At 45.1% G+C, this 144,179-nt stretch overlaps 1 protein-coding gene and 2 long non-coding RNA genes across 4 annotated transcripts; 2 read left to right on the forward strand and 1 right to left on the reverse strand.

Moving 5' to 3' along the window:
• Window positions 1-380: 380 nt before the first annotated feature.
• On the reverse strand, window positions 381-99,933 carry LOC112230661 (neuronal migration protein doublecortin). Of its 2 annotated transcripts, none has more exons than XM_042311279.1 (8): window positions 99,728-99,933; window positions 90,787-91,210; window positions 76,022-76,362; window positions 29,147-29,249; window positions 26,949-27,005; window positions 19,939-20,016; window positions 12,554-12,696; window positions 381-3,409 (listed from the first exon to the last, which is right to left on the reverse strand). In XM_042311279.1, the coding sequence occupies exons 2-8, from the start codon at window positions 91,145-91,147 to the stop codon at window positions 3,353-3,355; spliced, it is 1,140 nt and encodes a 379-aa protein (XP_042167213.1). In that variant the 5' UTR covers window positions 91,148-91,210; window positions 99,728-99,933; the 3' UTR covers window positions 381-3,352. The 2 variants fall into 2 exon arrangements, with proteins under 2 accessions (XP_042167213.1, XP_042167214.1); XM_042311280.1 differs by having other exon boundaries at window positions 381-2,777; window positions 99,728-99,932.
• On the forward strand, window positions 15,690-16,173 carry LOC121841647. Its single transcript, XR_006080676.1, has 2 exons — window positions 15,690-15,720; window positions 15,963-16,173. It is a non-coding gene; the product is annotated as an uncharacterized LOC121841647 (long non-coding RNA).
• On the forward strand, window positions 16,478-16,919 carry LOC121841646. Its single transcript, XR_006080675.1, has 3 exons — window positions 16,478-16,493; window positions 16,566-16,619; window positions 16,863-16,919. It is a non-coding gene; the product is annotated as an uncharacterized LOC121841646 (long non-coding RNA).
• Window positions 99,934-144,179: the final 44,246 nt, after the last annotated feature.

Raw genomic sequence — 144,179 nt, forward strand, 5'->3', positions numbered from 1 at the left:
CCAAGGGACATATGACTAGGATACGGACTGTATTGTTACCATGGTAGCTTAAACATTTCTTTTTTTACTTGCCGTTTTAAATGGGTCGATATGATCATCACTTAAAATTCCTTCCGAATGAACCCAAGCTTGCATGTTTCTGCTAATATTACACAGAAGAATCCACTGCAGCACAGGCTGCTTTGTTCACTAGCCTAATAAATGGGCAAAAACAGCGAGGAGAAGGACTGTCATGTGATTTCAACAGGATTTATGGATATGACTGTGTGTGGATATTGATGTATGGTAGTGGTGTGAATAAAACAATGAGACAGAAGTGTAGAACTGTGTTGCTCAGCTAAGACTGAGCAAACAGCCATCATTGGATTACAGCCAAAGGGGGAGGTGGAACACAACTCTTTTAATTGCAAAAGGGAATTGATTAATACACAGAACGAAGCACTGAAACAAGCCACTGTAACATTGCAAAAAACACCATCAAAAGACATTGTACATTTCCCAGTAACCCAAGTCATAAAGAGAACAATACATTTGCACCATGATAAAGTTATTATCCTGGCAGTCTACAAACAATGAGAGTTCACACTGCGCTGACCGCAGCGCTACAAAGACATTTAAAAAAGCTTTACAGTTGGTTAACAAAGAACAAGTCTTAGTTTACCTCTTTATTATTATTCTTTTTTTTTATCCCCCCAAAAAAAGGCAACACTGGAGCTGAGAGGTGGTTCCCACCTTCTGTCTGACATGGTGACCGCAGCTTCACACAAAACTACTGACACTTAATGTTAAGCTGAAGAGAATCTGGGGCAAAGATAAAAGATATCAAACAGCCGGTGAGAAAGTCAAACTGAAATGTCCACATAAGAAAAACAAACTCTTAAGGTTTTATTTTACACAGTGTTGATTCCCAGACGGGGTAAAAGTGGACCTGCAGTTGGACTAGCTGTAGTGCTGACATCACAATGACATCACCCTGCAGAAGGAGGGTGGGAGAAGTCTAGTTGCTGCGCTGCTCACTTGGGTCCAATTTAGCAGATTTTTTTGCAGAGTCAGGTAGATCCAGAGAGAGGTGCACACCTGACATATGTAATACATAGTCTGTCTACCTAATAGGCTAGTATGTCACTATTCCTTGTGATGACTGCCACAGAAAAATGTCCCTGTATGCCTGCACTAATTCCCTTTGCATTACACATTGTGTCCATCAGATTTCATTGGACATTCTCTCCAGGAACATGACATTATTATAACCATTCATGTGTTATTGTTTTAGACATATATGTATATTACTTTTAACATCATTTTATCAACAATAAAATGCAACTTTTTTTTGAACAAATCCAAAAATGCAATTTCCTCCTATCTAAAAACGATGTATTCAATCATTAAGCACTAAGAAAAAAATAAACAAGATCTAGCCATGCAAAATGTGAGAAGCTCTACTTATTGTTTTTCTATGCTGGTGAAAAACTATTTCCCCTATATGGACATGGTCTGGTCAAATTGGACTAATGGGAGGTCCCAGTAACATACAGACAGTACATGTAGCCTACACGTATGACTCTACTGGGGCATTACAGATTATCTACATTTCAGATTTCCACATTGCTCGTTTATTCAAAACTTGCCTCAATATAGTACACCTGGCTTCATCACATGAACATTAAAGTCTCCTTAGAATCAGTTTGAAAAAGGAGGAAAGATAATCATGCTAAAATAGACTTAAAAATCCTAAACCCTTTTTTAATAAAAAAAGATGTGCTTGTTTGTTTTTAAAAAAAGGGCCACATTTTCTGGCTTTGGTTGGTTGGTTGGCTTCTACACACTAAGAGGACTTCTCCCCAGTACTCCTACTCTAACGGTTTCAGAGCTTCTTGGCTCCTGTGCCTTGCAGTGTTTTTCCCTCATAGATAGATGAAAAACATGTTATGTTGATTCAACGTTTGGCAGACATTGTATTGACGCTCGATGGAAGCATGAATGTTAGGCATTAGCTGGGATGTAGCGATGGCTACACACAGTATTTACAGCGGATGAAAAGGACATTCAACTCTCATGGCTAAAGAGCCTTCCCCTAAAACTAAAAATGTTCATTACTTTAACACCTTGAACCATAGCACAGAAAGAGAGATGGACAGAGAGACATTATTCAAACTTTGACTCAAGTCTGACTACTACACCCCTGGATAAATAGTCCATTTGCTGCTTGGAATTGTTCACTTGAATTTGGAAAATGTGTTGTTTGCACTATATCAGGATGCATGGTTTTCAAGTTAAAAAGACACCGTAGATATATTGTGGGAACTGCCTTTTTGAAATTGCTTGTAAATAAATGATGTGCTCTCCTTTGAAAGTATAACAACAAACATGTAATAGTGAACCTTCACACAATATAATGATTTGGTGAATTTGTTAGAGGCGGTAATTCGTACATCATTGTCGTATACGCCCAGCATATACATTCTTAACAACATAGGATATAAAAACATGATCTAGTGGTGAATTCTCAAGCAGCAAAAGGTGGAACAGCCGTGGTGGCCAAGCCAGGTAGACTTAACGCGTGGCACCAGGGAGAGATCAAATGGAGAAGTCCTCCAGGAACACTAGAGGGCGCTGGCCGTTAGTGAAGGTGGAGAGCATCAGAGATACATCTGAGTGGTAGGTAGGCCTGGGTGAGACAAGCAGGCAGCAGCAGCTGACTGACAGACAGACAGGAAGCTCTACATAGACTCGCCAAGAGAATCATCATCATCCAGAGATAGGGGCAGGTAGAGATCCTACAGGGAAAAACATGGAGAATCATCATCATCCAGAGATAGGGGCAGGTAGAGATCCTACAGGGAAAAACATGGAGAATCATCATCATCATCCAGAGATAGGGGCAGGTAGAGATCCTACAGGGAAAACATGGAGAATCATCATCATCATCCAGAGATAGGGGCAGGTAGAGATCCTACAGGGAAAAACATGGAGAATCATCATCATCCAGAGATAGGGGCAGGTAGAGATCCTACAGGGAAAAACATGGAGAATCATCATCATCCAGAGATAGGGGCAGGTAGAGATCCTACAGGGAAAAACATGGAGAATCATCATCATCCAGAGATAGGGGCAGGTAGAGATCCTACAGGGAAAAACATGGAGAATCATCATCATCCAGAGATGGGGGCAGGTAGAGATCCTACAGGGAAAAACATGGAGAATCATCATCATCCAGAGATAGGGGCAGGTAGAGATCCTACAGGGAAAAACATGGAGAATCATCATCATCCAGAGATAGGGGCAGGTAGAGATCCTACAGGGAAAAACATGGAGAATCATCATCATCCAGAGATAGGGGCAGGTAGAGATCCTACAGGGAAAAACATGGAGAATCATCATCATCCAGAGATAGGGGCAGGTAGAGATCCTACAGGGAAAAACATGGAGAATCATTATCTGAATGAGCTGGGCCAGGGGTTTTCAAACTTTTCTTGCCCAGAGACCCCCATCCAGGCAAACCGGCAGAACAGGTATTTAATAGCAAAACAAAAAAAACACACATCTTGACATATCAGATGAATGATAATGGTAGGTAGAGGTAATCAACATTTTATGAATATACACTGCTCAAAAAAATTAAGGGAACACTAAAATAAACACATCCTAGATCGGAATGAATGAAATATTCTTATTAAATACTTTTTTCTTTACATAGTTGAATGTGCTGACAACAAAATCACGCAAAAATTATTGATGGAGATCAAATTTATCAACCCATGGAGGTCTGGATTTGGAGTCACACTCAAAATTAAAGTGGAAAACCACACTACAGGCTGATCCAACTTTGATGTAATGTCCTTAAAACAAGTAAAAATGAGGCTCAGTAGTGTGTGTGGCCTCCACGTGCCTGTATGACCTCCCTACAACGCCTGGGCATGCTCCTGATGAGGTGGCAGATGGTCTCCTGAGGGTTCTCCTCCCAAACCTGGACTAAAGCATCCGCCAACTCCTGGACAGTCTGTGGTGCAACGTGGTGTTGGTGGATGGAGCGAGACATGATGTCCCAGATGTGCTCAATTGGATTCAGGTCTGGGGAACGGGCGGGCCAGTCCATAGCATCAATGCCTTCCTCTTGCAGGAACTGCTGACACACTCCAGTCACATGAGGTCTAGCATTGTCTTGCATTAGGAGGAACCCAGGGCCAACCGCACCAGCATATGGTCTCACAAGGGGTCTGAGGATCTCATCTCGGTACCTAATGGCAGTCAGGCTACCTCTGGCGAGCACATGGAGGGCTGTGCGGCCCCCCAAAGAAATGCCACCCCACACCATGACTGACCCACCACCAAACCGGTCATGCTGGAGGATGTTGCAGGCAGCAGAACGTTCTCCACGGCGTCTCCAGACTCTGTCACGTCTGCCACATGTGCTCAGTGTGAACCTGCTTTCATCTGTGAAGAGCACAGGGCGCCAGTGGCGAATTTGCCAATTTTGGTGTTCTCTGGCAAATGCCAAACGTCCTGCACGGTGTTGGACTGTAAGCACAACCCCCACCTGTGGACGTCGGGCCCTCATACCACCCTCATGGAGTCTGTTTCTGACCGTTTGAGCAGACACATGCACATTTGTGGCCTGCTGGAGGTCATTTTGCAGGGCTATGGCAGTGCTCCTCCTTGCACAAAGGCGGAGGTAGCGGTCCTGCTGCTGGGTTGTTGCCCTCCTATGGCCTCCTCCACGTCTCCTGATGTACTGGCCTGTCTTCTGGTAGCGCCTCCATGCTCTGGACACTACGCTGAAAGACACAGCAAACCTTCTTGCCACAGCTCGCATTGATGTGCCATCCTGGATGAGCTGCACTACCTGAGCCACTTGTGTGGGTTGTAGACTCCGTCTCATGCTACCACTAGAGTGAAAGCACCGCCAGCATTCAAAAGTGACCAAAACATCAGCCAGGAAGCATAGGAACTGAGAAGTGGTCACCACCTGCAGAACCACTCCTTTATTGGGGGTGTCTTGCTAATTGCCTATAATTTCCACCTGTTGTCTATTCCATTTGCACAACAGCATGTGAAATTTATTGTCAATCAGTGTTGCTTCCTAAGTGGACAGTTTGATTTCACAGAAGTGTGATTGACTTGGAGTTACATTGTGTTGTTTAAGTGTTCCCTTTATTTTTTTTGAGCAGTTTATTTGGTAGACAGTTTCATTATTATGACCTCCCCATAGTTCACTAGAAGATGAAGTGGAGAATAAAAGTCTATTTGCTAGAAAGGTAAAGGTATTTTGGCGCCATAGAGAAAATTTGCTATAGTAAAGCACATTCTGCAATTCTACCCATTTTTCCATGGCGCTGAGAGACAATTTTTATGTTTTTAAAGCTAATTTCCTGCAATTCTATGCATTTTGCCATGACTACTGCGGTGTTCCTCTGCGGAAACATTATAAAATAATATGGGCTTGTGCCCTGAAAGCCTGGTTTTGGAATTTTTGATTTTCCCTGACAAACATTGTTTCCATCTACAGTTTTTATGCGAGTCAAGTCATACCGTAAGGAAAAAAATTGAGAGTTGTGATGGAAACAGGAACGGTAGGTACAATTTTGTGACTAATTATTATTATACGTTTAGCTTTAATATTGCAGATACAGTGCATTCAGAAAGTATTCAGACCCCTTGACTTTTTCCACATTTTGTTTCATTACAACCTTATTCTAAAATGGATGAAATAATCCCCCCCTCACCAATCTACACACAATACCCCCAAAACAGTTTTTTTTGTGCAAGAAAAAAAAATGAAATATTACATTTACATAAGTATTCAGACCCTTTATTAAGTACTTTGTTGAAGCACCTTTGGCAGCGATTACAGCCTCGAGTCTTCTTGGGTATTAACCTACAAGCTTGGCACACCTGTATTTGAGGAGTTTCTCCCATTCTTCTCTGCAGATCTTCTCAAGCCCTGTCAGGTTGGATGGGGAGCGTCGCTGCACAGCTATTTTCAGGTCTCTCCAGAGGGTTCAAGTCTGGGCCACTCAAGGACCTGTCCCAAAGCCACTCATGCGTTGTCTTGGCTGTGTGCTTAAGGTCGTTGTCCTGTTGGAAGGTGAACCTTTGCCCTAGTCTGAGGTCATGAGCACTCTGGAGCAGGTTTTCATCAAGGATCTCTCTGTACTTTTCTCCATTCATCTTTCCCTCAATCCTGACTTGTCTCCCAGTCACTGCCACTGAAAAACATCCCCACAGCTTGATGCTGCCACCACCATGCTTCACCGTAGGGATTGTGCCAGGTTTCCTCCAGGCGTGACGCTAGGGCATTCAGGCCAATGAGTTCAATATTAGTTTCATCAGACCAGAGAATCTTGTTTCTCATGGTCAGAGTCTTTAGGTGCCTTTTGGCAAACTTCAAGCAGGCTGTCATGTGCCTTTTACGGAGAAGTGGCATCAGTCTGGCCATGGCGGATGAGATAGCAAAAGCTCAGGTTGCCCAGCCTGGCGGTGATATAATCTTTGGCAAAATCATTCGCAAGGAGATTCCTGCAAAAATATTATTTGAAGATGACGTTCTGGTGGAGTTCTGCAGAGATTGTTGTCCTTCTGGAAGGTTCTCTCGTCTCCACAGAAGAACTCAAACAGAGTGACCATCGGATTCTTGGTCACCTCCCTGACCAATGCCCTTCTCCCCCAAATGCTTAGTTTGGCTGGGCAGCCAGTCCTTCCATTTAAGAATGATGGAGGCCACAGTGTTCTTGGGGACCTTCAATACTGCAGACATTTTTTTGGAACCCTTCCCAAGATCTGTGCTTCGAAAGAATCCTGTCCAGGAGCGCTACGGACAATTCCTTCAACCTCATGGCTTGGTTTCTGCTCTGACATGCACTGTCAACTGTGGGACGTTATATAGACAGGTGTGTTGTAACGTCCGTCGTTAAATGGAGACCAAGGTGCAACGTGGTAAGCGTGCATTTTCTTTCATTTTGAATGTTCCACCAAAAAACAATAAACAACTCAACGAATGTAAAGCTAGGAGTGCAACACTTGCAACACACAAAGACAAGATCCCACAACTGAAGGTGTGAAAAAGGGCTGCCTAAATATGATCCCCAATCAGAGACAACGATAGACAGCTGCCTCTGATTGGGAACCATACTCGGCCAACAAAGAAATATAAACATAGATTTCCCACCCTAGTCACATCCTGACCTACCACATAAAACATTTAAAGGGTCTCTAAGGTCAGGGTGTGACATGTGTGCCTTTCCAAATCATGTCTAATCAATTGAATTTACCACAGGTGGACTTCAAGTTGTAGTAACATCTCAAGGATGATCAATGGAAACAAGATGCACCTGAGCTCAATTTACAGTCTCATAGCAAAGGGTCTGAACACTTAAGTAAATGAGATATTTCTGTTTTATATTTTATATTCTTCAAAGTAGCCACCCTTTGCCTCAATGACAGCTTTGCACACTCTTAGCATTCTCTCAACCAGCTTCATGAGGAATGCTTTTCCAACAGTCTTGAAGGAGTTCCCACATATGCGGGGCACTAGTTGGCTGTTTTTCCTTCCTTCTGCGGTCCAACTCATCCCAAACCACCTCAATTGGGTTGAGGTCAGGTGATTGTGGAGGCAAGGTAATCTGATGTAGCACTCCATCACTCTCCTTCTTGGTCAAATAGCCCTTACACAGCCTGGAGGTGTGTTGGGTCATTGTCCTGTTGAAAAACAAATGATAGTCCCACTAAGCGCAAACCAGATGGGATGGCGTATGGCTACAGAATGCTGTGGTAGCCATACTGGTTAGTGTGTCTTGAATTCTAAATAAATCACAGACAGTGTCACCATCACACCTCCATGCTTCATGGTGGGAACCACACATGCGGAGATCATCCGTTCACCACTGTGTCTCACAAAGACACTGCAGTTGGAACCAAGGATCTCAAATTTGGACTCATCAGACCAAAGGACAGATTTGCACCAGTCTAATATTAATTGATCATGTTTCTTGGTTGAGAGAATGCCAAGAGTGTGCAAAGCTGTCATCAAGGCAAAGGGTGGCTACTTTGAAAAATCTCAAATATAAAATATATTTTGATTTGTTTAACACTTTTTGGTTAATACATGATTCCATTTGTTTTATTTCATAGTTTTAATGTCTTCAGTATTATTCTACAATGTAGAAAATAGTGAAGGTAAAGAAAAACTTTGCAAGGAGTAGGTGTGTCCAAAACGATTGACTGGTACTGCATGTATGAAATTTGTTTTGATTTGGAATGGACCATTATCATGCACCTGTATCGAAACAGGGGCAGCAGGAAAAAATACATGTCATCTATGCACTTAAATAGCAAATGGAGGATGCTTTTCCCAATGGTTTATTGTCATGCCAGCCAGGTAGGCTATACTCCTTGTCACGTCTACTCCCGCTCCTTCCCTCCGGCGTTCGACGTCGCCGGTTTACTAACCACCGGTTCTGGCATTCATCATTACGCCCACCAGACATTCATCATTACGCCCACCAGACATTCATCATTACGCCCACCAGGCATTCATCATTACGCCCACCAGACATTCATCATTACGCCCACCAGACATTCATCATTACGCCCACCAGACATTCATCATTACGCCCACCAGACATTCATCATTAAACCCACCAGACATTCATCATTAAACCCACCAGACATTCATCATTAAACCCACCAGACATTCATCATTAGGCCCACCAGACATTCATCATTAGGCCCACCAGACATTCATCATTAGGCCCACCAGACATTCATCATTAGGCCCACCAGACATTCATCATTAAACCCACCAGACATTCATCATTACACCCACCAGACATTCATCATTAAACCCACCAGACATTCATCATTAGGCCCACCAGACATTCATCATTAGGCCCACCAGACATTCATCATTACGCCCACCAGACATTCATCATTAGGCCCACCAGACATTCATCATTACGCCCTACCAGACATTCATCATTAAACCCACCAGACATTCATCATTAGGCCCACCAGACATTCATCATTAAACCCACCAGACATTCATCATTACACCCACCAGACATTCATCATTAAACCCACCAGACATTCATCATTACACCCACCAGACATTCATCATTAAACCCACCAGACATTCATCATTAAACCCACCAGACATTCATCATTAGGCCCACCAGACATTCATCATTACGCCCACCAGACATTCATCATTACGCCCACCAGACATTCATCATTACGCCCACCAGACATTCATCATTAGGCCCACCAGACATTCATCATTACACCCACCAGACATTCATCATTACGCCCACCAGACATTCATCATTACGCCCACCAGACATTCATCATTACACCCACCAGACATTCATCATTACGCCCACCAGACATTCATCATTACGCCCACCAGACATTCATCATTAGGCCCACCAGACATTCATCATTACGCCCACCAGACATTCATCATTAGGCCCACCAGACATTCATCATTAGGCCCACCAGACATTCATCATTAGGCCCACCAGACATTCATCATTCAGACATTCATCATTACGCCCACCAGACATTCATCATTACGCCCACCAGACATTCATCATTAGGCCCACCAGACATTCATCATTACGCCCACCAGACATTCATCATTAGGCCCACCAGACATTCATCATTAGGCCCACCAGACATTCATCATTAGGCCCACCAGACATTCATCATTAAACCCACCAGACATTCATCATTAGGCCCACCAGACATTCATCATTAGGCCCACCAGACATTCATCATTAAACCCACCAGACATTCATCATTAGGCCCACCAGACATTCATCATTAAACCCACCAGACATTCATCATTAGGCCCACCAGACATTCATCATTAGGCCCACCAGACATTCATCATTAGGCCCACCAGACATTCATCATTAGGCCCACCAGACATTCATCATTAGGCACACCTGGACTCCATCACTTCACTGATTACCTCCCCTAAATCTGTCACTCCCTTAGTAAATACTGTCTGAGGAATGGAACTGTGTCTTTCATGTTTGAAACTCGTGTTTGTTATATTGTTCTCTGTTCCGTTTATTATTAAATGTTGCTCATGGGCTCTCATGAAGTGTTTGATTACATTTTTGATTACATTTGCATCGATGTCAGAGTGATTAGAGGGGCAATAGAGTTCTGAGTACCAGGCAGTTAGCAAGTTTGGTAGGTTACTAATGACCAGCAGCAGCATCAAAGCTTGGAGAAGCCTAATTACCGTGACTAAATGGTCATGTGGAATTTGACTGCATTCATGACTCGTGACCGCGGTAATATGGTCACCGCAACAGCCCTAGTCCTCCCACTATGACTCTGGAAACAATGCAGTTTATTAGGCTACAGATTAAATAACTTATGATAAACTTCACAGGGTGGGGAAAGTGCACAGTAATCTTAATGATCTTTTCCAATAAATATCGAGGGTCTGATTCTGGTGACATGATGATCGATACTTGACTGCCGTTTGACAAATAAAAATATTTGCCATAATAATCTCATCATGTAGACAAGCATGGCACACCCTACCCACACTGTATCTGCAAGCCATTTCCTAAAGCCCCAAGAACAGTGTAGACACATTTGCTATTTAAAGCAACAGTTTGTGACATGTATTTTGTACATGAAAACTTAAGCGAATAAGTACTGTGTGCGCACTACGTCATCACGCTCTGATTTCTATCTGCAACAAGTCTGTTTGGTGGAAACTCACCACTGCTGGGAAAGGTGTATATTTTCTTTATGTGGATCTTAGAACATTCACATGAAGATCTGTCGCCAATTGAGTGGAAACATAGCTAGTGTCTGGCTTTAATTTGATTGTTAGTTCTCAAAGATGGTATTATTTATTCTTCGATCTGGTTTAGGTCGTTTAAGTTGACACGCTTCGATCCTGAAAATTGCCCACTTAGACTAAGACAAAGAATTTTCTATACAGAAAAAAACCTGTAATTGGCTCCAATGACTGTAATTTCCTCCATATTAAATGGGTAGTTCAATATAGCCATTTATCTACTGCCCTAGAGTCGGATGAACAGAAACAGCTAGCATGCTAACTGTTCCTGTAGACTTCCTGTCATTGCACTAATGCTAGATAGCTATGGGGTTCTATCGGGGTACTACAGGGTTCAATTCTCGGGCCGACTCTCTTCTCTGTATATATCAATGATGTCACTCTTGCTGCGGGCGATTCCCTGATCCACCTCTACGCAGACGACACCATTCTGTTTACTTCTGGCCCTTCCTTGGACACTGTGCTAACTAACCTCCAAACAAGCTTCAATGGCATACAACTCTCCTTCCATGGCCTCCAACTGCTCTTAAACGCTAGTAAAACCAAATGCATGCTTTTCAACCGTTCACTGCCCGCGACCGCCCGCCCGACTAACATCACCACCCTGGACGGTTCGAACCTAGAATATGTGGACAACTATAAATACCTAGTTGTCTGGCTAGACTGTAAACTCTCCTTCCAGACTCATATTAAACATCTCCAATCAAAAATCACATCTAGAATCAGCTTTCTATTTCGCAACTAAGCCTCCTTCACTCACGCCACCAAACTTACCCTAGTAAAACTGACTATCCAACCGATCCTCGACTTCGGGGATGTCATCTACAAAATAGCTTCCAACACTCTACTCAGCAAACTGGATGCAGTCTATCACAGTGCCATCTGTTTTGTTACCAAATCACCTTATACCACCCACCACTGCGACCTGTATGCTCTAGTCGGCTGGCCCTTGCTACACATTCGTCACCAGACCCACTGGCTCCAGGTCATCTATAAGTCTATGCTAGGTAAAGCTCCACCTTATCTCAGTTCACTGGTCATGATAACAACACCCACCCATAGCACACGTTCCAGCAGGTGTATCTCACTGATCATCCCTAAAGCCAACACCTCTTTGGCCGCCTTTCCTTCCAGTTCTCTGCTGTCAGTGACTGGAACAAATTGCAAAAATCGTTGGAGACTTATTTCCCTCACCAACTATCTGAGCAGCTAACCGATCGCTGCAGCTGTACATAGTCCATCTGTAAATAGCCCACCCAATCCATCTACCTTACTTTTCTGCTCTTTTTCACACCAGTATCTCTACTTGCACATCATCATCTGCTCATTTCACTCCAGTGTTAATCTTCTAAATTGTAACTGTTCGCTCCTATGGCCTATTTATTGCCTACATCCTCATGCATTTTGCACACACTGTATATAGACTTTATTTTTTCTACTGTGTCATTGATTTGTTTATTGTGTTATTGGCTTGTTTATTGTTTACTCCATGTGTAACTCTGTGTTGTTGTCTGTGTCACACTGCTTTGCGGACACCCTGAGTACTTCAGCGGACACCGTGGATCCTCGTTTGAAAATGCCTGAGCTAGGGGACAAATCCTGTTCAATGAGTTCTGAGCTGAGCTATGGGCTTGTAGGTGAAGTATGAGAGAGATGAAAAGAGAAGGCAGTATGAGGGAGAACACGGAAAGAGAGAGAGGGGAAGAGAGGGAGGTAGTGGAGAGAATGGGGTACCTTCTGCTTGCGGTGGATGCCTGGGCTGTTGGGGGTGGAGGTGGGGGACTGCTTGCGGTGGATGCCTGGGCTGTTGGGGGTGGAGGTGGGGGACAGCTTGGAAATTGGGGTAGAGAGCTGGCTGCTGGAGCCCGTCCCGTTGGCTGTGAGAACCCAGACGGAGTGAGAAAGAAAAGGTGTAAAGAGAGAGAATAAGAGAAAGAGAGAGAAAAAGAGAGAGACCAGTGAATTAGATTGTGTAAGACCTGTATGCCAGGAGTAATGTCTGTCACAGCCAGGAGAGGTCTGGCCACTCCTCAGAGCCCGGTTCCTCTCTGGGTTTTTTCCTAGATTCCTCCCTTTCTAGGGTGTTTTTCCAAGCCACTATGCTTCTACATCTGCATTGCTTGCCCTGTGGAGTTTTAAGCTGAGTATCTGTATAGCACTTTATGACAACTGCTGATGTAAAAAGGACTTTCTACAATACATTTGATTGATTCATTGAGTGCTTGACCCTCACTTGGCTGTGGACAGAGTCTCTCTGGGCGGCTGACTGACTGGGTCCCTGTTTGTTCCTCTCTGCCGGGGGACATTTGGCCATTACTCTACAGCCCTTTCAGGTTGCTAAGATACCCCTGGCCTAGACAGTGTTTACATCAGAGTGGTGTGATGTCGTAGTTTGTGGAGTAAGACATTTTAAAAGAGCAAAACTGAATCCTGAAGGAAAGACTAAAACAGATGGCCACTCTCTCTTCCAGGCTGAATTGGTAACAGGTACAGTAGCACAAGAGCAGAGCTTTGCAGATGAAGCCAACTTCAATTCCATAAAGTTCATATCTTCATCCAGATCAAAAATGTCTATTTAACTAAAACCAGAACTAAAAAGCTAAGAATGAATGATATGAAAGCAGTATGGACAGAACTAGGTTGGGAAGGCAATGAAGATATGGAGTATTCTAGTCCATGCCTATTTCAGAAGATTTGTTCTATGGGTGTATATGATGTAAAGCAGTATAATGGCCAGGAGACGAACTTTTAGTCTGATTCCAGGCTTTAAATATAAATTGAATAAAACAACAAGGGCAGGGTGTTATAGAGAGAAGCAGGGGTACATCACAGAAAACCTGGATTTTATTTCAAATGAAGAAAAATAACAAAAATCTGCAACAAAACTAAAATAACAAACAAAACAAAAGCGTGAACAAAAGAGTAAAACCCAAACCACCATTGGAGGAGGGAGTAAGTAGGGTTAATATTGGGAAGGAACATAAAAGGGAGCAAGCATGCTGGCAGTCAGGATTAAGTGTACTACCACCATGATAAACATATAATCAATATACAATAAATATTTTGAGACCAAGCCAAAACAATGTAATACCAAATATAAAACAGTGTGATGATGTCCTTTAAAACCAAAATATTTTGATCATTTCTGACTGCAGTGTAAAATTGGGGCCTCTGTGGAGGCTGTAAAAATCGTTTTCATTAAGACATTTGTCTTATGTTCTCCTGCTCATGACGCGGCTGCATCAGATCAAATTAAATAGGCCAACACTGGTACCCTCTACCCCTGTCTCTACCCTATGTGTCCCCCCACCCATTCTGATTCCACCCACCCGGGGGCCACTCTACCCTCATCACAATAAAGAGGCTGTTTAACCTTGGACAAATTAGAAGGACTAGCCACTTGGCTGTCCATCTGCTGCCTTTACAAGCCTGGGCCCCACCGGTACACACTGAAATATTAAACGAAACACAACATACTTAATGGAGGTGCACAAATTTGGATAAAATAGCCAACGTTTGATCATTGAGTTCAGTCTGAGCAAGCACCTCACTGTGGAGTGACAAGACCAGGGGGCATGCGACACTAGACCAATCAGTCGGCGTGACACGTCAGCTAGGATAGCACCTTAATGGTGTGTTAATATCTTAGCCTATGTGTGCACTTCACTGGATGAATTGGTGTGAGAAAAAAGTAAATAATGGTGCCATCTTGTGTCATCAACCTTTCACCTGTCTAGTGAACCCTCTGACCATATGATGAGTAGGTATAACAGGTCTAGTAGGTATAACAGGTCTAGTAGGTATAACAGGTCAAGTAGGTATAACAGGTCAAGTAGGTATAACAGGTCAAGTAGGTATAACAGGTCAAGTAGGTATAACAGGTCTGGTAGGTATAACAAGTCAAGTACTAGTAGGTATAACAGGTCTAGTAGGTATAACAGGTCTAGTAGTTATAACAGGTCTAGTAGGTATAACAGGTCTAGTAGTTATAACAGGTCTAGTAGTTATAACAGGTCTAGTAGGTATAACAGGTCAAGTAGGTATAACAGGTCTGGTAGATATAACAGGTCTGGTAGATATAACAGGTCTAGTAGTCATAACAGGTCTAGTAGGTATAACAGGTCTAGTAGGTATAACAGGTCTAGTAGTCATAAATATCTAGCAGGTATAACAGATCTAGTAGGTATAACTGGCCTCGTAGTCATAACAGGTCCGGTAGTTATAACAGGTCTGGTAGGTATAACAGGTCTCGTAGGTATAACAGGTCTAGCAGGTATAACAGGTCTAGTAGGTATAACAGGTCTCGTAGGTATAACAGGTCTCGTAGGTATAACAGGTCTAGTAGGTATAACAGGTCTAGCAGGTATAACAGGTCTAGCAGGTATAACAGGTCTAGTAGGTATAACAGGTCTCGTAGGTATAACAGGTCTAGTAGGTTTAACAGGTCTCGTAGGTTTAACAGGTCTCGTAGGTTTAACAGGTCTAGCAGGTATAACAGGTCTCGTAAGTATAACAGGTCTAGTAGTTATAACTGGTCTAGTAGTTATAACTGGTCCAGTAGGTATAACAGGTCTAGTAGGTATAACAGGTCTAGTAGTTATAACAGGTCAAGTAGGTATAACAGGTCTGGTAGATATAACAGGTCTAGTAGGTATAACAGGTCTAGTAGTCATAACAGGTCTAGTAGGTATAACAGGTCTAGTAGGTATAACAGGTCTAGTAGTCATAAATATCTAGCAGGTATAACAGATCTAGTAGGTATAACAGGTCTAGTAGTCATAAATATCTAGCAGGTATAACAGATCTAGTAGGTATAACTGGCCTCGTAGTCATAACAGGTCCGGTAGTTATAACAGGTCTGGTAGGTATAACAGGTCTCGTAGGTATAACAGGTCTAGCAGGTATAACAGGTCTAGCAGGTATAACAGGTCTGGTAGGTATAACAGGTCTCGTAGGTATAACAGGTCTAGCAGGTATAACAGGTCTCGTAGGTATAACAGGTCTAGTAGGTATAACAGGTCTCGTAGGTATAACAGGTCTAGCAGGTATAACAGGTCTCGTAGGTATAACAGGTCTAGTAGGTATAACAGGTCTAGGTAGGTATAACAGGTCTCGTAGGTATAACAGGTCTCAGGTCTAGTAGGTATAACAGGTCTCGTAGGTATAACAGGTCTAGTAGGTATAACAGGTCTCGTAGGTATAACAGGTCTCGTAGGTTTAACAGGTCTCGTAGGTATAACAGGTCTCGTAGGTATAACAGGTCTCGTAGGTATAACAGGTCTAGTAGGTATAACAGGTCTAGCAGGTATAACAGGTCTAGCAGGTATAACAGGTCTAGTAGGTATAACAGGTCTCGTAGGTTTAACAGGTCTCGTAGGTATAACAGGTCTCGTAGGTATAACAGGTCTCGTAGGTATAACAGGTCTCGTAGGTATAACAGGTCTAGTAGGTTTAACAGGTCTCGTAGGTATAACAGGTCTCGTAGGTATAACAGGTCTCGTAGGTTTAACAGGTCTCGTAGGTATAACAGGTCTCGTAGGTATAACAGGTCTCGTAGGTTTAACAGGTCTCGTAGGTTTAACAGGTCTCGTAGGTTTAACAGGTCTCGTAGGTTTAACAGGTCTCGTAGGTTTAACAGGTCTAGCAGGTATAACAGGTCTCGTAAGTATAACAGGTCTAGTAGTTATATCTGGTCTAGTAGTTATAACTGGTCCAGTAGGTATAACAGGTCTAGTAGTTATAACAGGTCTAGTAGTTATATCTGGTCTAGTAGTTATAACTGGTCCAGTAGGTATAACAGGTCTAGTAGGTATAACAGGTCTAACAGGTCTAGTATGTATAACTGGTCTAACTGGTCTAGTAGGTATAACAGGTCTAGTAGGTCTAACTGGTCTAACTGGTCTCGTAGGTTTAACAGGTCTCGTAGGTTTAACAGGTCTCGTAGGTTTAACAGGTCTAGCAGGTATAACAGGTCTCGTAAGTATAACAGGTCTAGTAGTTATATCTGGTCTAGTAGTTATAACTGGTCCAGTAGGTATAACAGGTCTAGTAGTTATAACAGGTCTAGTAGTTATAACAGGTCTAGTAGGTATAACAGGTCTAACAGGTCTAGTATGTATAACTGGTCTAACTGGTCTAGTAGGTATAACAGGTCTAGTAGGTCTAACTGGTCTAACTGGTCTAGTAGGTATAACAGGTCTAGTAGGTATAACAGGTCTGGTAGGTATAACAGGTCTAGTATGTATAACAGGTCTAGTATGTATAGCAGATCTAGTATGTATAGCAGATCTAGTAGGTATAGCAGGTCCAGTATGCATAGCAGGTCTCGTAGGTATAAAAGGTCTAACAGGCCTAGTAGTCGTAACAGGCCTGGTAATCATAACAGTGCTGGTAGTCGTAACAGGCCTGGTAGTCGTAACAGGCCTAGTAGTAGTAACAGGCCTAGTAGCAGTAACAGGCCTAGTAGTCGTAACAGGCCTGGTAGTCGTAACAGGCCTGGTAGTCGTAACGGGCCTGGTAGTCGTAACAGGCCTGGTAGTCGTAACAGGCCTAGTAGTAGTAACAGGCCTAGTAGTAGTAACAGGCCTAGTAGTAGTAACAGGCCTAGTAGTAGTAACAGGCCTAGTAGTAGTAACAGGCCTAGAAGCAGTAACAGGCCTAGAAGCAGTAACAGGCCTAGAAGCAGTAACAGGCCTAGTGGTCGTAACAGGTCCGGTATTCGTAACAGGTCCGGTAGTTATAACACGTCTAACAGGTCTAGAAGGTATAACAGGTCTAGTATGTATAACTGGTCTAGTAGGTATAACAGGTCTAGTATGTATAACTGGTCTAGTAGTTATAACAGGTCTAGTAGGTATAACAGGTCTAGTAGGTATAACAGGTCTAGTATGTATAACAGGTCTAGTATGTATAGCAGATCTAGTAGGTATAGCAGGTCCAGTATGCATAGCAGGTCTCATAGGTATAAAAGGTCTAACAGGCCTAGTAGTAGTAACAGGCCTAGTAGTAGTAACAGGCCTAGTAGTAGTAACAGGCCTAGTAGTAGCAACAGGCCTGGTGGTCGTAACAGGTCTGGTATTCGTAACAGGTCCGGTAGGTATAACAGGTCCAATAGTTACTACTGGCCTCATAGTCATAACTGGCCTAGTAGTTATAACAGGTCCAGTAGGTATAACAGGTCTAGTAGGTATAACTGGTCTCTAGTAGTCATAACAGGTATAACAAGTCTAGTAGTTATAACAGGTCCAGTGGGTATAACAAATCCAGTAGGTATAACAAGTCTAGTAGTTATAACAGGTCCAGTAGGTATAACAGGTCCAGTAGGTATAACAGGTCCAGTATCTATGACAGGTCCAGTAGGTATAACAGGTCCAGTAGGTATAACAGGTCCAGTAGCTATGACAGGTCCAGTAGGTATAACAGGTCCAGTAGGTATAACAGGTCCAGTAGGTATAACAGGTCCAGTAGGTATAACAGGTCCAGTAGGTATAACAGGTCCAGTAGGTATAACAGGTCCAGTAGGTATAACAGGTCCAGTAGGTATAACAGGTCCAGTAGTTATAACAGGTCCAGTAGGTATAACAGGTCCAGTAGGTATAACAGGTCCAGTAGGTATAACAGGTCCAGTATCTATGACAGGTCCAGTAGGTATAACAGGTCCAGTAGGTATAACAGGTCCAGTATCTATGACAGGTCCAGTAGGTATAACAGGTCCAGTAGGTATAACAGGTCCAGTAGGTATGACAGGTCCAGTAGGTATGACAGGTCTAGTAGGTATGACAGGTCTAGTAGGTATAACTGGACTAACAGGTCTAGTATGTATAACTGGTGTAGTAGGTATAACAGGTCCAGTATGCATAGCAGGTCTATAATGTATAACAGGTCCGGTAGGTATAACAGGTCTAGTAGGTATAACAGGTCTGGTAGGTATAACAGGTCTAGTATCTATAACAGGTCTAGTAGGTATAACAGGTCTAGTAGGTATAACAGGTCCAGTAGGTATAACAGGTCCGGTAGGTATAACAGGTCTGGTAGGTATAACAGGTCTGGTAGGTATAACAGGTCTGGTAGGTATAACAGGTCTAGTAGGTATAACAGGTCTAGTAGGTATAACAGGTCTAGTAGGTATAACAGGTCTAGTAGGTATAACAGGTCTAGTATCTATAACAGGTCTAGTAGGTATAACAGGTCTATAATGTATAACAGGTCTAGTAGGTATAACAGGTATAGTAGGTATAACAGGTCTAGTAGTTATAACAGGTCTATAATGTATAACTGGTCTGGTAGGTATAACAGGTCCGGTAGTTATAACAGGTCCGGTAGGTATAACAGGTCTAGTAGGTATAACAGTTTCAGTAGTTATAACAGGTCTAGTAGTTGAGGGAGATTGCTGCTTACTCCTGATTGTTCTCTTCAAATCTCTGTCTATCTATCTTGTTGGCCCCCTCCTTGACACAGACAGAGTATGTCACGGATAATAATAGCTCCAAGCTCTAGAGACAGATGTGAGGTATTTACAATCCTCCACTACCTTTGTTTCCTTTTCATATTTCATATTTTCACCAATGCTTAAGGAAAGCAGATCTGGATTAGTATCATTTTGTAATTCATAATCTGCTCACATTATCCTGATCAAACAAAGGCTGGATTTATTTGTGTCCCCATTTTGATTTATTAGTGGGGTTATTGGGCAACCCAGCATGCAGAAAGTGTTGTGTTGAGGTTAGAGGGCAGTGCCCACCAGTAAACATAGTCTGCCTCACTGTCTCACTCACAGTATAGACAGACATTGCAGACAGAACAGACAACAGGCACCAGGGTTTAAACACCCTGACTGTGCAATCAAATCCTGGACAACAACATGCAAATTACAGACATATAATTCAACATTAAAAAAATGAATGAAACAAAATCAATAGAACAGAAATTCACATTATGATAATGACACGTAAAAACAATAATAACCACATGCATCCATGTCAGTTGGTTTAAATCTAGCTGCGTTTAGAATCAGGGTGGGTGGATGGATACTCATAGTAAAGGTGAGTAGCAGTATCTGTTTTAAAGTCTATGTGGGCCAACATGGAGTCACATAGGAGATGAGACAACAATGAGCTCACTCGATTCAGCAGGAGACTTGCTGCGCCGGATCGGACCTGGACTCTTAGAACCTTTCTTCTTCATCATCCTGCACCCTTCTGTGAAGAGAAACGCAGACGCACACACCAGACAGACAGACAGACAGACAGACCAGACAGACAGACAGACAGACACACCAGACAGACAGACAGACAGACACACCAGACAGACAGAAACACCAGACAGAAACACAGACAGACACACCAGATGGACAGACACAGACACACCAGACAGACACACCAGACAGACAGACAGACACACACACACACACCAGACAGACAGACACACCAGACAGACAGACAGACAGACAGACAGACAGTGTGTGAGCATCAGACAAACCGTAATCACAGTAGCATCTTTCATGTGAAAGGCAGCATTGACAAAGAAATAGACGTTCATACGAACAGATTGACATGGACACTGTAAAATGTTAATTGATTACCAAATGGCATACAGATGTGTCTTTAATGAAGTCCATTGTTGCTGAAATGTTTTCAGCAAGGTGGGTAGTTTGGTGGTCTCTGTTGTACAAAGACTAGCTTCATAGTGAGCTTCAGTCTATGTGGTCTCTGTGTGTACAGCAATTATATATTGTGTATGCAGAGCGGTGAGGTTTACTGTCTGTAGACAGTATTCAGAGCGGTGAGGTTTACTGTCTGTACAGTAGTTGTGTGTGTCATGCAGTTTATTTTGGGTCATTGCATTAATAAGTGTGAAGAGTGCAGCATGAAGCCGACAGCCACAAAGACTGCTAGACATCCTCCTTTCCTCCCTCTGCTCACCTCTCCACTCCTCCTCTGCCTTCCTCTCAGTACTAGAGTGCCTTTCTATTCCTCCACCCTACTCTCCTCTCTAAAAATCTTCACTCCTCTAGCGCCCATCCCTCCTACCTCCTCTAGCACCCATCCCTCCTCCCTCCACTAGCGCCCATCCCTCCTCTCTCCACTAGCGCCCATCCCTCCTCCCTCCTCTAACGCCCATCCCTCCTCTAGCACCCATCCCTCCTACCTCCTCTAGCACCCATCCCTCCTCTCTCCACTAGCGCCCATCCCTCCTCTCTCCACTAGCGCCCATCCCTCCTCTCTCCACTAGCGCCCATCCCTCCTCTCTCCACTAGCGCCCATCCCTCCTCTCTCCACTAGCGCCCATCCCTCCTCCTCCTCTAGCGCCCATCCCTCCTCTCTCCTCTAGCGCCCATCCCTCCTCTCTCCACTAGCGCCCATCCCTCCTCTCTCCACTAGCGCCCATCCCTCCTCTCTCCTCTAGCGCCCATCCCTCCTCTCTCCACTAGCGCCCATCCCTCCTCTCTCCACTAGCGCCCATCCCTCCTCTCTCCTCTAGCACCCATCCCTCCTACCTCCTCTAGCTCCCATCCCTCCTCCCTCCACTAGCGCCCATCCCTCCTCCCTCCACTAGCGCCCATCCCTCCTCCCTCCTCTAGCACCCATCCCTCCTACCTCCTCTAGCGCCCATCCCTCCTACCTCCTCTAGCGCCCATCCCTCCTACCTCCACTAGCGCCCATCCCTCCTCCCTCCTCTAGCACCCATCCCTCCTCCCTCCTCTAGCACCCATCCCTCCTACCTCCTCTAGCACCCATCCCTCCTACCTCCTCTAGCACCCATCCCTCCTACCTCCTCTAGCACCCATCCCTCCTACCTCCTCTAGCACCCATCCCTCCTACCTCCTCTAGCACCCATCCCTCCTACCTCCACTAGCTCCCATCCCTCCTACCTCCTCTAGCACCCATCCCTCCTACCTCCTCTAGCACCCATCCCTCCTACCTCCTCTAGCACCCATCCCTCCTTTAGCACCCATCCCTCCTCCCTCCAATAGCACCCATCCCTCCTACCTCCTCTAGCGCCCATCCCTCCCTCCCTCCACTAGCGCCCATCCCTCCTCCCTCCACTAGCGCCCATCCCTCCTCCCTCCACTAGCGCCCATCCCTCCTCCCTCCACTAGCACCCATCCCTCCTCCCTCCACTAGCGCCCATCCCTCCTCCCTCCACTAGCGCCCATCCCTCCTCCCTCCACTAGCGCCCATCCCTCCTCCCTCCACTAGCGCCCATCCCTCCTCCCTCCACTAGCGCCCATCTCTCCTCCTCCCTCCACTAGCGCCCATCCCTCCTCTCTCCACTAGCGCCCATCCCTCCTACCTCCTCTAGCGCCCATCCCTCCTCCCTCCACTAGCGCCCATCCCTCCTCTCTCCACTAGCGCCCATCCCTCCTACAGCGCCCATCTCTCCTCTCTCCACTAGCGCCCATCCCTCCTCTCTCCTCTAGCGCCCATCCCTCCACTAGCGCCCATCCCTCCTACCTCCCTCTAGCGCCCATCCCTCCTCCCTCCACTAGCGCCCATCCCTCCTCTCTCCTCTAGCGCCCATCCTCCTCTCTCCACTAGCGCCCATCCCTCCTCTCTCCTCTAGCGCCCATCCCTCCTCTCTCCACTAGCGCCCATCCCTCCTCCCTCCTCTAGCGCCCATCCCTCCTCCCTCCACTAGCGCCCATCCCTCCTACCTCCTCTAGCACCCATCCCTCCTCTCTCCACTAGCGCCCATCCCTCCTACCTCCTCTAGCGCCCATCCCTCATACCTCCTCTAGCTCCCATCCCTCCTCCCTCCTCTAGCTCCCATCCCTCCTCCCTCCTCTAGCTCCCATCCCTCCTCCCTCCTCTAGCTCCCATCCCTCATCTAGCCTCCTCTAGCTCCCATCCCTCATACCTCCTCTAGCTCCCATCCCTCCTCCCTCCTCTAGCACCCATCCCTCATACCTCCTCTAGCTCCCATCCCTCCTCCCCTCCTCTAGCTCCCATCCCTCATACCTCCTCTAGCTCCCATCCCTCCTCCCTCCTCTAGCTCCCATCCCTCATACCTCCTCTAGCTCCCATCCCTCCTCCCTCCTCTAGCGCCCATCCCTCCTACCTCCACTAGCTCCCATCCCTCCTCCCTCCTCTAGCTCCCATCCCTCATACCTCCTCTAGCTCCCATCCCTCCTCCCTCCTCTAGCACCCATCATCCTCTCATACCTCCTCTAGCTCCCATCCCTCCTCCCTCCTCTAGCTCCCATCCCTCCTCCCTCCTCTAGCTCCCATCCCTCCTCCCTCCTCTAGCTCCCATCCCTCATACCTCCTCTAGCTCCCATCCCTCCTCCCTCCACTAGCGCCCATCCCTCCTCCCTCCTCTAGCACCCATCCCTCATACCTCCTCTAGCTCCCATCCCTCCTCCCTCCTCTAGCTCCCATCACTCATACCTCCTCTAGCTCCCATCCCTCCTCCCTCCTCTAGCTCCCATCCCTCATACCTCCTCTAGCTCCCATCCCTCCTCCCTCCTCTAGCTCCCATCCCTCATACCTCCTCTAGCTCCCATCCCTCCTCCCTCCACTAGCGCCCATCCCTCCTCCCTCCTCTAGCACCCATCCCTCATACCTCCTCTAGCTCCCATCCCTCCTCCCTCCTCTAGCTCCCATCCCTCATACCTCCTCTAGCTCCCATCCCTCCTCCCTCCTCTAGCTCCCATCCCTCTCCTCCCTCCTCTAGCATCCCATCCCTCCTCCCTCCTCTAGCTCCCATCCCATCCTCCCTCCTCTAGCTCCCATCCCTCCTCCCTCCTCTAGCTCCCATCCCTCCTCCCTCCTCTAGCTCCCATCCCTCCTCCCTCCTCTAGCGCCCACCCCTCCTCTAGCGCCCATCCCTCCTCCAGCGCCCATCCCCTCCTCCAGCGCCCACCCCTCCTCCAGCGCCCACCTCCTCCTCCAGCTCCCCCACCCCTCCTCCAGCGCCCACCCCTCCTCCAGCGCCCATCCCTCCTCCAGCGCCCATCCCCCTCCTCCAGCGCCCATCCCTCCTCCAGCGCCCATCCCTCCTCCAGCGCCCATCCCTCCTCCAGCGCCCATCCCCTCCTCCCAGCGCCCATCCCTCCTCCCAGCTCCCATCCCCATCCCTCCTCTAGCGCCCATCCCTCCTCCAGCGCCCATCCCTCCTCTAGCGCCCATCCCTCCTCCCTCCTCTAGCGCCCATCCCTCCTCTTGCTCCCACCCCTCCTCCCTCCTCCTAGCTCCCATCCCCCCTCCTCCAGCGCCCATCCCCCTCCTCCAGCGCCCATCCCCCTCCTCCAGCGCCCATCCCCCTCCTCCAGCGCCCACCCCTCCTCCAGCGCCCACCCCTCCTCCAGCGCCCCCATCCCTCCTCTAGCGCCCATCCCCCTCCTCTTGCTCCCACCCCTCCTCTTGCTCCCATCCCTCCTCTAGCGCCCATCCCTCCTACCTCTTGCTCCCATCCCTCCTCTAGCGCCCATCCCTCCTCTTGCTCCCATCCCTCCTCTAGCGCCCATCCCTCCTCTTGCGCCCATCCCTCCTCTAGCGCCCATCCCTCCTCTAGCGCCCATCCCTCCTCTTGCGCCCACCCCTCCTCTAGCGCCCATCCCTCCTCCCTCCTCTAGCGCCCATCCCTCCTCCTCTTGCGCCCACCCCTCCTCCAGCACCCACCCCTCCTCCAGCGCCCACCCCTCCTCCAGCGCCCACCCCTCCTCTTGCTCCCATCCCTCCTCTAGCGCCCATCCCTCCTCTAGCGCCCATCCCTCCTCTAGCTCCCATCCCTCCTCTTGCTCCCATCCCTCCTCTAGCGCCCATCCCTCCTCTTGCTCCCATCCCTCCTCTTGCTCCCACCCCTCCTCTAGCGCCCATCCCTCCTCTAGCGCCCATCCCTCCTCAGCCCATCCTCTAGCGCCCATCCCTCCTCTAGCGCCCACCCCTCCTCCAGCACCCATCCCTCCGATAGTGTCCATCCCTCCACCCTCCTCTCGTGTCCATCCCTCCACCCTCCTCCTCTGTCCATCCCTCCACCCTCCTCTCGTGCCCATCCCTCCACCCTCCTCTCGTGTCCATCCCTCCCCACCCCTCCTCTCGTGTCCATCCCTCCACCCTCCTCCTCGTGTCTCATCCCTCCACCCTCCTCTAGTGTCCATCCCTCCACCCTCCTCTCGTGTCCATCCCTCCACCCTCCTCTAGCGTGTCCATCCTCTCCACCCTCCTCTCGTGTCCATCCCTCCACCCTCCTCTCGTGTCCATCCCTCCACCCTCCTCTCGTGTCCATCCCTCCACCCTCCTCTCGTGTCCATCCCTCCACCCTCCTCTCGTGTCCATCCCTCCACCCTCCTCTCGTGTCCATCCCTCCACCCTCCTCTCGTGTCCATCCCTCCACCCTCCTCTCGTGTCCATCCCTCCACCCTCCTCTCGTGTCCATCCCTCCACCCTCCTCTCGTGTCCATCCCTCCACCCTCCTCCCTCGTGTCCATCCCTCCACCCTCCTCTCGTGTCCATCCCTCCACCCTCCTCTCGTGTCCATCCCTCCACCCTCCTCTCGTGTCCATCCCTCCACCCTCCTCTCGTGTCCATCCCTCCACCCTCCTCTCGTGTCCATCCCTCCACCCTCCTCTCGTGTCCATCCCTGCACCCTCCTCTCGTGTCCATCCCTCCACCCTCCTCTCGTGTCCATCCCTCCACCCTCCTCTCGTGTCCATCCCTCCACCCTCCTCTCTCGTGTCCATCCCTCCACCCTCCTCTCGTGTCCATCCCTCCACCCTCCACCCTCCTCTCGTGTCCATCCCTCCACCCTCCTCTCGTGTCCATCCCTCCACCCTCCTCTCGTGTCCATCCCTCCACCCTCCTCTCGTGTCCATCCCTCCACCCTCCTCTCGTGTCCATCCCTCCACCCTCCTCTCGTGTCCATCCCTCCACCCTCCTCTCGTGTCCATCCCTCCACCCTCCTCTCGTGTCCATCCCTCCACCCTCCATCTCGTGTCCATCCCTCCACCCGTGTCCTCCCTCGTGTCCATCCCTCCACCCTCCTCTCGTGTCCATCCCTCCACCCTCCTCTCGTGTCCATCCCTCCACCCTCCTCTCGTGTCCATCCCTCCACCCTCCTCTCGTGTCCATCCCTCCACCCTCCTCTCGTGTCCATCCCTCCACCCTCCTCTCGTGTCCATCCCTCCACCCTCCTCTCGTGTCCATCCCTCCACCCTCCTCTCGTGTCCATCCCTCCACCCTCCTCTCGTGTCCATCCCTCCACCCTCCTCTCGTGTCCATCCCTCCACCCTCCTCTCGTGTCCATCCCTCCACCCTCCTCTCGTGTCCATCCCTCCACCCTCCTCTCGTGTCCATCCCTCCACCCTCCTCTCGTGTCCATCCCTCCACCCTCCTCTCGTGTCCATCCCTCCACCCTCCTCTCGTGTCCATCCCTCCACCCTCCTCTCGTGTCCATCCCTCCACCCTCCTCCCTGTCTGTCTTTCCTGCCGGCAGAGAGCTGATCACACAGTGTCTGTTTGTCTTCTCTCTCCTAACCTTCATGCACCAGGAGTCACACAGCCAGATGTCAGTGTGCCAGTGCTCGTGTGAAATGCCACCGGGTATTCAAAAATCCTTCACACCTAAAGAACATATTAGACACTCACTTCCCCTCTACACCACGCTCACCCCGCCCCTGTCTGGAAGAGTGGTTTAGTCTATGAAATGCTCTGCTACACCCCCAGGGAGAGGAAATTGTATGACCCAAAGATGACAGAAGTGTTCTTAAAATGACAGAGTTGACTTATCTGAAATAGCCTTATGTATTTAGACTTTTAAAGGGTTAATTAAAGGGCTTTGAGTTCAGTCCACATTTGCAGGGCCAATTGAAGGTGATCCAATTCTGCTTGTAGTGATGCTTATTAAATACTGAGCTACATACACTCCTCTGTCTCCTGCAATGGCCATCGAAACTGGATACATTTTTATGTGTAAATCCGATTAAGCAACAGGATCCAAATCTATACCAAATATGTCTGTGTATGGTGATAGGATTGGATTATCTCTGACTGTGCTGTATCAGTTTGGACCAGTGCAGTGTGTGAAAGACAGGGCCACTCCGTTCCTCGCTCCTGGCCCCACCCAGGCCAACTCAGTGGTCTCCAGCAGACATAATATGATGTCAGTGTGATGTCGGCATGACCCCACTGACCTTGGTTATTAAAGGCCCCCTGGGCTGATTTGGGTTTGGTTCCAGAGGGGTAGAGCGCTGAAAGAAAGGAACCACAACATTAAAGCACACGGGCCAACTCCTTCAGTCAAGGACCCAGAGGACAGGCAGGGGGTTAGGAAATAGACCCTGCCTAAAACATATCAATCCTACACTGATAGTGTACCGTAATCATGTATATGATTTTCCCTTGTTACTGAGCTCTCTGCTATAGAGAGGTGTGACAGGGTTTGGGAGAGGGAGCTGAATTTGCAGTGGCCTGTGTAGCCATTATGTGAAAATAACCTTTAAAACACCTGTAGGAAGTGGCCAGGCTGGGTAGTGTAGCTCTACTTCTCTCCTCCACCCAGAGTCAGTATCAGCACCAATGATCTCAACCTGTCACCAACAAGATGAATGGCTGTTCCTCCACCCAGACTTATCTTTCCCTGCTGCTTACTGCACACAACACAGCAGACCAATACTTTACATTTACATTCACTACACACACACATGAATACACAGTGGCACACACTATATTTATTCTGGTATGTAAGAGGCATCTGTTCTAGTGTAGCCTGGAAATGCCTGTCCTACATGTAGGCCTGTCTTTTAAAATGTGATGGGAGGAACACATAGAATGGCCATTCTTAAGTCCTTCCCATTATGGCCCTGGCGGTACCTGATCCTGTTTGGCATTTGAGGTGCCCTAGAGACTACTTACCACTCTATTTACATGTCTAAAACCTAATTTACATAAACACCATCTAAATAATGAGCTCTAGTGCAATACTGATTTGAAAGACCTATAAAGAAAAAACTCCAAAAGGAGACAAAAGAAGAAGGCTATGTGATGTATTTGCCAGTCACTCCATTGAACAGCTAGCTACCATAATCTACATGTAGACTGAGCTGTATGTTGACAAAACTGAGTCCGGCCTCCAGCCTAAATCTGGATTTTCTGGGGGTTCTGGGGTGCTGATATTTTATTTAACTATATATTTCAGAGAGATTATTTCCTTTCTAAATCAGAGCTGCAAGTTCCTATCTGCACTGTGTGTGTGTGTGTGTGTGTGTGTGTGTGTGTGTGTGTGTGTGTGTGTGTGTGTGTGTGTGTGTGTGTGTGTGAGAGAGAAAGAAATATACAGTGACTAAAATACCACAATCACATTGACAGATTAGAGAATTTCACAAAAGGTTACAACACTTCCTATGTTGCAATGTATACAGTACAAATATAATACATGTCACATCATAGAAAATTGACAATATTGTAGATAGAACAGTAACAGTAACATTTGACCACAGACTTTTGCAGTGTATGAGGGAAACAGGTTCTGGTCCCAGGGACCAGTGGTGTAGGGACCAGTGGGGACTAGCCGTGTTACAGTGGTGTAGTTAGTGACTAGCCGTGTTACAGTGGTGTAGTTAGTGACTAGTGGTATAGTTAGTGACTACTGGTGCTACAGTGGTGCAGTTAGTGACTACTGGTGCTACAGTGGTGCAGTTAGTGACTACTGGTGCTACAGTGGTGCAGTTAGTGACTACTGGTGCTACAGTGGTGTAGTTAGTGACTACTGGTGCTACAGTGGTGTAGTTAGTGACTACTGGTGCTACAGTGGTGTAGTTAGTGACTACTGGTGCTACAGTGGTGTAGTTAGTGACTACTGGTGCTACAGTGGTGTAGTTAGTGACTACTGGTGCTACAGTGGTGTAGTTAGTGACTACTGGTGCTACAGTGGTGTAGTTAGTGACTACTGGTGCTACAGTGGTGTAGTTAGTGACTACTGGTGCTACTAGGTGCTACTGGTGCAGTGGTGTAGTTAGTGACTACTGGTGCTACAGTGGTGTAGTTAGTGACTACTGGTGCTACTACAGTGGTGTAGTTAGTGAGTGGTGTAGTTAGTGACTACTGGTGCTACAGTGGTGTAGTTAGTGACTACTGGTGCTACAGTGGTGTAGTTAGTGACTACTGGTGCTACAGTGGTGTAGTTAGTGACTACTGGTGCTACAGTGGTGTAGTTAGTGACTACTGGTGCTACAGTGGTGTAGTTAGTGACTACTGGTGCTACAGTGGTGTAGTTAGTGACTACTGGTGCTACAGTGGTGTAGTTAGTGACTACTGGTGCTACAGTGGTGTAGTTAGTGACTACTGGTGCTACAGTGGTGTAGTTAGTGACTACTGGTGTGGCTGCTCTCACCATTCTCATCCAGAGAGAAGTCATCCTGGGCATAGCGGAACTTCTCAGGGCCACAGGCAATGAAGACATCATCATCACCAAAGAAATCCTGAAGACAGGTGACCTGGAGGAGCAGAGAGACAATACCATTTGAGAACGCAGGCCTGCAACAACACATATCAGATGTAAAATAAATCCATCTTAGACATTGACCAATGTAACATCTCAGCACTACTACCTCCTTGACTCCTCATTTTCTCCCAGGTCACATCATGCTACTAACAGTGGCGGGAGCAGATTGGCTGAATACCCGGGGCGCGGGGTGCAGGGGTGCTTGGAGTGTCAACAAAGTAGCATGAGAGAAATATGATGCCAAGTTTTCAAACTACTGGTAGTTTCTTTGAGAATATATAGCTACTGTATAAAGCAATCAATGCATTTGAACAACAGCATAAATACACCCATTTCAATGTTGCATGTCAAAAACCAAATGAAATGTCAAGTTCCTTAAATCTGCTGAGAATGTTCCAAAGACAAGCAACTATTCTGCACTATTCCCATATGATGTGCGAAGGTTCTATGCAAAATAACCAATGGACAACAAAGCTCTCACCAAGATCTAAGAAGCATATTGTTCTCAGAATGTTATGTGCTAGCTGGGATATTTGTTGGAAATTGGCATGGTAGCTAACTAGCTAGCTAGCTGCTTATCAAAAAGGTACAGCATATAACTGGCTAATTTGACCCCGCAAAAAAAATCAACCAAACCATTTCTAAATGTTTCTCAAAATTACTGTAGCTGGGTAATTCATTTGATAATGCTTTGTGATACACCCTGTTTTATGATGATTTAGTCCACACAACATGTCACCCTGTCAACCACAGTAGAACAGCCACAGTCATGGTTTTTTGTCCTACCAGATCTGCGATGAGAAGGTTCTAGATAGTGTATCCCTCTGTCCTTCGACTGATATTGGATGTAGATGTACGGTTGATCAGGTCCCAGGCTCCCATGACTGTTATGATTATTTATTTACATGCTAATAAACACGTTAATTGTACCTAATAGAGCAGATAAAGTTTCACATGCGGAAGTAACAAGTATAGTGCGAGAGACTCAATGGGAAGGAGACTAGAACAGACCCAGAAGTTCTGACTGAGCGCACATTTGAGCGCCCCAGGACAGTCCATTAACTTTGTGCTGTTAAATTTTATGCTATGAAATCCTGCGATTTCATTGGGGCAGTTCCCCCTCATAGCAAATAGCTGTAAAAACAATCCAAGCAATGTAGCCACAGCCTATGTGCCAGCGGAGCTGCTGTCAGAGTCACAGAGGGGCAGAGAAGTAAGTAACTGAACAGCTTGTTTTGAACAATAGATTTTAGGAACAATTTACACATTTACCACACTTTCATGAGCATTTAAAACATAATCCATGAATGAATGATATATATATATATTTACAGACAGATTATTTCACTTATAACACACTGGATCACAATTCCAGTGGGTCAGAAGTTTACATACACTAAGTTGACTGTGCCTTTAATTAAACAGCTTGGAAAATTCCAGAAAATTATGTCAGGGCTTTAGAAGCTTCTGATAGGCTAATTGACATAATTTGAGTCAATTGGAGGTGCTACCTGCGGATATATTTCAAAGCCTACCTTCAAACTCAGTGCCTCTTTGCTTGACATCATGGAAAATCAAAAGAAATCAGTCAAGACCTCAGAAAAGAAATTGTAGACCTCCAAAAGTCTGGTTCACCCTTGGGAGCAATTTCCAAATGCCTAAAGATACCACGTTCATCTGTACAAACAATAGTACGCAAGTATAAACACCATGGGACCACGCAGACGTTATACTGCTCAGTAAGGAGACGCTTTCTGTCTCCTAGAGATGAACGTACTTTGGTGTGAAAAGTGCAAATCAATCCCAGAAAAACAGCAAAGGACCTTCTGAAGATGCTGGAGGACACAGGTACAAAAGTATCTACAGTTGAAGTCGGAAGTTTACATACACTTAGGTTGGAGTCATTAAAACTCGTTTTTCAACCACTCCACAGATTTCTTGTTAACAAACTATAGTTTTGGCAAGTCGGTTAGGACATCTACTTTGTGCATGACACAAGTCATTTTTCCAACAATTGTTTACAGACAGATTATTTCACTTATAATTCACTGTATCATAATTCCAGTGGGTCAGAAGTTTACATACACTAACTTGACTGTGCCTTTAAACAGCTTGGAAAATTCCAGAAGATGATGTTATGGCTTTAGAAGCTTCTGATAGGCTAATTGACATAATTTGAGTCAATTGGAGGTGTTACCTGTGTATGTATTTCAAGGCCTACCTTCAAACTCAGTGCCTCTTTGCTTGACATCATGGGAAAATCTAAAGAAATCACCCAAAATACCACTACTAAAGGACTATAATAAGAAGAGACTTGCTTGGTCTACGAAACACGAGCAATGGACATTAGACCGGAAATCTGTCCTTTGGTCTGATGATTCCAAATTTGAGAATTTTGGTTCCAACCTCTGTCTTTGAGATGCAGAATAGGTGAATGGATGATCTCCGCATGTGTGGTTCCCACCATGAAGAATGGAGGAGGAGGTGTGATGGTGTGGGGGTGCTTTACTGGTGACACTGTCTGTGATTTATTTAGAATTCAAGGCACAATTTAACCAGCATGGCTACCACAGCATTCTGCAGCGATGCAGGTGTTAGTCGTTGTCTCTGATTGGGAACCATATTTAGGTAGCCTGTTTTGTCAAGGTGGGTTGTGGGTGATTGTCTGTTAGTTGCTTGTGTCAGCACATTTTGTATATAGCTTCACGGTCGTTGTTCATTTATTGTTTTGTTCAGTTTACTTCGTGTTTTCGTCATCCATTAAAATAATGCATTCACACCACGCTGCGCTTTGGTCCACTTCTTACGACGGTCGTGACAGTGTGTGCAAATGGCGTGAGGTGGTAAGGCAATAAATAGGCCATAGTAGCAAGTAATTACAATTTAGCAAATAACACTGGAGTGATAAATGTGCAGATGATGATGTGCAAGTAGAAATACTGGTGTACAAAAGAGCAGAAAAGTAAATAAAATAAAAACAAGATGGGGTAGGTAGATTGGATGGGCTATTTACAGATGGGCTATGTACAGCTGCAGCGATCAGTTAGCTGCTCGGATAGCTGATGTTTAAAGTTAGTGAGGGAAATATAAGTCTCCAGCTTCAGCGATTTTTGCAATTCGTTCCAGTCATTGGCAGCAGAGAACTGGAAGGAAAGGTGGCCAAAGGAGGTGTTGGCTTTGGGGATGACCAGTGAGATATACCTGCTGGAATGTGTGCTATGGGTGGGTGTTGTTATCGTGACCAGTGAGCTGAGACAAGGCGGACCTTTACCTAGCAAAGACGTATAGATTACCTGGAGCCAGTGGGTCTGGCGACAAATATGTAGCGAGGGCCAGCCAACTAGAGCATACAGGTCACAGCGGTGGGTGGTATAAGGGGCTTTGGTGATGGCACTGGGATGGACTGAATCCAGTTTGCTGAGTAGAGTGTTGAAGGCTATTTTGTAAATGACATCACCAAAGTCGAGGATCGGTAGGATAGTCAGTTTTACTAGGGTATGTTAGGCGGCGTGAGTGAATGAGTCTTTGTTGCGAAATAGAAAGCCGATTCTAGATTTAATTTTGGATTGGAGGTATTTAATATGAGTTTACAGTCTAGCCAGACACCTAGGTATTTGTAGTTGTCCACATAATCAGAACCGTCCAGAGTAGTGATGCTAGTCGGGCGGGCGAGTGTGGGCAGCGAACGGTTGAAAAGCAAGCATTTAGTTTAACTAGCGTTTAAGAGCAGTTGGAGGACACGGAAGGAGTGTAGTATGGCATTGAAGCTCGTTTGGAGGTTTGTTAACACAGTGTCCAAAGGGCCAGATGTATACAGAATGGTGTCGTCTGTGTAGAGGTGGATCAGGGAATCACCCGCAGCAAGAGCGACATCGTTGATATATACAGAGAAAAGAGTCGGCCCGAGAATTGAACCCTGTTGTACCCCCATAGAGATTGCCAGAGGTCCGGACAACAGGCCCTCCGATTTGACACACTGAAATCTGTCTGAGGAGTAGTTGGTGAATCAGGGGAGGCAGTCATTTGAGAAACCAAGGCTGTTGAGTCTGTCGATAAGAATACAGTGATTGACAGAGTCGAAAGCCTTGTCCAGGTCAATTTACTGTGCAGCCGGCTTCAATCTTTTATCAATGGCGGTTATGTTATCGTTTAGTATCTTGAAAGTGTCTGAGGTGCACACGTGACCAGCTTGGAAACCGGATTGCACAGTGGAGAAGGTACGGTGGGATTCAAAATGGTCAGTCATATGTTTACTAACTTGGCTTTCGAAGACTTTAGAAAGGCATGGCAGGATGGATATAGGTCTATAACAGTTTGGGTCTAGAGTGTCTCCCCCTTTGAAGAGGGGGATGACTGCGGAAGCTTTCCAATCTTTAGGGATCTCGGACGATACGAAAGAGAGATTGAACAGACTGGTAATAGGGGTTGCAACAATGGCGGAGGATAATTTTAGAAAGAGAGGGTCCAGTTTTTCTAGCCCAGCTGATTTGTAGGGGTCCAGATTTGCAGCTCTTTCAGAACATCTGCTATCTGGATTTGGGTGAAGGAGAAGCTGGGGAGGCTTGGACATGTAGTTGTGTGGGGTGCGGAGCTGTTGGCCGGGGTTGGGGTAGCCAAGAGGAAAGCATGGCCAGCCGTAGAAAAATGCTTGTTGAAATTCTCGATTATCGTGGATTTATCGGTGGTGACAGTGTTACCTAGCCTCAGTGCAGTGGGAAGCTGGGAGGAGGTGCTCTTGTTCTCCATGGACTTTACAGTGTCCCAAAACATTTTGGAGTTAGAGCTACAGCCTGCAAATTTCTGTTTGAAAAAGCTAGCCTTTGCTAGCTGACTTCCCTGAACAGTTGCTTATCGCGGAATCTATTCGATTCTATCGCAGTCCGCCACAGGATGTTTTTATGCTGGTCGAGGGCAGTCAGGTCTGGGGTGAACCAAGGGCTATATCTGTTCTTAGTTCTACATTTTTTGAAAGGTGCATGCTTATTTAAGATTGTGAGGAAATTACTGCTGAATTGGAGAATCGCTTCTTGAATCGGGGCTACAGCGTTCAGGTCCTGAAAGATGCCGGTATAAGGGCTGACAGAGAGAACTTGTTGCGAAGGGGGGTGCCTCGTGATACATCGGAGAGAGTGTATTTTGTTACAATATACAGCACTGAAGCAGAGAGCATTAAAATAATCATTAAAAACAATTGGGGAATCATCCAAAGTGATGCTACTACGCCAAGTCTTTCCTGAGCCACCAGTCATAAGCTTTAGATGTCCTACCCTTAATGACAAATTAGTCCACAGTTATCTTCCGGGTGACTCTCAAAAAACCCAAGGGCTCTTTTAAATGTAACCATGGCAAACATTGCAGTAATATTGCACAGAAGAAGTATTTTGTTGACACAGCTTCCAAAATGGAGTATTACGTCAAGCATTTCATTAACTGTAAAACCACTCATGTCATCTATAGATTGGAATGTCCACAGTGCATGGTGTTCTACATTGGAAGGACAAAGAGACGCCTTCAAGACCGCTTAGCGGAACACAAGTACGCCATACAGGTAGGTAATGAAGACTACCCCATGGCAAGGCTCTACAAGTCCCTACACCATGGCAACCCTGCCTCCCTACAAGCTATGGGTATTGATCATATTCCGGCCTCTATTAGAAAAGGGGACAGTCTTAAACAGTTAAACCAAAGGGAAAGTTTTTGGATTTACAAACTACAGGCCACGAAATACCCTGGTTTAAATGAAGATATGGATTTACAAACTACAGGCAACTAAATACCCTGGTTTAAATGAAGATATGGATTTCTCACCCTTCCTGTAGGGTCGTGATGGGTCCATTTGCTGTCATCTAGTGGACATTTTGCTCTATTGCCCTCAGCTATGGTTAGACTGTTGTTGTTCATGTTTTGCTGTGTTCTAGTGTACTATGGAATATTTAGCTTTCTTATTCTTGACACTTCTCCCAGTCATATTTAAGGTTAGAACTACCTTTTAGTGTTCTGATACTTCTAGTTTGGAGTTGTATTTTTATGATAACATAGCTACAGTATTTCAATGTGTATAGTATTGCTTACTAGGTGTGTCCAATCAATTGTGTAACCACTCCCTCTTCCAATTAGGGCTAATTGATAAGCTGTTTAAAAGAGGACCTTGTATTCCTTTTTTTTTGTACTCCCTGACGAAGGCCACGAAGGCCATGTAGCTGAAATACGTCGTAAAAAAAAAACTGTGTTTCTATTCAACATGCCATACTAATAAAGGAATTTTAATTAATTATATGAAGAGTGCTTTGGTCCTCCTTTCTTTTTGATGACCAATTTACCCCTTTTACCAAAGAGCACCTTCTATCTACCAAAATGTACAATTGTGTACCTTAGTAGCGCTTCCCCTCCTCCTCTTATTTATAAAGCCCTTCTTACATCAGCTGATATCTCAAAGTTCTGTACATGATCCCAGCCTAAAACCCCAAACAGCAAGCAATGCATGTGTAGAAGCACGGTGGCTAGGAAAACTCTCTAGAAAGGCCAGAACCTAGGAAGAAACCTAGAGAGGAACCAGGCTATGAGGGGTGGCCAGTCCACTTCTGGCTGTGCCGGGTGGAGATTATAACAGAACATGGCCAAGATGTTCAAATGTTCATAAATGACCAGCATGGTCAAATAATAATAATCACAGTGGTTGTAGAGGGTGTAACAGGTCAGCACCTCAGGAGTAAATGTCAGTTGGCTTTTCATAGCCGATCATTCAGAGTAACTCTACCGCTCCTGCTGTCTCCAGAGAGAAGTGTTTCAGGGAGCGGATGACAGTGATGTGGGGTGGTCGTTTGACCGCGGACCCATAGCGGATGCAGGCAATGAGGTACTGATCGCTGAGATCCTGATTGAAAACAGCAGAGGTGTATTTGGAGGGCAAGTTGGTCAGGATAATATCTATGAGGGTGCCCATGTTTACAGATTTAGGGTTGTATCTGGTGGGTTTCTTGAAATTTGTGTGAGATTGAGGGAATCTGAGATTGTCGGACTGCCGAGGTGTTAAACATATCCCAGTTTAGGTCACCTAACAGAATGAACTCTGAAGATAGATGAGGGGCAATCAATTCACATATAGTGTCTAGGGCACAGCTGGGAGCTGAGGGGGGTCTATAACAGGCAGCAACAGTGAGAGACTTAGTTCTAGAGAGATTCATTTTTAAAATTAGAAGCTCGAATTGTTTGGGCATAGACCTGGAAAGTATGACAGAACTTTCCAAGCTATCTCTGCAGTAGATTGCAACTCCACCACCTTTGGCAGTTCTATCTTGAAGGAAAATGTTGTAGTCGGGGATGGAATGGTGGGATGGTGGCCTTCCTAAGCCAAAATTCAGACACGGAAAGGACATCAAGGTTGGCAGAGTGTGCTGAAGCAGTGAGAAAAACAAACTTACGGAGGAGGCTTCTGATGTTAACATGCATGAAACAACGCCTTTTTTGGTTACAGAAGTCAACAAATGAGAGTGCCTGGGGACACACACGGCCTGGGTTAACCTTCACATCACCCGAGGAACAGAGGAGGAGTAGGATGAGGGTACGGCTAAAGGCTATCAAAACTGGTCGTCTAGTGCGTTGGGGACAGAGAATAAAAGGAGCAGATTTCTGGGCATGGTAGAATAGATTCAGGGCATAATGTACAGACAGGGTTATGGTGGGGTACGGGTACAGTGGAGGTAAACTCAGGCATTTTGTGATAAGAGAGATTGCATCTCTGGACGTACTAATTATGCTGCGTGAGGTCACCACATGTGTGGGAGGTGGGAAAAAGGAGGTATCTGAGGCATGTTGAGTGGGACTAGGGGCTCCGCAGTAAACTAAAACAATAACTATCCTAAACAACAATATACAATGCATATTGACATTTGAGAGACAAAGCGAGGCATAAAGCAATCACAGGTGTTGATTGGGAGAGCTAGCTAAGACAACAACGGGTAAAATGGCAATGAATGGGCAGAGAGGGTCAGTTAACTACACACAGGGCCTGAGTTCGAGGCTGTGGCCGACAGAAACAAAAATAAACAAAATGGAGTACCGTGATTAATGAACAGTCCAGCAGGCATCAGCTATGTAGCCAAGTGATCATAGGGTCCAGTGAACAACAATAGGTTAAACAGAGAAGCCGCTGGGTAGTCCTTACTACCTAGCAAGCTGTAGACATGGCTTTAAAGTTAGCAGGCCGGGGCTAGTAGAAGCGCCTGCGCCGACGTCTGGCAAAGGCCGTTGGGGGCACAGCTGATGGAGTTACGTCGGCAGACCAGTCGTGGTGGAACGGCGGGGCTTCGTGTAATTTGTTTTTCAACAGGACAATGACCCAAAACACAACTCCAGGCTGTGTAAGGGCTATTTGATCAAGAAGGAGAGTGATGGAGTGCTGCATCAGATGACCTGGCCTCCACAATCAACCGACCTCAACCCAATTGAGATGGTTTTGGAGTTGGACTGCAGAGTGCAGGAAAAGCAGCCAACAAGTGATCAACCCCTTCAAGACTGTTGGAAAAGCATTTCACATGAAGCTGGTTGAGGGAATGCCAAAAGTATGCAATGCTGTCATCAAGGGAAAGGTTGGCTACTTTGAAGAATCTAAAATCTAAAATATGTTAAACACTTTTTTGGTTACTACATGACTCCATATATGTTATTTCATAGTTTTGATGTCTTCACTATTATTCTACAATGTAGAAAATAGTCAAAATAAAGACAAACCCTTGAATGAGTAGGTGTGTCCAAACTTTTGACTGGTACTGTATATATTTTTAACAATCACATGTGGAGCGCCGCCTCTAACTCCCTGATTGGCGGGACGCCACTGATCAGTAACAACATTACAGTAGCAGCTACACAAAGAAAGAGCAGGGAAATTCAGTAGTAAACTTGTGCTCTATAAAGAGCGCCAGTCTCATACTTCATTAACATTCTCTATTTCTCTCAAGTGTTTTTAAAATGCTGACTGTGTGTTAATTTTAAAATGTTGCTTATAATATTGTGCAAGGTTTGAGATTAGTTGAATACCTATGGGGCAAGCTCCTAGAATTATGTAAAACCTTGTGTTTAATACCGCTTAAATTGTAGATGGTTGAGGATTATAAATTGTGTGGATAGCAAAGGACTGACTAAGACATGGGATAAAAGACTAACCTCCCAGATCAAGAAATTGTATTAGGAGGAACTGAAATGTTCAGTATACAGGAGACAGGTGAATGTATCTAAGATGACATCTAATGAGGCAGATCTCCTTCAGCCTTCTAGGCTTGGGCGGTGTACCGTACATACCGTATACCAGGCTATTCAGAAAGAGCCATGGGATACTTTTTCAATAGCATCTAAACTATTTATTTTGAGTTTTTTTTTTATACATTTAAATATTTGTAGCTACTTTTAAGTAAAGACCTGCAGTCAACTTTTACAATACTTTAGGCGATAAAGAAAATCTTGTTCTTCATGTCACATAATATTTCATTATGAAGCTTACCGGTAGTTCCCAGTCTTGTGGTGTTTGTTTACAAACACACAACATGAGACCGGAACCTTGTGAGTCACTCACTGTTGTGCAGCACGTGTCAGGTGATCTACTGTAGTTAGTGTATGGTATTTTAGAACTAAATGTTTGCCAGCTAGAAATGTTATAACTATTAAGTTAACTGTCTAAAATGTGCTAAACGGTCAGAGGTTGTGCATTTGATTTGCTAATTTAGTAGGTAGTTCGCTATCTAGCAAAGTGGTTAGCTTCTTCCAAAATCAAGCTTTGCTTGGTAACAGCAGAAAATCCCCTCCTGGATCAAGAGCCTTGCTGTCTAATATTTGTTTTGTGCATGCAGCAAACTGTGAGTAGCATTTTGTTTTATATAACTTCATGAGCTGGGATGTCTGTCCTTCAAATAGTTTAGGTTCAAGATTGTGTAAAATGTTTGCAATTTGCTTGTTAGCATTTCGTTATCATTGTCTATGGGATTTTACTTGTACTTGTTAGCATTGCTAATATTCGGATTACAGAGGCTCAGTGGGGTTTGAAAATAGAAAATATATATTTTTTTACACCTTTATTGAACTAGGCAAGTCAGTTAAAAACACATTCTTATTTTCAATGACGGCCTAGAAACGGTGGGTTAACTGCCTCGTTCAGGGGCAGAACGACAGATTTTTACCTTGTCAGCTCGGGGATTCAATCTTGCAACCTTACGGTTAACTAGTCCAACGCTCTAACCACCTGCCTTACATTACACTCCACAAGGAACCTGCCTGTTACGCAAATGCAGTAAGAAGCCAAGGTAAGTTGCTAGTTAGCATTAAACTTATCTTATACAAAACAATCAATCATAATCACTAGTTAACTACACATGGTTGATGATATTACTAGTTTATCTAGCGTTGCATATAATCGATGCGGTGCGTATCGTTGCTCCAATGTGTACCTAACCATGAACATCAATGCCTTTCTTAAAATCAATACACAGAAGTATATATTTTTAAACCTGCATATTTAGCTAAAAGAAATCCAGGTTAGCAGGCAATATTAACCATGTGAAATTGTGTCACTTCTCTTGCGTTCATTGCACGCTGAGTCAGGGTATATGCAACAGTTTGAGCCGCATGGCTTGTTGAACTAATTTGCCAGAATTTTACATAATTATGACATAACATTGAGGTTGTGCAATGTAACAGGAATATTTAGACTGATGGATGCCACCCGTTAGATAAAATACAGAAAGGTTCCGTATTTCACTGAAAGAATAAACGTTTTGTTTTCGAGATGGTTTCCGGATTTGACCATATTAATGACCTAAGGCTCGTATTTCTGTGTGTTATTGTGTTATAATTAAGTTTATGATTTGATAGAGCAGTCTGACTGAGCAATGGTAGGCACCAGCAGGCTCGTAAGCATTAATTCAAATGGCACTTTCGTGTGTTCTGCCAGCAGCTCTTAGCAATGCTTCAAGCATTGCGCTGTTTATGACTTCGAGCCCATCAACTCCCGAGATTAGGCTGGTGTAACCGATGTGAAATGGCTAGCTAGTTAGCGGGGTGCGCGCTAATAGCGTTTCAAATGTCACTCGCTCTGAGACTTGGAGTAGTTGTTCCCCTTGCTCTGCATGGGTAACGCTGCTTCGAGGGTGGCTGTTGTCGATGTGTTCCTGGTTCGAGCCCAGGTAGGAGCGAGGAGAGGGACGGAAGCTATACTGTTACACTGGCAATAGTAAAGTGCCTATAAGAACATCCAATAGTCAAAGGTATATGAAATACAAATCGTATAGAGAGAAATAGTCCTAAATTCCTATCATAAATACGACCTAAAACTTCTTACCTGGGAATATTGAAGACTCATGTTAAAAAGGAACCACCAGCTTTCATGTGTTCTCATGTTCTGAGCAAGGAACTTAAACGCTAGCTTTCTTACATGGCACATATTGCACTTTTACTTTCTTCTCCAACACTTTGTTTATGCATTATTTAAACCAAATTGAACATGTTTCATTATTTATTTGAAGCTCAAATGATTTTATTGATGTATTATATTAAGTTAAAATAAGTGTTCATTCAGTATTGTTGTAATTGTCATAATTACAAATACATTTTTTTAAATATATATATATATATATATTTTTTTTTTAAATCGGCCGATTAAATCGGTATCGTTTTTTCTGGTCCTCCAATAGTCGGTATTGGTATGGGCGTTGAAAAATCATAAAATCGGTCGACTTCTACCACAAACCCTCTTGCTTGCTTTGTCGTTGTAGACCTCTAATTAACGGAACTCTTTCATCGAATGAATGGAGTGTCTGTTGAACACAATATTGTAAGCTTAAAAATAAATAACTTTTCTATTTCCTTTAATCTTACAATTGCTGTGACATTTAACAGGGATGTAGCTATATTGGTGACCTTTAACAACTTCTTGGCACACCCATCCCGCTGAATTGCAGAGCGCCAAATTCAAATTAAATTACTAAAAATATTTAATTTTCATGAAATCACAAGTGCAATATAGCAAAACACAGCTTAGCTTGTTGTTAATCCACCTGATGTGTCAGATTTCAAAAAAGTTTTACAGCAAAAGCTATCCAAGCGTTTATGTTAGGACATCTCTCTCAGCAGACAAAACATTACAAACAGCTAGCAGCAAAGTAGATTGGTCACGAAAGTCAGAAAAGCAATAAAATGAATCACTTACCTTTGATGATCTTCGGATGTTTGCACTAACGAGACTCCCAGTTACACAATAAATGTTCCTTTTGATCCATAAAGATGATTTTTATATCAAAAATACCTCCATTTGGTTGGCGCGTTTTGTTCAGAAATCCACAGGCTTGAGCGGTCACGACGGGGCACAATGAAAATTCCAAATAGTATCCGTAAAGTTCGTAGAAACATGTCAAACGTTTTTTTATAATCAACCCTCAGGTTGGTTTTACAATAAATAATCGATAATATTTCAGCCGGACCATAGATTTTTCAATAGGACAGAGAGAGAAAATGTCTGCTCCAAGCTGCAGACATTGCAAAATTCTGCTGGCACCCAGCCATCCACTGATGCAATGTAATCATTCTCGCTCATTTTTCGGAATAAAAGCCTGAAACTTTGTCTAAAGACTATTCACACCATGCGGAAGCCATAGAGAAAGGAATCTGGTTGATATCCCTTTAAATGGAGGGAAGGCATGCAATGGAACAGAGAGGTTTCAGGAAAAACAGCACTTCCGGGTTGGATTTTCCTCAGGTTTTCACCTGCAATATCAGTTCTGTTATACTCACAGACAATATTTTGACAGTTTTGGAAACTTTAGAGTGTTTTATATCCTAATCAATTCTATGCATATTCTGGATTCTGGGCCTGAGAAATAGGCAGTTTCATTTGGGTATGTTTTTCATCCAAACATCAAAATACTGCCCCCTACACTCAAGAGGTTAAAGGATGCCTCTCCGCCAGTCAATCATTTCTCAGATGGGGAGCATGATGGGGTCACTCTAACCCCCAACCCAGCCCCCCACTACATCCCTAGGTGGTGCTGATGGAGATGGGATGTAAATGGGGGTCTTTGGAGGTCTCTGGGGGATCCAGGTGTCAGACCCTTTGTTGACAACAGCCCATCAAGGCTGGCCGGGCTCCCCAGCTGCACCGTTAATGAAATCAATGCAGAGCGGGAGGAGAGGGGGGCTGCGGGGGTGAAGCAAGCCACAGGGCCCTATGAGGGAGATCATAGTTGGACCACAGTATGACTATGGTTCATATTTGTCTGTCTTTCTGTGTCCCACACCCACTCCCCCATCCTTTTGTTCAGGGTCACTCTGGATGAGTCAGAGGTCATTATTAGAGTGATGAGAATCCAGCAGACAGACAAATAGAGCAATAAAGTTTAGAGATCGACCGATGAAATCGGCATGGCAGATTAATTAGGGCCGATTTCAAGTTTTCATAACAATCGGTAATTGGCCTTTTTGGATGCCGATTATGGCCGATGAGGAAACTGCGTGGCAGGCTGACCAACTGTTACGCGAGTGCAGCGTCAAAAGGACCAAGGAGCCAAGGTAAGTTGCTAGCTAGCATTAAACTTGTCTTTTAAAAAACAATCAATCTTCACATAATGACTAGTTAACCTAGTAATATCAACAACCATGTGTAGTTAACTAGCTTGTCCTGTGTTTCATATAATCAATGCGGTGCCTGTTAATTTATCATCGAATCACAGCCCATTTCAACTTTGCCAAATGGGTGATTTAACAAAAGCGCATTCGCAAAAAAAGCACAATCGTTGAACAAATGTACCTAACCATAAACATCAATGTTTTTCTTAAAATCAATACATAGAAGTATATATTTTAAACCGGCATATTTAGTTTAAATAAATTCATTTTAGCAGGCAATATTAACTAGGGAAATTGTGTCACTTCTCTTCGTTCAGTGCAAGCAGAGTCAGGGTATATGCAACAGTCTGGGCCGCCTGGCTCGTTGCCAACTGTGTGAAGACCATAATTAATTTGCCAGAATCGTAAGCATTCATTCAAACAGCACTTTACTGCGTTTGCACAATGCTGTTTATGACTTCAATCCTATCAACTCCTGAGATTAGGCTGGCAATACTAAAGTGCCTATAAGAACATCCAATAGTCAAAAGGCAATACAAATGGTACAGAGAGAAAGAGTCAACGCGTCATAATTCCTATAATAATTACAACCTAAAACTTCTTAACTGGGAATATTGAAGAACTGGGCATATTGAACCACCAGCTTTCATATGCTCTCATGTTCAACAATTTACAAAAAAATTGAAGCTGAAATTGGGATTTTATTTTAGGAATAAGGCCTGGTTTTTCTTTTGAAGTAAGAAGGAGGCTAGTAATCAGCTACATTTATGCCTTTACTAGACTATGGGGATATTTTATATATGAATACTTCCGCTCAGTGTTTGAGATCAATTGACACTCTTTACCATGGCACTTTGAGATTTATTTTAAACTGCAAAACCGTTACGCACCATTGCACTTTGTATACCAGGGTTGGCTGGCCTTCTCTAGTCAGTCGTAGGCTCAGTCACTGGTATACTTTTATTTACAAAGCCATTTTGGGTTTACTACCTTTTTATTAGTGCAATTCTATTGTTCAGAAATGTGGTGGGTACTCTCTTCGTTCGCTGGACTTTATCCTGCTAACTGTTCCAAATGTCCGAACTGAATTTGGTAAAAGGGCTTTTATATTCTCTGCGCCATCGTCTTGGAACACCTTACAAAATACTTTTAAACTGGATGATCTTGTCCCGATTGGTGTTTTTAAATCAACGATGAAGGACTTTGAGGCTGATTCCCTGACCTGTCAATGTTTTTAATTTGCTGTTTTATACTCTTGTGAATTCAATGGTTTTTACTAGATTACTTGTAGTTTTTCATGTTGTCTGCCTGTAATTTTTTGTAATTACTTGCTGCTGCCTATCTTGGCCAGGGCGCTCTTGAAAAAGAGATTGAGATTACAATGAGCCCTTCCTGGTTAAATAAAGGTTAAATAAAATCAAAAATGTTCTGAGCAAGGAACTTAAATGTTAGCTTTTTTACATGGCACATATTGCACTTTTACTTTCTTCGCCAACCTGTTTTTTGTATTATTTAAACAAAATTGAACATGTTTCATTATTTATTTGAGACTTAATATAATACATAAATAAAATATATTAAGTTAAAATAAAAGTGTTTATTGTTCATTCAGTATTGTTGTATTTGTCATTATTACACACACAAACAGATATACAGTGCTTGCGAAAGTATTCGGCCCCCTTGAACTTTGCGACCTTTTGCCGCATTTGCGAACAGCAGTTTTCAGTTCTTTCCACAGATTCTCGATTGGATTCAGGTCTGGACTTTGACTTGGCCATTCTAACACCTGGATATGTTTATTTTTGAACCATTCCATTGTAGATTTTGCTTTATGTTTTGGATCATTGTCTTGTTGGAAGACAAATCTCCGTCCCAGTCTCAGGTCTTTTGCATCAGGTTTTCTTCCAGAATGGTCCTGTATTTGGCTCCATCCATCTTCCCATCAATTTTAACCATCTTCCCTGTCCCTGCTGAAGAAAAGCAGGCCCAAACCATGATGCTGCCACCACCATGTTTGACAGTGGGGATGGTGTGGTCAGGGTGATGAGCTGTGTTGCTTTTACGCCAAACATAACGTTTTGCATTGTTGCCAAAAAGTTCAATTTTGGTTTCATCTGACCAGAGCACCTTCTTCCACATGTTTGTTGTGTCTCCCAGGTGGCTTGTGGCAAACTTTAAACGACACTTTTTATGGATATCTTTAAGAAATGGCTTTCTTCTTGCCACTCTTCCATAAAAGGCCAGATTTGTGCAATATACGACTGATTGTTGTCCTATGGGCAGAGTCTCCCACCTCAGCTGTAGATCTCTGCAGTTCATCCAGAGTGATCATGGGCCTCTTGGCTGCTTCTCTGATCAGTCTTCTCCTTGTATGAGCTGAAAGTTTAGAGGGACGGCCAGGTCTTGGTAGATTTGCAGTGGTCTGATACTCCTTCCATTTCAATATTATCGCTTGCACAGTGCTCCTTGGGATGTTTAAAGCTTGGGAAATCTTTTGTATCCAAATCCGGCTTTAAACTTCTTCACAACAGTATCTCGGACCTGCCTGGTGTGTTCCTTGTTCTTCATGATGCTCTTTGCGCTTTTAACGGACCTCTGAGACTATCACAGTGCAGGTGCATTTATACGGAGACTTGATTACACACAGGTGGATTGTATTTATCATCATTAGTCATTTAGGTCAACATTGGATCATTCAGAGATCCTCACTGAACTTCTGGAGAGAGTTTGCTGCACTGAAAGTAAAGGGGCTGAATAATTTTGCACGCCCAATTTTTTTTTTTTAAAGTTTGAAATATCCAATAAATGTCGTTCCACTTCATGATTGTGTCCCACTTGTTGTTGATTCTTCACAAAAAAATATAGTTTTATATCTTTATGTTTGAAGCCTGAAATGTGGCAAAAGGTCGCAAAGTTCAAGGGGGCCGAATACTTTCGGAAGGCACTGTATATACAGTGGGGCAAAAAAGTATTTAGTCAGCCACCAATTGTGCAAGTTCTCCCACTTAAAAAGATGAGAGAGGCCTGTAATTTTCACCACAGGTACACTTCAACTATGACAGACAAAATTAGAAAAAACATTTTAAATTAATTTTTAATTAATTTATTTGCAAATTATGGTGGAAAATAAGTATTTGGTCACCTACAAACAAGCAAGATTTCTGGCTCTCACAGACCTGTAACTTCTTATTTAAGAGGCTCCTCTGTCCTTCACTCGTTACCTGTATTAATGGCACCTGGTTGAACTTGTTATCAGTATAAAAGAAACCTGTCCACAACCTCAAACAGTCACACTCCAAACTCCACTGTGGCCAAGACCAAAGAGCTGTCAAAGGACACCAGAAACAAAATTGTAGACCTGCACCAGGCTGGGAAGACTGAATCTGCAATAGGTAAGCAGCTTGGTTTGAAGAAATCAACTGTGGGAGCAATTATTAGGAAATGGAAGACATACAAGACCACTGATAATCTCCCTCAATCTGGGGCTCCACGCAAGATCTCACCCCGTGGGGTCAAAATGATCACAAGAACGGTGAGCAAAAATCCCAGAACCACACGGGGGGACCTAGTGAATGACCTACAGAGAACTGGGACCAAAGTAACAAAGCCAACCATCAGTATCACACTACGCCGCCAGGGACTCAAATCCTGCAGTGCCAGACGTGTCCCCCTGCTTAAGCCAGTACATGTCCAGGCCCGTCTGAAGTTTGCTAGAGAGCATTTGAATTATCCAGAAGAAGATTGGGAGAATGTCATATGGTCAGATGAAACCAAAATATAACTTTTTGGTAAAAACTCAACGCGTCGTGTTTGGAGGACAATTAATGTGGAGTTGCATCCAAGGAACACCATACCTACTGTGAAGCATTTTCTGCAAAGGGACCAGGACGACTGATCCGTGTAAAGGAAGGAATGAATGGGGCCATGTATCGTGAGATTTTGAGTGAAAACCTCCTTCCATCAGCAAGGGAATTGAAGATGAAACGTGGCTGGGTTTTTCAGCATGACAATGATCCCAAACACACCGCCCGGGCAACGAAGGAGTGGCTTCGTAAGAAGCATTTCAAGGTCCTGGAGTGGACTAGCCAGTCTCCAGATCTCAACCCCATAGAAAATCTTTGGAGGGAGTTGAAAGTCCGTGTTGCCCAGCAACAGCCCCAAAACATCACTGCTCTAGAGGAGATCTGCATGGAGGAATGGGCCAAAATACCAGCAACAGTGTGTGAAAACCTTGTCAAGACTTACAGAAAACGTTTGACCTCTGTCATTGCCAACAAAGGGTATATAACAAAGTATTGAGATAAACTTTTGTTATTGACCAGTACTTATTTTCCACCATAATTTGCAAATAAATTCATTAAAAATCCTACAATGTGATTTTCTGGATTTTTTTTCTCATTTTGTCTGTCATAGTTGAAGTGTACCTATGATGAAAATTACAGGCCTCTCTCATCTTTTTAAGTGGGAGAACTTGCACAATTGGTGGCTGACTAAATACTTTTTTGCCCCACAGTATATATAAAAAATAAAACTATTATTATAATAAATTTGGCTGATTAAATCACTATCGGCTTTTTTTGGTCCTCCAATAATCGGTATCGGTGTTGAAAAATCATAATCGGTCGACCTCTAATACAGAAAATGTTGGTCAAATATAATGGTCTATGGAGAATAAGCCTCCCATGTATTGCTTTATGCAGTGATGGTCAACATTAGAATTATCTCTCATACTATCTATCAAGTCCACTACTTTAGAATGACAGGTCAGTGACCAGAGTACTGGCCTGAGGGCATCCAAACATGTCCGTGTATGAAATCAGATCATCAATACAATCAGTGACCCTAGACTTGTTATTTTGAGAATTGATCCATTTCTGGAGAAAAACATTTAAAAAAAATGTTATTTCACCTTTATTTAACCAGGTAGGCTAGTTGAGAACAAGTTCTCATTTGCAACTGCGACCTGGCCAGGATAAAGAACATTGGAACTCGTAGCCAGCGAGAAGCGTTTTGGAAACTGTGGTGTGTGTATGTGGGCTAAATAGAAAACAAATGAGTGTGTTGCTGCAGTAATGGAAGTAAAATAGTTTGATCGACATGAAGCGGTAGATAGTAGATGGTAGATAGTAGATAGTAGAGATCCCGTGTCCCTCCAGAAAGGGCAGTCATATTGCACTACCATTACCACCAGGGAATCAAACCACACGTTGTCTAAGTATATACCCATCTAACCATGTTTTCAGTCATACTTCATTGAGAAGCACTACTTGATCACCTAATACAACTGAATGTTTATGTTTATGCCCAGACATGAGTGCAGCCACTGCTGTATGGTGCTATAGGCAGCCCACTCAGCACACCAATGTGCTTTAGACAAGAGGAGCTGTCATGTCATCCAGTGTGACAGCCACTGATTTTGTGTGGATTTGTGCTGACAGACACGTAGAGCTAATTGACTGAAGAGCTCCTGATTATAGAAATGCCTGTCTGATCTGACAGCACTATCACTGTGACAAACACGGCCTAGAAAGGTCCAGAATGGACATGGACAGTCGGAGCAGTACAGGAGAAGGACCTGGGGACAAAGGCAGGGGAGACTTCCTAGTGAGCAAGAAGGTCATTTTGACATCACTGCAACCAGTTTTGTCAGCTGTATTGTCCTGTCCTCCATCTTGCTAAGGAAGTATTACATTGAGAAAGAGTATTCACGGAAGTCGGAGCAGATCAGGTCCGAGACAGCAGAGAGCATGACATGTTGCCTGTAGACACCAGCTTAATCCTGATTGGGCTCGCTTCGACCAGCTCACATAAGGAACTGCGTCGAGCTGGTAAGGTTGGGCCACTAACCCTCATCTGTCAACTCCTTTCACCTCTCAGCACCAGTCACCACAGCTCACACGGACCAGCCAACCAATCACAATCCTCGGCCAAACAGACGCCACAGCTTAAATTGACAGCCAGCCAATCACAACTCAGTCAGGCAGATACTACAGTTTACACCGACCAGCCAGCCAATCACATCTCACTAACCATAAGGAGGACAGGATTCGGTCAGAGACACGCTGTACACCACAAGGCTTTACCCAACCATTAACATGAACAGTAAGGAGGAGGTTTGGAAATACTGTATGGGTCATTTCAATCATGCCTTTGGTTGCTCTTATTAAAGTACTTATCCAGAGCGATTCAAGTTGTCACCTTTCTCAAGTCAATACATAACAATTGCAGTTTGATTTCAACTGTGCATTTACTTCCATTGTAGTTGCATTGATACTAAATTCTATATAAAGTTATACCCTAACATACAGCGACATTTGTTCATAGACCCTCCTCTCAGCCTAGACTTATCACTGAATATTAAAGAGGAAAGCAGCACATCCTGGGAGAATAGTGGGTCTGAGAAAGATCATTCTCCAGATATCATATGATGCTTACTGCTGTGAAGATAGAGACACATCTACATCTATATTAAATGTCTTTGCTTAGGGCTTCATTTTTGCAGGGCAACAGTCACATTGCCACACAGTGAGACAGAGGAGGTTTGGGAGCACAGTCGTAGGTTGAGGCTGTGGCTGACAGGGCAGCAGGCAGTGGTGATGTGATCTGAGTGGATGGGAGAGAAGACACCCACAAACATGGACCAGGGAGGAAAGGGGGAGGGGTGACCTTCAACGTGGGTGTGCCTGTCAGACTGGCCACCAGCATTCACATATCCAGTAGACACACACAACAGAGAGAGCTGGAGATGAACTCAGGGGAGGGACCGTCTAGGCCACCAACTAGGCCAGACACTATGCAATAAGAGGAAAGACAGTGCTGTAGCCTCAACAGAGGAACACATCAAGGCCAATCAACAGCTCCCTCAGCACATCAAGGCCAATCAACAGCTCCCCCTCAGAAGCATCACTGACATATCATCACACCACTCAGAAAGGGGATCTACACTGCCTCAAAGAAGAAAAGGAGTTCAAAAACATCTGATGTGAGATGACAGGTCAATGCCGATCCATTCTGTCTGAGTTCATGCAATCGCTGACAAGGCCTCTCTTACTCTTCTGTCGGTCCAAGGCCTCTCTTACTCTTCTGTCGGTCCAAGTCCTTTATTACTACTCTGCCATTGGTCTGACTAGACAGGGCATTCGGATTAGTAGCTAACACTGTAACTAAAGACCTCCACTTCGGAGGGCTGTGAGAATGAGCACGTAACACTAGAACCGCCATAGGCCAACAACCACTGACGTTTGATTTAGTAAATACATTTTTAAAATCTTCCCGCAAAAAATGCTACAGTGTATGTCCTGCTCCGACCCGGACTTTTCCTAAATCTTTGTATTTTACAGTATTTATAGCCCAAACTGTTTTTTTTTCTCCACACTTATTCCAAACTTAACCCGCCAAGAAATGTGCTATAGGACGTTGGTACCCAGCCAGACGCTAATGTGTCTCGCTTTCCTCACTGAGTGAATGACAAATAGATGAATGGCCGATAATTGTGCACCTTACTATACAATTTAATTTTTTTTAAATTTAAAAAAAATAATAATTAAAAATTTAAAAAAAAATCGGCCTAAAAATGATAAGGAGGGTGAATTTAGAAAGACAGAGTTTGTGAAATCATTATTTATCAACAGCCTTGCGGGTTGATGCCATTCTCTTTTACACGTTACTTTGTAAAAATAAGCTGTTTTGGGAATGTTTTATTTACTATAACTATTTTTCTAATCAAAATTATTGTAAGGGAAACAAAAACATGCTACGTGTTGCAGTAGGCCTTTAGAATAATGCAAAACATTTCCTTGAGTCTATCCAGCGAAGCAAACGATGCCAGCCCACTGAATTAATGACAAGTGGATCGATTGGGCGATAATTGTGGAAGTTACTTCACAATCAAATTTAAGTTAGGCCTAACTGAATGATGAGTTTGAAGAGGTTGATTTCATTTAGAACAACAATAGTGTAATGAAGAGTTTGTAATACCTATTTCTCAGCATTGGCACTCATGTTATTCATTTGACTGTGTGCCTTGCGAGTTGATACCATCCTCGTTTATGTTTTACTTTGTAAAAAGAAGCTGTGACAGGACTTTTTTATTTTATTTACGGTAACTCTTTTACTAATCTAATTTATTGTAAGGGGAACGAAAACATGTTGCGTGTTGCAGTAGGCCTTTCGAAAAATGCAAAACATTTCCTTGACTCCATCCAAGTTGATGAGTGGGAAATAAACAATGCCAGTCAGCCTGCACAGCCGGCCCATTGAAACTACCCCGAAACTATACCCAAACTAATTTCACACATAATAAACGTTAGCCTATAGACCTGATTAAATTGACAATAATCTGAAGGGTGATAATATTAAGACTATCAGTTGTCAAACTGTACAATACATGAAGCGATGGGAGCATCTTGTAATTGACAGATGCAGGGAAAGGAGCATCACTTTTATCAAATCTTCCAGAGTCACATGCAGGTAAAACATTTTGATATAGTATCAGAAAGAGCATATTCTGCAGTTTCTATGACACATTTGTCAAATAGCTCTCAGAATTCAAGAGGTGCAGCTCTATTTCCAAATGTCAGAATAATGTCAGAATATGTCAGAATATCCATGCTGTCCATGCATTCGCCACATGACCACTCGTGCGGCAGCATTGCTCTGGCTACTACTCAAAAACTAGTAACATATTAAAATATGCTATTCTGTTGTCAATGTTAGAATCTGATAATGGTGCATCTTCCACTGGGAGAGTCAAATCAGACACTGAATACAACATACAATGTGTGTAGTTCACAAAGGCAAGCCCAAACAAAAGACTGGATGCACTGAGTTGGAGTCAGATGGAGGATTGGATATTGAGCCTGCTGATGAAGAGTCTTCATCTGATTCTGATGTTGATTTCGAGCCTCCGCCTCTGATGCCTGAGCCTCACTGCAGAAAAACCAGAACAGAGCCAACTGAGACAGTGATCCCAACTGCCACAGTGAGACAGGACTCTGGGAGGGATGGCACGGTGCAACAGGAGTCTGGGATGGATGCCACGGTTTGGGTAGAAAAGAGAGATGAGTTTGTGACATGCAGATGTCGCACCACATCAGAGATTGTACTGTTGACTTTGTAAACAGAAAAATAAACATTACATGGGACATGTATAAGGATGAAGTCAAAACATTTATTTCACTCTTTTATGTCCGTGGGGCACACGGCAGAAAGAGCATGGATGTGGAGTCATTTTGGTCTCATAGGTATGAGATGGACTTTTTCCGCGAGGCCATGCCACACAACCGCTTCAGAGAGATTATACGACACCTGCAACAGCTGCACACGAAGCTGTGTGCTGACTGTGGACCCAAAGCTTAAAGAGATTGATTAATGTGTAAAGGCACGTGTATAAGGGCACAATACAAATCAAATTTGATTAGTTACATGCGCCGAATACAACAGGTGTCACACCTTACAGTGAAAGCTTACTTACGAGCCAACACTGCAGTTTAAAAAACCTACGAATAAGAGATAAAAGTAACAAGTAATTAAAGAGCAGCAGTGAAATAACAATAGCGAGACTATATACAGGGGGGTACCGATACAGAGTCAATGTGTGGGGGCACCGGTTGTTTGAGGTAGTATGTACATGTAGGTAGAGTTATTAAAGTGACTACTCATAGATGACAACAGAGAGTAGCAGTGGTGTAAAGAGGGGGTAGGGGGTGGCACTGCAAATAGTCTGGGTAGCCATTTGACTAGATGTTCAGGAGTATTATGGCTCGGGGGTAGAAGCTGTTTAGAAGCCTCTTGGACCTAGACTTGGCGCTCCGGTACCGTTTGTCATGCGGTAGCAGAGAGAACAGTCTATGACTAGGGTGGCTGGAGTCTTTGGCAATTTTTAGGGCCTTCCTCTGACACCGCCTGGTATAGAGGTCCTGGATGGCAGGAAGCTTGGCCCCAGTGATGTACTGGACCGTTCGCACTACCCTGTGTAGTGCCTTGAGGTCGGAGGCCGAGCAGTTGCCATACCAGGCAGTGATGCAACCCGTCAGGATGCTCTCGATGGTGCAGCTGTAGAACCTTTTGAGGATCTGAGGACCCATGACAAATCTTTTCAGTCTCCTGAGGGGGAATAGGTTTTGTCGTGCCCTCTTCACGACTGTCTTGGTGTGCTTGGACCATATTAGTTTGTTGGTGATGTGGACACCAAGTAACTTGAAGCGCTCAACCTGCTCCACTGCAGCCCCATCAATGAGAATGGGGGCGGGCTCAGTCCTCTTTTTCCTGTAATCCACAATCATCTCCTTTGTCTTGATCACGTTGAGGGAGAGGTTGTCCTGGCACCACACGGCCAGGTCTCTGACCTCCTTATAGGCTCAGTCTCATCGTTCTCGGTGATCAGGTCTACCACTGTTGTGTCATCTGCAAATTGAATGGTATTGGAGTCGTGTTTGGCCATGCAGTCATGAGTGAACAGGGAGTATAGGAGGGGACTGAGCATGCACCCCTGAGGGGCCCCCGTGTTGAGGATCAGCGTGGCGGATGTGTTGTTACCTACCCTTACCACCTGGGGTTGGCCCGTCAGGAAGTCCAGGATCCAGTTGCAGAGTGAGGTGTTTAGTCCCAGGGTCCCTAGCTTATTGATGAGCTTTGAGGGCTCTATAGTGTTAAACACTGAGCTGTAGTCAATGAACAGCCTTCTCATATAGGTGTTCCTTTTGTCCAGGTGGGAAAGGGCAGTATGGACTGCAATGGAGATTGCAACATCTGTGGATGCGTTGGGGCGGTACGCAAATTGGAGTGGGTCTAGGGTTTCTAGGATGATGGTGTTGATGTGAGCCATGACCAGCCTTTCAAATCATGTCATGGCTACAGACGTGAGTGCTATGGGTCGGTAGTCATTTAGGCAGGTTACCTTAGTGTTCTTGGGCACACAGACTATGGTGGTCTGCTTAAAACATGTTGGTATTACAGACTCGGACAGGGAGAGGTTGAAAATGTCAGTGAAGACCCTTGCCAGCTGGTCAGTGCATGCTCGCAGTACACGTCCTGGTAATCCGTGTCCAATACAATCAACAAATTATGTTTTTTATATCTTGTCATGAATATATTTCCATAAATATTTATTGTGGCAATTCATCCTTTACAATTGTTCATGCACTGATGCGTTTGTTTCGGAATATGGAAAAAATGTCACCTGTGACCTGGCTGGTTATATTATCATCATCTTGTTTGTTTCTACATTGTCAGGTTGATATGCATATGCTAAAGGTGACGCCTGGCAATGTTCACTAGCGAGTACTGATAGGCTGAAAGGCCAGGTAGTTCTAGTGTTAATGGTTAATCCTTTAGCCTTGATACTATTGAACACAGTGGAGGAGTTATACAGGAGCTCAGCCTAGCTCTGTGTGTGTGTGTGTGTTCTGAGTGATTGGAGGGAGACAACTCCCATCTACAGGCTTTACATTACCATAATTACATGTACACTTCATCTAGAAAGCCATTGGAGCTGTAAGACCACTAGCGCTCATAAAACAAAAGCAGAATGAGTGAAATCAATGAGCAGGGTAACCACGGAAACACAGACTCCACACTGTGCAGGGAGCCTGAGAACAGTCTGCCTATCCCAGTTCATCTCCGTCATCTATGTCCACTACAACAGTCAAGGTTACACAACATGCGACAGTTACTACTGGAGAGCTTCCCAGAATTCAGCAGCTCATCTCCTGGACTCCTTCACATTGCTGCAGTGCATCTCCTTCAGTCTGAGAGACAACTGGCCCACTGAAATAACACTTAAGAGGATTTACTGGGTCAAATGTTAATTTTTTTTTTTTTTTTTTTAACATATACTCAACTCTCTGCCCCCAAAAAAACCCCAGATCGACAGAATGCAGCGTCAGCCAGCAACAACCAGAAGAAGATATGATGTCATCCCAATATACCTGCTCCCTTCCAGGCCTGGCTAAAATGGCCGTACTAGTGTAATCCCATTAGAGCTAATCCCAGCACGGTGCCTCTCTCCTGGGTACAGCTCCCCGCTCTGAACCCCTCCACCCCCTCTCCTTCCCTTCTCCCTGGCCCTGCCTCTGTGAGGGGTAGGGTGTGGTGAAGGCACACGGGGCGGGTGGGGGGGGGGGGTTAGGGTGCGCCACTAATTAAGATGTACATTTACATCCGAACATGCAGATTGGCTGTGAGAATGACTTGTGGGCCCGGAAAATGTGTGTAATCCAAACATAGGCTCTCATTATCATGCTGGGGATAAAATTGTTTTTTTGGCTAATCCTATCCAAGTGCATCCTGGGACAGTGCCCATAGTGGCTGACACACACCAGCTCTATTAGGTCTATTGTTATACTGTATGGAATTGTCTTTGGAAACATGGAGATACTACAAGGGATGTTAGAAATTAGTAGAACTAATCTAGTATCACAGATCAGGTGATAGTGTGTTAGGCTCTGGAACACTGTTGTGTGTGTGGTATGCTTCTCTATATGGAGCCCGGTAGCAGCTTCTACACACAGGTGAAAGGTGAAAGCACAACTGCAAACGTGCTCAAATTAAGATCCTACATCTGTAACAGTGATAATGGCACTAGAACTAGAGTTATTCCATCCTGGCCCCTGGCTGTTTCCCCTGCGAGTCTGATAGGTCAACATGGAGCTAATCCTCCACAGCTACTGCCACACTGACCTGTCAATCAGAACACAGATCTGTCAAACAGAGATAACCACCTGATTAAGCAATCATACATAAATATGGCACTGCTCTGTGGATCAATACCCCCTGCAATCACAATGACTGGAAGGATCTTGCAAGCTAATCATGTAACCAAGCAAGCAAAATGTTTTATCTTATTTAATATTAATGAAACAATTAGACTGCAGGCGAGGCACACTGCATTCTCCTCTCTGTTGTCTTCGGTTACTGAATCTACAGTATGAAGCCAGCCAAAGAGGAAAAGAACAATGCAATGGGATAAGACTAGGTCTCTCATTCTACATGATCTACATCCCTGTAGTTTCTAAACAGAAACCAATGACCTTTCAACAAAAAGCCCAATCCAGCCAAACGGAGACAGCAAGTCTTCCACTAGGCACCAACGCTTGTCTGAGCCAAAACTAAAGCCCTCTTCAAAGGAAAAGACAATGTGTCTGTTGACTGTAGCCTTTCTGCAGTGTGACTGACTGGGCCCTTGAGAGGAGCATGAGGCTAGTTAGAGAGGCTGGGGCAGAGGCCGAGACCAAGGCAGAGGGATGGTGAGGGAGGGAGGGAGGCGGAGGCTGCCCAGGCAGACAGAGCCAGAGCAGTTCCCTTCTCTAATCCCCTCCCTGTTAAACGTTGACAGCAGGAGAATGATTAGTCCTGTACTCGGGCTCTCAGGGGTGCCAAGGAGAAGCTGACATATTCAAAAGGAAGCCTTATCAGCAACCGCTCACAGGGTGTTTGCGCTGCGATTTCCATAAATCAGGAGTAAGTTGAGGAAGTGAGAGAGCTCACACTCTCCACCCTCCTGCTCTCATCTGCACCACACTCCCAATACTGGAAGGGGGTGGGGATGCTAGTTTGCTTTCCTCTTCAGTCTTCCTCACAGCCATGTGGTCCCAGGTGGCCTGCTGCATCTACAGGTTCTATATGGACTTGATCAAACAAATGGAAACTCAATGTGTCCTTGAGGATATTTGTCGTGAGTGTTTTTGAAAATACAAGGGGAGTCTGAGAATCTGGAAAACACCCACTAGAGGCAACATTTCAAATCTGACAGAATCTGTCAGGGTATAACACAAAAGCATGAATGCACTATCATCTTTACACCTCTAGGGACAGATGCTACAAGAGGCAGATGTCTGTACTTCCCTACAAAGACAAAGTGTTGTAACTCCGCAAAAAAAATTAACTGCAAAATCTGACTTCAAAGTCTTTTTCTGTCTAGACAGACAGCAATTACTGGTACTCATGATATATTCTGATCGACTGGCGTGTTCTTGTGTCAGTAAACTAAATACCACGAGTCAGATAAAATACGTGTCCATTACAAGAGATCCATTTTTCTTTTGTAAACCTACCTTCTTTTCTGAGAACTGTCTTATATTTCCAGACATGTTGAAGCAGACATCTGTGTAGGCAGCGTACCGGAGGCTGAAATGTGAAATGTCACAGTCCCTCACAGGCATGACTGTCAAGATTGGGCAATATTAAATAAGATGAGCATCATGTCTCTGTGTGAAAAGGTCAAGCCACGTAGTCATCTAAGCCTCATTTATACCTGGCGCTAACATGCATCCTTTGCCCTGATTTTATCCATATTCTGAATGTGCCCACATTTTCAGATGTGCGTCTACACATGGTATTAAAATGTGTCTCATATCTGTACACTGTGTCCGCATTGTGACCAGATTTCCTGGTCCCTCCCTGTATGCTAATTATTTGACAGTTATTCTTTCAAAATAATATTTATTTGTTATTTTAAGACACATATTGATGCCATAAGTCAATGGCGGTACCTGTCAATGATTTTAGAAGGAGGATAATCATGATTTAAATAGTTTCACTGTCCCGATCAGTGTACACTTGTAAGATATCCAGACACAATAAGTGCCTGACGACCTCTGGAGGTGGTCAGAAGATCAGATCACAATCTGTCTGAAAATGTGGGCATAATCGGAATGAGGACAAGATCAGGACAAAGGATGCATGTTAGAACCAGGTATATATGGGGCTCTAGTGTCGCCTAGCAACAGGATCCAGTGGTGGGATGACACAGGACACTTTCAAGATGTTTTATTATTCATCCCTGTTTTGTCTACATATACAGTACAAGTGAAAAATGTGGACACCTACTCACCCGTGGACACCTACTCAAGGGTTTTTCTAAATTTTTTACTATTTTCTACATTGTAGAATAATAGTGAAGACATCAAAACTACAAAATAACACATACGGAATTATGTAGTAACCAAAAAAGTGTTAAACAAATCAAAATATATTTTAGATTTGAGATTCTTCAAAGTAGCCACCCTTTGCCTTGATGACAGCTTTGCACACGGGTGGCATTCTCTCAACCAGCTTCACCTGGAATGCTTTTCCAACAGTCTTGAAGGAGTTCCCACATATGCTGAGCACTTGTTGACTGCTTTTCCTTCCGTCTGCGGTCCAACTCATCCCAAACTCAATCTCAATTGGGTTGAGGTCTTGTGATTATGGAGGCCAGGTCATCTGTTGCAGCACTCCATATAATATAAAATATATATTATTTGGTTACCACATGATTCCATATGTGTTATTTCATAGTTTTGATGTCTTGATAAAAATAGTAAAAATAAAGAAAAACCCTGGAATGAGTAGGTGTGTAAACATTTGACTGGTACTGTATGTTCATTTAAATGTGTCTACACAGTCTACATGTATGATCCTGACCACAGTACAGTATGTACAGTATTTACAGAGCATAGTCTATGCCAATATGAAGTGTGTGTGTCTGGGTCTATAGCTACCTTCCCTGATCTGCAGCAGCAGTTGTGGGTGTTCTGTTGAGAGTCTGGCCCCTCCCTGATCTGCAGCAGCAGTTGTGGGTGTTCTGTTGAGTCTGGCCCCTCCCTGATCTGCAGCAGCAGTAGTGGGTGTCCTGTTGAGAGTCTGGCCCCTCCCTGACTCCAGGTGTCCCCCACCCCTAATCCCGGTCTTACCAGCTGTCAGGGCCACATGGGCCCCCCCCAAACTACCACCAGTACCAGCAGCCAAGCAGGGACCCCACAACTACACCAACTGAATTATTCAAAGCTCTTTTCTTGACACAATTCCAAACAATTGTTCATTCTCCCAGATGCTTTACAATCTGATAGTAGTGGATTAGTGAGTAATAAAGTCAAATCTATTCCTATAAACCACCATCTCAGCAAAACTACTGAGAGTGCCCTCAAGCCTAACGACAATTCTATAATTTCTCTAAAGGCAGTGAAAACATTCGTTTTCCTTCCAATATCCAGTCTAAAGAAATAGTGGAGTAACACAACCCAATTACCTAGTCCTAGGCCCAGACACTTTGCCTTTGAAAGGAATTCATTTTCACAACCTTGGAGAAAGAGTTGCTAGAGGCACGGCTAAGAGAAGGCACTACAGATCACCTCCAGGAGGAGAGCTGAAAAAGCAGGAATGAAACATACAAGCTAGTGTATCCTCGTTCTGAGGTTGAATGATGTGGATTACTGTAGCTATGATATGATTCATGTTATACAAGCCAATAAGAATAACAGAAAATATATGCCTCCCTCATTTTTCAGATAGCAGATTGGGTAATATTTCACAGATTGACAGCAGAAAATTGGCGCTGTATTTGAAGCAAACATGTACTGCAAACAAAAGGTCCATCATTTGACTATTAATTAGAAGTCAGCACCAATGCCAGCTGGTTTCAAATTTGAAAAATGCACCTAGGCTTTTGATTTACAGTGTTGAAAGATAGAGTCGAATTCCAACAAAAATATATCTATATATAGCGAACAACCTTTCTTATGACTGGCTTACCATTTTGTCTGAGAAACAAAGACTTCAGTTGTGTCTGAACAGAGCAACACGATTTAATGCCAGATAATTATGGCTGAACACCAGTTCCTTGACTCTGACCTTGATTATTGTGCCAAATCTGACAATCAGCAGGAAGCATTTCCCCCAATCCCCAACTCTGGAATCATCTCTCCTTGTAGAACAGCCACGGGAGGTTTGGCTTGAATGCATTTATTCCAATATCACTTTTGGATGGAAATAAATTAATGAACAAATGACTAGCCCTGAGATACCTCTTCTCTCTCTCTGCATCTCTGCCTGGACTGTCGCCATCCCTACTGTTGCCCCGGGAAACCATGTTAATTAATCTTTGTGCACAACAAAAGCAGAGCAATTAGTGCATTTTGGGTGAGATGGTTGGCTAATGTAATCAGGAAGGAGCACAGGTCTGGGACCTGGGAGGGATCTAACTTATCTTACCAACACTAGAGGTCGAGACTAGAGGTCGACCGATTAATCGGAATGGCCGATTAATTAGGACCGATTACATGTTTTCATAACAATTGGAAATCGGTAATTTTGGATGCTGAATTTGCATTTTTTTTTTTTTTTACACCTTTATTTAATCTTTATTTAACTAGGCAAGTCAGTTAAGAACACATTCTTATTTTCAATGACGGCCTTGGAACGGTGAGTTAACTGCCTTGTTCAGGGGCAGAACGACAGATTTTTACCTTGTCAGCTCAGGGATTCAATCTTGCAACCTTACGGTTAACTAGTCCAATGCTCTAACCACCTGCCTCACGAAGAGCCCACCTGTTACGCGAATGCAGTAAGAAGCCAAGGTAAGTTGCTAGCTAGCATTAAACTTATCTTATAAAAAACAATCACTCACTCAATCATAATCACTAGTTTTAACTACACATGGTTGATGATATTACTAGTTTATCTAGCGTGTCCTGCGTTGCATATAATCGATGCAGTGCGCATTCGCGAAAAAGGACAGTAAACATCAATGCCTTTCTTAAAATCAATACACAGAAGTATATATTTTTAAACCTGCATATTTAGCTAAAATAAATCCAGGTTCACAGGCAATATTAACTAGGTGAAATTGTGTCACTTCTCTTGCGTTCATTGCACGCAGAGTCAGGGTATATGCAACAGTTTGGGCCGCCTGGCTCATTGCGAACTAATTTACCAGAATTTTACATAATTATGACATAACATTGAAGGTTGTGCAATGTAGCAGGAATATTTAGACTTATGGATGCCACCCGTTAGATAAAATACGGAACGGTTCCGTATTTCACTGAAAGAATAAATGTAGTTTCTGGATTTTACCATATTAATGACCTAAGGCTCATATTTCTGTGTGTTATTATGTCATAATTAAGTCTATGATTTGATAGAGCACCCTGACTGAGAGGTGGTAGGGACCAGCAGGCTCGTAAGCATTCATTCAAACAGCACTTTAGTGCGTTTTGCCAGCAGCTCTGCTGTTGAGAATAGGCCCGTGTAACCGATGTGAAATGGCTAGCTAGTTAGCGGGGTGCGCGCTAATAGCGTTTCAAATGTCACTTGCTCTGAGACTTGGAGTAGTTGTTCCCCTTGCTCTGCATGGGTAACGCTGCTTCGAGGGTGGCTGTTGTCGATGTGTTCCTGGTTCGAGCCCAGGGAGGAGCAAGGAGAGGGACGGAAGTTATACTGTTACACTGGCAATACTAAAGTGCCTATCAGAACATCCAATAGTCAAAGGTTAATGAAATACAAATGGTATAGAGGGAAATAGTCCTATAATTCCTATAATAAACTACAACCTAAAACTTCATACCTGGGAATATTGAAGACTCATGTTAAAAGGAACCACCAGCTTTCATATGTTCTCATGTTCTGAGCAAGGAACTTAAACGTTAGCTTTCTTACATGGCACATATTGTACTTTTACTTTCTTCTCCAACACTTTGTTTTTGCATTATTTAAACCAAATTGAACATATTTCATTATTTATTTGAGGCTAAATTGATTTGATTGATGTATTATATTAAGTTAAAATAAGTGTTCATTCAGTATTGTTGTAATTGTCACTATTACAAATACATTTTTAAAATCAGCCGATTAAATCCGTATCTGCTTTTTTTGTCCTCCAATAATCAGTATCGGCGTTGAAAAATCATAAATCGGTCGACCTCTACTTGAGACTCACAACTAATGTTAACAAAGAGTCAAAAGAGAATGTAGCAGAGTCAATGAGTAATCCATTAGTGATCTGCTCCTATTTCATCTGAAAAACAGATATCAGTTGGTGACAGTCAGATGCATGTCTGCTTTCTATTACAGGATGCAGCTGTTTCACATATGCCTTCACATTGTCATGATGTTGCCCTCTTTGAGTACAGCGAGCACCATCCCCCGCTCTCTGCTTCTACAACCAGACTGCTGTGGGCAGAGTGAGGTCGTAAATTCCTAAGGAAGACCCTGCCTCATGGACACACAGTTATAGAGAGTAGTTTTCATGGAGACAAAGGAAATCCTTCCACCTCACAGAACTTGAGGTACGAACAAATTTCATGTTCCAGAGAAAGTGTAAAAGATTGGTTAAGAATCCAGCTACGAACTGGTGCGTTTGCCACAACTTGGGAAGATCATGGGAGACGGTGTGGCCACATTACCATACCGCTGTTTATATAATATGAGGTTTACATCTAATTGTTATATAAGATGAATGAGGATGATACTGTTTGAATAATGGTGTAATATGATTGTGGACTGTTTAAAAATACAATTCCCCTTTGATTTGAACTAAATCAGAGGACTGCCCCCTGAGCCCAGTTAGGGCCAGACATCCTGAGACAGCCCTCGTCTGCCATTCTGAATAAAACCCCACTTTGAGAAATTGTCAGTAGACCATGTTTTTCTCCATTAGGAGGGGGACTAAAAGTTGCAGACCATTACTGAATCTTTTAACCATACCACGTGGTTAAACTCTTAGACTATCGATACCGACAGAATAAGAACAAGTCTTTGATATTGATTACTAGTCTGCAGCTAGGAATTCAGCATCATTGAACGCGAAGAACAACAACCACCGAAACATCCATTCTATAACGAATGTCACTCTGAACCATCCCCTCTAACCACAACCGAGAGACGGACAATCCTACAAAAGAAATGAACTTTTCACCAGCGATCAAGACGACACACTGAGCGTAAATATATATATTGATTGCAATTGTTCCTGAATGAGTGAGAGTTCATGTGTAAGGGATTAGCATTTTAATCGTTATAATTAACTCTGTAGGGACTTCTTAGTCGACCCTCCCATTGCCCCTTTGTCTAACAAGCTGCCATGCCGGTTCAGCCCACTAGGGCACATTCTATCATTTCATGTGACCATATTTACTGTTTGTTTATGCATTTCTGTGAATTACTTAGTAATAAATAAATGATTTAAGACTATTGATGTATGGAGGACTAATAGTGAAGACTGGATTCATGCAGATAACCAACAATTTACGACATTTGGAATGAGACTAACTTCCCAAATTGTGTAAAATAAATAAATCATTAATCAGAAGACTATTGATCAGATAAGAAAATATCTGAAAGGTTATATTGGGAAATTATAACGTTGTAATCTGAATACTTTCCTTTGTGCCCCGATTTCCTAGTTAATTACAGTTACATGATTATTCAGTTTAATCGCGTAATACTAATTAATGGAATCTTTGATAAAAAACAAAGTCTTCAATTTAATGATAGTAAAGACACGACAACATTGATCTTACTATTAAACAATCATGCAAAAGACGTATGTAACTCATACAGTATTGTTTAGCATAAGTCAAAAGGAACAACCGTAAACATCGAGAGAACTTTGTTGGGGTTGTCTTGGGTATTTCAGTCAGCATGGACGGTCAGGTGAGGCCAATCGATAGCCTGTGATACCTATTGATCTCCCGGGGGCTGTCTGTGGGACTGTGGGGCTGTGCTAGCTGTTGTTGTAGAGCCAGCACAGTAACAGCCAGCAGGCCTTACCACTGCTGTACTTTCTAGAAGACAGAGGCTTCTAGAAACCTTCTTTCTACAGAGCCAAGCAGCCATGCTAAATCATTTCGGCAGCTCTTCCCAGAGCAATTTAGCAACATCTCAGATTCACTATATCATCTCCTTCCATAGACACAGGCTATGATATCGAGAAACAAGACAAGCACCATGTGAAATATTAAAGACCTAGGAACATGGGAAATGAGGTGTAGCAGAGGAGTGCACGCTGCAGTAGTTTCTGCCTCACTAGGCTTTCTCAGAGACATGGAGAGAGCGGGGGGTAAGATGAGCAGAGTATTGTCCCCCATGAGATGAGAAGAGGGGCAGTGGGCAGGACAAGCATGCAGGTGGAGAAGACATGGCTAGGTTTTCTTTAAGAGTATTGTCCCCCATGAGATGAGAAGGGGGGCAGTGGGCAGGACAAGCATGCAGGTGGAGAAAACATGGCTAGGTTTTCTTTAGAAATCCATACATGTACATTCCTAATGTCTGAGTTAATGGCTGAATGGCATTAGAAATGTGAAACATATAAGATCCTTTGTGAATGTCATAAGGAACATGCAACAGAACAATAGGTATTTATATTTAAGCAGTCGCCACCACCATTACCCACACTATGCACCAGCACAGTGACAGAATAAAGTCCTGAGCCTGAATCCAGAAGGAACCGGTACCTGACCTGAGGGCAACTCCCCACTCCTCTGCAAACTCCTCCCCATGATTGATAGTGTGGGCTCTGAAGCCTGCCTAAAACAGGACCCTTGTATCATCACAGAACACTGCATTTCCCTCACCACTGCTTGAGTGCAGTTGATAAAGCACTGGGCTACTTTTTCCTATTGATTGTGTGAAAGGTAGTGTATGTTGCTTTCGTCCTTAATCACATCTGGTCTGTAATGTTGAGCAGAATGGATTACAACATTTTTATAACAAGCCTAAATCACACTAGGCTGATCATCAACATTTGTTTCAGTTATTTGAATTGAAAGGAAGGAATTTGATAGCAAATTTCTTTGCCAGGAATTATTCTGGAAATATATGAGCTGCAGAAATAAAGGAAAATAAGACATTATGTAATCCCTCTAAGTCTCTAAGAACAATATCAGTTATATGAAGATGGTGAAATACCATGTGAGTCATAATGGCAAATATCTCCCTCCCTCCCTCCAAATGTTTCTGTTACACATCAATAAAACTACAGAGCCAATAAACATGCATTGCACACATTTGAGTAGTTGGACACTGACTCCATGTACCATTTCTATCCATACAGAACCATACAGAACACAGATCAAGGAACAACTGCAGGGGAAGGACTGGTGGCCAATATCACTGTATACTGTGGCTCCTCTGACGCAATGTGGCTTTGAGACATGTGTTTGAATGTCAGAGCCTAATCCAGACCGGGAATTAGAAAATAGATTATTTTATATTAGTGTACATCAGCATTCTTTGGGGGGGAAAACCTCTGAAATACCTCAAAGTCCACAGTCAGCTCTCTGAGAACTGAACAAGCCTTTTGGTCCCGGAGAGATTGGGAAGGGATCGAGCGTGTCAGCAAAGCAGCATCTTGGATACACTTTACCAAAGACTCTTTGAAAGTCAAACATCAATGTTCCCCAATAATGTCACTTTTTACAATACCATTTGTTCCAATATATCTTCGTATTACAGTACAGGTAGTGCCACAATATTAGGATATTTGGGGAAATTCTATGAAAGGATGTTGTTTCTTTTCAAAATGGCATATATGTTTACCTCAACGGGGATTAGAATCCTAATCTTTGATTCCAGAGCTATGGTTCAGAACCTTCGCTCCATTACTCTCCAAACAGCCAACTGAAATGACCTATTTACAAAAAAAACAAAATACCTTATCTAGCCCAGCAGTCATGTGTGTTTTCCTGAGGGAGGTAGGGAGTAGGACTGTGATATTTTGGTGCGACCGGCACTTTGAAGCCAGAGAAGAGGAAGCGAAGAGGCTGGTTTAAGGATAAGACAGGCCCATGGAAAGGAGGATTAGCAGGATTTAGAGTCAGTGTCGTGGGTGTGTAGCTCACAACACAAAATATGCTGTTTCTATCTTAGTCACTGTTCTGAAACTTTGAGAATCATTCAAAGCGGAGACCATGACCTTGTGAAAGCTTCGAGGTGGGAGGTAGAGAACACAAAAACACAATGAGTTATAGGTCACTGAGGTCAATACACCTACTGTATTCTCTGGCTTAAATGGTTGTCTCATACACTATGGGATCTTCTGAAGCTTTTGTCAAATGGATGACACACCTATGACAAAACGTGAAGTAGGTCTCCATATGAGACAATGACAACAAACATTAAGAGAACTTTGGTAAATCCAAGTTTTCAGCAGCTCTGCTGACAGGGCATTGTGACAACGTGTACTGTAAGGGAGGGGGCTCTGCAGCAAATGAGAAGACGATTTCTGAAATTCACATTAGCGGTGAGCTAAATTCAGTGAGGTTCAAACGATGGGAGAATCTGGAGAAAATAACGATGCTCCGACATGGACGCAGTGTTTTGACTTAGGGATGAAAGGCGACCAGAATAAGGGATGCGAGAAACAAGCCTGGGTACATTCAGCAAACAGGGCTGCATGCAGCTCCTCAGCATATTCAGGCTTCACGTATTGTTTGGGGGATGGTGGGGATGGAGTCACTGGAGGTGGGCTCAGGCTCTGCGGTGGATTTAGTGCCGTATTAACCAAGCTTTTCAGACGGCTCTCTGGGTGGTTTCTCCCCTGCTCTCAGTGTGCAGAGTTGGACTAACTACCCTAAGTAGAGCACGCTACTTAATAGGACTTAAAGTGAGTGCTTGTAACTCTCAACAGACATATGAGCCCTTCTTCAGTGTAACACACTAGATTATTAATTACTGCAACAACAGCTGACACAAATAGAGGTGCACACACACACACACACACACACACACACACACACACACACACACACTAATCAGTGTTCAGGGAGCCTAGAGGTAGATATTGGACTGCTCTCTCTGTTACTGCACTCCTCTGTTTGTAATCTGATAAGGGCTGACTGAAGAGCCTCTTGCTGGTGAGGTCAAATTAACTTCTATTCTTTTCTCTATGTAGAGGTACAGAGTGGCAGTAGGGTAGAATGTGTTAGGGAGGTTGGGAACAGGGTCAGTACTATGGACTGCACATCACCCCCCATCCCATCCCTCTCTCCTTGTGCACTCTGGTAATTGAGTCAGTCCTGTGTATCAGGAAGCATCAGGCAGAGAGGACTGAGGCTGCCAGGTCTTATTTAGATTAAGATTGTTATGACACTGAAACATTCCCAGCAAAGTACTCAAAATAAATACACACTCAAGTCAAGGAAATCCCTGACGGAAAAATATTTTTGTTCAAATAATGAAAGTTGTTTGCGGGGGACAAAACAAAGGGATACTGAGTCAAGAGTCTGGTTTTCTCATCTCTCCTAGCTTGCAGAATCCCTCGCTTCTCATTCTTTATTTCTAACCTTCTTATCTATCCAATTAAAAAGTCTAGAGGAAATGTTCTGATTTATATGCAGCTTGTTTTCTTCCATATAAGGACAAATACTGTAGGTCGTAAGGAGTGGTCACAATCACAGACTCCGGGACAGGAGAGTAGTGTTGAGTGCAGACCACCCAGAGGAACCAGGGGTGAAGGAAGGAGACTACGATGTGTAATCACAACATCCTATGGTCTAGTGTTTCATAACCATGGCAGTCAAACCATGCTAAAATCACTACGTTAACATCTGTCCACTGGTCAGTACTATTATAATTAAACACGGTCTTAACAGTCAATCACCATTAACCTTTCTTCCTTAAGCACCAGCTAAGCCCAGCCACGAGCTGTTTACACCCTTACCGTCGATCAGAAAGTACCGGAGCATGAGGTCCAATATCAACAGGCTCAGGGACAGTTTCTATCTACAAGCCATCAGACTGCTGAATACTTGACCTGGACTGACCACCTGCACTGATTCTCAGCACCTTAGTACACATGCACTCACTCAGGCACGCACGCACTCACACATTCATGCTATACACACACACATCACAACTGCTGCTACCAGACTTGTGTTTTCTAAATACTGCACAATTTAAAACACTTGCCCCCCTATTCCCTCTTCTCAAACACACGTAAATATTGAACAATAAATTGTGCCTTCCCGTATTATACTGATGCTAAAATGCTTATTTGATTTACTTTGTTCATATTCTTATCTTTTCTTATTTATTATTGTTGTTGCATTGTCGAGACGAAACCTGCAAGTAAACATTTCATTGGATGGTGTATACCACACCTGTATCCTGTAGATATGACTAATAGAACATAAAACTGTTAAATGAAGAGGTCCCTGCCTGTAAAAGACCGTGATCGGCCTATTACAGAGCTCTGATTGGCCCATGCTGGCTGCCCCGCTGGCTGCCAGCATTGGTTCTTTAAACGGTGTTGAGGGCAGCAGTAGTGAAACAGATTTTAGTCAGCCGCGTAGCCAGCCGAGCAGCCAGCCGAGCAGCCAGCCGAGCAGCCAGCCGGGGCAGCCAGCCAGGGCAGCCAGCCGAGCAGCCAGCCGGGGCAGCCAGCCGAGCAGCCAGCCGAGCAGCCAGCCGGGGCAGCCAGCCGGGCAGCCAGCCGTGGCAGCCAGCCGGGGCAGCCAGCCGGGGCAGCCAGCGGGGCAGCCAGCGGGGCAGCCAGCTGGGGCAGCCAGCCGGGGCAGCCAGCCGGGGCAGCCAGCCGGGGCAGCCAACCGAGCAGCCAGCCGGGGCAGCCAGCCGGGGTAGCCAGCCGGGGCAGCCAGCTCCGTAGAGTTATGGGGGCCAGCTGGTGCCTGATGTTCCGGAGGCCCCCAGGGTCACACATCACAGCTGTGATGTCACTAATGGGCTCCAAATGCTGCCGAGGTTCCGCCATGCACACACTGCTGCCTCCATGCTATCTCCATTGAGACGGCCAGGCTGGCCATGTGGCTCTGACTGATGTGGCTCTGGTGTTATTAGATTTATTCTGCTCATCCCCACAGGTTGTGGTCACTTGTTGATGTGGGCTAGATATGGGGGTTGGGGTGAGGGCAGCACCAGATGCCTGCAGCTATGTCTGTTCAGTCAGGATGCTTTATGATGTGGCCATGCCCCTTGTTCAGCTCATCCATCTCTCTCTCTCTCAAATCCTGTACGAGCGAGGCAGGGTAGGAAGAAGGAAGGATTGTGAATACGAATGTGAGAGGTTAGGAGTTCTGTGGCTAGCTCCGTTACAGAATGTAAAGAGCAGACTCAGCGTATTTTGCTGCGTAGCCATTGTCACAGACACCGAGTCAATCACTGTGGAGTAAATTGCCATGGCAACCGCCTCCACTGCATGCCTTGCAAACCCTCCCCTGATCAGAGGAGCAGACAGAAAGAACCCTGCAATCTCCAGAGGAAAGTCAGATTTACAGGCATTCAACCTGGGAACATTTAAACATGAAGCATACGTACCTAAACCATATTCACCGATTCACTGGCCAAACTGGGGGGGCATGACCATGTGCAGGGAAAATGGACGTATGAGATTGAATTGAGTGCTAATTAGCATCTATAGTGCCTCTTTGTAGGAAATGACTTTACAAGCCATATGGCCAAGCTCAGTTCAGGACCTTGATGCAATAATGAACATTCTAAAACGAGAGGCCACAACACAGTGTCTTCCTTAAATTAATAGATGATTTAAAGAAAGATTGGAGACCTACTCCCAATACAGCAAATATTAGAAAACGATTGTGGTGTCAGTCACAAAGAATCTGATCGACAATTTGCCTGAACTTGCTGTTATAAGCCAAGGACAAGCTAAAAAAAAACACCTGTTCTGGGAGAGCCCTCAAGTTAAAAGGACAGTGGCATTTAGTGAGTCACTCTACCATGAACACAGCTATTAGGAAAAAATAGGGACAAAATGGCTGCCAGGAAAATAAGTCTCTCCTCCCTGATGTACCCTGGAAAGACAGGAGAGGGCGAATGAAGGAATTCACTCCAGCTTTTTAGATACAAGGAATAATTATCCCCTGCAGTGAATATAAAACAGATCCCAATTTTCTGTTTTTTAAACTGGAGAATGCATCCTGTACCCCATCACCCTGCCCCTGTTCTCCTTGGGTCTGAATGCGCAGGCTGTTGAGGAGAAAATTGTGGCGTTTTACTCACTGACAGCGAAGGAGGGTGTCGGCGGCTGATGGGGGGCTATATCTTCACATAGCAATTAACAGTGGTAAAGTCCGCATTCAAGGACAAATTGCAGGATAAGGTGCAATAAGCTGGCCCCACGAATCTGCCTCTCTCGCTCCCTTTAACACACACACTGTCAAATTCTTATGCAAAGCACACACACACACACATACCCAGACAGTGTACAATGAACATACCTTACATACATGCAGTACTTGACTGGGGCAGTAGTACCGGCATCTTAAATGTTCTAGCTACTGCTTGAGCTCCTGTTCCTCTTATGGAATATTAGCTCAACAGTATCTTAGAGCTAAATAGAAACAGTACCTGCACCCAAAATGAGTACAGACACCTATTTCAGTCCAAGTCAAGCACTGCATACATGGCAGCTGATATTGAAACACACACACACACTGGATGTGGTGACTGATAGACCAGTCACACCAGCTGGGCTCTCTTTGTGCTTCGGATGTGGTCACCTAGCAACCAGTCACACCAGCTGTCGGTGAGGAATGGGAAGAGTAGGAACGGTGCAGGATCAGGGAGGGGCTGGCACTGCATCAAGACTCCCCCTACCATATCACCAGCAGCACATCGCCCCTGCCTCGCCTACAGTCTGCAGCTAGCCTAGCCACCCCGCCTCGCCAGCTTCAGCACACAAAGAGAGCCCTAATACTACTCACATCGCAGTTTCATCACTCCAGAAGCTACGTGTCTGTGCATTACAATGAACCTCAGGACTGGAGACACATTCTGAGAAACAGACACAGTGTATTATAATACACTTTGATTAGGCTGGTGAACACATGGTTAGAGTGGGTTTGTTACTGCTACACACGATGGCATCTGAGAGCCATGTGGGTTTAAGAGTGTGCTGCGTAATACACAAAGGCAAACGTGTGGCTTTCACACAGAAAATAACAGATGATATGTACAATCATATCACATCAAACTGTACATATGGCACATGCAGTCATACAACCAGCAATAAAAATCAGTGTGTGAAGTGCATCTTATTAAACATTCATAGCATGCAACAGCCAACAGTTCCTAGAGTTAGAGAGAGACAGAGAGACAACAGATCTGAGATTCAATCCAAAAGAAGGTCTAGTGCCTTTAAGCAGACAATGAACTTTTGACAGCGTCTCTCGTTTAGGAAAAACATCCCCATTTTGTATACACGCTAAAGAGGTTTGACATGTTATTAGTGTAATTCTCATGCAGGTATGGCTGTGATGGTACAGTATAACCACGTGACTGACAGTTAGGGATGAAGACCGTCAAACCCGTTTAAACAGGCTTACATTCATTATTATTATTCTTTTTATGTAGATAAAGCAATTATTTTGTTAACTTAGTCCGTCTGTCTTTTAAACGGTCTACATGTCCTCTTTCCAACAGCTCCAGCAGCTAATCCCACGTTGGAGTAGAATCTATAGGCTATGCCACTTCAATTTAAAAAAAGAGGACTTTCTTTTATTTAAAGCACATTCTCATTGCTTGCTAGTAAATACATGAATTGGTCTTCTCTTAAAAAAAGGTTGTATGTGTCTGACCATTCATGAATTATTCAACAGCAGTTGACAAGGTTGTTCTGGCTCTGAGTCTATTGCCTCCAGTATGTCCATTCTGATAGATTCCTAAAGTAGCCTGTCAAACGCTCCCGTCATGTAATATTTTCAGGCCCGTTCTAAAAAAAAAAAGGTCTGTTATTTTTGTCAGAATAATTATGAAGAAAATAATAAATACGAGCACATTTGTTTATGACACCGTTCATGCCAACTGTGAAAATATCGTCCTGCCACAATCCCTCAATTATTTATTCGGAACAAGTTTGTTGTGTGAATTGAATTAATACATTTCTCTCTGCCTGTTTTTTTACGTTAGAAATGCATCAGTGCAGCAAGGTATGAATTTAGCCAATGTGATCACACCACACCAGAGCTAGGCTACATGTCTATCACCGTTCAAACTTTCCCATCAGTTCATTGTAGACTATTTTATAGCTATTCATCAAGCAAGAGGTTCGATGCCTATTAGTTATTTAAAAAAATGCTCAAACTATAATCAAACTATATTGCTATTCATTGTGTCCCCGGAAAGTATTCAGACCCTTTGATTTTTTCCTCATTTTGTTACGTTACAGCCTTATTCTAAAATTAACTAAATTGTTATTTTCCCCTCATCAATCTACACACAATGGGCTGACAAAGCAAAAACAGGTTGACATTTTAGCAAATGTATTAAAAATAAAAAAACGGAAATATTACATTTACATAAGTATTCAGACCCTTTACTCAATACTTTGTTGAAGCATCTTTGGCAGCGATTACAGCCTTGAGTCTTCTTGGGTATGACGCTACAAGCTTGGCACACCTGTATTTGGGGAGTTTATCCCATTCTTCTCTGCAGATCCTCTCAAGCTCTGTCAGGTTGGATGGGAGGCGTTGCTGCACAGCTCTTTTCAGGTCTTTCCAGAGATGTTAGATCGGGATGGTGCCAGGTTCCCTCCAGACGTGACGCTTGGCATTCAGGCCTAAGATTTCAATCTTGGTTTCATCAGACCAGAGAATCTTGTTTCTTATGGTCTGAGAGTCCTTTAGGTGCCTTTTACTGAGGTGCCTGTCATGTGCCTTTTACTGAGGAGTGGCTTCTGTCTGGTCACTCTACCATAAAGGCCTGATTGGTGGAGTGCTGAAAAGATGGTTGTGCTTCTGGAATGTTCTCTCATCTCCACAGAGGAACTCTGGAGCTCTGTCAGAGTTACCATCGGGTTCTTGGTCACCTCCCTGACCAAGGCCCTCCTTCCTTGATTACTCAGTTTGGCCGGGAGGCCAGCTCCAGAAAGAGTCTTGGTGGTTCCAAACTTCTTCCATGTAAGAATGATGGAGGCCATTGTGAACTTGGGGACCTTCAATGCTGCAGACATTTTTTGGTACCCTTCCCCAGATCTGTGCCTTGACACAATCCTGTCTCGGAGCACTACAGACAATTCCTTTGACCTCATGGCTTGGTTTTCGCTCTGACATGCAATGTCAACTGTGGGACCTTATATAGACAAGTGTTTGCCTTTCCAAATCATGTCCAACCAATTGAATTTACCACAGGTGGACTGCAATCAAGTTGTCAAAACTTATCAAGGATGATCAATGGAAACAGGATGCACCCGAGCTCAATTTAGAGTCTCATAGCAAAGGGTCTGAATACTTACGGTATTTCTGTTTTCTTATTGTTAATAAATTTGCAGTGCCCGGTCTGAGGTTTCTTTTGCTCTCTCTTCCTACTTGCGGATCCGAACCGGGATGTGTCTGTTTGGGTCTGTTTTTCCACTGGCCTTTTCGGAACAGGTCCGACTGTCCTCGGGTACAGTCAGAATTTTTGGGACCTGTGAAGAACTCTACTTTGAACAACATATTGCCACAGAGAATGAGGTGACGTTATGTGAATTGTTCGGAAAAGTGGAGGGCAAAACGCATCGGACTTGGTGTGAATGGTTTAGTGCTTCAAAATCAGAAATTTATATTCTTTCAGTAATTCCTCTCCAATCTGATGTTTCTTCATTTGTAAACCTGACTAATACTTAGAGGTAATAATAACTTGAATAATAATGAAATGCTTCTGATAATAACAAAGTGTAATGGTAATAGTGAAGTTGCAGAGAAAAGCAATGTGTTTATTTTGAGTCTTTGCCAATCCCCCCTCCCAACGCTTATGACAGTGACCATGTACATTGTTCCTGGCCAATAACCGTAACCTGAAATTCCAAGACCGTCACAGCCCTACATCCAGGTTTTGTGAGTTTCAGTTTCCTGGTGTGAGATCGCTCCCGACTGGGTCAGTGAAATATGCTGATCAGACTTCATGTGAGACTGAATGTGAATAGAAATCCTGGACATTATTGTGTACACACACAAACATGCATGTGCGCAGACACAGACATAAGTCCAGCATGTTTCCATCCATATTGACCCACAGCTGCCTTATATCTAAAACAAAATAGACAACACTGCCTAGGCTCAAAGTGACAGAAATCGTAAGGGGCCTACTAGGAGACAGTGACTTGGGGCAGCCATGCAGTGAGCCCCTAGGGTGGGATATTAAAGTTGAATCAGCCTGCTATCTCCACACTGCAGCTCTGTCCTCCTCTAAAGCCTGCTGGACTTACATCTTGCCGTTATTAACAGGAATAATAATGAAGAAATAACAGAGGGAGCACAATCCCATTCTCCTCAATCAGCAGAACAAAAAGCAGAGGAGATCTGACTTCTCCACAAGAGGGGGGGGGGTTTCCTTAGTTAGTCTGCCGACCGTGGCCTCAGATGCCTGTTTGATGACTGATACAATCAGAGTGGTCCAGACACAAGAGATTAGCAGTCAGTTTAACCATATCTGTAAACACTAGGACTGGGTCTATAGTACTGGAGCCTAATTGAGCCTGGTCTCTTGCAGCACTGAGTGGTGTTGGACAGCCAGGAGAAGAGGGCATTCTAATGAACAGGGTCAGATGCATTATGACGGGGCAGAATTGTCTTTTGCTCCCAGCAAGGACATGAAATCAACGATGCCATCGTTTAAAAAAAAACAAAAAATTGCAGATGTCGCTCTACCACTGCCGACACCCTTTAGAACGTGGATGTAATGTCCTCTCTCTATGTCAGGTCATCAGGGTTGTTTGTGCCTCCTGATGTGTCCTCGGTGTCTCTCTGGGGCTGACCAGGCCAGGGCTGTGGCTGCCTGCTGAGGTAGAGGCACTTTAACCTCTCAGAGGAGCCCTCACACACTATGTCATTACCTCCATTTCTACTACTCTATTGTACCGAAAACCTTTAAACTGCTTTAAGAGCCTACGGACAGCTGGCCCTTTGTCTTTACAGCTGCTAATTGCTGCACTTTGAGTGGCCTCCTGGCAGTGTAAATAGATTCATATGGATATTAGTCATTTAAATGTTCATATGCCTTATGGTGCATTACAACCCCTCATAACAAGGCAATGTTCCTTTCATGGTTGGGCTGTAAAGGTCTATTCTATCTCATCTGAGTCATGAAGATCCTGATGAAACAGCCAATTCACGTATTGATTATCAGGAACTAGCCTATATGGGTGTTTCCATTCCACTGCAGGTCTGTTAGAGAGCTGGGAACCAAGGCAGCAAAAGAGTCCATCTCCTGCCTGACCTCTGTCTGCCTTCCTTTCTGACTGAGTGATGGATGGATCGCTGTGGGACTTTCTGATGTCAGTCCAGCTCTCTGAAGAAGCATCAGTCTTTGGTCTGAGCCATCTGCACCGTTTCTGATGAATCTTCCCACCTCAGCCAACTGGTAGGCTGCTTAGTCAAGTCAGGGGTGTGTGGGTATGTCTCAACAGACAAATGAGTTGCACCTCGTCAGTGAGTCGCCCCTGACCCATGGACTCAACGTCCTGGTGCTGCTGTGGACCGGTTGGTTTCTCTACACAGCACCTAACAACCCAAAATGGGATGATCGACCTGCGGGAACACATAAAGCTAGGCCCAGGCATACACCAGGTAACACCTTATTGTGGTAATAGGAAAAGTCTTTGGGATGAAATAACATGACTTTATTCTCTTCTTTATTTATCTGTTATTTTACCAGGTAAGTTGACTGAGAACACGTTCTCATTTGCAGCAACGACTGGGGAATAGTTACAGGGGAGAGGAGGGGGATGAATGAGCCAATTGTAAACTGGGGATTATTAGGTGACCGTAATGGTTCGAGGGCCAGATTGGGAATTTAGCCAGGACACCGGGGTTAACACCCCTACTCTTACGATAAGTGCCATGGGATCTTTAATGACCTCGGAGGGTCAGGACACCCATTTAATATCCCATCCAAAAGACAGCACCCTACACAGGGCAGTGTCCCAAATCCCTGCCCTGGGGCATTGGGATATTTTAGACCAGAGGAAAGAGTGCCTCCTACTGGCCCTCTAACACCACTTCCAGCAGTATCTGGTCTCCCATCCAGGGACAGACCAGGACCAACCCTGCTTAGCTTCAGAAGCAAACCAGCAGTGCTATGCTGCTGGCAAATTTTGAATGATTAGAAATGACATCAGTATTTAAACATACTCTTTACTTATTCCAGCTTTTATCCTCTTATTCCAGGTTGCATGTTCCCTAGAGCCTGAATAGAAACGACCTTATAGGGACAGCAAAACAAACTATACGGCATTGTCAGGCTGCCTCTCAATATCAACAGAGACAGAACTAAACACAAGAGACTTCTTAGGTATATTTTTGATTCATGTTTGTTTCAGATGTTTGTATAATGACTCAGGGTTAGTAGTGCTGAATGTGACCTTAGTCTGACATCGATCTGAGTCCAACTAACATTCTGGAGGTGAACTGGGTGTTGACGTGTGCCAGTGTGAGTGAATGTGTGACCTACCTGCTTTCCGTCCAGTGTGTAGATCCTCTTGACCACGCCGCTCTCCAGCTTGATGGCCTCTGTGATGTCGGTGAGCACCTGTTCGAAGGAGTGCGCTGTCTTCTTGTTGAGCAGCACGCGGACGGCCTTCCTCGGCTTCACGCCACTCCGCATCACCGTCACCAGCTTGGGGCGAACAAACTCCTTACCCTCCCGGGCCTCGTTGGCCTGCTTGCTGGCCAGGCTCTGCAGGTTCTTCTGGCTGGCCGAGGCCTTCACGTTCACAGACCAGTTGGGGTTGACGTTCTTCGTGTAGTCAACCTTCTTGTAGACGTTCTCGGACGCACAGACGTAGCTCTCTCCTGAGGGGGTGAGAGGAGAGACAAAGAGAGAACGCCGTAAGGAATATGAAATAATCTACTTTGTTTGACATAAACTGAGGAAATATTTGCTTCAAAAGGAGCCCAACATCAGTACTATCGTAAGTAGAGGTGTGGAGTTAAAGCTTGGAGGATAACCAGCTCAGATGTCACAGACCTTCGTGAGGGAGACAATACCAACACATCTTCATGTAAACTATGCATCCCCACTACATCTGATCTAAATGCATGGATTCAAGATAAACTGAGGACAGAAAAACAGCCTCCTACTCTCATAGTGTGTTGGCAAACTAGAAGTTATTCTCCCAGAAGTTTAAAACATACTGATCATAAAGACCCGTGGTTCTACTGTGACCTGCAGGAGGAGGGTGGTTCTACTGTGACCTGCAGGAGGGTGGTCCTACTGTGACCTGCAGGAGGAGGGTGGTCCTACTGTGACCTGCAGGAGGAGGGTGGTCCTACTGTGACCTGCAGGAGGAGGGTGGTCCTACTGTGACCTGCAGGAGGAGGGTGGTCCTACTGTGACCTGCAGGAGGAGGGTGGTCCTACTGTGACCTGTAGGAGGAGGGTGGTCCTACTGTGACCTGTAGGAGGAGGGTGGTCCTACTGTGACCTGTAGGAGGAGGGTGGTCCTACTGTGACCTGTAGGAGGAGGGTGGTCCTACTGTGACCTGTAGGAGGAGGGTGGTCCTACTGTGACCTGTAGGAGGAGGGTGGTCCTACTGTGACCTTGTATGTAGTGTACTGTAGGAGGAGCAGTAACGGGACAGGTCTCTGTGGATCAGGGGTTTCATCACACCAGGGCCAGCTATAGGTGTTCTCTATAGACCAGTGACAGGATGACATCTATACTGGCCTCCAGTTAAGAGAGTCAGGGATAAACATTTGATATACAGAGAGACTAACTACATGAAAGGGGCTAGAAATTAGGTATAACTATTCAACCCACAAGACCCTGAAGTGGAGAGGAGAAGCGAGTGTAATGTTTTGAGGCTGAAGAGAGAGAAGAGGAGAAGAGACAGGACAGTCAGTGGATAGACTGATGATCCCTGTCACAGAGAGGAAGCGAATCAGAGAAAGATAGATGGAATCTGCAGGAGCGAGAGCTGGGAGACAAAACTCATCAGGCTGGTGATGAGAGCTAGCTAGGTGCCAGAGGAGCAATGACACACCAGAGGACAGGACGACCAGAGGAGCAATGACACACCAGAGGACAGGACGACCAGAGGACAGGACGACCAGAGGAGCAATGACACACCAGAGGACAGGAAGACCAGAAGAGCAATGACACACCAGAGGACAGGAAGACCAGAAGAGCAATGACACACCAGAGGACAGGAAGACCAGAGGAGCATTGACACACCAGAGGACAGGACGACCAGAAGAGCAATGACACACCAGAGGACAGAACGACCAGAGGAGCAATGACACACCAGAGGACAGAAGGACCAGAGGAGCAATGACACACCAGAGGACAGAACGACCAGAGGAGCAATGACACACCAGAGGACAGAACGACCAGAGGAGCAATGACACACCAGAGGACAGAACGACCAGAGGAGCAATGACACACCAGAGGACAGAACGACCAGAGGGGCAATGAAACTGACAAACCTTTACTTTTCTTTACATTTAAAAGCAGTGGGCTTCTGCTTCCACATAGTCAGCCCTGAACTCCCCCAGATCTGCCTGTCAGTGGGTGTATGTGACAGGTCACATGGTTGATGGACAGAGCTCACTCTACATTTACATTTTACTAGATGCTCTTATGCAGAGCAACTTACAGGAGCCAAGAGGGTTAAGTGCGTCGCACAAGGGCACCGACAGATCTGTCACGTAGTCGGCTAGGGGATTCAAACCAACAACCTTTCGGTTGCTGGTCCAATGCTCATAACCGCTAGGCTACTTGGCACCTCCTTCCTACTCATTATATTCTCTGCATTTGTTCCAGACGGCATACAGAGAAGGCGCTGTCATTGAGACGTGATCAAAGCTATATAGCCTACGGTAGCATGTTCATCCCTGGAGAACGCACACAATTATTTACATGCCTTTGCCTAAGCAAATGAATAAGTTAAGTCTAAAATGAGCTCTTTGTGCATCAAAACACTGTTATAATATAATATTCCATGTCTAGCTGAAATACTAATGTGAATTTCTACTAAAGTCTTCCTACCTGTGGTGCTCAAAATCATGATATGTTGTGTCATGAGATTCAACACAGTATCATAGGTATATTTCTACAGATGTTTTTCCAATGGAAAGTGAATAAATTACGCTAGCACACAATGCTACATCTGAAACTGTGGCTGTCCTGTGTAAAAGTGCAGAGACAGCAGAAACAGCTTTTCAAACAGTGTTATGACAGCATCTACCTAGAGTGCACTGCTTACTCACAGCACCTGGAAAGAATATATTTATCTCTCTTTCATCAGATCTAGCAGATTCTGTAGTAGGACGGTGGAGAACTGCCTGCTACCTCTCACTATTATAATTGAGCGAGTCTATACAGTAGGGCATTCTGCCCAGCAACAGTGTAAATGGCAACCCTCAACACTTCCATCCAGGTAAACAGGTCCTGATTTCTCCTAAGGTCAGATCGTATGAGTCAACCAGTCCCACTAAGCCTTATGCCTGGGTGGACTGTCAGCTTGGGCTGAGATCCAGTACTCTGACCCGTACAGTACCATAAGGTCCAGAGGCCTGTAAGGTGGTGCAGCAGTTAACTCGGGCTAATACTGTATCATGTAAGCCTTCCTCTAAATGGTCTTCCGTAAAGGGTATTCCGGCTGTTCGTGCACACGAAAGTCTACGCCCCTTCGTCTGTGATTGGTCAATGGTAGGGATTCTTCAATTAAGTGTTCATTGTCATTCAACAATAGACTCATTTTCATGAGAAATACTGCACCAAACATCTTAGATAGATTGTGCGACTAAGATTTCCTCAGCAAAAAACGTCAAAACGAATGACAGATTTCTTGAGTTATCTTAGATTAATTCTGACCATTTTGAGGAAGTGTATATTGGCTACAGAGTCTCAAGATGGACAAACAGTACTATTGCCACTTTTCTCTCGTTTTTTCAAGCAAAGGTATTTTAAGGGAGTATGCAAGCATACTCGTTCGGTTCTCCTTACCGGTTCGGCTGGCGCCCGAAGCCTCCTTCAGCAGTCTGGGTTAATTTCCCTACATGCACTGCACTGTTAGTGACCTAAATGAGGTCTCTCCATCACGTAGAGAGCCAGAGAGATCCAGAGGACATCACTCCCTGTGCCACTGCAGCACCAGACAAAGGACAGTGGGGGATAATACAGCGCAAAGTCCATTATCCTCTGTAAGAGGAGGACCTGTCCCTTTCTCGCCACCACACACAAACTCTCGCTCTTGCACAAACATACACCTTCTTATGATGGGATAAAAGGTTAGCCATTTTGGTCAGGGAGCTGGTAGAACATAGTTTGCTAGTGCTGTGATAAGATCGTGTAAAATAATACATTTGAAGAATGTATCTGCACTGTATGTTTGCTAGCTAGCTATCCAGACATTTTGAGAAATGATTTCATATATTTTTCAAATTAACTGCCAATGTCGACTTTCCATTCAAACTATGCATTCAATTCCCACCCATACACTGGCTAAAATCAGTTGATGATAGGACTTAGACAAGTTACAAGTACTGATATTGTATCATATAAAAGGACTCTCAGCTTTCCAAGAAAACAAACATTGAGATATTTATGGTCTGTTTGCATATTTTTTTAGGCTATTCATACAGAAAATGTATAAAACCCATAATAAACTGTTATGATTATATGACAATATTTATATGACAAGTATTCTATTATAGAATTTCTGATATATCACATCTTTGTTTAATTTTCCTGCATAAGTAAAAATCAGGAGTATGCCTCTACTGCCATTAATTCCAACTAGACTGGTTTGGATTTCTCCCTGACCAATATGGCTGCCATTTTCACCCCATTCTGGAACGTTGAGGGTTTATGACATATCCTATAATGATTAGGGGCTCTCTATGGTCGCCCGCCAAAAAAACAGCCCATGGCCATGTGTCATAAACCCTCAACGTTCCAGATTGGGGTGAAAATGGCAGCCATATTGGTAGAATTGCAAGTAATAAGCTTAAAAAATCCTAAATTCTCTCAGCCCAATTGCAAAATGTGTAGAATAGCATGAGATTATCTTTGAAACTGCACATTTTTCTGATCTTGCGGGGGGGCTCAGTTGGTAGAGCATGGTACATGCAGTGCCAGGGTTGTGGGTTCAATTCCCACAGGGGACCAGTATGAAAACATTTATGCATTCACTACTGTAAGACGCTCTGCATAAGAACATCTGCTAAATGACAAAACAGTAAATGTAAAATGAAACTGCAGTGTGCCACTAGTGCCATACATGGTCTCTTCTGGCCCGCCTCAGCCGCCCCACACATACAACATACAGTCACTCCCCCAAGGCCCCGCTCTTTCCTAAACAGAAAACAAGAGATGATCACCTAATTTTGATCAAATGAAGCCAGGGTTTTCTCTTTGTATCATTTGTATAATCCCAGCCCCTTTCCCCCACCCCCTTCCCTAGAAACACCCCCTGAAGGGCTTCCAAGCTTTTAGGAAAATACATCTGCCACACACTGGAATGAATTGGCATGTTGTTTAGTGTTCCTGTTCATTGGTGTCAGTAGAAAGATAAGACAATGGTTGATGTGTCAGTAGGAAAGAGGGATTGTATCCAGGGAAGTGAACAGCACAATTAGCCAGGGGTGTTGAGTGTAATTGAAAAACTCTGCCTCCAGGGCAGATGGCGTTGAGGGAGAGTCTTAATCAACACTGGCAGAGGACACTGAATTCCCGGGTCATACGAGTCGAGAGGTAAGTAATTGCATCAGAGTGAAGTGTATAAGGTTACAGGGTTTTCTTACTCTGAGGGGTGTGGTCTCAAGGTAATGAACCCAAAAGGTAGAGTACATTACTGGCAAGCTGTACTTCAAATAGCATAGTGTAATGAACTAACTGCTGTATAGTGCAACTATTGCCTTCTACATCCCTTCTCTTTCACTACAGGGCCCTTCATACCCTTTTTCATTTGTCCTTGCTTTTTTTCCTCTTTGGTTGTAGTCCAAACATGCAGGCTCTCTGTTTCCTTAAGTCATCCCTTTTAACATCCATAGATCATTTCCCAGCTGGCAACGTAACATAATCTAAAACGTTTTATAACGCTAAGTAGCAGTAGGATCTATTTATATACTATTAATAGGCCCCAATATGATCTATTTCTCTTGGCAGGCAGCAACAGTTCTTCCCCCCTATACAGGGATCCAGCTGGTGTCTGGAGAGAGAGAGAGAGAGAGAGAGAGGAAGCTCAGCTCCGCCTACCTGTCAGCCTCCTCAGACTGTGAATCCCTTCATTCCCAGGAGAGCCTGTTTTATATAGTTACAGACCCACTTCCACCTTATTTTGGGCTTTCTAACAAGAAGGAATAGAGTTGCAAAGCTACTGGTAACTTACCAAATTTACCTGAGTATTCTGTAACTTAAGTAATTAACAGGTAATCTATGGCAACTTCGGTCATTTATACTTGAATAACTTTAAAAAAACAAATGTTTCTCTATATCTGTGTCCCTATTGTCCATGAGTTTCTAGTGGATAGATCATATGATTCAAGAGAAAATAGCCTAATTAATGAAAAAAATATATAGAATCAACAAATGCATTATTTTTTATGAACTCTGCAACTCTTTCAACTATTGACTTTTTTTCACAACTGCCACCAGTTTGGCACCAACACATTTACAAAGACATACTGACATAGTCAAATAAATGTGTGTAAAAAAGATATACTGTACATATATGCTGAAACCGTCACCCTTGAGCGAGGCATTGCTCCTGTGAATCACTCTGGATAAGAGCATCTGGTAAATTACTCAAATCAAAATAAAAAAGAATATTAAACACCAATGAAAATCACAGAGTTGATGGTTTATATTTAGAAGAATGTTTTACAGCTTTGTCATTCAAATGTTTATTTTCAAATCCTCTTATTTGATATATTTTGCATGCAGTAAGGCAACACAGAGGGTCAGAGATAACTACAGACACGTGTGACAATCTGTGCCCAAAAATGCCACTAGATGTCATTTGATAAAATTCCAAACAAACCCTGGAAGTTACCAAAATTCTGTTAGTTTCCACTAATTTAACCTCCCTTTGCAACCTTAAGAAGGAATAACAGATACTGTTGAGGGGGGTATTAATATAACAGAGTAAGAGATGTACAGGAGGGGGCCGAGCACCCTTGGGAGGCCCACCCGTGTTGAGGTGTTATTGACTACCCTCACCACCCGAGGTCTGCCTGTCAGGAAGTCCAGGATCCAGTTGCAGAGGGAGGTGCTCATACTCAGGTCCTTGAGCAGTGTCAAGCTTGGAGGGGACTATTGTGTTGAATGCTGAGCTGTAGTCAATTAACAACATTCTCACATAGGTGTTCCTCTTGTCCAGGTGGGATAGGGCAGTGTGTAGAGCATCCAGCAGTCTTCATGATATTCTGCTGAGAGAGATTGGCTGAGCTGGCTGTAAGACTCCCGTATGGATAATTATGACGAGTCTGAGACTCAGCAATCACATCAAAGGTGGGGGAGTCCCCCTAATGAGGGGAGGAGACGTTACATTACATCATGCCAAGGAGAGGGGCCGAGACCCCGTCTGTCGGCTCATCAAACAGAATGCTGCCTGTGCTCCAGCCTCCAGGCAGATGGATGGATGGTTCCACTGGGACAACAGCCTCCATTTAGAAACCATTTCCTAATTCCTGGATGCAGACGCAGCGATTACAGCTTTGGATCCTGCCAAGCACTCATTGCAATGCTCTCTCTCCCTCCACTTCTGAGCAGAGAATTCCACATGTACATTCCAGTGAGAGTCACTGACCGGATAAAAACCTCAGTGAGAATCTCTAATAACAGTGTAGGGTTTCACACAACGACAGCAACAGACTACCACTACACCATGCATATCAATGAGAGGAGGAAGACATAATTGTGAAAACTGTTTCACTATCCATGTCCACCCTACTGACTATGATGATCATGAAGACAGTAGGATGCATCATTATCACAATCCATCAACCCACAGAGCACTAAAGCAGTCAGTATAGTGGTGGACACCAACAGCAGAACAGAGCAGTGGTAAAGTGGTGGAACAGTGGAGGAACAGTGAAGGAACAGTGGTGGAACAGTGAAGGAACAGTGGTGGAACAGTGGTGGTAAAGTGGTGGAAACAGTGGTGGTAAAGTGGTGGGAACAGTGGGGAACAGTGGTGGTAAAGTGGTGGAACAGTGAAGGAACAGTGGTGGAACAGTGAAGGAACAGTGGTGGAACAGTGGTGGTAAAGTGGTGGAAACAGTGGGGGAACAGTGGTGGTAAAGTGGTGGGAACAGTGGGGGAACAGTGGTGGTAAAGTGGTGGGAACAGTGGTGGTAAAGTGGTGGGAACAGTGGGGGAACAGTGGTGGTAATGTGGTGGGAACAGTGGGGGAACAGTGGTGGGAACAGTGGTGGTAAAGTGGTGGGAACAGTGGTGGGAACAGTGGTGGTAAAGTGGTGGGAACCGTGGGGGAACAGTGGGGGAACAGTGGTGGTAATGTGGTGGGAACAGTGGGGAACAGTGGTGGGAACAGTGGTGGTAAAGTGGTGGGAACAGTGGTGGGAACAGTGGGGGAACAGTGGTGGTAATGTGGTGGGAACAGTGGGGAACAGTGGTGGTAAAGTGGTGGGAACAGTGGTGGTAAAGTGGTGGGAACAGTGGTGGTAAAGTGGTGGAACAGTGGTGGTAAAGTGGTGGGAACAGTGGTGGTAAAGTGGTGGGAACAGTGGTGGTAAAGTGGTGGAACAGTGAAGGAACAGTGGGGGAACAGTGGTGGTAAAGTGGTGGGAACAGTGGTGGTAAAGTGGTGGAACAGTGGTGGTAAAGTGGTGGGAACAGTGGTGGTAAAGTGGTGGGAACAGTGGTGGTAATGTGGTGGGAACAGTGGGGGAACAGTGGTGGGTACAGTGAAGGAACAGTGGTGGTAAAGTGGTGGAAGAGTGAAGGTAAAATGGTGGAACAGTGGGGGTAAAGTGAAGGAACAGTGGTGGAACAGTGAAGGAACAGTGGGGGTAAAGTGAAGGAACAGTGGGGGTAAAGTGGTGGTACAGTGGTGGAACAGTGGTGGTAAATTGAAGGAACAGTGGTGAAAACATGTTGAACCAGCATAGTCTAGACCAGGGGTCGCGAGTTATGAGTAAACATGTATTATTTCAGACTATTTCTTAATTTGGGTCGTTTGAGGACAGTACATTTCTCACTTGGGTCTAGAGCTGAAAAAGTTGAAGAACCTCCATTCTAGATGACATTCTGATGCTATCATCGGTCTGCTTCAGACATACTGAGACTGCTGCTCGCTGGCTCCTGAGACGCTGACCGAATCACTGCTAATGAATTACTGAGATTTAACAGCATGACTGAAGTGACTGTACTTCTGCTGCTCAACAAGTAGCAGCTTTTAGCAGAGTCTCTGGAGTACACTGTGTAAACTAGCATAGCACACCGTCCCACTGCTCCATTGCCCTGTAAACAATCAGATGATCATATTTAATATGCAGAGATTACAGCCAGCTAGACCAGCCAGACTAGACTCCATCTCAGAGCAGGAGACGTTCATGCCTCTCGTTATTCCCGTGTTACAGGTGATGACAGAATACCTCTGTTTAACCTTTCCTAATCACATTAACAGAACTTAGAATGATAGGTGTCACCCAAGGAGAAAACTATTAACAAACTCCCCCACTACCTACCACCCAACCCCCGTGACCACACCTTTATCCATAATGACCCCCACTACCTACCATACAACCCCCTGTGTTCTCACCTTTATCCATAATGTCCCACACTCAATACAATCCCAACCCCTGTGAGCTCACCGTTATCCATAATAACACCCACTCCATACCACCCAACCCCTGTGTTCTCACCTTTATCCATAATGACCCCACTCCCTACCATCCAACCCCCATGACCACACCATCCTCCATAATGACCCCCATTCCATACCACCCAACCCCTGTGTTCTCACCTTTATCCATAATGTCCCACACTCAATACAATCCCAACCCCTGTGAGCTCACCTTCCTCCATAATGACCCCCACTCCCGACCTCCCTGTGAGCACACCTTCCTCCATAATGACCCCCACTCCATACCACCCAACCCCGTGTTCTCACCTTTATCCATAATGTCCCACACTCAATACAATCCCAACCCCTGTGAGCTCACCTTCCTCCATAATGACCCCCCGCTCCCGACCTCCCTGTGAGCTCACCTTCCTCCATAATGACCCCCGCTCCCGACCTCCCTGTGAGCTCACCTTCCTCCATAATGACTGCCACTCCTGACCTCCCTGTGAGCTCACCTTCTTCCATAATGACTGCCACTCCTGACCTCCCTGTGAGCTCACCTTCCTCCATAATGACTGCCACTCCTGACCTCCCTGTGAGCTCACCTTCCTCCATAATTGTGGACTTCAGGAAACAACAGAGGGAACACCCCCCTATCCACATCGATGGAACAGTAGTGGAGAGGGTAGCAAGTTTTAAGTTCCTCGGCATACACATCACAGACAAACTGAATTGGTCCACCCACACAGACAGCATCGTGAAGAAGGCGCAGCAGCGCCTCTTCAACCTCAGGAGGCTGAAGAAATTCGGCTTGTCACCTAAAGCACACAAACTTCTACAGATGCACAATCGAGAGCATCCTGTCGGGCTGTATCACCGCCTGGTACGGCAACTGCTCTGCCCACAACCGTAAGGCTCTCCAGAGGGTAGTGAGGTCTACACAACGCATCACCGGGGGCAAACTACCTGCCCTCCAGGACACCTACACCACCCGATGTTACAGGAAGGCCATAAAGATCATCAAGGACAACAACCACCCGAGCCACTGCCTGTTCACCCCGCTATCATCCAGAAGGCGAGGTCAGTACAGGTGCATCAAAGCTGGGACCGAGAGACTGAAAAACAGCTTCTATCTCAAGGCCATCAGACTGTTAAACAGCCACCACTAACATTGAGTGGCTGCTGCCAACACACTGACTCTACTCCAGCCACTTTAATAATGGGAATTGATGGGAAATGTAAAATATATCACTAGCCACTTTAAACAATGCTACCTAATATAATGTTTACATACCCTACATTATTCATCTCATATGTATACATATATACTGTACTCTATATCATCTACTGCATCTTTATGTAATACATGTATCACTAGCCACTTTAACTATGCCACTTTGTTTACATACTCATCTCATATGTATATACTGTACTCGATACCATCTACTGTATCTTGCCTATGCCGCTCTGTACCATCACTCATTCATATATCTTTATGTACATATTCTTTATCCCCTTACACTTGTAAGGGTGTATAAGACAGTAGTTTTGGAATTGTTAGTTAGATTACTTGTTGGTTATTACTGCATTGTCGGAACTAGAAGCACAAGCATTTCGCTACACTCGCATTAACATCTGCTAACCATGTGTATGTGACAAATAAAATTTGATTTGATTTTTAATGACTGCCACTCCTGACCTCCCTGTGAGCTCACCTTCCTCCATAATGACCGCCACTCCTGACCTCCCTGTGAGCTCACCTTCCTCCATAATGACCGCCACTCCTGACCTCCCTGTGAGCTCACCTTCCTCCATAATGACTGCCACTCCTGACCTCCCTGTGAGCTCACCTTCCTCCATAATGACCGCCACTCCTGACCTCCCTGGGAGCTCCTCTTCCTCCATAATGACTGCCACTCCTGACCTCCCTGTGAGCTCACCTTCCTCCATAATGACTGCCACTCCTGACCTCCCTGTGAGCTCACCTTCCTCCATAATGACTGCCACTCCTGACCTCCCTGTGAGCTCACCTTCCTCCATAATGACTGCCACTCCTGACCTCCCTGTGAGCTCACCTTCCTCCATAATGACTGCCACTCCTGACCTCCCTGTGAGCTCACCTTCCTCCATAATGACCCCCACTCCTGACCTCCCTGTGAGCTCACCTTCCTCCATAATGACCCCCACTCCTGACCTCCCTGTGAGCTCACCTTCCTCCATAATGACCCCCACTCCCTACTTGGGCTGTTGCAGTGACAGTATTACTGTCACACTGGCAGTCATGAGTCATGACAGCAGTAAAATTCTATATGACTGTTGAGTCATGATAATCTCATTTTATGCACTCTGGACATGCATTGGGAGTACACAACCCCCTACAACCAGCAGGTACTACTGGCCCGGTGCTCTGGGCTCTATTGTCCCTCTAACCACTCTGACAATATAAATCTAATTGAAAATCCCATCAAACACTTATCATCAAAACAGTATGTGCTTTTAAAGCTCACCTCACTCTGATTGATCAATTTGAAGAAAGAAGTTCAACAGCAGGTTGAAACTGGGTGGAAAACATGGTTATAGTGGATGTTGTTTCAAAGCCTAACTAACACAACAAATTGGACAGCGTTTTCTAAGGTGATGATTCATTCAAAACACTCATATGCATATTTTAACTTATGCATAAGCATTGGCCGATACTGTATGTGAGCCCAAGCCTGGGGAATAAAAACAGAATTACAATTATGTTTGTGCTATTACACAATAAATAGCCTACCACATATTACACACAGCAGAAAAAGACAAAACAAAACTGATTTAAGATAAATTCAGATTATTTAATTTAGGCTTGCCTACAATTATAGTGCATTTGTATTTGATTTGGAATAGCCTAGAAATAGGCCATTTTTATAATTAATAGGCTGACATTACATTTAGCTACAGAATATCTCACCACCGTGAGTTTCCATCTCCTCTCTCTTCTTCATTCCTTTCTCCAGCTGTCAACCGTATAATTAAATATGTTTCATTGCGAAAACATGTTACTATTGATGTTGCCAAACAAATTTCACTTGGTTTCCCAAATGAAGCACTGGGTAGCTGCAGGAGCAAGGTTGGAGAGCCCATGGCATACAGAGTTTGGGCGGAATATCACCTGTCCTGCAGCAAAAATACCTGAGTAGCCTCCCCGACATGACTTATAAACGTACTGGTGGGAAAGTGGACTCCATTTGCTATTCCAGACATTTTTTGTCTTGCTCCTGTTCTTGATAAATGGGCCATTCTAAATCACAACAATTGTTACATATTAGTAAAGACGAGAGAATAGTCTGATGGTGTCACGCCTTGGTCTTAGTATTTTGTGTTTTCTTTATTTATTTGGTCAGGCCAGGGTGTGACATGGGTTTATTTTGTGGTGTTTTTGTATTGAAGTTTTAGTAGGTATTGGGATTGTGGTTGAGTAGGGTTGTCTAGCATAGTCTATGGCTGCCTGAGGCGGTTCTCAATCAGAGTCAGGTGATTCTCGTTGTTCCTGTCTTAGTGTTTGTTTTCACCAGATAGGCTGTATAGGTTTTCACGTTCCGTTTGTTGTTTTGTAGATTTAAGTTATTTCATGTATCATTCATTTTTACATTAAATAACATGAGTAACCACCACGCTGCATTTTGGTCCGACTCTCTTTCACCCGAAAGAAAACCGTTACAGATGGGTGTAAATATGATCACTTGATGAGAGGACACACAGCATGTGCAGCCTGAGGCAAGGAACAGAGAGCAAGCTTTTTTTTTGCGACTTTCTCAAATCATCAATAGCCCATAGTCCCATCATGCAGCCCATATACATTTTGATTTGTAAGACATTCTAAGGTTTGTATCACTCACAACTAAAGTTGCCAAATAACTCACAATCAAGCATATAGGACCTGTTTCAAATGATCACTTTTACGCTCCACATATCCACTTCATATTTGCACTCGCTCCGGAATGGGAAAAATATCACTTCTATTTTTTCAGTTCAGTTAAATTCTATTATTTTAACTATAAAATCATATAATATAAAATAATGGCATGGGACATAAACATATCTTGTCGAGTAAATTAACAAGCCTATGTATGACATGGCGCACAGCCAGAAAACACAGTAGGGCAACTCCTATTCTGTTCTTCTGAAATACATTTTCTTCATATCATCAGGTTTCTTTAGACCTGTCTAACATAAATTATGGATTTGTTGTGATGGTGTAAATTAAATTGATTTATTAAACTATTTAAATGTAGCTGTTCCAAAGGTGCATATCAGCATCTTAAATACAGCTTGTGTGGAGGCCTGGAGATGCTAAACATGTTTATGTTAATTAATGTCAATTACCGTGAAACCTGCAGTCTATTGCATGACAATTGTTGGTTGGCAAAACTTTGACATAACCTACAGCCCTACTCCCTAGCATCCAACCCCCTACTCCCTAGCACCCAACCCCCTACTCCCTAGCATCCAACCCCTACTCCCTAGCACCCAACCCCCTACTCCCTAGCACCCAACCCCCATGTGAGATCATCTTCCTCCATAATGACCCCCACTCCCTATCACCCAAAACCCCCATGTGAGATCACCTTCCTCCATAATGACCCCCACTCCCTATCACCCAACCCCCATGTGAGATCACCTTCCTCCATAATGACCCCCGCTCCCTATCACCCAACTCCATGTGAGATCACCTTCCTCCATAATGACCCCCACAACCCCTGTGAGCTCACCTTCCTCCACAATGACCCCCACTCCCTACCACCCAACCTACCTGAGAGCTCACCTTTCTACATAATGACCCCCAATCCCTACAACCCAAACCCCTGTGAGCTCACCATTATCCACAATGACCCACACTGCATACCACCCGACTTCCCTGTGAGCTCACCTTCCTCCATAATGACCCCACTCCCTACCACCCAAACCCCTGTGAGCTCACGATTATCCACAATGACCCACACTCCATACCACTGGACTTCCCTGTGAACTCACCTTCCTCCACAATGACCCCCACTCCCTATCACCCAACCCCTGTGAGCTCACCTTCGTCCATAATGACCCCCACTCCCTACCACCCAACCCCGAGCTCACCTTCGTCCATAATGACCCCCACTCCCTACCAGACAACCCCGTGAGCTCACCTTCCTCCATAATGACCCCCACTCCCGACCTCCCTGTGAGCTCACCTCCATAATGACCCCCACTCTCTACCTACTGACTTCCCTGTGAGCTCACCTTCCTCCACAAGGACCCCCACTCCCTACCACCCAACCCCCTGTGAGCTCACCTTTATCCACAATGACCACCACTCCCTACCACCCAACCCCCTGTGAGCTCACCTTTATCCACAATGACCACCACTCCCTACCACCCAACCCCCTGTGAGCTCACCTTCCTCCATAATGACCCCCACTCTCTACCACCCAACCCCCTGTGAGCTCACCTTCCTCCAGCTCATCCATGGTGGTGATCTTCCGCGTTCCGTCAATGGAGAAGATGAAGCGGACCCCCTGGGGAAGGTTGATGTGGTCGGAGAGCGAGCGCGTCAGGTCGGCCAAGAGGGCGTCGAAGGTGCGGAAGCGTTCCACGGCCACGGCATACACGATGCCCTTGAAGTAGCGGTCTCCGTTGCGGTAGAACCTCACCTTCTTGGCCTTCTTCTCGTTGGTGAGGGCCTGCAGGGTGCGCGTGCGGTAGAAGCTGCAGTGGGCGCTGTGGGTGGGGCTAGGCAGCCCGTTCATGCGCCCACCCCGTGGGGTACGGGGCTTGTCGCGCTCGTCAAAATGGCCGAAGTCCAGCTCCATGGTGACAGATGTCAGGGGGGGTCCGTGGTAGAGAGGTGCTGGTTGTGCTGAGCTCTGGGAAGTCTAGCATTGGAAAAACATAACACTATGAGTTATACTGATGCTCATACAGTATAAAACTAAGGAGACTTAGTAAAGATATTTTAGTTTAGGCATGAACATCTAAAAAAGGGTTATTCAATAACAGAGTACCAAAGTGGTAAATGAATCCCTCAACATTCCACCATCTAGCTACTGTGAAATTCCCCTGCAGTGGGAATCCCTTTCCATCTCTATCCCTCTAATACAGTAGAGTACCATGCACCACAGGTGTGCTGGGGGTCACATGCAGTAAACTAAGCCAAGCCTCCCATACCCTGTCTCCCCATGTCTCCCCATACCCTGTCTCCCCATACCCTGTCTCCCCATACCCTACCTCCCCATACCCTACCTCCCCATACCCTACCTCCCCATACCCTCTCCCCATACCCTGTCTCCCCATGTCTCCCCATACCCTGTCTCCCCATGTCTCCCCATACCCTACCTCCCCATGTCTCCCCATACCCTACCTCCCCATGTCTCCCCATACCCTACCTCCCCATGTCTCCCCATACCCTACCTCCCCATACCCTGTCTCCCCATGTCTCCCCCCATGTCTCCCCATGTCTCCCCATACCCTGTCTCCCCATGTCTCCCCATACCCTACCTCCCCATACCCTGTCTCCCCATACCCTGTCTCCCCATGTCTCCCCATACCATGGCTCCCCATGTCTCCCCATACCATGTCTCCCCATGTCTCCCCATACCCTGTCTCCCCATGTCTCCCCATGTCTCCCCTACCCTACCCCCATGTCTCCCCATACCCTACCTCCCCATGTCTCCCCATACCCTACCTCCCCATATCTCCCCATACCCTACCTCCCCATACCCTGTCTCTCCATACCTTGTCTCCCCATGTCTCCCTATTTCTCCCCATGCCCCGTCTCCCCATGTCTCCCCATGCCCAGTCTCTCCATGTCTCTCCATACCTCCCCATGCCCCATGTCTCTCCATACCTCCCCATGCCCCGTCTCTCCATACCTCCCCATGCCCCGTCTCTCCATACCTCCCCATGCCCCGTCTCCCCATGCCCAGTCTCTCCATGCCCCCCATGCCCCGTCTCTCCATGCCCCCCATGCCCCGTCTCTCCATGCCCCCCATGCCCCGTCTCTCCATGCCCCCCATGCCCCGTCTCTCCATACCTCCCCATGCCCCGTCTCTCCATGCCCCCCATGCCCCGTCTCTCCATGCCCAGTCTCTCCATGCCCCCCCATGCCCCTCCCCATGCCCCGTCTCTCCATGCCCCGTCTCTCCATACCTCCCCATGCCCCGTCTCTCCATACCTCTCCATGCCCCGTCTCTCCATACCGTCTCTCCATGCCCCGTCTCTCCATCCCCTCCATACCTCCCCATGCCCCAGTCTCTCCATACCTCCCCATGCCCCGTCTCTCCATGCCCCGTCTCTCCATACCCCCCATGCCCCATCTCTCCATACCTCCTCTCCATGCCCCGTCTCTCCATACCTCCTCTCCATGCCCCGTCTCTCCATACCTCCCCAGTCTCTCCATACCCCCCCATGCCCAGTCTCTCCATGCCCCCCATGCCCAGTCTCTCCATGCCCCCCATGCCCCAGTCTCTCCATACACCCCCACGCCCCGTCTCTCCATACAGTCTCTCCACGCCCCGTCTCTCCATACCTCCCCATGCCCCGTCTCTCCATACCTCCCCACGCCCCAGTCTCTCCATACCCCCCATGCCCAGTCTCTCCATACCCCCCACGCCCCGTCTCTCCATACCTCCCCACGCCCCGTCTCTCCATACAGTCTCCCACGCCCCGTCTCTCCATACAGTCTCCCCACGCCCCGTCTCTCCATACCTCCCCACGCCCCGTCTCTCCATACCTCCCCACGCCCCGTCTCTCCATACCTCCCCACGCCCCGTCTCTCCATAACCCCCCACGCCCCGTCTCTCCATAACCCCCCATGCCCCGTCTCTCCATAACCCCCCATGCCCGTCTCTCCATCTCTCCATACCCCGTCTCTCCATGCCTCCCCACGCCCCGCCTCTCCATGCCTCCCCACGCCCCGTCTCTCCATGTCTCCCCACGCCCCGTCTCTCCATGTCTCCCCACGCCCCGCCCTCCATGTCTCCCCACGCCCCGCCTCTCCATGTCTCCCCACGCCCCTCCATGTCTCCCCACGCCTCTCCATGTCTCCCCACGCCCCGCCTCTCCATGTCTCCCCACGCCCCGCCTCTCCATGTCTCCCCACGCCCCGCCTCTCCATGTCTCCCCACGCCCCGCCTCTCCATGTCTCCCCACGCCCCGCCTCTCCATGTCTCCCCACGTCTCCCCACGCCCCGCCTCCCATTGCCCCGCCTCCCATTGCCCTGTCTCTCCAGAGTGTGTATGGTTTCTGCAAGATGAAGAGGCCAGCCCAATCAATTACAGCCCTCACTATCGATTAGCCCACCCACTCACAGACAGACACAGAGATGTGTTAACCCTCAGCCCTTCTGTGTGTGTGGAAGCAACTGGAGAACGTTCTGCCATGACGGCGCACAAGACACAAGCCTCGTTTAGGATGTTCCCGAGTGAACAGGGGATCAGTATTTAATGTCAGGTGAACAGAATCACTCTGCTGTAGACGCAGTAGTACATGTCCTATGTAGGCATTACAACCCTTCAGTGACCCCTAAAACTAAGGCCAGTAGTTCTGAACATACACTACATACTAAACATGGTATGCACTAAATGGGATGTACAGGTCTCCTGTAGAGCGGAGGTTGCTCCGCCTGTACGTCTGTCTGTCATCTACCATACATTCAGCCTGTGTCCTTCAGAGAGGGGAAGGGAGTGGCCAGTAAGGAACTATTATTAAGAAGGCCAAGTGGATGTGTGATATTTTGGAGAAGAATGTCTCATCAGAGAGTGTTGCTGTTTGTGGTCTGACCAGGGTGGGAAACGAGACACTTTCCCTCTGGCTCCAGGATATGTGCACAGATTGACATTGATTGTCATGAGTCTTGTCCTGGAGGCAGAACTGAGCGATTTCTGCTAATGGGCCAGCTGTAAAGTCAAAATTCTCTATAATGTAAGAATTCATAAAAAGGTTAGGGTTAGCAGTGTGGTTAAGGTCAAATCAGATTAGGTGATTTGGTGGCTGTGACAGCTAGTGACCACTGCCTCCAGGTAAAGATTCATGACAATAAATGCCAGCATGCAATATGTGCTTAATGCGATTCTGGTTTCTGTATCTGATCTCTGTACAGTTCCCCTTTGCCTTACAACCATGACAATATACTAATTTTTGGGATGTGCATTTGCAAGTACCATATATCTTACATGAAAAGGCTAACAAAAATGGTTCCCCACCAGGGTCGTTTTAAAGAACATATGGCAGAAACAAGCTAGAACCATCTGAATCCTCCCACACCTCGGGGTCTGAGCTATGAGCAGGCAGCAGGGGAGGTTCTGGATCTACTGTACAATCAGCATCCCATAAAGGGCTCTTGGACCAGAGAGCTGAGCTGAACATTTGGAGCATTAGTCACTGATGTAAAGTCCATGGTATCATAGTCACTGATGTAAAGTCCATGGTATCATAGTCACTGATGTAAAGTCCATGGTATCATAGTCACTGATGTAAAGTTCATGGTATCATTGTCACTACACCGATGTGTGGTGCTGAGCACCATGTGTGAGGGTGTATTCACACGTTTCAGTGGTTACTCATCCTCTACCACTGGGAAAGGTACATGAGGTGATCCACCCACGAGTTTACATAATCCAATGTACAAAGGAAGCCGGTCTAAAACCTTATAGCATACAAAGACTCTGAAAGAAAGAACAATTACTAAGGTTGGGGTTAAAAAATGATTCAATGTCTTTTTTAAAGGGTTTTCTATTTGGTGTCTTTTGGCAGATAACATAGCTTGTGTAAAGGCCTGAGCAGCCTAGCAGGAATGGTCTCTTTCTGGGTAGTCCAGACCTCTCTGTAAAGCCTGTAGATGAGGCGAGGGTTAGAGAGCACAGCGTGCTCCTGCCAAAACTCTCCACTAACATCTGCTCTTTTTAAACGCAAGCAGACCGTTTTATCCCCTCCGCAAAAAGACAGAAGAAAAGAAAGCATGGTGGGAGGGACTGACTGACTGGCTGGCTGGCTGACTGACTGGCTGGCTGGCTGGCTGAATGACTGGCTGGCTGAAAGACTGGCTGGCTGGCTGGCTGGCTGAATGACTGACTGGCTGAAATGGCTGGCTGGCTGGCTGAATGACTGGCTGGCTGACTGGCTGACTGACTGACTGAATGACTGACTGAATGACTGACTGGCTGAATGACTGACTGAATGACTGACTGGCTGGCTGGCTGGCTGAATGACTGGCTGAATGACTGACTGAATGACTGAATGGCTAAATGACTGACTGACTGGCTGACTGGCTGAATGACTGGCTGGCCAGAGACGTGTTTGCGGCTACCCAGTTCGTTACTGGAACTTTGAAAGAGACAGTTTGGAATAATGAGGAGATTAGCCACTAAACGGGCAGAGAGCACTCATTACTGTGCCACTGTGAATGGGATCCCAGCAGCCATGTCTCACACCATCATAACAATGTCCCCGCCATAGGAGGACAGAGGGCACAGTGAAGGTCATCGTTGAAACGCCGTGCCCTGGAACATGCTTGGAGTTCTGCCCTGTCCAGGTCAGACAGGCAGTCTGTCTGTTCGTTTCAACGAACGTTTCGATTCCGAGCATTCAGGAGTGGAACTAGCGTTTCAGTGAAACTAGCCGACTGCAGAGCAGACAAAGAAACACGTCAGAGTCGTGGGGCAGGTTGCTTCGCTACGACGACACACAAAGCCCCATTTCTAATGAATGTCATTAGCCATCTCTGTGTGATCTAATCAAAGTGAATATAATTCCTCTGTATGAGATGGGAAACGTGAGGTTATGATGACCGCACAGTAGAGCTGAATGCTAGCTGCTCCATGTCAGAACAAAGACTCACTGCACCACAGCAGTATCCACGTGCTAGAGCACAGGCACAGCAGCCATATTGTACTGTACAAGACTTGTGAATGAGGTTAGCTGCAGTGGGACAAACCCCATCTACACCTGCCTAGAATGTGCTGACACTCAAGTCTGGGCTGTCTGGCTGCATTTGTAGCCATGTTTACAAGGCAAACAGCTTCTCTGTAAAAGACACATCCGAGAACTAGTGGCTTCTTATATTACACTGCAAGTCACAAGGTATGTCATCTTTTATCAAAGTACAGTAACTATCAAGTAAAACAGCATCAGTACTCTAGGGACAATATGGTGCTCTGTTTAGCTCCAGGCCTATCTTTTTCCTATATTGTTCAACCATCATCAATAACCCCTCTCACTCAATTGCCCCAAAATGTCCTTCTAAACAATTCTGATCAATAACCACTCGTCAATAAGCTCACGCCCATTGTTCACAAACAAAGCATTTGTCCCCCCCCCCCCAAGCTGACTCCCAGGATATGGGCCAGTAGGGTGATGTGTTGAAGTAGGCAGGAGGTGTGGCGGCTGAAGGAGGCAGGAGCAGATGATGTGTGAGAAATGAGAGTCCTTTATGACAGTCTGACCTCCGCCCCACAGTCCACTGAGCCCTGGAGCCCCACAGTCCACTGAGCCCTGGAGCCCCACAGTCCACTGAGCCCTGGAGCCCCACAGAGACCAGATCCCCTTCCTGGAGAGGACCAAAAAAACATAACAGCACCCCCTCCATCTCACATCACATGCCTCTGCCTGATGACAAGCCCTTTTCAAGTGGCCTTAACTATCCACCCCAACCCATGCCGCAAAAATATAGTGTTCTTGTTGTGAGCCCCCTGGGCCACTTTCATATCCTGTCGAGATTTGTCTGCTAAATTCCTAATGCATTGTTAGTATTAGAACGAGGCTGGAGGTGCTGCTCTCTAGGGAAATGTAGCAAAGCTCGGCCTGTGTTTAGGAAAAGAGAGGTTGAATCCCAACTCTGATTCACTGGTGACGGACTGACTCTCTTCCAGAACTGCTGCTGCTGCCTCACTCTGATACACAAGATTATCACACACAATCAACTCCACAAATACATTAAGACTATTTGTGAACCTTGATTGATCAATCAATCGTCATATGTAGATGATCAATGACTCAGTAATTAATTTTATACAGAGTGAGTCTTAAGTGAGAAACATGTGTGAAGATGTCACATGGTAAGGTAACTTTATAACACACCTCAATGCACCATGTGGTTAAATCAACTTTTAAAACAGCACATCAACCCAGTGCTCAGGACAATTATTGGATTTCTAGGTGTTAGATCTGGGCTTGTCAGTTTGACTGAACTCCCCTATCTGAAATAAACAGCCCCCTCCAGAGGGTAGCACTGTAACAGCCGCTGTTCACCATGCCCCTACCCAAAAGGTTCCACTTCGTACAACACACAGACCCTCATGTGAGGAGGGAGATGAGGTTATTTCTGACCGTTGATCAACACAGTGGGGGAGTTTTACTAATGGCCACACAAAGCTTAATCACACATTAATGAACTGGAAAACAGCTTTAACCAGCAATAAAAGGGCTTTGGCACACATTGTTATGTCAACACATTCAGTCCATCTTGGCCATTAATTAGTGGGCAAGATAACATTTTTCAGCATGAATCTAGTTCAAGAACCACAAAGTCACAAAGTCACAAATTGTGATTTTAAAACGTAACCCTAACCACAATGCCTAACAGTAACCTTAAATTAAGACAAAAAGCAAATGTTTTGTTTTTTGTTAATTTTTACAATTTGGCCAATTTTGGCTTTACAGTTGGCCCATCTAGTGCAAATTGCTCAGTTCTGCCTCCAGGACAAGACTCGTCCCAATAAACATCAACCTGGCGCTAGTGAGGGTGTGTAGACTAGAGGCTGCTATCTGTGACATTTAAAGCTCTGATCTGTGCCAGACAGACAGACAGACCAGTCCTGGGCTGGGCCAAGGGTTGAAGCAGCTTTACCAATTAAAGCCTGGCCACTTCCTGTCAAATCCCCACCTAGTGGCTGTGACCAGTGACCACACCTCAATGGCTTCAGATAAAGACATGCAGCCTAACCCCTCAACCCCTCCACCCCTCGCTATCACCCACTCTCGCTCCACATACAATGCCCACACATGGCTCTACTGCTGGGTAATGGCAACCAAATGTAGACTCCATGACTTAACAGGGGCTTGTTAACTCATTTCTGCTTAAACAATGATTGTGTTAGACTGGCAACGCCCCAATGCCAAAGGTCATGAAACTCACAGCTTTTAATGGCGAAATACTGATTATGATTGATATGTCCTCCTCCCCTTGTCTCTTCACAGCCCCATCATCACACGTGTCCTCCTCCATGAAGACAAACAGAGAGGACCACATTGTCCCCACCCTTAATGCGTCTGGGATCTCCCCTCCCCCGCACACCCTGGCCCTGAGTCTGGCTGAGCTTTTATGACAGGTCCTGAGATGGGGGTAGGTCCCAGACCAGGGAGGGATGGGTTATGGGTAGTGGTACTCCTCCCGACAGACAGGGGCTGGGAGCCCATCTGCTCACCTAATATAATAGACAGAGAGGTAAATCACTGACCCTCTCCCTATGACGTCACTTAGGACTATATATGGTCTACGCTCAGGACAGCCCATTGTCTCACAGGGACACCCCCGTCACTACGACTACTGTAGTGCTACATCACACACGGATACAACTACAAATAATAGTATTATTACTAGACTAATGATTCACCCCAGTGCATTACAATCATCAGGGCTCTAATTACAGGAGGGGCCCCTAAGTATGTAAAATGTCTATCCCCATAAGGTCCAGACCACTACTCATAACACCCCCCAACAGATATGTCATTCAATCCCTGAATATCACAAATAAATGGATATGTGTAAAATAATACAAATGTTCTCACCATGCTTACCTAACCAGGGCACGCTACATCCTGCTCACAGTGCAGCAGACAGACTGCAAAGCTGTTCCATTGTGTGACTGTGACATGTCTAACTGCACAACAGAGATGTGAGGCTGGGTCTGTGCTACCAGCGCCACAGCAGCCCAGATAACAACTCTGACCTGCCCGTCAGCGTCCTGCATCAAATCACCCCAAACATCCTCATCACAGCCGATCTGTGTCTTATCTAGTAACACTAAGCCAGTCTGAGCTGGTTTTAAGTCATATTTGTTTTTAAATAACAAAAGTTTTTCAGTACCCCCTCTAGCTTTCAGTAACAAAAAAAACGGATCAGTTGTTCATATGCCCTCAGAGAAAAGCGGTGGGCGCCGTACATACAGATGAGCCATGACAGTGTTGTACCAACGGGTACGCGCACACCTATAATCACCTGCTCATATAGCCGACAGCCTAAATAGGCAAAAATTCTACCAATCCTTCACAGTGTCCAATACTCCTGAACACAACAACTTAACTCACCGTCAGAAACATAATTTAAATACTGACATAATATTTTTTCTCCATTTAATTATGTTTAACCAAAATATAAAAAGTATCGGGTACTCACCCGCGCTGGAGCGTTTGGAGTGAGGTGGGTGGGTGTGGATGCTGCAGGATAGCGGCACGAGCTCTCTCTGCCTTTGTCTGCCTCTCTCTAGTCTACGAGCTGAGCCTACCTGACCGGCTGCACTGCTGGGTCCTAGAGGCGACCCTGCTGAATCCGCCCTAGCATGGCAATGGCACTGACCGGCATTTTGGGGTATTTCTCACAAAAGGATGATGTAAACCTTTTCAGATCTGATTTTTTTTTTTTTTACTTTCGGGAATCTACTGTGCCATGATGAATAGTTTTTTATTCATTCAGACACCCATGCACTGTATATGCTGCCTACTGAAATTAGAAATACAAATCTGGAGAGAGAAAAAATCTGCCTGCTGAGTTGATTTGATCCCTGTGTTTTGAGAAAATGATGCCACAGGATCTTTCCACTATCTCTATTGTAAAGTAATGTGGTGTTGATAACCCCCTCCAAACAGATTGAACTGTGTGGGTGTTGCTCCTCTCTTCACACCATCCATGTTATATTTCCAGAGGCAGAAACAGCAGGATTGTAGATTGATTTATTGACGAATGTGTGTGGGTGTGTGTGTTGGCTTCTGAAGGTAAAAGCCCATTATCTATACCACTGCCAGAGAGAAAGGAGAAAGGATAGCTCTAAAGAGCTGATGTCCTTCCAGATAAGAGGCTCTTTATATGGGAGGCATCTGGTGTGTGGTGTGAGTTTCAGGTGCAGGTGGAAGTGTTTATGAGCACCTGTGTTTAGATTAGCACCTGTGTTTAGATTAGCACCTGTGTTTAGATTGTTTAGTGTGTTTGTGTGTGTTAAGTTGTTATCATACAATCCTGTGTGTAATGAACTGAGACAAAGTCATCCCAGACTATCTGCATTGACCCCCTTTGCGCGAACTCTTTTGACTCATCACATACACTGCTGCTACTGCTTATTATCTATCTTGTTACCTAGTCACTTTACCCTTACCTATATGTACATACTGTACCTACCTCAATTACCTCGTACCCCTGCACATCTACTCTGTACTGGTACCCCGTGTATACAGCCAAGTTTCGTTACTCATTCTGTATTTATTCCTTGTGCTACATGTTCATTATTTTTCTATTTTTCTCTCTGCTTTGTTGGAAAGGGCCTGTCAGAAGGCACTGTTAGTCTACACCTGTTGTTTACGAAGCATGTGACAAATAAAATATGATTTGATTTGATCTCTTTCAGACTAATCAGAAATGGTGTTGTGTTGCAGGGCCTCTTTGGGGAGTATTGATAAATGTAATGGGGTCCTGTGTGTAGCTGGTGTAGAGAGTCAGGTGCAGGACAGCAGAAATTAGTAATCAACGTACTTTACTCAAAAATACAAAAATACAAGGCAAAAATTACGAGCCCACAATAACGGACCGATTTACAAAAAACAATCACTCACAAACAAACATGAGGAACAGAGGGTTAAATAATAAACAGGTAATTGGGTGAGTGAAACCAGGTGTGTAAGACTAAGACAAAACAAATGGAAAATGAAAAGTGGATCGGCGGTGGCTAGAAGGCCGGTGACGTCGACCGCCGTACGCCGCCCGAACAAGGAGAGGCATCGACTTCGGCGGAAGTCGTGACACTAAAAGCCTAAACACCTCAATGCATGTGTCCAATCTGCCTTGCTTCCGTGGAGTTGGGGTTTTAAGATGAGTCGACTCTTTAAATCAAATTTGTGTCTTGGTCCAGTCAACAACACACACACTAAATCACCCTGTGGTGACAGAGGGGAGTAGTGTGGTGTCATATAACACCATCACCTCTTTGTAAGGCTCCTGTCACTGTCAATAACAATATCGCTCTCCAGCAGATATAGGATCCATTGGACTCGGTCCAAGTGAGTCACCAGAACATTTAATCTAGCTAATGTCACACTGATTTGCAAAGCTGTGCTGTCTACATTTGTCACCTCACCTCGTGGCCAGGCACAATGTATCATAAAATGAGAGTGTGGTGTAGTATTGATGTTAGTCACTCACAACTCTGACAGAGCAGTGCAGGCATAATGCGTAGCCCAGGTGATATCTGACCTGAGGGACCTGACCTAGAGCATTTCATTGGATACTCTCAGAGCTCTAGTCAGGTAGATTCTTGCTTGTCCTAACCCATCGATAGGTCAAAGTGTATCAACGAGGAAAAATCATGACAGAGTACAATGACAAACAAAACACAAAATGTTCTACCAAGCCAGGTATGAACACTGGAACAGTGGCTGGTGACTTCAGCGCCTATGGGGACCGCTGGAGCAAAGCGAGGGTTGATTTTCTCAATTTGTGAAATTATTTCCGTCAGACATTTTCAGGAAATCGTTTCCAATTTATCTTGCAGTTCACAACAAGAAATGACTTGTGGCCATTCATACCATAGAAACCACCAATCTCTGCCTATGTGACACTAGGAGACAGTACTGCTGTTTAATGTTTCATGCTCTCTGGTACTGCTGGTGCCAAGAACACGGGAAGAGTGGCCTTTCTTTTGGTTATGTATCCATTTGTTTCTCTATCCATTGTGTTTTTTATTAGAAACAGACAATGGTTTGTACAATATTTAAATCCCAGGGAGTTTGAGTGTTCAAATGCCTGCCTCTGTCAAAAAGACTGCCTCTATCAAAAAGACTGCCTCTGTCAAAAAGACTGCCTCTATCAAAAAGACTGCCTCTGTCAAAAAGACTGCCTCTGTCAAAAAGACTGCCTCTGTCAAAAAGACTGCCTCTGTCAAAAAGACTGCCTCTGTCAAATAGATCACCTAAATAGAGCAGCCTAATTCTTTACAAATGTTCTTCCTATTTAACATGACATAACACAAGGCCACCATTTGTCGCCTAAGAGAGCTCACAGAAACATTAGTTGTTTACATTTTTTGTTGTTGTTTATTTCACCTTTATTTAACCAGGAAGGCTAGTTGAGAACAAGTTCTCATTTACAACTGCGACCTGGCCATGATAAAACACATGGAATAAACAAAACATACAGTCAATAATACAGTAGAGAAAAAAAAGAAGTCTATATACAGTGAGTGCAAATGAGGTAAGATAAGGGAGAAGGCAATAAATAGGCCATCTTGGCGAAGTAATTACAATATAGCAATATAAACACTGGAATGGTAGATGTGCAGAAGATGAATGTGCAAGAAGAGATACTGGGGTGCAAAGGCGCAAGATACATAAAAGGAGGAACTGGCTTTGGGGGTGACCAGTGAGATATACCTTCTGGAGCGTGTGCTACGAGTGGGTGCTGCTGTGGTGACCAGTGAGCTGAGATAAGGCGAGGATTTACCAAGCAGAAACTTGTAGATAACCTGTAGCCAGCGGGTTTGGCAACGATTATGAAGCGAGGGCCAACCAACGAGAGCGTACAGGTCGCAGTGGTGGGTAGTGTATGGGGCTTTGGTGACAAAACGGATGGCACTGTGATAGACTGCATCCAATTTGTTGAGTAGAGTGTTGGAGGCTATTTTACAGATGACATCGCCGAAGTCGAGGATCGGTAGGATGGTCAGTTTTACAAGGGTATGTTTGGCGGCATGAGTGAAGGATGCTTTGTTGCGATATAGGAAGCCGATTCTAGATTTAATTTTGGATTCGAGATGCTTAATGTGAATCTGGAAAGGGAGTTTACAGTCTAACCAGACACCTAGGTATTTGTAGTTGTCCACATAGTCAGAACCATCCAGAGTAGTGACGCTAGACAGGCGGGTGGGTGCGGGAAGTGATCGGTTGAAGAGCATGCATTTAGTTTAACTTGCATTCACAAGCCGTTGGAGGCCATGGAAGGAGAGTTGTATGGCATTGAAGCTCGTCTGGAGGTTAGTTAACACAGTGTCCAAGGAGGGGCCAGAAGTATACAGAATGGTGTCGTCTGCGTAGAGGTGGATCAGAGAATCACCAGCAGCAAGAGCAACATCATTGATGTATACAGAGAAGAGAGTCGGCCCGAGAATTGAACCCTGTGGCACCCCCATAGAGACTGCAAGTGGTCCGGACAACAGGCCCACCGATTTGACACACTGAACTCTGTCTGTGAAGTAGTTGGTAAAGCAGGCGAGGCAATCATTAGAGAAACCAAGGCTGTTGAGTCTGCCAATAAGAATGTGGTGATTGACATAGTCGAAAGCCTTGGCCAGGTCGATGACTACGGCTGCACAGTAATGTCTCTTATCGATGGCGGTTATGATGTTCTTTAGGACCTTGAGCGTGGCTGAGGTGCACCCATGACCAGCTCTGAAACCATATTGCATAGCGGAGAAGGTATGGTGGGATTCGAAATGGTCGGTAATCTGTTTGTTAACTTGGCTTTCGAAGACCTTAGAAAGACAGGGTAGGATAGATATATATTTGATGAGGGGGATGACCACGGCAGCTTTCCAATCTTTGGGAATCTCAGATGATACAAAAGAGAGGTTGAATAGGCTAGTAATAGTATAGTATAGGGGCAACAATTTCGGCAGATCATTTTAGAAAGATTCAGATTGTCTAGCCCGGCTGATTTGTAGGGGCTCCAGATTTTGCAGCTCTTTCAGAACATCAGCTATCTGGATTTGGGTGAAGGAGAAATGGTGGGGGCTTTGCCTGGTTGCTGTGGAGGGTGCCGGGCAGTTGACTGGGGTAGGGGTAGCCAGGTGGAAAGCATGGCCAGCCGTAGAGAAATGCTTAGTGAAATTCTCAATTATAGTGGATTTATCAGTGGTAACAGTGTTTCCTAGCCTCAGAGCAGTGGGTAGCTGGGAGGAGGTGCTCTTATTCTCCATGGACTTTACAATGTCCCAGAACTTTTTGGAGTTTGTACTACAGGAAGTAGATTTCTGTTTAAAAAGCTAGCCTTGGCTTTCCTACCTGTCTGTGTATATTTGTTCCTAACTTCCCTGAAAAGTTGCTATTCGATGCTAATGCAGAACGCCACTGGATGTTTTTGTGCTGGTCAAGGGCAGACAGGTCTGGAGTGAACCAAGGACTATTTCTATTCCTAGTTCTACATTTTTTGAATGGGGCATGCTTATTTAAGATGGTGAGGAAGGAACTTTTATTAAAGAATAACCAGGCATCCTCTACTGACGGGATGAGGTCAATGTCATTCCAGGATAACCCGGCCAGGTCGATTAGAAGGCCTGCTAGCAGAAGTGTTTTAGGGAGCGTTTGACAGTGATGAGGGGTGGTCGTTTGGTCACAGACCCATTACCGATGCTGGCAATGAGGCAGTGATCGCTGAGATCTTGATTGAAAACAGCAGAGGTGTATTTGGAGGTCGAGTTAGTTAGGATGATATCTATGAGGGTGCCCGTGTTTACGGATTTGGGGTTATACCTGGTAGGTTCATTGACAATTTGTGTGAGATTGGGGGCATCAAGTTTAGATTGTAGGATGGCCGGGGTGTTAAGCATGTCCCAGTTTAGGTCACCTAGTAGCAAGAGCTCAGAAGATAGATGGGGGGCAATCAATTCACATATGGTGTCGTGGGTACACCTGGGGGCAGAGGGTGGTCTATGGCAAGCGGCAACAGTGAGATACTTGAATTCTTTGGGCACAGACCTGGATAGTAAGACAGAACTCTGCAGGCTATCTTTGCAGTAGATTGCAACACCGCCCCCTTTGGCAGTTCTATCTTGGCGGAAAATGTTATAGTTAGGAATGGAGATAAGCCAGGATTCAGACACGGCTAAGACATCCGGGTTGGCAGAGTGTGCTAAAGCAGTGAGTAAAACAAACTTAGGGAGTAGGCTTCTAATGTTAACATGCATGAAACCAAGGCTTTTACGGTTACAGAAGTCAACAAATGAGAACACCTGGGGAGTGGGAGTGGAGCTAGGCACTGCAGGACCTGGATTAACCTCTACATCACCAGAAGAACAGAGGGGAAGTAGGATAAGGGTACGGCTAAAGGCTATATGAACTGGCCGTCTAGCACGTTCGGAACAGAGAGTAAAAGGAGCAGGTTTCTGGGAACGATAGCATAGATTCAAGGCATAGTGTACAGACAAAGGTAAGGTAGGATGTGAGTACATTGGAGCAAAACCTAGGCATTGAGTAACGGTGAGAAAGATATAGCCTCAAGAGACGTTTAACCCAGGTGATGTCATCGCATATGTAGGAGGTGGAACAACATGGTTGGTTAAGGCATATCGAGCAGGGCTAGAGGCACTACAGTGAAATAAGACAGTAATCACTAACCAGGACAGTAATGGACGAGGCATATTGATATTAGAGAGAGGCATACGTAGCCAAGTGAACATATGGGTCCAGTGAGTGGTTGGGCTGGCTGGGGACACGGCGATTCAGACAGTTAGCAGGCCGGTGCTAACAAGCTAGCAGTTAGTAGGCCGGGGCTAACAAGCTAGCAGTTAGCAGACCGGGGCTAGCAAGCTAGCAGTTAGTAGACTGGGGCTAGCAAGTTAGCAGAAGGGCCTTTTGGGGACGTCGCAATGGAAGTAAGTCTGTTTTTGCCTCTTCGTGCGGTGAAGTCAATAGATCAGTCCTGGATTAGTAGGGTTCCAAGTAGCTCTAGGTAGCTCTAGGTAGCTAGGTCGTGCCTGAGGGGCCTGTTGGACTCCTCGGGCAGATTATGTCGGTATTCTAGCCGTAGAGGATTGGCGGGGTTCAGTGCCCCGTACCGGCAGTAGGAGGGGTACGGATATTGTAGCCCAGGAGTGGGCTTCGGTGGTAGCCCAGGAGCCCTAGCTGGGCTAGCTTCAGGCTATTTGGTGCTTGCTCCGGGATGGAAACGCTAGCCAGGAGTAGTCACCCGGGATTGCGGTTGGCTAGTTGCGAAGATCCAGATGAAAATGTTCAGAGTTTGCGGTAGGAATCCGAGGATATGGAGAGAAAAAAATAGGTCCGTTATGCTCTGGTTTGAGTCACAATGTATGAACTGGCGAGCTAAAGGTTAGCTGATGACTGCTAGCAATGGTTTGCTGACTGATAGCTGGTAGGTAGTTAGCTGGCTAGCTTCAGTTGAGGGATTCCAGATCCAAAGTAAATAGAAATACTTTTGGGAAAAAAACAGATCCTCCTCAAATTGGGTGAGGCTGGTTGCAGGAGAGTATTTAGAAGTTGAGGTTAAGGAAAATATTTGTAAAAGATATGTGAAGAAAAAGATATAAAAAGATATATACAAGGGACACGACAGAACAAAGACAAAGACGTCTGACTGCTACGCCATCTTGGAAACCCCCCCAAAAAGTGACCTCCCTTTTCAGAGGGGTGACTATTTTGACTGCTCCCCCCCTCTCCCCTCAGGTGTAAGACACACACTTTCAGACTCAGCTTTTGCTGCATTCCAGCTGTCTGAGAGGGGCTGCCTCCTCACCACCTCCCCCAGCTGTCTGAGAGGGGCTGCCTCCTCACCACCTCCCCCAGCTGTCTGAGAGGGGCTGCCTCCTCCCCCAGCCACCTCACCACCCCCCAGCTGTCTGAGAGGGGGCCTCATCACCACCTCCCCCAGCTGCTGAGAGGGGCTGCCTCACCACCTCCCCCAGCTGTCCCCAGCTGTCTGAGAGGGGCTGCCTCCTCACCACCTCCCCCAGTTGCCGGGACACAGGCACAGAAAGGGGGGCAGATTTGGACCTTAGCCACTCTGTCACGTTCTGACCATAGTTCTATTATTTTATTCTTTGTTTTAGTATGGTCATGGCGTGAGTTGGGGTGGGGTGGGCAGTCTATGTTTGTTTTTCTATGTTGGTTTTTGTGTTCGGCCTAGTATGGTTCTCAATCAGAGGCAGGTGTCGTTAGTTGTCTCTGATTGAGAATCATACTTAGGTAGCCTGGGTTTCACTTTTGGTTTGTGGGTGTTTGTTTCCATGTGAGTGTTTGGGCCACACGGGACTGTTTCGGTTTTCATTTTGTTCACGTCGTTTATTGTTTTGTATTTCAGTGTTCAGTTCGTTTCAATCAAATATCATCATGAACACTTACCACGCTGCGCTTTGGTCCGATCCTTCTTCCACCTCTGAATGCCGTTACACACTCAGTGGGGTGCTGTGTCACACAATGCTTCGGCCAAACTCAACATGCTCTGTGCCTCATTAAAAAGCTCTTGTGGATTAAACTTATTTGGGCTTCACTTAAAAATGTTGACTACGTTTACCACCGCAGAGAACCTAAATCAGATGAAATTTATGTGTTTTCCTTTGACTCCTAGGTTACTGTACACATACTATTTCAACATGAGTCAATTAGCAATTTGTTCAAATGGTGAACAGATTATCTACAGTGAATGAGCTATTACTGTGCCAATAACACACGTTGATGCACCATGTAGGAGTGAGGTGAGAGCAGATCTTTAGAGGGTATTTTGGGGAAACATGAGAAAAAGGGCCGGCAATGGGGAGGGGGGCTGCTATGTTGACGGATCTTTATCCCCTTACACTTGTGTGTATAAGGTAGTGGTTTTGGAATTGTTAGGTTAGATTACTCGTTGGTTATTACTGTATTGTCGGAACTAGAAGCACAAGCATTTCGCTACACTAGCATTAACATCTGCTAACCATGTGTATGTGACAAATAAATTTGATTTGGATTGACGAGGATGTAAACAGACGATGGGTCATGGAGGAAGATGTCCAAGAGGCTAGCAGAGAGGGACATGGTCCAGGCCAGTAGAGACTGGCATGGTCCAGGCCAGTAGAGAGGGGCATGGTCCAGGCCGGTAGAGAGGGGCATGGTCCAGGCCGGTAGAGAGGGGCATGGTCCAGGCCAGTAGAGAGGGGCATGGTCCAGGCCAGTAGAGAGGGGCATGGTCCAGGCCATGGTCCAGGCCAGTAGAGAGGGGCATGGTCCAGGCCAGTAGAGAGGGACATGGTCCAGGCAGTAGAGAGGGCATGGTCCAGAGAGGGGCATGGTCCAGGCCAGCAGAGAGGGGCATGGTCCAGGCCAGTAGAGAGGGACATGGTCCAGGCCGGTAGAGAGGGGCATGGTCCAGGCCAGTAGAGAGGGGCATGGTCCAGGCCGGTAGAGAAGGACATGGTCCAGGCCAGTAGAGAGGGACATGGTCCAGGCCGGTAGAGAGGGACATGGTCCAGGCCAGCAGAGAGGGACAACATGGTCCAGGCCGGTAGAGAGGGGCATGGTCCAGGCCGGTGGAGAGGGGCATGGTCCAGGCCAGTAGAGAGGGGCATGGTCCAGGCCGGTAGAGAAGGACATGGTCCAGGCCAGTAGAGAGGGACATGGTCCAGGCCGGTAGAGAGGGACATGGTCCAGGCCAGCAGAGAGGGACAACATGGTCCAGACCGGTAGAGAGGGACATGGTCCAGACCGGTAGAGAGGGACATGGTCCAGGCCGGTAGAGAGGGACATGGTCCAGACCGGTAGAGAGGGACATGGTCCAGACCGGTACAGAGGGACATGGTCCAGACCGGTAGAGAGGGACATGGTCCAGGCCGGTAGAGAGGGACATGGCCCAGGTTGGTAGAATTATAGGAGATAGGTGGAGGAGGGGGGTCCTGGCCCAGGCTGGTAGAACTATAGGAGACAGGTGGAGGAGGGGGTCCTGGCCCAGGCTGGTAGAACTATAAGAGACAGGTGGAGGAGGGGGTTCCTGGCCCAGGCTGGTAGAACTATAGGAGACAGGTGGAGGAGGCTGGGGGTCCTGGCCCAGGCTGGTAGAACTATAGGAGACAGGTGGAGGAGGGGGTCCTGGCCCAGGCTGGTAGAACTATAGGAGACAGGTGGAGGAGGGGGTCCTGGCCCAGGCTGGTAGAATTATAGGAGACAGGTGGAGGATGGGGGTCCTGGCCCAGGCTGGTAGAACTATAGGAGACAGGTGGAGGAGGCTGGTAGGGGGTCCTGGCCCAGGCTGGTAGAACTATAGGAGACAGGTGGAGGATGGGGGTCCTGGCCCAGGCTGGTAGAACTATAGGAGACAGGTGGAGGAGGGGGTCCTGGCCCAGGCTGGTAGAACTATAGGAGACAGGTGGAGGAGGGGGTCCTGGCCCAGGCTGGTAGAACTATAGGAGACAGGTGGAGGAGGGGGTCCTGGCCCAGGCTGGTAGAACTATACATGTCCATAGAAACTCACCCACTATCCGTAAGTAATTCAGTGGAAACAGAAGAAGTGATTGACACTAGACTATCAAATATTAAAGCTGTTGTGTCTCATCAGCTACCATGCTGTCAGATCTAGCCAAACAAATAAAAACATTGGTATTCATTTCAGCTGTGATCTAATAAGGATCATATAATCAAATCCTGACCTGAAAATGGATCCCATAATTCAGTTTGTGCTAAATTGCATTTTATCACCCTGGTGGTGTTTCTAGAAAACCAAAAGCTCCATCCCTCAATAATTTAACAAAGGATCCGATCATACAAACAATTCAAGATGCATATTAAACGTGTATATGCATGAATATTTCTCTTCATAAAAGTTAAGTGATGTAAATGTCCGCTGTGTTGTATTTAAATGATGGTAAGACGGCTGTGTTTTGAGAGAACATACAGATACATGGTCCCTGATCTTTCATCTTTTAAAGAGAGTTTGGAAGGAGCACCTGTTTGTGTATCAGACTGATGTAATCATAATCTCCAGACTAGAACGGTGTGAAGTCTGACACACAGTCAGCCAGTCAGTCAGCCAGTCAGTCAGTCAATCAGCCAGTCAGTCAGTCAGCCAGTCAGTCAGTCAGTCAGTCAGCCAGTCAATCAGCCAGTCAGTCAGCCAGTCAGCCAGCCAGCCAGTCAGTCAATCCATCAACGATGCACATGTTAATAACATTAACCATCATGCACCACAGTTTGTCTAAATACTTTGATAATGATTCTCATCATGATCAAAGTTAATCAGCAAGACCACGGTGACCACTTTTATTGATCATATTTCAGCAGCTCCTTTATACTTTCTGCGAGATTCATTGATGATTGAGCCGATGAGCTAATATGACTCTGAGAAACTAATTTGTGCTGTTAGAAAGCTTTTTATCACAGCAGCAGTCTGAATGGATCCATCAGGCGGCCTCTTCCTGTTCCTTCGCGGCTCAGTCAGCACTCTGCTGGAGCACTCAGTGACATCATCAGTAAGTGGCTGACCAGCAGGAAGCATGACAGGGCGTCATCACATCGACCCAATATGCAGCCCTGACTCAAACAGACAGGCCATGAGGAAAGCCAAGGAGGGTCCAGTGGGGTTGAAATTGGTTGCCACAGATTTCAGAAGACCGGGTGGAAACGGAGGAATTAGTAGTGATGACAGTACCAGTAGGATGATGACCCCTCCATAAAACTGTGTGTCTAATGAGACCCCGTTCATGCTCTGAGGAGCCATAAGTGGTTTACATCCAGAGGCCCAGGGTTAGGGATGAGCTCAGTCACACACACTGCCAGGAAACCATGTGAACACTAGAGGACTAGAGGATGACATCATGTGTGTATGGAAGTACTGTGCTTTCTCTCCCTCGAAGATACTTATCATCACATCTGGTGAATCACAGCTGCACCCCGCACCACATGTATGTGTGTGTGTATGTTTGTGTTTGTGTGTATGTGTGTGTGTGTGTGTGTGTGTGTGTGTTATTGCACTTTGCAAGGTGATATCAGTCAGTGCCTGTGCAGTCAGTGTGGCAGAGGGCTTTGTCTCTCTCAATGCCAGTTGAGTATGAGGCAGACCTACAGCCAGACCAGAGCCTGGCACACCCCTCTGACCGACTGCAGGAGATAAAGAGTTACAATTGTTTCAGGGGCTTTTCATGCTGGTTACACTGTATGAAAACAAAGATGGCGTAAAAGCTGAGGGTTTGTAGAGACTGTGTAGGCATGTGGGGTCTGAACATTGTCGCCATATTTATTGTATGAAATTGGAGGGGTGGGTGGGTATGGAGGAAGGGACGGTGTGAGGTCAGTGGGTGGGTATGGAGGAAGGGACGGTGGGAGGTTAGTGGGTGGGTATGGAGGAAGGGACGGTGGAAGGTTAGTGGGTGGGTATGGAGGAAGGGACGGTGGAAGGTTAGTGGGTGGGTATGGAGGAAGGGACGGTGTGAGGTCAGTGGGTGGGTATGGAGGAAGGGACGGTGTGAGGTTAGTGGGTGGGTATGGAGGAAGGGACGGTGTGAGGTCAGTGGGTGGGTATGGAGGAAGGGACGGTGTGAGGTTAGTGGGTGGGTATGGAGGAAGGGACGGTGGAAGGTTAGTGGGTGGGTATGGAGGAAGGGACGGTGTGAGGTTAGTGGGTGGGTATGGAGGAAGGGACGGTGGAAGGTTAGTGGGTGGGTATGGAGGAAGGGACGGTGTGAGGTTAGTGGGTGGGTATGGAGGAAGGGACGGTGTGAGGTTAGTGGGTGGGTATGGAGGAAGGGACGGTGGAAGGTTAGTGGGTGGGTATGGAGGAAGGGACGGTGTGAGGTTAGTGGGTGGGTATGGAGGAAGGGACGGTGGAAGGTTAGTGGGTGGGTATGGAGGAAGGGACGGTGTGAGGTTAGTGGGTGGGTATGGAGGAAGGGACGGTGTGAGGTTAGTGGGTGGGTATGGAGGAAGGGACGGTGTGAGGTTAGGTGGGTGGGTATGGAGGAAGGGACGGTGGAAGGTTAGTGGGTGGGTATGGAGGAAGGGACGGTGTGAGGTTAGTGGGTGGGTATGGAGGAAGGGACGGTGTGAGGTTAGTGGGTGGGTATGTAGGAAGGGACGGTGGAAGGTTAGTGGGTGGGTATGGAGGAAGGGACGGTGTGAGGTTAGTGGGTGGGTATGGAGGAAGGGACGGTGGAAGGTTAGTGGGTGGGTATGGAGGAAGGGACGGTGGGAGGTTAGTGGGTGGGTATGGAGGAAGGGACGGTGGAAGGTTAGTGGGTGGGTATGGAGGAAGGGACGGTGTGAGGTTAGTGGGTGGGTATGGAGGAAGGGACGGTGTGAGGTTAGTGGGTGGGTATGGAGGAAGGGACGGTGTGAGGTTAGTGGGTGGGTATGGAGGAAGGGACGGTGGAAGGTTAGTGGGTGGGTATGGAGGAAGGTTAGGGCGGTTCAAACAAAAAGACGTGACCTGGATTTCCTTTATCTGCTCTCCCATCACTATGGTTACCACAGCCAGTTACCTTTTGTGCAGAGTAACAAGTAGCCTGTTCTCTTTACCCCATTTTCTAATGAAGAGGTTTGGAGAGGGATGACAGCACACACTGCCTGCTCACAGGGGGACCGGAGGGGCATCAAAAGAGAACGTCCATTAGGATGTCGCCTCAGACTGAAACCCCCTCCGCTCCTCTGCCCTGCTGGCAGTTTCACAGTACTATGTAGACAGAGTGGCATTAGTCTGTTATTTCACCCACTGAATGTCAGACTCACTGAAAGCCTCTAATTTAGACACTGTTTAGGAAAATGGTTCGGAGGGAGCACACAGCCTTGAGAAAAAATAGGAGTTCAGGCAGAGGCTTGATAGGAGTTCAGGCAGAGGCTTGCTAGGAGTTCAGACAGAGGCTTGCTAGGAGTTCAGATAGAGGCTTGCTAGGAGTTCAGACAGAGGCTTGCTAGGAGTTCAGACAGAGGCTTGCTAGGAGTTCAGACAGAGGCTTGCTAGGAGGTCAGACAGAGGCTTGCTAGGAGTTCAGACAGTGGCTTGCTAGGAGTTCAGATAGAGGCTTGCTAGGAGTTAAGACAGAGGCTTGCTAGGAGTTCAGACAGTGGCTTGCTAGGAGTTCAGACAGTGGCTTGCTAGGAGGTCAGACAGAGGCTTGCTAGGAGTTCAGACCGTGGCTTGCTAGGAGGTCAGACAGAGGCTTGCAAGGAGTTCAGGCAGAGGCTTGCTAGGAGTTCAGACAGTGGCTTGCTAGGAGTTCAGACAGAGGCTTGCTAGGAGTTAAGACAGTGGCTTGCTAGGAGTTCAGACAGAGGCTTGCTAGGGGTTCAGACAGAGGCTTGATAGGAGTTCAGACAGAGGCTTGCTAGGAGTTCAGATAGAGGCTTGCTAGGAGTTCAGACAGAGGCTTGCTAGGAGTTCAGACAGAGGCTTGCTAGGAGTTCAGACAGAGGCTTGCTAGGAGTTCAGACAGAGGCTTGCTAGGAGTTCAGACAGAGGCTTGCTAGGAGGTCAGACAGAGGCTTGCTAGGAGTTCAGACAGAGGCTTGCTAGGAGTTCAGACAGAGGCTTGCTAGGAGTTCAGACAGTGGCTTGCTAGGAGTTCTGACAGTGGCTTGCTAGGAGGTCAGACAGAGGCTTGCTAGGAGTTCAGACAGTGGCTTGCTAGGAGTTCAGACAGAGTCTTTCTAGGAGTTCATACAGAGGCTTGCTAGGAGTTCAGGCAGAGGCTTGCTAGGAGGTCAGACAGAGGCTTGCTAGGAGTTCAGGCAGAGGCTTGCTAGGAGTTCAGACAGAGGCTTTCTAGGAGTTCATACAGAGGCTTGCTAGGAGTTCAGGCAGAGGCTTGCTAGGAGGTCAGACAGAGGCTTGCTAGGAGTTCAGGCAGAGGCTTGCTAGGAGTTCAGACAGAGGCTTGCTAGGAGTTCAGACAGAGGAGTTGCAAGGAGTTCACATAGTGGCTTGCTAGGAGTTCAGACAGTGGCTTGCTAGGAGTTCAGACAGAGGCTTCAGACAGAGGCTTAGGAGTTAAGACAGTGGCTTGCTAGGAGTTCAGACAGAGGCTTGCTAGGAGTTCAGACAGAGGTTTGCTAGGAGTTCAGACAGAGGCTTGCTAGGAGTTCAGACAGAGGCTTGCTAGGAGTTCAGACAGAGGCTTGCTAGGAGGTCAGACAGAGGCTTGCTAGGAGTTCAGACAGAGGCTTGCTAGGAGTTCAGACAGAGGCTTGCTAGGAGTTCAGATAGAGGCTTGCTAGGAGTTCAGACAGTGGCTTGCTAGGAGTTCAGACAGTGGCTTGCTAGGAGGTCAGACAGAGGCTTGCTAGGAGTTCAGACAGAGGCTTGCTAGGAGTTCAGATAGAGGCTTGCTAGGAGTTAAGACAGAGGCTTGCTAGGAGTTCAGACAGTGGCTTGCTAGGAGTTCAGACAGTGGCTTGCTAGGAGGTCAGACAGAGGCTTGCTAGGAGTTCAGACCGTGGCTTGCTAGGAGGTCAGACAGAGGCTTGCTAAGAGTTCAGGCAGAGGCTTGCTAGGAGTTCAGACAATGGCTTGCTAGGAGTTCAGACAGAGGCTTGCTAGGAGTTAAGACAGAGGCTTGCTAGGAGTTCAGACAGAGGCTTGCTAGGGGTTCAGACAGAGGCTTGATAGGAGTTCAGACAGAGGCTTGCTAGGAGTTCAGATAGAGGCTTGCTAGGAGTTCAGACAGAGGCTTGCTAGGAGTTCAGACAGAGGCTTGCTAGGAGTTCAGACAGAGGCTTGCTAGGAGTTCAGACAGAGGCTTGCTAGGAGTTCAGACAGAGGCTTGCTCAGACAGAGGCTTGCTAGGAGGTCAGACAGAGGCTTGCTAGGAGTTCAGACAGAGGCTTGCTAGGAGTTCAGACAGAGGCTTGCTAGGAGTTCAGACAGTGGCTTGCTAGGAGTTCTGACAGTGGCTTGCTAGGAGGTCAGACAGAGGCTTGCTAGGAGTTCAGACAGTGGCTTGCTAGGAGTTCAGACAGAGTCTTTCTAGGAGTTCATACAGAGGCTTGCTAGGAGTTCAGGCAGAGGCTTGCTAGGAGTTCATACAGAGGCTTGCTAGGAGTTCAGGCAGAGGCTTGCTAGGAGTTCAGACAGAGGCTTTCTAGGAGTTCATACAGAGGCTTGCTAGGAGTTCAGGCAGAGGCTTGCTAGGAGGTCAGAGGCTTGCAGAGGCTTGCTAGGAGTTCAGGCAGAGGCTTGCTAGGAGTTCAGACAGAGGCTTGCTAGGAGTTCAGACAGAGGATTGCAAGGAGTTCACATAGTGGCTTGCTAGGAGTTCAGACAGTGGCTTGCTAGGAGTTCAGACAGAGGCTTGCTAGGAGTTAAGACAGTGGCTTGCTAGGAGTTCAGCTTGCTAGAGTTCAGACAGAGGCTTGCTAGGAGTTCAGACAGAGGCTTGCTAGGAGTTCAGACAGAGGCTTGCTAGGAGTTCAGACAGAGGCTTGCTAGGAGTTCAGACAGAGGCTTGCTAGGAGGTCAGACAGAGGCTTGCTAGGAGTTCAGACAGAGGCTTGCTAGGAGTTCAGACAGAGGCTTGCTAGGAGTTCAGACAGAGGCTTGCTAGGAGGTCAGACAGAGGCTTGCTAGGAGTTCAGACAGAGGCTTGCTAGGAGTTCAGACAGAGGCTTGCTAGGAGTTCAGATAGAGGCTTGCTAGGAGTTCAGACAGTGGCTTGCTAGGAGTTCAGACAGTGGCTTGCTAGGAGGTCAGACAGAGGCTTGCTAGGAGTTCAGGCAGAGGCTTGCTAGGAGTTCAGACAGAGGCTTGCTAGACAGAGTTCAGACAGAGGCTTGCTAGGAGTTCAGACAGAGGCTTGCTAGGAGTTCAGACAGAGGCTTGCTAGGAGTTCAGACAGAGGCTTGCTAGGAGTTCAGACAGAGGCTTGCTAGGAGTTCAGACAGAGGCTTGCTAGGAGTTCAGACAGAGGCTTGCTAGGAGTTCAGACAGAGGCTTGCTAGGAGTTCAGACAGTGGCTTGCTAGGAGTTCAGACAGTGGCTTGCTAGGAGGTCAGACAGAGGCTTGCTAGGAGTTCAGACAGTGGCTTGCTAGGAGTTCAGACAGAGTCTTTCTAGGAGTTCATCAGACAGAGGCTTGCTAGGAGTTCAGGCAGAGGCTTGCTAGGAGTTCAGACAGAGGCTTGCTAGGAGTTCAGGCAGAGGCTTGCTAGGAGTTCAGACAGAGGCTTTCTAGGAGTTCAGACAGAGGCTTGCTAGGAGTTCAGGCAGAGGCTTGCTAGGAGGTCAGACAGAGGCTTGCTAGGAGTTCAGGCAGAGGCTTGCTAGGAGTTCAGACAGAGGCTTGCTAGGAGTTCAGACAGAGGATTGCAAGGAGTTCACATAGCTTGCTAGGAGTTCAGACAGAGGCTGGTGGCTTGCTAGGAGTTCAGACAGTGGCTTGCTAGGAGTTCAGACAGAGGCTTGCTAGGAGTTAAGACAGTGGCTTGCTAGGAGTTCAGACAGAGGCTTGCTAGGAGTTCAGACAGAGGCTTGCTAGGAGTTCAGACAGAGGCTTGCTAGGAGTTCAGACAGAGGCTTGCTAGGAGTTCAGACAGAGGCTTGCTAGGAGGTCAGACAGAGGCTTGCTAGGAGTTCAGACAGAGGCTTGATAGGAGTTCAGACAGAGGCTTGCTAGGAGTTCAGATAGAGGCTTGCTAGGAGTTCAGACAGAGGCTTGCTAGGAGTTCAGACAGAGGCTTGCTAGGAGTTCAGACAGAGGCTTGCTAGGAGTTCAGACAGAGGCTTGCTAGGAGTTCAGACAGAGTTCAGAGTTCAGTGGCTTGCTAGGAGTTCAGACAGTGGCTTGCTAGGAGTTCAGACAGAGGCTTGCTAGGAGGTCAGGCAGAGGCTTGCTAGGAGTTCAGACAGAGGCTTGCTAGGAGTTCAGACAGAGGCTAGAGTGCTAGCTAGGAGTTCAGACAGAGGCTTGCTAGGAGTTCAGACAGAGGCTTGCTAGGAGTTCAGACAGAGGCTTGCTAGGAGTTCAGACAGAGGCTTGCTAGGAGTTCAGACAGAGGCTTGCTAGGAGTTCAGACAGAGGCTTGCTAGGAGTTCAGAGACAGAGGCTTGCTAGGAGTTCAGACAGAGGCTTGCTAGGAGTTCAGACAGAGGCTTGCTAGGAGTTCAGACAGAGGCTTGCTAGGAGTTCAGACAGTGGCTTGCTAGGAGTTCAGACAGTGGCTTGCTAGGAGGTCAGACAGAGGCTTGCTAGGAGTTCAGACCAGTGGCTTGCTAGGAGGTCAGACAGAGGCTTGCTAGGAGTTCAGGCAGAGGCTTGCTAGGAGTTCAGACAGTGGCTTGCTAGGAGTTCAGACAGAGGCTTGCTAGGAGTTAAGACAGTGGCTTGCTAGGAGTTCAGACAGAGGCTTGCTAGGAGTTCAGACAGAGGCTTGCTAGGAGTTCTTGCTAGGAGTTCAGAGTTCAGACAGAGGCTTGCTAGGAGTTCAGACAGAGGCTTGCTAGGAGTTCAGACAGAGGCTTGCTAGGAGTTCAGACAGAGGCTTGCTAGGAGTTCAGACAGAGGCTTGCTAGGAGTTCAGACAGAGGCTTGCTAGGAGTTCAGACAGAGCTTGCTAGGAGTTCAGACAGAGGCTTGCTAGGAGTTCAGACAGAGGCTTGCTAGGAGTTCAGAGTTCAGACAGAGGCTTGCTAGGAGTTAGGAGTTCAGAGTTCAGACAGGCTTGCTAGGAGTTCAGACAGTGGCTTGCTAGGAGTTCAGACAGTGGCTTGCTAGGAGGTCAGACAGAGGCTTGCTAGGAGTTCAGACCGTGGCTTGCTAGGAGGTCAGACAGAGGCTTGCTAAGAGTTCAGGCAGAGGCTTGCTAGGAGTTCAGACAATGGCTTGCTAGGAGTTCAGACAGAGGCTTGCTAGGAGTTAAGACAGAGGCTTGCTAGGAGTTCAGACAGAGGCTTGCTAGGAGTTCAGATAGAGGCTTGCTAGGAGTTCAGACAGTGGCTTGCTAGGAATTCAGACAGTGGCTTGCTAGGAGTTCAGACAGAGGCTTGCTAGGAGTTCAGACAGAGGCTTGCTAGGAGTTCAGACAGAGGCTTGCTAGGAGTTCAGACAGAGGCTTGCTAGGAGTTCAGACAGAGGCTTGCTAGGAGTTCAGACAGAGGCTTGCTAGGAGTTCAGATAGAGGCTTGCTATGAGTTCAGACAGAGGCTTGCTAGGAGTTCAGACAGAGGCTTGCTAGGAGTTCAGACAGAGGCTTGCTAGGAGTTCAGACAGAGGCTTGCTAGGAGTTCAGACAGAGGCTTGCTAGGAGGTCAGACAGAGGCTTGCTAGGAGTTCAGACAGAGGCTTGCTAGGAGTTCAGACAGAGGCTTGCTAGGAGTTCAGACAGAGGCTTGCTAGGAGTTCAGACAGAGGCTTTCTAGGAGTTCATACAGAGGCTTGCTAGGAGTTCAGGCAGAGGCTTGCTAGGAGGTCAGACAGAGGCTTGCTAGGAGTTCAGGCAGAGGCTTGCTAGGAGTTCAGACAGAGGCTTTCTAGGAGTTCATACAGAGGCTTGCTAGGAGTTCAGGCAGAGGCTTGCTAGGAGGTCAGACAGAGGCTTGCTAGGAGTTCAGGCAGAGGCTTGCTAGGAGTTCAGACAGAGGCTTGCTAGGAGTTCAGGCAGAGGCTTGCTAGGAGTTCAGAGCCTAGTGTTTTGTGTCTTGTAGTTTTTAGTGAATAATAGAAGAGGAGCAAAGCTCTTACATACTTACAATGCCTTCGGAAAGTATTCAGACCCCTTGACTTTTTCCACATTTGGTTACGTTACAGCCTTATTCTAAAATGTATTAAATACAAAATATCATCATCAATCTACACAAAATTCCCCATAATGACAAAACGAAAACAGACTTTCAACATTTTTGCAAATGTACTAAAATAAAAAACAGAAACACCTTACTTACATAAGTATTCAGACCCTTTGCTATCAGACTCCAAATTAAGTCTGCAGGTGCATCCTGTTTTCATTGGTTATCATTGAGACGTTTCGACAACTTGATTGGAGTCCACCTCTGGTAAATTCAATTGATTGGACATGATTTGGAAAGGCACACACCTGTCTGTATAAGGTCCCACAGTTGACAGTGCATGTCAGAGTAAAAACCAAGCCATGAAGTCGAAGGAATTATCCGTAGAGCTCCGAGACAGGATTCTGTCGAGGCACAGATCTGGGAAAGGGTACCAAAACCTTTCTGCAGCATTGAAGGTCCCCAAGAACACAGTGGCCTCCATCATTCTTAAATGGAAGAAGTTTGGAACACCAAAGACTCTTCCTAGAGCTGGCCGCCCGGCCAAACTGATCAATCGGGGGAGAAGAGCCATGGTCAGGGAGGTGACCAAGACCCGATGGTCACTCTGACAGAGCTCCAGAGTTTCTCTGTGGAGATGGGAGAATCTTCCAGAAGGACAACCATTTTTGCAGCACTCCACCAATCAGGCCTTTATGGTACAGTGGCCAGACAGAAGCCACTCCTCAGTAAAATTCACATGACAGCCCGCTTGGAGTTTGCCAAAAGGCACCAAAAGACTCTCAGACCATCAAAGCAAACAAGATTCTCTGGTCTGATGAAATCAATATTGAACTCTTTGGCCTGAATGCCAAGCATCACGTCTGAAGGAAACCTGGCATGGTGTTGGTAGCGTCATGATGTGGGGATGTTTTTCAGCGGCACAGACTGAGAGTCTCGTCAGGATCAAGGGAAAGATGAACGGAGCAAAGTACAGAGAGATCCTTGATTGATGAAAACCTGCTCCAGAGCACTCAGGACCTCAGACTGGAGCGGAGGTTTACCTTCCAACAGGACAACGACCCTGAGCACACAGCCAATACAACGCAGGAGTGGCTTCGTGACAAGTCTCTGAATGTCCTTGAGTGGCCCAGCCAGAGCCCAGACTTGAACCCGATCAAACATCTCTGGAGAGACCTGAAAATAGCTGTGCAGTGACGCCCCCATTGAACCTGACAGACCTTAAGAGGATCTGCAGAGAAGATTGGGAGAAACTCCCCAAATACAGGTTTGTCAAGCTTGTAGCGTCATACCCAAGAGGACTCGAGACTGTAATCACTGCCAAAGGTGCTTCAACAAAGTACTGAGTAAAGGGTCTGAATACTTATGTAAACAAAAATTGTATTGTTTTATTTTGCAAAAATGACAAAAAAAACTGTTTTTACTTTGTCATTATGGAGTGATGTGTGTAGATTGATGAGGGGAAAAAACATTTAAACCATTTTAGAATAAGGCTGTAACATAACAAAATGTGTAAAACGTCAAGGGGTCTGAATACTTTCCGAAGGCATTGTACATTAGGGGGAGAAAGTCTTTGTTGTGCATCAGCACTTCCCACGTAGTAGCTAACCCCAGCCCAACACTGGATGTGATGAAACAGTCTCTAGGTCAGCTATTAGGACGACAGGTAGTCTAGCGGTTAGAGGGACAGTAACCGAAAGGTCGCTGGCTTGAATACCCTTGCTGACAAGGTGAAACATCTGTTGATGTGCCCTTGAGCAAGGCACTTAACCCTGATTTGGGCCAGGTGCACCGCACAACTATGGCTGACCCTGTAAAACAACACATTTCCCTGTACCTATTCAGTGACCATAAAAACTTTTTTTATTATGCTGCCTTGATGTCAAATATGAACACTCTCCTAATATCCTAAAAACACAGAAAGGGAATATGAAAGCATATCTTATTCCGTGGGTCAGACAAAAGGGCAGTGGTAGTTGACCATGACACTACTAGAAATACTAATCAAAAGAAACCTGGATCTTGCTGGGTACCAGTTTGTTTGTGACAGCATTCCACTCTTTTCCACTACTTGTCATGCACTTTGAGACAACTGCTGATGTAAAAATGGATTTGTATACTAAAACAAAACAGGTCTGGATTTCAGGCTAACCTGGATCATGTTAGATCCACAAATATTGGAGGAATGAAATAACATCTAAAGCTGTGGGATTTTGTGTGCAGAAGGCAGCTGGAGCCAACACAACACAGCCTCTCCTCCACTTGAGATGCCAGACAAAACAGTACCATGTTATTACGGTGGCACAGGGCTGGCACCCTATTGTCAGCATGCGCCCACGTGCCTCCCTAATCTCAATTTTCCATGGAAACATTTTGGGGAGATGTTGTTATGCTGCCATTATCAGCTGTATTATGGTATATAATCTGTGTCATATTCACTCTAAACTTCAAATGGATTAAAATAACTATTTTTATGATGAAAATAGGATCTGTGATTTAAAAAGTGTATAGCCATTAGATGACCCAGTTCAGGGATTACACAACAAATGCAACCCTCACTCACCCAGCAGGCGACAACTAGCTTAGCGGAAAGGAGAAAGGGTATTCCTACTGAGTGGAACAAAAAGGAACTGGCGGAGCATGAAAGCTTTGCCGCAAAACAATCTATATTGTGTGGATAGTGGATACTCACTTTGTCATTCCTCTTTGATCAATAGCTGTGCCCTCAAAGTATCAGTGAGGACTCTCTGTTTGACATGAAATGAAACACAAAAAGTGGACACTGGACAAAAAACATCACAGGTGAGTTCAAACTGACCTCACAGATCAAACAGACAAGGACTCAGGACTCCACCCAGCCACGCCTTGCCTCTGACCTCTACACAATAAAATGCTTTCACATGAAGGAGAAGATCAAAGATTGACAAATAAACTCTCTAGAAGGCTCTTTGTAACAGAGGGTCAAAAGAGAAGGGCACCCATTGTTTAGGGACATTATCTCTCTCAACCAGTGCTCTCAATCCCAGAAACACCAAAGGAGAGACATTTACCCCTGTCCGTTTTATCTTGACATATCTAAAGCAAAATGATCCATCATATGAGGATCAATAGCTGTAGCCCAATAGAAATGCTTGAGTTTTACCACAGACAAGATTTCTAGTAGTGAGATACAGCATATGATCACAAGGGCCAAGCATCACTTGCGATGTGCTAACTGTGAGACTGAAGTTCCACCTTGTGGACAATCTAAAAACTGCACTCGCCTTTTTCTTCCTTACATTTTACGGTCAGAAGGACAAAAGGACAAACATGATCCGTTTAATCCCTTAATGAACTGCTCAAAGATAATATTAGGTACAACATAAATAATAAGAAAAAATATATATTGTCACAGACACCGGATAAGTGCAGTGAAATGTGTTGTTTTGCAGAGTCAGCCATAGCAGTTCGTCGCCTCTTGATCAAATTAGGGTTAAGTATTTTGGCCCTTTTATTCTGTGATCACTTGTCAGCAATTAGGTAGTGTGGGCTAATGAGTTGACCTTTTAAACCAGGATGTAATCTATGAGTGATTGTAGGCTATCTTTTGAGTCTTGGTGAATCTTCGAAGACGGTGATGTTATTATTGCCAGAGCCTGTCAGATAAGCTGTTCTAGTGCCCCCTGGTGTGAAGGCTCATAACCACACTCCATATTAGCCTCTGGAGGCCCCACTGAAATATTATGAGTGGTGTAGCCTAAAGCGCAGGCGAAATCTGTGTGGACTAAAAAGCGTTGCTGCACTAACATAAACCTGGTGCTATGCACGGTGCATTCGGAAAGTATTCAAATCACTTCACTTTTTCCTATTTTGTTACAGCCTTATTCTAAAATTGATTAAATTGTTTTTCCCCCTCACCAATCTACACACAATAGCACATAATGACAAAGCAAAAAACAGTTTTTTAGAAATTCTTGCATAAGTATATCACATAAGTATTCAGACCCTTCACTCAGCGCTTTGATGAAGCACATTTGGCAGCGATTACAGCCTTGAGTCTTCTTGGGTATGACGCTACAAGCTTTGCACACCTGTATTTGGGGAATTTCTCCCATTCTTTTCTGCAGATCCTCTCAAGCTCTGTCAGGTTGGATGGGGAGTGTCGCTGCACAGCTATTTTCAGGTCTCTTCAGACATGTTCGATCGGGTTCAAGTCTGGGCTCTGGCTGGGCCATTCAAGGACTTGTCCCGAAGCCACTCTGGCATTTTCATGACTGATTGCTTAGGGTCGTTGTCCTATTGGGAGGTGAACCTTCGCCCCAGTCTGAGATCCTGAGCGCTCTGGAGCAGGTTTTCATCAAGGATCTCCCTGTACTTTGCTCCATTCATCTCGAACCAAACTAGTGTCCGAGTCCCTGCCACAAAAATGGTTCAATCTTTGTTTCATCAGACCAGAGAATCTTGTTTCTCATGGTCTGAGAGTCCTTTAGGTGCCTTTTGGCAAACTCTAAGCGAGCTGTCATGTGCCTTTTACTGAGGGGTGTGTTCCGTCTGGTCACTCTACCTTAAAGGCCTGATTGGTTGAGCGCTGCAGAGATGGTTGTCCTTCTGTAAAGTTCTCCCATCTTCACAGAGGAACTCTGGAGCTCTGTCAGAGTGACTATCAGGTTCTTGGTCACCTCCCTGATCAAGGCACTTCTCCCCCTAGTGCTCAGTTTGGCCGGGCAGCCAGCTCTAAAAAGAGAATTGGTGGTTCCAAACTTCTTCCATTTAAGAATGATGGAGGCCACTGTGTTCTTGGGGACCTTCAATGCTGCATACATTTTTCGGTACCCTTCCCAAGATCTGAGCCTCAACACAATCCTGTCTTGGAGCTCTATGGACAATTCCTTTGACCTCATGGCTTGGTTTTTGCTCTGACATCCACTGTCAACTGTGGGACCTTACATAGACAGGTGTGTACCTTTCCAAATCATGTCCAACCAAATGTATTTACCACAGGTGGACTGCAATCAAGTTGTAGAAACATCTCAAGGTTGATGAATGGAAATAGGATGCACCTGAGCTCAATTTCGAGTCTCATAGCAAAGGGTCTGAATACCTGTTTTCACTTTGTCGTTATGGGTTATTGTGTGTAGATTGATGAAGAAAATGTTTTATTTCATACATTTTAGAATAAGGCTGTAACGTAACAAAATGTGTAAAAAGTCAGTCGGTCTGAATACTTCCCGAATGCACTGTATATGCCCAAGCCTTTCACAGCAACAACTGTCAAGGCAGGTCCCCCCTGAGACTACCTGGCAGCAGCCATCACTTATTTTTGACTGAATGTGACCAAATGACTCAGAGGGGCCCAAGACAGATAATTTAGGCTCCTGGAATGCTCCGGGGTTTCATTCCCCTCTATTAATCTGGGAACTTGGTGTCATGTCCTAACAGTCCTCAGATTTGCTCACTAGGCCTTGCCACCTGCTCTGACACAAGGTGATGATGTAAGCATCTCTCTAGGGCCAGAGAGCAAGCAATTATGGGGAGAAGAAAGGGGAAATGGAGCAGCAATTAAAGCCATCTGAGTCAATAGAGGGGGAGAGGTGGACTGTTCCTCCATCCCTGCAGAACAGACACAGTGAGTTTCTGTGTGGATTGGCTACTCCGACTGGGAGGCTGTGGTACTACATGGGTCCTGAGCATCAGGTGTTTCAGGTAAAACACTGATTTCAAAATGCCTAAAATCAAGGAAGACATGTACAGTCCTGCTGATCATTTAATCAAAGTAGTAGCATCAGTCACATGAGTGAATTGAGAGGTGTGCACCAAAAGCAGGAAAGTCCTTACAATGCAATGACACAACATGAGAGATGAAAGTGCCAATGGTGGTCATAGAAAGATACATAGGACACACAAAGACATTGATACGGACGCAGAATAATGCATTATATTACACAGATACCAACAGTACAATCCAGAAAGCAGACACATTGCGTTAAAAAAAGAGTCTGAATTGTATAAATATGGTCCATGTTACATTCATCCTGTTATGCTAACATAGATGAGCCAACGCCTCAGACTAGTTGGGCAGACCTCCAGCGGTGTTCTAGCCTGCCTGGAGTCTGCCCCTTAGTGATCATGTTAGTCAAGCTGTCATGTCAGGTGACTGACCCTTCACTGCTGTGGCTCCTGTTATGCAAAACATGCTACAGGTGAGGTTGGAGGGGGGGCTCTCACCACAAAAGGGCAACTCACTCTCTGCCTCAATTAGCTTTCATGTACTGGAGGGTAGTGAGGCTTGGTCCATTATCTTCCCACCACCACAGCTCAGGCACCAGATCTTAGAGTAATACAGGAATATTTTAATGTTAATTTCCTGCGGGAGCTTTAATTAAGCATTTCATTAAAACATGATAAAAGAAAGTGTACTTGAAAAAGATGTGTCTAACCCCTGTATGCAAAACATCGTAGCAAGTTAACCCTGTAGGGAAACCTACACAAGAAATAAGCAAATAAATGCTCTCTGATCTGATTCATTGTGTTGGGTGAAATAATGGCTCTGTAATACCAATGTTACAGAAACAATCTGCAGGTGTTAAATGTGGAGATATTACATGTCAAAAGAGTCACAACTGATATCAACACGACAAGCATGGCACTATTTTCCTACATCAACATGTTCCACTCCTTCAATGATCCAGAATTTGTTGACAACTCTGTTTTGTTAGCACTTGCCATGTTGCCTTCTACTACTGAGTAAGGTGAGAGAAACTGTACAATATCACTATCTGTTTATCAAAAAAGAAACCTAGTTTATAAGACAGGTCCACAGAAAATAAGATAACGTTTTCCTTATGTTTATATTTTCTAAACATTGTTAGAACGTTTTCAGTCAAGCATAATAAAAATGATCTGCCACAAAAGAAATGTGTAAAACAACAGGTGTACATATTTATAGCATATAAATCACAAAACAATTTATTAGACTAGTAATTTATACTATAGTTTGATCAGCACAAAGGTGATGGGAGAGGCAAGACGATGCGTCCGAGTGGGCTCCGATCATCCGAAACAGCTACACGGCGGCCAGTTCAACATCTGGAAACATTTCCATATGACCTGCATTCTCCATATCTGTGGTCAACGGAGCAATTTTGTGTTTCATTCGGTAAAGCATTACGATCAACATGACAAGCAAAAATAAGAACAAATGTACAAAAAGTCCAACGTATGTCGATAAACTTGGTAGCGTTGGGTCTTGACGTTCTATTTGCGAGACAGTTGTTGTCCAGATGTGCTCCTCGCTGGAGTTGAATACAATTTTGGAAAAACCATCACGTCTTGGAGTAAAAAAGTTCCTCCAGATTATTTGGTGATTCATCATGGTGAATATTACAATGGTGTCATCAAGCTGTTGACTGCGGGTTTCACGTGAACGAATGGTTTATGTCCAGTCGCGCAATGCCCAATGCATATCCCAATTACATTTGAATGTCTAATCGTCGACATAATTCAAACGGTTTGGTGAATGAAGACCGTTGGCCAGTCCGAGGACAGGTTTCTAGGATACACGGTGACGGTAGTAGACGGTAAAGTGTGCATATAAGCACACGGGCGCGCGGATTTCTGTCACGCCTATGAGTGCGCTCTTCGCGTGTTCTCGGTAGGATTACGTCGCCCTTATAATGAGAGCAATTGCATGACACAAAGCTTACGAGGAGACCGCTGTTTATTTGAATGGATTTAAAATTGACTTCTAATATACATTACATTTAAAATAGATACATTGTCTAGGCTTTTTGCGCACTGTCGTGACCGCGTTTATCTTTGCCTCCTCCCAGTGACATTTAAAAAATTAATGAACGGATGGGTTTTGTGTCATAAAAATAGAAGCAGTGACCTTGCATCCTCTTAAAAATACCCTGAACGTCGAACCATTGACTGAAGGCATTGGTTGGGAGGCTGGAGCACAACGGTTAAGAAATTCATTTATGGTTTTATTCTTCAGAAATTACTATCATGTTTCATGCTCAGTATTTGTATTTTATTTATCTATCTTATGGTTGTGGCGATGGGTGGGGGGTCCTGTTATTTGGTTACTGTAAATAAACTATCCTTGAAAGCTAGAATCCGTCATTGAAACAATAACAAAGCGTATTAACTGCCTCAGTTTTGGTTTAAAAAAAAAAAAGCTTTTGGATGGGGCTGGAAAAATGTAACCACTCTTAAATTCATCGGCAGAGGTATGGTTGCAAGGACTGACCATTCATTATATCAAAATTATAGTTTTAACCATGGTATGAGGCTATATACAGTGTTGGTTTACATTATATTGTTTACAAACTTTGGAGTAAAACAAGCTAATATTTCGGGTTCTGATGGGGTAGGACAGCTGAACTAATAAGCTCATGAGGCATTTATAAGTTATATTCTTATGATTATTCTAAACGGGGAAAACATGGAGGGGGAGGTGGAGGTGGAGAGGGATGGGTTTAGCTTAGGAGAGACAAGGTCAATTTAGCTATACTACAATGTAATTGTATTTATTTTTGCGACTTGCAAACCTGCTGTAAAATGAACAAAAGATCTGTATAGATAGGGTGAGGATGTCAAGTCAATTTCTTGTTTGTTATTATAGCTAAGATTCAATGGTGGTTATTGGTGAGAGTGGAGAGGGGCTCTATCCGGGGGATAGGGTGACTGGGAGGGTATCAGACATTTCTCTGAGGTGAGTGTGGGGCCTCCACTCATCTCACTTCAGTCTCTAGGTGGTCCTACACTCCAAGTTTCTTAAATATTGCCTCAAAGTACATAGAAGTACTGTCGCGACCCGCACAGACAGCTGTGTGTTATGTGTTAGGCTAGTAGGTGGTTGTGTTGTACTTACCAGTACCCAGTGTTCGCGGGGTCCGACATGCCAATCAACCTGCTATCTGCCAATCACGGGAATGCCTGGAATGTTTTGATGCCGTTCATCCTGGCGGTTGGCGGAGTGGTGTGGAGGGGGGTTGGGCAGGGGGATGGAGCATTGGGAGTTAAGACCAGGTTTGGCCATTGTTCTTTCTCTTATGTCTGGGCTTCACAAGAGAAGCTCACGGTTGGCTTGTGGGTTAACTTTTATTCATTTGGCGTGGGCTACTGCCAAACAGTAGCCAGTGTAAAGTTGGGTTAATAAACATTAAATAATGTTATTCAAGTATGAAAAGCTAGCTAGTTATATTGCCAGGGTACTTGATATATTTGCACGTTGATAAGATAGCTAGTTAATGGCCGTGATGTCTGTATAGTTAGCTAGTGGTGGGCATGCTACTAACTAGTTAATGGCCGTGATGTCTGTATAGTTAACTAGTGGTGGGCATGCTACTAGCTAGTTAACTTCCATGATGTCTGTATAGTTAACTAGTGGTGGGCATGCTACTAGCTAGTTAACTTCCATGATGTCTGTATAGTTAACTAGTGGTGGGCATGCTACTAGCTAGTTAACTTCCATGATGTCTGTATAGTTAACTAGTGGTGGGCATGCTACTAGTTAGTAAGTTAGCAGTGCATTTACTCGCCTCAGCGCTGTTTAACGTTTGTCTTTTTTGTGTAAGTTTTATATTAACCGAAATAGCTATGTAACATATTAGCTACCTAGCTTACCGAAAAAATGCCTCGTCAGCAAACATGTGCCCCTGCAAACTTAATGTTTGCCTGCTAGGCAAGCTACCCAGGAAGAGACCGGTAGGAACAATACGTAGCTAGCTAGCTAACTACACCTGACCTTGCAGGAACCTTGTTGTTATTCACATGTTCAAGGCAGCACTGCAAACATTGACATTGTGCAGTAGTTATCTAGTCAATATCTAACAGCCAAACTAGCTAAATTAAATAACTGCTGCTAGTAAGATAGACAACAATCAGCTCTTCCAAGTCAGCTTGGATTTTGATGTTTGCATTGTTTTGCTAGCTAGCTATCTAAAGCTGAAATAATTTGAGTTTTTTTTCTCCTGACATTGTCTTCAAATAAAGATGACCAGCCCTGTTTGAGCCCACTCAGGTACAAAATACATCTGAATGAAAATAGTCAATGTAGGTATTTTTTTTAATATTCATTGAAATATTTTGGGTTGTCTTGACCTAATATTCTATTCTACAATTATATATGCATTAAAGATGAGTCTGAACGTTCTCACTGCACATGCTTTGGGAGGGGATTCCCAATAGTATTCTGGCTCTCAGATAATCTTTTCTGTTTCAAATATTTTTATTAAACACACACAAGAATGGTGTATAGGTATACAAGACAGGTATACAATTCTTATCTAAACATAAAAGAGCATACAGGAACAACAAGACTCAGAGTTCTGGGTGCAGAACAAATAATACAATACACAACATACAAAACAAGGACACATAGAAAGAAAGAGGGAAAATTTCCCCCTACCCCCCCCAAAAACTCTTATTCCCCCCCCAACTGCTCAGGTGGCAGGGCCAGCACATGCTGCCCAGAGGTAGATTAAAATATTACAATTGAGAGTGCGTTAGTAAGTACAAATTCACAGCGCCGACTCGTCCAAGTAGGAGGAATGGCTGCCAGATTTGATCAAATGTTGATAATTTATTGTTCAGAATATATCGAATTCTTTCTAAGTGTACAGTGTTTGCCAATTCACTGAGCCATAATTTGGTAGAGGGCGCTTCCCTCCTTTTCCAAAACAACAAGATTCGTTTTTTTGCCGAGATGAGACCGTACGAGATTAGTTGTTTTTGGGGGTTGGTTAATCCGTTTAGGGACTCAGATACCCCCAGGATTATCAGAAGCGGGTCTGGATCTATTGAAGTCTCCAAAACTTCAGAGAGGATCCCAAAAATTCCACACCAATAACCATGCAAGCTAGAGCATAGGGCAAAGCAGTGGAGTAGTGTACCCTGCGTAGCCTGTCATTTATCACATGTAGGGGATGTGTCAGGAAATATCCTATGCAGTTTAGTTTTGGAATAGTGTAATCTGTGTAATACCTTGAATTGTATGAGACGATGTCTGGAATTAATGGAGCATGTGTGGATATACTCCAAGCTCTCTTCCCAGTCTGCCACCGAGATGTCAGTCCCTAGTTCTTCCTCCCATTTTGCCTTGATGGCATCTGTAGAAGGTGTGCTAACAGATTGAAAAGCATCATATAGACGCGATATCAGTTTATCTGAGGTGGGGCATATTTTTATGCATCCGTCAAACATGGAAGGTTTAGCATTCCCAAATGTTGGGAGGTGTTTTCTAACGTAGTCTCTAATTTGTAGGTATCTGAAAAAATGACTTCTGGGAAGATTATAAGTTTCCCTCAGCAACTCAAAGGAAGCAAAGGTCCCTTCTATGTATAAATCCCCTATGGTACTTATCCCCAACTCTCCCCATCGCTCAAAGGTGTTATCAAGGTTAGAAGGGGCAAAGGAGGGATTCCTGGCGACAGGGAGCATGAATGACATTGGTCTAAGCTCAAAGTGGACTTTAATTTGCTTCCAGATTCGGACTGTGCTATGTATAATAGGATTGTTACAATAAAGTGACATCTCCAGATTGACAGGTGACAGAATCACAGCGCCAATAGAGAAGGGGTGACACTCCTCACGTTCCATACTAAGCCAGCTGGATGCCGGAAGTACGTCGTCCAACAGAAATGTAACAACGCAGAGGTTAGCGGCCCAGTAATAAAATATAAAATTTGGGAGAGACAATCCTCCTTCCATCTTGGATTTACAGAGGTGTTTTTTACCTATCCTGTGTGTTTTATAATCCCAGATGAAAGGATTGATAATTGAGTCCAGTTGTTTATGAAAGGATTTAGGTATGAATACTGGGATGTTCTGATATAGGTAGAGCAGTTGTGGGAGGAAGACCATTTTAATGGCATTAATTCTTCCGAGCAGAGAAATTGGTAGAGTTCTCCAAAATAGTATGTTTGCTTTGAGTTTTTGTATCAGAGAGGGGAAATTCTCTTTAAATAGTAAGGAGTATTGTTTGGTAACTACAATTCCTAGGTAGGTAAATTTTTTGGAAGATAACTTAAATGGGAGATGTTCTAGCCAGGAGGTGTTTTGCGACCGTATGGGCATTAATTCACTCTTGTTCCAATTTATTCTGTATCCCGAGAAGGTACCAAACAAATTGATCACATCAAGAATAGCTGGGATACTAGCCTGGGGTTCTGTTACATAGAGGAGGATGTCATCTGCGTATAGGGGGATCTTATTTAGGGTATCTTTAGTATTATAGCCGTGTATTGCTGCATGAGATCTAATCATCTGAGCGAGCGGTTCGATAATTAGGGCGAAGAGCATAGGCGACAGCGCACAACCCTGCCTTGTCCCCCTATTGAGGTTAAATCGGGGCGACAATGATTGGTTAGTGAGTATTCTGGCACAGGAGTTCCTATATAAAAGCTGGATCCAATTTATGAACCTATCTCCAATATTACATTTCTGTAGGACCTTGAATAGATAGGGCCACTCAACTTGGTCAAAGGCCTTTTCGGCGTCAAGAGATATGACGGCAAGGTCCACGTTGGGTAACCTCTGAGAATACATAATATTGAAGAGGCGCCTGAGATTGAAGAATGAGTTTCTGTTAGGGATAAAGCCGGTCTGATCCGAATGGACCAATTTGCCAATTAAAGTGCTAAGCCTGTTAGCCAGAGTTTTTGCTAAAATCTTTTGGTCTGTATTAAGGAGAGATATTGGTCTGTAGATATCTTCTGGATCTTTATTCTTATGTATAAGGAACGCTTTGTTAGGGAATCTTCCTGCCTGTTCAGGTAGGGAGAGCATGTTGCTGAATGTTTTATAGATTATCCAGTCCTTTAGAGATTTAATTGTTTCTCGAATTTCAAAAATGTTTGTTAGAATCTTCCTGGTTCAGGGCAGGAAGATTACAGTCCTCCAAAAATGTTTGCATAATTAAGGGGTTAGGATCCGCTTTAGATGTATATAGAGTCTCATAAAACTGCCGGAATCTGTCATTGATGTCTTTGGGGGAAGAGAGTAATTCCCCAGATGCAGATTTAACCCTGTGAATCATTCGGTCACTCACATTTTTTCAAAGTTGTCTGGTGAGTAATTTGTGTGGTTTGTCACCAAACTCAAAATATTTTTGCTTGGCATAGAGAAAAGATTTAGCAATTTTAGCTGAGAGAATCTGATTATATTCAAATTTTAAAGAGGTAATTTTTTTATGTTTCTCCATAGATGGGTGGCTAGCATTCTCCCTATCCAGTAAGTGAATTTGTCCCTCCAGTTCTTCCAGTTTTCCTCTGTTTTGCCTACTCCTGGCAGCCTGAAAGAGATGATACAGCCTCTCAGATAAGCCTTCAGTGTTTCCCACAATAATGCTGGGGAGGTTACTGTGTTGTCGTTGGTATCAAAGAAAAATTTAATTTGGTCTTTAAGATATTCACAGAATGTTGGTTCTGTGTGGAGCTGAGGATTCACCCTCCAGACCCTCTCGTTTGGTACAATGTCACCCAATCTCAGGGAGAAGGTGAGTGGACTGTGGTCCGAGATTATAATATCATGATACCTCACATTACAGGTATAGGGGAGTAGTCTAGCATCCAACAAAAAGTAGTCAATTCGAGTGTAAACCTTGTGAACATGAGAGTAAAAGGAGTATTCCCTACCCGTAGGGTTAGCGATCCTCCATATATCAAATAAGTTCGAATTTTTTATGTAGGTATTCAAGAATTCGCTTGAATAGGAGGTAGGGGTTCGCCGGGTAGAGGATCTATCCAAATATTGGTCTAGCACACAGTTAAGGTCCCCTCCAATGATCAGGTTAGTATGGGAGATATCTGGAATCAGGGCAAGGACTCTTTTGAAAAAAGAGGGGTTGTCAATGTTTGGCCCATAGATATTTAGTAGAGTTACTGAGGTAGAGTGGATTTCTCCTATTACGATCACATACCGACCCTCTTTATCCGCAATAGTGGTTTTATGTAGAAAGGGAATTCCTTTCCGTACCAGAATCGCTGTGCCTCTCATTTTGGCAGAGAAGTTAGAGTGATACACTTGCCCCACCCACCTACACTTAAGTCTGCTATGAGAGTTATTCTTCAGATGGGTTTCTTGCAAAAATATAATATCAGACGAGAGTGCTTTCAAGTGGGCTAGGACCTTGCCCCTCTTAATTGGTTCGTTTAAACCCTTGACATTCCAGGACGTGAATGTAAGCCCCGCCCTCCTCTCGTTTGTAGTTCCTATGGTGGCCTGCATACCATGTAACTTGATAAAAAGGTAAGAAAGCGCACCAAACCATCACGATCAGCATATGTAGCACCTACACCCGAGCAGTATCCAACCCACCCCTCCCCCTGCAAGCACCTTTACTTCCCACCCTGTACCCCTAATTTCCCCAACACTTACCCCCATCAACCCACATTTAACAGGCATGTACAAACAGGAGAGAAAAAAAAGGAAAAATAAAAATAATAAACACATTGTCTGGCCGATGCCAAAAAAGCACGGCGCGACCTCGAACAAGAGGTAAAACAAAAATAAAATCCCAACTATACGTTCACCTCTCACTATCCTAGAACTTCTACTAACATATGAACTGAGGAGGCTCCCGGAGTTAAGTGTTCAGTTAGCATCTAATAAACCTAAACCGAATAAGTTGCAACTTAAACATATTGCGCATTTAAGCGTCATCCTAGGTCAATCCCAGAGATAAGCAAGATATAGCCTCAAGATTATATTGCTAAGCACTGCCGGTCAAAACATAAACCATCCGCAACCGACATAGTCAGCCGTACCTTTACATACTGTGGGTCAGGAGATCGGAACAAGGATTTGTTAAATTAAACGTTCCCCCCATAAAAAAAACATGTTTATTAAGAAATAAATAAAAATATATGCATACATATATATATATACATACATATATATATATATACATACACACATACACACATTTACATATATATACATACACACACATATACATACATACATACACATACATACACACATATACATACACACATATATACATACATATACATGTATGTATACATACCCACACAAAAAAATCATATATAAAAATATATATTTAAAGAATATGTATATACATCCATATGCACATACACACATTCATACCCCAGAATAACAATCTACACTGATTTAAAATATACACATACATAATACTAAAATGCTAAGAGAAAATAGTAATAAAGTACAAATAGTAATTATATGTACGCACACCTACACAGATATAAGCACTGCAGAGGGCTGGTGGGACTCTAGTCGGGAGAGAGGCCCACGGCCAGACAAAGGCAGAACGGCACAAAACATCAACTTGCTAACCAGGTGTCAGCCCCCTTCCAACCATCACCCCCAGTCCCCCGCAAGCAATAAATAAATGGTATGGTAGTAAGAATAATGTAAGGATCGTAAAATAAATAACGAAACAAAACAAAAGTGGGGGAATATAAGTATATCCGTCCGAAGGTGTCAGTGATCAAACCTGGAAGTAAAAAATATGCATCGCTCTGAGCACAGCCGGGATGAAAGTGAATTTAACGTTAAATGAGAGCTCTGACCGCCATTCATTGGTCTGCTCAGCGTCTTACATGTTCGGTAGCCCTTGTTGAGCCCGTTTAATACGTTTTCACCCAATATGGTATAGTATGGATTTGAGTCCATGAGCAGACCCTAACACGCAATAACAAGGCACTCTAACCTGTACGGGGGATTGGTGTATATCCCCGGATAAACTTCTCTGCGTCCAAAACCGAGGAGAGCCAAATCTTCTCACCGGAAGGCGGGGTAATTCTTAGTCTTGCAGGGAAGAGTAAGGCTGGGCGAAGATGTAGTTTGTAGAGTTTGGTCATGACATCTCTGTAGTCGGCACGATGCTTTGCCACATCGGGCGCATAATCCTCATAGACACGGAATGGAAGCCCTTTATGTGACAGGTTGCCCCTCATTCGAGCTTCACGCAGGATAAGATCCTTGGTCTTGAAACTGTGACAACAGATGATTACTGGGCGAGGACGTTGGCCCGGTCCAGGCACTGGGACAAGGGAGCGATGTGCGCGGTCCAGCTGGGGATCCGAATCCAAAACATCCGATCCCATTGCATCCTTCAATAGCTTGGCGAATAAGTCGGTGGGGCGAGAGCCCGCCTCTACCCCCTCTGCCAGACCAACAACGCAAAGGTTATTACGTCTGGATCGGCCCTCCAGGTCCACCACTTTCACAGAAAGCCTCTGCACAGTATCCTGCAATGACGTGCATAGCTTCTCTAACTCGTCGATCCTACCAGCGTTGAATTCAGAAGCTTTCTCAAGGTCCACAATACTCTGGCCATGCGGCGACCGTTCGAATGATGCTCTCGATTTTGGTGTCCAGTTCAGCAATAGTGGTCTTAAGATCCACAGCTATAGCAACACGTAGCTCCCCCAAAGCCTTAAGTTCTGTAAGTGTCACGTTGTTGCATGTGCCTCCCGCCATATCTGTCTCGTTGTTTAGTGGGGAGTAGGCCTCCGCTGTGGATTTATTGTCCTTTGGTCGCTTATTACTCGGCATTTTCATATAAAAAGTTACAATCTTGTATTAGAAAGAAACGTTTGTTGTAAAAAGTGCCATAAAGTAGGTTAAATTAGATTATTTCGCAAAAAAGTTGCAGGAGCCTCACACGCACAGCCGTTCACTCCAACATGCTAGCTCCGCCCCCAGATAATATTTTCTCATCTGTTCAGAAGATGTTTCCTCCCCCTTCTCTCTCTCTCAAATTAAGGAAGAGTTCAGAAGAATTCCAACTGTTGCTCTTGAATCCACCTTTATCCACAAGCTGGACGAATTTACATCAAAACTATTGGACTTGTTTAAGTCAAAAGGAGGTGCTGTAAAGGTGTGAATGCCGAAAATCGTTGAAGTTCTGTACGGGTTATGTACAGTAACACCTTCATAATAGTATATAGGTTATACTGTGTGTATTTAGTTGCCGATATTAAATGCAATTATTTGTATAACATCATTACACAGTGCAACACCATCCATGAAAGAAGAGACAGTGTGATCCGTGGCCTGATCATATACCTCGGTGAGATGGTTGAAGACCTTATTACAAGTACAAGGTAAAAGATTTGTATTTTTGTATCCTTATTTATCTCTAAATTAGGTATCTTCCTTTGTTTCCCCCTCCTCAAGTTGCAGTTAATGTAGTAGCCTAGTCTGTTATTTCTTAATTGTCTCTGTTACATTCCCTAGTTTCTGTGTTGTAGTTTTGTTTGTATTTGTGTGTTTCAGGGTGGCTTCCTGAAATTTCCTCAAGCAGCTGATTGGTCAGCCCCATTGATGATTGGAGCTGACCCCGCCCTCTCGTCAGAAACAGCTGTCTTCCATTACCGACTCCTTCTGAAGCTAGAAAAGCAAGTGTTCCTTTGTTAGGAAAAAGATGATTGGTATGTCTTGTGTTGGTTGTTGCTGAGAGAGAGCTGATGGTTATGTCCTGTGTTAGTTGTTTCTCAGAGTTTTTTTTGTAGTTGTTGTGAAGTAGTTTGTATTATTCTGTTTCATTTGTTCCCAGGGGGGAAGGGGAAGGCACCTAGGAATGCTTAGGAAAGAGGCCTGTGGGCATACATAACCCGTAGTATTTACTGTCTATGCACACTAGGTAAGACCTGGGTGGACCACCCCTTGTATTTTGGTTAGTGCACCAGGTGGTGATAAAATAGGGAAGTAGTGGGTAGGCAGGTAAGATAGGAGGGGGGGCTTTGACATTTATTTTATTTGCTTTGGTTCCATCCAGCCCCTTTCCCCCAAATTACCGTGTGACGGAATAAATTCCCAGTAAACGGTAAATTCTCTGCCTTTTGTCATCCTTAGGTCCTGGCCGGTATTTGCAGTGTTCGTCACGTACCTTGCTTATGGGCCTCATTTATGGCTTAAATCTAAGGTACCCTAAAGAACTGAAATATACCTTTTTGGAACTTGATCTCAGGACTTTCCCACGGGTCCAAGCTCTAAAGATGAAGTTACTTGATTTCAGAGATTTCTAAAGATATCTATGAGAACTCTCAAAGGGCCACTCACAAACTGGTCTAAACCCTACTCAGTAAGCTGAAAAGCTAGCTGCTAGGTGGTATAGGAACTAGAGTTTACATGATGCTCTTTTTCAGGTGAAGTCATGAGTCATTGTCAATTCCTGTTTAAAAAATTGCTTTGTTTTAAAACTTACTCCATATGCAGTAGTGGATTTCTGAGATTGTGTAGTCAGGTGCAGCTATCTGGATGTATCTTTACCTAAGGACACAAGGTGGAGTTATATCCAGAATGCTTATACCTGTCAAAATAATATGTACATATGGGCTTCACTAGTGCATATGGAGTCAGGTTTAAGGGACAATTTGGCATATATTTTGTAACAATATGTACAATGCATGTTTTGAAAACCCATGATTTGATGAATCTAAAACAGTTTGAATGAAGTTGTATTTGAGCTAAAGTTCATATTGTGCTTTGTGTAAAGTCTAAGATGAATCCTTAATTGAAATTTCTGTTAAAATATCGCTTTGTTAAGGGGCACACAGACCACCAGAGAATTATTGCCAAATTGTAAAAGATGTGAGGTCAAAGTGCTAATCAAACTATCACCTTAACTTTATGCAGTTGTGAAGATCTGAAATTATTTGCAGTCAGGTGCAAGCTATCTGGATGTAAGGTGGAGTTATACCCAGAATGATTACAGATGACAAAATAATGAGCTCTCCACAAATGCTTAAGGAGTAGGGTTTAAGGGGCAATTTGAGATTGAAGTTTGAAGAAAACCTTTATTCAAAATAAAGGTGTTGAAGTTTGAGGTTGAACACGGTTTCTTTTTGCATATTCCCTTGTATAGAAATAATACATTTTAGTAAATTATCCCAAGTATATTGAGAACTATTTGCATCAGCTTTTTAAGTATAGTTGTGAGTATATATGAGTAATAAGAACCCAAATTAAATACATTTTACTAACCTGAGTACCATAAGTAACTGAGCAAAAAACATTTGTAGATAAAACATGTCATTTATATTCTGATACAGAGTAAATTCATCAAATTAAACTTACGATATTAGTTCTGTAACTGATTTACATTAAGTATATCAAACGTGTAACATTAGTTCTGGGACTTGAAGGACTTAAGCAGATTTTTTTTTTAAACTTTTGAACCTGATCAAATTAAGTTGAATGGAAGGAATTTTTGAGATCCTGTTTGCACTTAATATTTGAGTTTATAATGCACTAAAAGTGAAGTATATTATACTTAAAAGATCCTCCTTCTTGGATTTACTTAAAAGGCTGATGCAAATAGTTACCTAAAAAATAAGTAGAAGGGGCACAATATTTTTTACAGTGCACATGCTCATATATATGTGTATATGTGTATATATGTATTCAATAACTATGTATTCATACTATGACTCCCATTTCATGGAATGCCCACAGCCCTCATATAACATGTCTGCTAAAATGTTTTATCACAGTTTTTAAATGATAGACGGAACAGACAATGTTAACTTTGATTGTATACAAGTAAAGACAAACTAAATCCAACTTATTACATGGAATGTGCATATACACTGCTCAATAAAATAAAGGGAACACTAAAATAACACATCCTAGATCTGAATGAATGAAATATTCTTATTAAATACATAATTTTTGTGTGATTTTGTTGTCAGCACATTCAACTATCAATGGAAATCAAATGTATCAACCCATGGAGGTCTGGATTTGGAGTCACACTCAAAATTAAAGTGGAAAACCACACTACAGGCTGATCCGACTTTGATGTGATGTCCTTAAAACAAGTCAAAATGAGGCTCAGTAGTGTGTGTGGCCTCCACGTGCCTGTATGACCTCCCTACAATGCCTGGGCATGCTCCTGATGAGGTGGCGGATGGTCTCCTGAGGGATCTCCTCCCAGACCTGGACTAAAGCATCCCCCAACTCCTGGACAGTCTGTGGTGCATGGCGTGGAGACATGATGTCCCAGATGTGCTCAATTGGATTCAGGTCTGGGGAACAGGTGGGCCAGTCCATAGCATCAATGCCTTCCTCTTGCAGGAACTGCTGACACACTCCAGACACATGAGGTCTAGCATGGTCTTGCATTAGGAGGAACCCAGGGTCAACCGCACCAGCATATGACCTCACAAGGGGTCTGAGGATCTCATCGGTACCTAATGGCAGTCAGGCTACCTCTGGAGAGCACATGGAGGGCTGTGCGGCCCCCCAAAGAAATGCCACCCCACACCATGACTGACCCACCGCCAAACCGGTCATGCTGGAGGATGTTGCAGGCAGCAGAACGTTCTCCACGGCATCTCCAGACTCTGTCACGTCTGTCACATGTGCTCAGTATGAACCTGCTTTCATCTGTGAAGAGCACAGGGCGCCAGTGGCGAATTTGCCAATCTTGGTGTTCTCTGGCAAATGCCAAACGTCCTGCACGGTGTTGGGCTGTAAGCACAACCCCCATCTGTGGATGTCGGGCCTTCATACCACCCTCATGGAGTCTGTTTCTGACCGTTTGAGCAGACACATGCACATTTGTGGCCTGCTGGAGGTCATTTTGCAGGGCTCTGGCAGTGCTCCTCCTTGCACAAAGGCGGTGGTAGCGGTCCTGCTGCTGGGTTGTTGCCCTCCTATGGCCTCCTCCACGTCTCCTGATGTACTGGCCTGTCTCCTGGTAGCGCCTCCATGCTCTGGACACTACGCTGACAGACACAGCAAACCTTCTTGCCACATCTCGCATTGATGTGCAATCCTGGATGAGCTGCACTACCTGAGCCACTTGTGTGGGTTGTAGACTCCGTCTCATGCTACCACTAGAGTGAAAGCACCGCCAGCATTCAAAAGTGACCAAAACATCAGCCAGGAAGCATAGGAACTGAGAAGTGGTCACCACCTGCAGAACCACTCCTTTATTGGGGGTGTCTTGCTAATTGCCTATAATTTCCACCTGTTGTCTATTCCATTTGCACAACAGCATGTGAAATTTATTGTCAATCAGTGTTGCTTCCTAAGTGGACAGTTTGATTTCACTGAAGTGTGATTGACTTGGAGTTACATTGTGTTGTTTAAGTGTTCCCCTTATTTTTTTGAGAAGTGTAGTTGAACACTTAAAGAGATTGTCAGCAGATGTAGTTTTCCTGCAGGAGTATGCAGGAGTAGCTGGGTTGGAGAGGCCTATGCTGCCATCTACTGTAGTAACAGCAGATGCTTTTAACCTCTACGGGATCGTGTTAACCTCTACAGGATGGTTCAGCTAACGTAGGCTATGTGATTAGCATGAGGTTGTAAGTAACAAGAACATGTCCCAGGACATAGACATATCTGATATGGGCAGAGAGCTTAAATTCTTGTTAATCTAACTGGATTGTCCAATTTACAGTAGCTATTACAGTGAAACAAACATAATAGGTATCAGTATTGGTGAACATGAATATAAACTTAACTTATTTGCAGATCTCCTGATATACCTGACCAATATTGAAAAATCAATGCCCCCTTGCTAAAAGTATTTTCAGAATACTCTAAAATCTCAGGATATAATATTAACATGGAAAAAAACAATGGCAATAGGATTTTTTGTTTGTTTGTTGAAATAACTCGTGATTTACAGCAATCCTTTAAGTGGACTACAAAAAAATATAAACTACTTAGGATGCTCAATAAGTGACAACAAACAACAAGTATATAAAGATAAAATTAGCCCATTGCTCAACAATATGAAAACAGATGTAATTAAATGGAACAATCTTCCAATAACAGAATAAACCTCTTCAGAATGGCATGGCTTCTAAAGTTTTTATATTTATTCTTGGTAATACCAATTACCCCTCTAAAGACATTGTTAAAAAATATATACTTGGTCATAAGACTTTTTACGGGCAAATAAAACTCATAAAATGAAAAGGAATATTTGACATATTCCTAAATCAGAGGTGGTTATAACCTTCCAGACCTGGAATTGTATCAACTCGCCACTTAGGGCCTTTACTTGCTACTTATAGAGGGCATGCAGTTGTGTTACAAATCACCTAGCAACCGCACCAGGCTCCATGTTGGAAGACCAGTAAGTCTGGTGGAATTCCTCCAATCATCCATATGGCTAGCTGCATTTTGCTATCACCAGAATCTTCGGGAACATTCCCCATTATTTCGTTTTTCTAAGGACCCAGAAAACAAAGGCGGTGGGAGGACCTACAGTACATTAGGAAAGTATTCAGACCCCTCGACTTTTTCCACATTTTGTTACGTTACAGCCTTATTCTAAAATTGATAAAATAGTTTTTCCCCCACCATACCCAATACCTTTTTGCACAACATTGGAAAATATTTTATCGTAAAATAGCAAAAACGCTTGCACATCTGAGTCGGATTGTTGGAGGTGTGTGAGATAATTAAATTAAATCTTTAGAGAAAAGCACTGACGAGGCCAACAGGCCAACAAGCCCAAAACGTACAATACCACTGAAAATATCAAAAAAGAAGGTCCAAGCGTCTTTGACAGAGGGGATCAAGCAGATTCTATAGAAATTTACAGAGGCCAGGTAATGAAGGAAGACTTGCTCATTAAAGATTTTTAGCAAGAGTCTATGACAAATCAGGACAGGTTGTTTCACTGAGCAGCCATTACGAACACAAGCTGTAAAACAGTGATCACTAAGGTCATTACAGAAAACACCAGACAGATACCCATCAGGATTATTTGTGAGGATGACATCGAGGGAAAGTAACCTTTTCTGGGTGTTTAGAGTAGAGGTCGACTGATTATGACTTTTCAACGCCGATACCGATATCCATTATTGGAGGACCAAAAAAAGCCGATACCGGTTAATCAGCCAATTTTTATATATATATTTGTAATATTGACAATTACAACAATACTGAATGAACACTTATTTTAACTTAATATAATACATAAATAAATCTATTTAGTCTCATATAAATAATGAAACATGTTCAATTTGGTTTCAATAAATCTGAATCCTGGTTTAGGAAGACCAGCAAAAATTTGAACATTTTAATTCCAAACTACAACATTTTCAGACAAGATAGAACTGCCAAAGGGGGCGGTGTTGCAATCTACTGCAAAGATAGCCTGCAGAGTTCTGTCCTACTATCCAGGTCTGTACCCAAACAATTTGAACTTCTACTTTTAAAAATCCACCTCTCTAAAAATAAGTCTCTCACCATTGCCGCCTGCTATAGACCACCCTCTGCCCCCAGCTGTGCTCTGGACACCATATGTGAACTGATTGCCCCCCATCTATCTTCAGAGCTCGTGCTGCTAGGCAACATAAACTGGAACATGCTTAACACCCCAGCCATCCTACAATCTAAACCTGATGCCCTCAATCTCACACAAATGATCAATGAACCTACCAGGTACCTCCCCAAAGCCTTAAACACAGGCACCCTCATAGATATCATCCTAACCAACTTGCCCTCTAAATACACCTCTGCTGTCTTCAACCAAGATCTCAGCGATCACTGCCTCATTGCCTGCATCCGTAATGGGTCAGCGGTCAAATTACCCTTAACCAACACAAAAACATCCTATGGCGTTCTGCATTAGCTTCGAACAGCCCCCGGGATAAGCAAGCTGTTCAGGGAAGCTAGAAACCATTATACACAGGCAGTTAGAAAAGCCAAGGCTAGCTTTTTCAAGCAGAAATTTGCTTCCTACAACACTAACTCAAAAAAGTTCTGGGACACTGTAAAGTCCATGGAGAAGAAGAACACCTCCTCCCAGCTGCCCACTGCACTGAAGATAGGAAACACTGTCACCACTGATAAATCCACCATAATTGAGAATTTCAATAAGCATTTTTCTACGGCTGGCCATGCTTTCCACCTGGCTACTCCTACCCCGGTCAACAGCACTGCACCCCCCACAGCAACTCGCCCAAGCCTTCCCCATTTCTCCTTCTCCCAAATCCGTTCAGCTGATGTTCTGAAAGAGCTGCAAAATCTGGACCCCTACAAATCAGCCGGGCTAGACAATCTGGACCCTTTCTTTCTAAAATTATCTGCCGAAATTGTTGCCACCCCTATTACTAGCCTGTTCAACCTCTCTTTCGTGTCGTCTGAGATTCCCAAAGATTGTAAAGCAGCTGCAGTCATCCCCCTCTTCAAAGGGGGGGGACACTCTTGACCCAAACTGCTACAGACCTATATCTATCCTACCATGCCTTTCTAAGGTCTTCGAAAGCCAAGTCAACAAACAGATTACCGACCATTTCGAATCTCACCATACCTTCTCTGCTATGCAATCTGGTTTCAGAGCTGGTCATGGGTGCACCTCAGCCACGCTCAAGGTCCTAAACGATATCTTAACCGCCATCGATAAGAAACATTACTGTGCAGCCGTATTCATTGATCTGGCCAAGGCTTTCGACTCTGTCAATCATCACATCCTCATCGGCAGACTCGACAACCTTGGTTTCTCAAATGATTGCCTCGCCTGGTTCACCAACTACTTCTCTGATAGAGTTCAGTGTGTCAAATCGGAGGGTCTGCTGTCCGGACCTCTGGCAGTCTCTATGGGGGTGCCACAGGGTTCAATTCTTCAATACTCTCTTCTCTGTATACATCAATGAGGTCGCTCTTGCTGCTGGTGAGTCTCTGATCCACCTCTACGCAGACGACACCATTCTGTATACTTCTGGCCCTTCTTTGGACACTGTGTTAACAACCCTCCAGGCAAGCTTCAATGCCATACAACTCTCCTTCCGTGGCCTCCAATTGCTCTTAAATACAAGTAAAACTAAATGCATGCTCTTCAACCGATCGCTACCTGCACCTACCCGCCTGTCCAACATCACTACTCTGGACGGCTCTGACTTAGAATATGTGGACAACTACAAATACTTAGGTGTCTGGTTAGACTGTAAACTCTCCTTCCAGACCCATATCAAACATCTCCAATCCAAAGTTAAATCTAGAATTGGCTTCCTATTTCGCAACAAAGCATCCTTCACTCATGCTGCCAAACATACCCTTGTAAAACTGACCATCCTACCAATCCTCGACTTTGGCAATGTCATTTACAAAATAGCCTCCAATACCCTACTCAACAAATTGGATGCAGTCTATCACAGTGCAATCCGTTTTGTCACCAAAGCCCCATATACTACCCACCATTGCGACCTGTACGCTCTCGTTGGCTGGCCCTCGCTTCATACTTGTC

Source organism: Oncorhynchus tshawytscha, linkage group LG33 (assembly GCF_018296145.1).
Source record: "Oncorhynchus tshawytscha isolate Ot180627B linkage group LG33, Otsh_v2.0, whole genome shotgun sequence".
NCBI classification, from domain to species: domain Eukaryota; kingdom Metazoa; phylum Chordata; class Actinopteri; order Salmoniformes; family Salmonidae; genus Oncorhynchus; species Oncorhynchus tshawytscha.

Coding starts and splice junctions, on each gene's coding strand:
- LOC112230661 (XM_042311279.1), bottom strand. CDS start 91,147: ATGGAGCTGGACTTCGGCCATTTTGACGAGCGCGACAAGCCCCGTACC. Junction 76,363..90,786: donor CATGGATGAGCTGGAGGAAG/GTGAGCTCACAG, acceptor TCACCCCCTCAG/GAGAGAGCTACGTCTGTGCG. Junction 27,006..29,146: donor CTTCTCTCTGGATGAGAATG/GTGAGAGCAGCC, acceptor CCTTTCTTTCAG/CGCTCTACCCCTCTGGAACC.